The following is a 144,179-nucleotide window of genomic DNA, read 5'->3' on the forward strand; positions in this document are numbered from 1 at the left end:
ACACACAAGCATAGTATACCACTAAGGGCAGAGTCACACACGAGCATAGTATACCAATAAGGGCAGAGTCCCACACGAGCATAGTATACCAATAAGGGCAGAGTCACACACGAGCATAGTGTACCACCAAGGGCAGAGTCACACACGAGCATCGCATACCAATAAGGGCAGAGTCACACACGAGCATAGTATACCAATAAGGGCAGAGTCACACACGAGCATAGTATACTACAAAGGGCAGAGTCACACACGAGCATAGTATACCACTAACGGCAGAGTCACACACGAGCATAGTATACCAATAAGGGCAGAGCCACACACGAGCATAGTATATCACCAATGGCAGAGTCACACACGAGCATAGTATACCAATAAGGGCAGAGTCACACACGAGCATAGTATACCAATAAGGGCAGAGTCACACACGAGCATAGTATACCAAAAAAGGGCAGAGTCACACACGAGCATAGTATATACCAGAGGCAGAGTCACACACGAGCATAGTATACCAATAAGGGCAAAGTCACACACAAGCATAGTATACCAATAAGGGCAGAGTCACACACGAGCATAGTATACCAATAAGGGCAGAGTCACACACGAGCATAGTATACCAATAAGGGCAGGGTCACACACGAGCATAGTATATCACTAAGGGCAGAGTCACACACGAGCATCGTATACCAATAAGGGCAGAGTCACACACGAGCATCGTATACCAATAAGGGCAGAGTTACACACGAGCATCGTATACCAATAAGGGCAGAGTCACACACAAGCATAGTATACCACTAAGGGCTGAGTCACACACAAGCATAGTATACCAATAAGGGCAAAGTCACACACGAGCAAAGTGTACCACCAAGGGTAGAGTCACAGACGAGCATAGTATACCACTAAGGGCAGAGGCACACACAAGCATAGTATACCACTAAGGGCAGAGTCACACACGAGTATAGTGTACCACCAAAAGCAGAGTCACACACTAGCATAGTATACCAATAAGGGCAGAGTCACACACGAGCATAGTATACCAATAAGGGCAGAGTCACACACGAGCATAGTGTACCACCAAGGGCAAAGTCACACACGAGCATAGTATACCACTAAGGGCAGAGTCACACACAAACATAGTATACCATCAAGGGCAGAGTCACACACAAGCATAGTATACCACTAAGGGCAGAGTCACACACGAGCATAGTATACCAATAAGGGCAGAGTCACACACGAGCATAGTATACCAATAAGGGAAGAGTCACACACGACCATAGTATACCAATAAGGGCAGAGTCACGCACGAGCATAGTATACCAATAAGGGCAGGGTCACACACGAGCATAGTATATCACTAAGGGCAGAGTCACACACGAGCATCGTATACCAATAAGGGCAGAGTCACACACGAGCATCGTATACCAATAAGGGCAGAGTTACACACGAGCATCGTATACCAATAAGGGCAGAGTCACACACAAGCATAGTATACCACTAAGGGCAGAGTCACACACAAGCATAGTATACCAATAAGGGCAGAGTCACACACGACCAAAGTGTACCACCAAGGGCAGAGTCACAGACGAGCATAGTATACCACTAAGGGCAGAGGCACACACAAGCATAGTATACCACTAAGGGCAGAGTCACACACGAGTATAGTGTACCACCAAGGGCAGAGTCACACACGAGCATAGTATACCAATAAGGACAGAGTTACACACGAGCATAGTATACCAATAAGGGCAGAGTCACACACGAGCATAGTGTACCACCAAGGGCAGAGTCACAGACGAGCATAGTATACCACTAAGGGCAGAGGCACACACAAGCATAGTATACCACTAAGGGCAGAGTCACACACGAGTATAGTGTACCACCAAGGAAAGAGTCACACACGAGCATAGTATACCAATAAGGGCAGAGTCACACACGAGCATAGTATACCAATAAGGGCAGAGTCACACACGAGCATAGTCTACCACCAAGGGCAAAGTCACACACGAGCATAGTATACCACTAAGGGCAGAGTCACACACAAACATAGTATACCATCAAGGGCAGAGTCACACACAAGCATAGTATACCACTAAGGGCAGAGTCACACACGAGCATAGTATACCAAAAAGGGCAGAGTCACACACGAGCATAGTATACCAATAAGGGCAGAGTCACACACGAGCATAGTGTACCACCAAGGGCAGAGTCACACACGAGCATCGCATACCAAAAAGGGCAGAGTCACACACGAGCATAGTATACTACAAAGGGCAGAGTCACACACGAGCATAGTATACCACTAACGGCAGAGTCACACACGAGCATAGTATACCAATAAGGGCAGAGCCACACACGAGCATAGTAAATCACCAATGGCAGAGTCACACACGAGCATAGTATACCAATAAGGGCAGAGTCACACACGAGCATAGTATACCAAATAAGGGCAGAGTCACACACGAGCATAGTGTACCACCAAGGGCATAGTCACACACGAGCATAGTATACCACTAAGGGCAGAGTCACACACAAGCATAGTATACCACTAAGGGCAGAGTCACACACAAGCATAGTATAGCAATAAGGGCAGAGTCACACACGAGCATAGTATACTACAAAGGGCATAGTCACACACAAGCATAGTATACCAATAAGGGCAGAGTCACGTACAAGCATAGTATACCACAAAGGGCAGAGTCACACACGAGCATAGTATACCAATAAGGGCAGAGTCACACACGAGCATAGTATACCACTAAGCGCAGAGTCACACACGAGCATAGTATATAACAGAGGCAGAGTCACACACGAGCATAGTATACCAATAAGGGCAAAGTCACACACGAGCATAGTATACCAATAAGGGCAGAGTCCCACATGAGCATAGTATACCAATAAGGGCAGAGTCACACACGAGCATAATATACCAATAAGGGCAGAGTCACACACGAGCATAGTATATCACCAAGGGCAGAGTCACACACGAGCATAGTATACCAATAAGGGCAGAGTCACACACGAGCATAGCATACCAATAAGGGCAGAGTCACACACGAGCATAGTATACCAATAAGGGCAGAGTCACGCACAAGCATAGTATATCACAAAGGGCAGAGTCACACACGAGCATAGTATACCAGTAAGGGCAGAGTCACACACGAGCATAGTATACCAATAAGGGCAGAGTCACACACGAGCATAGTATACCACTAAGGGCAGAGTCACACACGAGCATAGTATATACCAGAGGCAGAGTCACACACGAGGATAGTATACCAATAAGGGCAAAGTCACACACGAGCATAGTATACGAATAAAGGCAGAGTCACACATGAGCATAGTATACCAATAAGGGCAGAGTCACACACGAGCATAGTATACCAATAAGGGCAGAGTCACAAACGAGCATAGTATATCACCAAGGGCAGAGTCACACACGAGCATAGTATACCAATAAGGGCAGAGTCACACACGAGCATAGCATACCAATAAGGGCAGAGTCACACACGAGCATAGTATACCAATAAGAGCAGAGTCACACATGAGCATAGTGTACCACCAAGGGCAGAGTCACACACGAGCATACTATACCAATAAGGGCAGAGTCACACACGAGCATGGTATACCACTAAGGGCAGAGTCACACACGAGCATAGTATACCACTAAGGGCAGAGTCACACACAAGCATAGTATACCACTAAGGGCAGAGTCACACACGAGCATAGTATACCAATAAGGGCAGAGTCACACACGAGCATAGTATACCACTAAGGGCAGAGTCACACACGAGCATAGTATATACCAGAGGCAGAGTCACACACGAGCATAGTATACCAATAAGGGAAGAGTCACACACGAGCATAGTATACCAATAAGGGCAGAGTCACGCACGAGCATAGTATACCAATAAGGGCAGGGTCACACACGAGCATAGTATATCACTAAGGGCAGAGTCACACACGAGCATCGTATACCAATAAGGGCAGAGTCACACACGAGCATCGTATACCAATAAGGGCAGAGTTACACACGAGCATCGTATACCAATAAGGGCAGAGTCACACACAAGCATAGTATACCACTAAGGGCAGAGTCACACACAAGCATAGTATACCAATAAGGGCAGAGTCACACACAACCAAAGTGTACCACCAAGGGCAGAGTCACAGACGAGCATAGTATACCACTAAGGGCAGAGGCACACACAAGCATAGTATACCACTAAGGGCAGAGTCACACACGAGTATAGTGTACCACCAAGGGCAGAGTCACACACGAGCATAGTATACCAATAAGGACAGAGTTACACACGAGCATAGTATACCAATAAGGGCAGAGTCACACACGAGCATAGTGTACCACCAAGGGCAAAGTCACACACGAGCATAGTATACCACTAAGGGCAGAGTCACACACAAGCATAGTATACCATCAAGGGCAGAGTCACACACAAGCATAGTATACCACTAAGGGCAGAGTCACACACGAGCATAGTATACCAATAAGGGCAGAGTCCCACACGAGCATAGTATACCAATAAGGGCAGAGTCACACACGAGCATAGTGTACCACCAAGGGCAGAGTCACACACGAGCATCGCATACCAATAAGGGCAGAGTCACACACGAGCATAGTATACCAATAAGGGCAGAGTCACACACGAGCATAGTATACTACAAAGGGCAGAGTCACACACGAGCATAGTATACCACTAACGGCAGAGTCACACACGAGCATAGTATACCAATAAGGGCAGAGCCACACACGAGCATAGTATATCACCAATGGCAGAGTCACACACGAGCATAGTATACCAATAAGGGCAGAGTCACACACGAGCATAGTATACCAATAAGGGCAGAGTCACACACGAGCATAGTATACCAAAAAAGGGCAGAGTCACACACGAGCATAGTATATACCAGAGGCAGAGTCACACACGAGCATAGTATACCAATAAGGGCAAAGTCACACACAAGCATAGTATACCAATAAGGGCAGAGTCACACACGAGCATAGTATACCAATAAGGGCAGAGTCACACACGAGCATAGTATACCAATAAGGGCAGGGTCACACACGAGCATAGTATATCACTAAGGGCAGAGTCACACACGAGCATCGTATACCAATAAGGGCAGAGTCACACACGAGCATCGTATACCAATAAGGGCAGAGTTACACACGAGCATCGTATACCAATAAGGGCAGAGTCACACACAAGCATAGTATACCACTAAGGGCTGAGTCACACACAAGCATAGTATACCAATAAGGGCAAAGTCACACACGAGCAAAGTGTACCACCAAGGGTAGAGTCACAGACGAGCATAGTATACCACTAAGGGCAGAGGCACACACAAGCATAGTATACCACTAAGGGCAGAGTCACACACGAGTATAGTGTACCACCAAAAGCAGAGTCACACACTAGCATAGTATACCAATAAGGGCAGAGTCACACACGAGCATAGTATACCAATAAGGGCAGAGTCACACACGAGCATAGTGTACCACCAAGGGCAAAGTCACACACGAGCATAGTATACCACTAAGGGCAGAGTCACACACAAACATAGTATACCATCAAGGGCAGAGTCACACACAAGCATAGTATACCACTAAGGGCAGAGTCACACACGAGCATAGTATACCAATAAGGGCAGAGTCACACACGAGCATAGTATACCAATAAGGGAAGAGTCACACACGACCATAGTATACCAATAAGGGCAGAGTCACGCACGAGCATAGTATACCAATAAGGGCAGGGTCACACACGAGCATAGTATATCACTAAGGGCAGAGTCACACACGAGCATCGTATACCAATAAGGGCAGAGTCACACACGAGCATCGTATACCAATAAGGGCAGAGTTACACACGAGCATCGTATACCAATAAGGGCAGAGTCACACACAAGCATAGTATACCACTAAGGGCAGAGTCACACACAAGCATAGTATACCAATAAGGGCAGAGTCACACACGACCAAAGTGTACCACCAAGGGCAGAGTCACAGACGAGCATAGTATACCACTAAGGGCAGAGGCACACACAAGCATAGTATACCACTAAGGGCAGAGTCACACACGAGTATAGTGTACCACCAAGGGCAGAGTCACACACGAGCATAGTATACCAATAAGGACAGAGTTACACACGAGCATAGTATACCAATAAGGGCAGAGTCACACACGAGCATAGTGTACCACCAAGGGCAAAGTCACACACGAGCATAGTATACCACTAAGGGCAGAGTCACACACAAGCATAGTATACCATCAAGGGCAGAGTCACACACAAGCATAGTATACCACTAAGGGCAGAGTCACACACGAGCATAGTATACCAATAAGGGCAGAGTCACACACGAGCATAGTATACCAATAAGGGCAGAGTCACACACGAGCATAGTGTACCACCAAGGGCAGAGTCACACACGAGCATCGCATACCAATAAGGGCAGAGTCACACACGAGCATAGTATACCAATAAGGGCAGAGTCACACACGAGCATAGTATACTACAAAGGGCAGAGTCACACACGAGCATAGTATACCACTAACGGCAGAGTCACACACGAGCATAGTATACCAATAAGGGCAGAGCCACACACGAGCATAGTATATCACCAATGGCAGAGTCACACACGAGCATAGTATACCAATAAGGGCAGAGTCACACACGAGCATAGTATACCAATAAGGGCAGAGTCACACACGAGCATAGTATACCAAAAAAGGGCAGAGTCACACACGAGCATAGTATATACCAGAGGCAGAGTCACACACGAGCATAGTATACCAATAAGGGCAGAGTCACACACAAGCATAGTATACCAATAAGGGCAGAGTCACACACGAGCATAGTATACCAATAAGGGCAGAGTCACACACGAGCATAGTATACCAATAAGGGCAGGGTCACACACGAGCATAGTATATCACTAAGGGCAGAGTCACACACGAGCATCGTATACCAATAAGGGCAGAGTCACACACGAGCATCGTATACCAATAAGGGCAGAGTTACACACGAGCATCGTATACCAATAAGGGCAGAGTCACACACAAGCATAGTATACCACTAAGGGCTGAGTCACACACAAGCATAGTATACCAATAAGGGCAAAGTCACACACGAGCAAAGTGTACCACCAAGGGTAGAGTCACAGACGAGCATAGTATACCACTAAGGGCAGAGGCACACACAAGCATAGTATACCACTAAGGGCAGAGTCACACACGAGTATAGTGTACCACCAAAAGCAGAGTCACACACTAGCATAGTATACCAATAAGGGCAGAGTCACACACGAGCATAGTATACCAATAAGGGCAGAGTCACACACGAGCATAGTGTACCACCAAGGGCAAAGTCACACACGAGCATAGTATACCACTAAGGGCAGAGTCACACACAAACATAGTATACCATCAAGGGCAGAGTCACACACAAGCATAGTATACCACTAAGGGCAGAGTCACACACGAGCATAGTATACCAATAAGGGCAGAGTCACACACGAGCATAGTATACCAATAAGGGAAGAGTCACACACGAGCATAGTATACCAATAAGGGCAGAGTCACGCACGAGCATAGTATACCAATAAGGGCAGGGTCACACACGAGCATAGTATATCACTAAGGGCAGAGTCACACACGAGCATCGTATACCAATAAGGGCAGAGTCACACACGAGCATCGTATACCAATAAGGGCAGAGTTACACACGAGCATCGTATACCAATAAGGGCAGAGTCACACACAAGCATAGTATACCACTAAGGGCAGAGTCACACACAAGCATAGTATACCAATAAGGGCAGAGTCACACACGACCAAAGTGTACCACCAAGGGCAGAGTCACAGACGAGCATAGTATACCACTAAGGGCAGAGGCACACACAAGCATAGTATACCACTAAGGGCAGAGTCACACACGAGTATAGTGTACCACCAAGGGCAGAGTCACACACGAGCATAGTATACCAATAAGGACAGAGTTACACACGAGCATAGTATACCAATAAGGGCAGAGTCACACACGAGCATAGTGTACCACCAAGGGCAAAGTCACACACGAGCATAGTATACCACTAAGGGCAGAGTCACACACAAGCATAGTATACCATCAAGGGCAGAGTCAAACACAAGCATAGTATACCACTAAGGGCAGAGTCACACACGAGCATAGTATACCAATAAGGGCAGAGTCACACACGAGCATAGTATACCAATAAGGGCAGAGTCACACACGAGCATAGTGTACCACCAAGGGCAGAGTCACACACGAGCATCGCATACCAATAAGGGCAGAGTCACACACGAGCATAGTATACCAATAAGGGCAGAGTCACACACGAGCATAGTATACTACAAAGGGCAGAGTCACACACGAGCATAGTATACCACTAACGGCAGAGTCACACACGAGCATAGTATACCAATAAGGGCAGAGCCACACACGAGCATAGTATATCACCAATGGCAGAGTCACACACGAGCATAGTATACCAATAAGGGCAGAGTCACACACGAGCATAGTATACCAATAAGGGCAGAGTCACACACGAGCATAGTATACCAAATAAGGGCAGAGTCACACACGAGCATAGTATATACCAGAGGCAGAGTCACACACGAGCATAGTATACCAATAAGGGCAGAGTCACACACAAGCATAGTATACCAATAAGGGCAGAGTCACACACGAGCATAGTATACCAATAAGGGCAGAGTCACACACGAGAAAAGTATACCAATAAGGGCAGGGTCACACACGAGCATAGTATATCACTAAGGGCAGAGTCACACACGAGCATCGTATACCAATAAGGGCAGAGTCACACACGAGCATCGTATACCAATAAGGGCAGAGTTACACACGAGCATCGTATACCAATAAGGGCAGAGTCACACACAAGCATAGTATACCACTAAGGGCAGAGTCACACACAAGCATAGTATACCAATAAGGGCAAAGTCACACACGAGCAAAGTGTACCACCAAGGGTAGAGTCACAGACGAGCATAGTATACCACTAAGGGCAGAGGCACACACAAGCATAGTATACCACTAAGGGCAGAGTCACACACGAGTATAGTGTACCACCAAAAGCAGAGTCACACACTAGCATAGTATACCAATAAGGGCAGAGTCACACACGAGCATAGTATACCAATAAGGGCAGAGTCACACACGAGCATAGTGTACCACCAAGGGCAAAGTCACACACGAGCATAGTATACCACTAAGGGCAGAGTCACACACAAACATAGTATACCATCAAGGGCAGAGTCACACACAAGCATAGTATACCACTAAGGGCAGAGTCACACACGAGCATAGTATACCAATAAGGGCAGAGTCACATACGAGCATAGTATACCAATAAGGGCAGAGTCACACACGAGCATAGTGTACCACCAAGGGCAGAGTCACACACGAGCATCGCATACCAATAAGGGCAGAGTCACACACGAGCATAGTATACTAAAAAGGGCAGAGTCACACACGAGCATAGTATACCACTAACGGCAGAGTCACACATGAGCATAGTATACCAATAAGGGCAGAGCCACACACGAGCATAGTATATCACCAATGGCAGAGTCACACACGAGCATAGTATACCAATAAGGGCAGAGTCACACACGAGCATAGTATACCAATAAGGGCAGAGTCACACACGAGCATAGTATACCAAATAAGGGCAGAGTCACACACGAGCATAGTATACCACCAAGGGCAGAGTCACACACGAGCATAGTATACCACTAAGGGCAGAGTCACACACAAGCATAGTATACCACTAAGGGCAGAGTCACACACAAGCATAGTATAGCAATAAGGGCAGAGTCACACACGAGCATAGTATACTACAAAGGGCATAGTCACACACAAGCATAGTATACCACTAAGGGCAGAGTCACACACAAGCATAGTATACCACTAAGGGCAGAGTCACACACGAGCATAGTATACCAATCAGGGCAGAGTCACACACGAGCATACTATACCAATAAGGGCAGAGTCACACACGAGCATAATATACCAATACGGGCAGAGTCACACACGAGCATAGTATACCAATAGGGGCAGAGTCACACACGAGCATAGTATACCAAAAAGGGCAGAGTCACACACGAGCATAGTATATACCAGAGGCAGAGTCACACACGAACATAGTATACCAATAAGGGCAGAGTCACACACGAGTATAGTATACCAATAAGGGCAGAGTCACACACGAACATAGCATACCACTAAGGGCAGAGTCACACACAAGCATAGTATACCAATAAGGGCAGAGTCACGCACAAGCATAGTATACCACAAAGGGCAGAGTCACACACGAGCATAGTATACCAATAAGGGCAGAGTCACACACGAGCATAGTATACCAATAAGGGCAGAGTCACACACGAGCATAGTATACCACTAAGGGCAGAGTCACACACGAGCATAGTATATACCAGAGGCAGAGTCACACACGAGCATAGTATACCAATAAGGGCAAAGTCACACACGAGCATAGCATACCAATAAGGGCAGAGTCACACATGAGCATAGTATACCAATAAGGGCAGAGTCACACACGAGCATAGTATATCACCAAGGGCAGAGTCACACACGAGAATAGTATACCAATAAGGGCAGAGTCACACACGAGCATAGCATACCAATAAGGGCAGAGTCACACACGAGCATAGTATACCTATAAGGGCAGAGTCACACATGAGCATAGTGTACCACCAAGGGCAGAGTCACACACGAGCATAGTATACCACTAAGGGCAGAGTCACACACAAGCATAGTATACCACTAAGGGCAGAGTCACACACAAGCATAGTATACCACTAAGGGCATCGTCACACACGAGCATAGTGTACCAATAAGGGCAGAGTCACACATGAGCATACTATACCAATAAGGGTAGAGTCACACATGAGCATAGTATACCACTAAGGGCAGAGTCACACACAAGCATAGTATATACCAGAGGCAGAGTCACACACGAGCATCGTATACCAATAAGGGCAGAGTCACACACGAGCATCGTATACCAATAAGGGCAGAGTTACACACGAGCATAGTATACCACTAAGGGCAGAGTCACACACAAGCATAGTATACCAATAAGGGCAGAGTCACACACGACCAAAGTGTACCACCAAGGGCAGAGTCACAGACGAGCATAGTATACCACTAAGGGCAGAGGCACACACAAGCATAGTATACCACTAAGGGCAGAGTCACACACGAGTATAGTGTACCACCAAGGGCAGAGTCACACACGAGCATAGTATACCAATAAGGGCAGAGTTACACACGAGCATAGTATACCAATAAGGGCAGAGTCACACACGAGCATAGTGTACCACCAAGGGCAAAGTCACACACGAGCATAGTATACCACTAAGGGCAGAGTCACACACAAGCATAGTATACCATCAAGGGCAGAGTCACACACAAGCATAGTATACCACTAAGGGCAGAGTCACACACGAGCATAGTATACCAATAAGGGCAGAGTCACACACGAGCATAGTATACCAATAAGGGCAGAGTCACACACGAGCATAGTGTACCACCAAGGGCAGAGTCACACACGAGCATCGCATACCAATAAGGGCAGAGTCACACACGAGCATAGTATACCAATAAGGGCAGAGTCACACACGAGCATAGTATACTACAAAGGGCAGAGTCACACACGAGCATAGTATACCACTAACGGCAGAGTCACACACGAGCATAGTATATCAATAAGGGCAGAGCCACACACGAGCATAGTATATCACCAATGGCAGAGTCACACACGAGCATAGTATGCCAATAAGGGCAGAGTCACACACGAGCATAGTATACCAAATAAGGGCAGAGTCACACACGAGCATAGTATATACCAGAGGCAGAGTCACACACGAGCATAGTATACCAGTAAGGGCAGAGTCACACACAAGCATAGTATACCAATAAGGGCAGAGTCACACACGAGCATAGTATACCAATAAGGGCAGAGTCACACACGAGCATAGTATACCAATAAGGGCAGGGTCACACACGAGCATAGTATATCACTAAGGGCAGAGTCACACACGAGCATCGTATACAAATAAGGGCAGAGTCACACACGAGCATCGTATACCAATAAGGGCAGAGTTACACACGAGCATCGTATACCAATAAGGGCAGAGTCACACACAAGCATAGTATACCACTAAGGGCAGAGTCACACACAAGCATAGTATACCAATAAGGGCAGAGTCACACACGAGCAAAGTGTACCACCAAGGGCAGAGTCACAGACGAGCATAGTATACCACTAAGGGCAGAGGCACACACAAGCATAGTATACCACTAAGGGCAGAGTCACACACGAGTATACTGAACCACCAAGGGCAGAGTCACACACGAGCATAGTATACCAATAAGGGCAGAGTCACACACGAGCATAGTATACCAATAAGGGCAGAGTCACACACGAGCATAGTGTACCACCAAGGGCAAAGTCACACACGAGCATAGTATACCACTAAGGGCAGTCACACACAAACATAGTATACCATCAAGTGCAGAGTCACACACAAGCATAGTATACCACTAAGGGCAGAGTCACACACGAGCATAGTATACCAATAAGGGCAGAGTCACACACGAGCATAGTATACCAATAAGGGCAGAGTTACACACGAGCATAGTGTACCACCAAGGGCAGAGTCATACACGAGCATCGCATACCAATAAGGGCAGAGTCACACACGAGCATAGTATACTACAAAGGGCAGAGTCACACACGAGCATAGTATACCACTAACGGCAGAGTCACACACGAGCATAGTATACCAATAAGGGCAGAGCCACACACGAGCATAGTATATCACCAATGGCAGAGTCACACACGAGCATAGTATACCAATAAGGGCAGAGTCACACACGAGCATAGTATACCAATAAGGGCAGAGTCACACACGAGCATAGTATACCAAATAAGGGCAGAGTCACACACGAGCATAGTATATACCAGAGGCAGAGTCACACACGAGCATAGTATACCAATAAGGGCAGAGTCACACACGAGCATAGTATACCAATAAGGGCAGGGTCACACACGAGCATAGTATATCACTAAGGGCAGAGTCACACACGAGCATCGTATACCAATAAGGGCAGAGTCACACACGAGCATCGTATACCAATAAGGGCAGAGTCACACACAAGCATAGTATACCAATAAGGGCAAAGTCACACACGAGCAAAGTGTACCAGCAAGGGTAGAGTCACAGACGAGCATAGTATACCACTAAGGGCAGAGGCACACACAAGCATAGTATACCACTAAGGGCAAAGTCACACACGAGTATAGTGTACCACCAAAAGCAGAGTCACACACTAGCATAGTATACCAATAAGGGCAGAGTCACACACGAGCATAGTATACCAATAAGGGCAGAGTCACACACGAGCATAGTGTACCACCAAGGGCAAAGTCACACACGAGCATAGTATACCACTAAGGGCAGAGTCACACACAAACATAGTATACCATCAAGGGCAGAGTCACACACAAGCATAGTATACCACTAAGGGCAGAGTCACACACGAGCATAGTATACCAATAAGGGCAGAGTCACACACGAGCATAGTATACCAATAAGGGCAGAGTCACACACGAGCATAGTGTACCACCAAGGGCAGAGTCACACACGAGCATCGCATACCAATAAGGGCAGAGTCACACACGAGCATAGTATACTACAAAGGGCAGAGTCACACACGAGCATAGTATACCACTAACGGCAGAGTCACACACGAGCATAGTATACCAATAAGGGCAGAGCCACACACGAGCATAGTATATCACCAATGGCAGAGTCACACACGAGCATAGTATACCAATAAGGGCAGAGTCACACACGAGCATAGTATACCAAATAAGGGCAGAGTCACACACGAGCATAGTGTACCACCAAGGGCAGAGTCACACACGAGCATAGTATACCACTAAGGGCAGAGTCACACACAAGCATAGTATACCACTAAGGGCAGAGTCACACACAAGCATAGTATAGTAATAAGGGCAGAGTCACACACGAGCATAGTATACTACAAAGGGCATAGTCACACACAAGCATAGTATACCACTAAGGGCAGAGTCACACACAAGCATAGTATACCACTAAGGGCAGAGTCACACACGAGCATAGTATACCAATCAGGGCAGAGTCACACACGAGCATACTATACCAATAAGGGCAGAGTCACACACGAGCATAATATACCAATACGGGCAGAGTCACACACGAGCATAGTATACCAATAGGGGCAGAGTCACACACGAGCATAGTATACCAAAAAGGGCAGAGTCACACACGAGCATAGTATATACCAGAGGCAGAGTCACACACGAGCATAGTATACCAATAAGGGCAGAGTCACACACGAGTATAGTATACCAATAAGGGCAGAGTCACACACGAGCATAGTATACCACAAAGGGCAGAGTCACACACGAACATAGCATACCACTAAGGGCAGAGTCACACACAAGCATAGTATACCAATAAGGGCAGAGTCACGCACAAGCATAGTATACCACAAAGGGCAGAGTCACACACGAGCATAGTATACCAATAAGGGCAGAGTCACACACGAGCATAGTATACCAATAAGGGCAGAGTCACACACGAGCATAGTATACCACTAAGGGCAGAGTCACACACGAGCATAGTATATACCAGAGGCAGAGTCACACACGAGCATAGTATACCAATAAGGGCAAAGTCACACACGAGCATAGCATACCAATAAGGGCAGAGTCACACATGAGCATAGTATACCAATAAGGGCAGAGTCACACACGAGCATAGTATATCACCAAGGGCAGAGTCACACACGAGAATAGTATACCAATAAGGGCAGAGTCACACACGAGCATAGCATACCAATAAGGGCAGAGTCACACACGAGCATAGTATACCTATAAGGGCAGAGTCACACATGAGCATAGTGTACCACCAAGGGCAGAGTCACACACGAGCATAGTATACCACTAAGGGCAGAGTCACACACAAGCATAGTATACCACTAAGGGCAGAGTCACACACAAGCATAGTATACCACTAAGGGCATCGTCACACACGAGCATAGTGTACCAATAAGGGCAGAGTCACACATGAGCATACTATACCAATAAGGGTAGAGTCACACATGAGCATAGTATACCACTAAGGGCAGAGTCACACACAAGCATAGTATATACCAGAGGCAGAGTCACACACGAGCATCGTATACCAATAAGGGCAGAGTCACACACGAGCATCGTATACCAATAAGGGCAGAGTTACACACGAGCATCGTATACCAATAAGGGCAGAGTCACACACAAGCATAGTATACCACGAAGGGCAGAGTCACACACAAGCATAGTATACCAATAAGGGCTGAGTCACACACGACCAAAGTGTACCACCAAGGGCAGAGTCACAGACGAGCATAGTATACCACTAAGGGCAGAGGCACACACAAGCATAGTATACCACTAAGGGCAGAGTCACACACGAGTATAGTGTACCACCAAGGGCAGAGTCACACACGAGCATAGTATACCAATAAGGGCAGAGTTACACACGAGCATAGTATACCAATAAGGGCAGAGTCACACACGAGCATAGTGTACCACCAAGGGCAAAGTCACACACGAGCATAGTATACCACTAAGGGCAGAGTCACACACAAGCATAGTATACCATCAAGGGCAGAGTCACACACAAGCATAGTATACCACTAAGGGCAGAGTCACACACGAGCATAGTATACCAATAAGGGCAGAGTCACACACGAGCATAGTATACCAATAAGGGCAGAGTCACACACGAGCATAGTGTACCACCAAGGGCAGAGTCACACACGAGCATCGCATACCAATAAGGGCAGAGTCACACACGAGCATAGTATACTACAAAGGGCAGAGTCACACACGAGCATAGTATACCACTAACGGCAGAGTCACACACGAGCATAGTATATCAATAAGGGCAGAGCCACACACGAGCATAGTATATCACCAATGGCAGAGTCACACACGAGCATAGTATACCAATAAGGGCAGAGTCACACACGAGCATAGTATACCAATAAGGGCAGAGTCACACACGAGCATAGTATACCAAATAAGGGCAGAGTCACACACGAGCATAGTATATACCAGAGGCAGAGTCACACACGAGCATAGTATACCAGTAAGGGCAGAGTCACACACAAGCATAGTATACCAATAAGGGCAGAGTCACACACGAGCATAGTATATTAATAAGGGCAGAGTCACACACGAGCATAGTATACCAATAAGGGCAGGGTCACACACGAGCATAGTATATCACTAAGGGCAGAGTCACACACGAGCATCGTATACCAATAAGGGCAGAGTCACACACGAGCATAGTATACCAATAAGGGCAGAGTCACACACGAGCATAGTGTACCACCAAGGGCAAAGTCACACACGAGCATAGTATACCACTAAGGGCAGTCACACACAAACATAGTATACCATCAAGTGCAGAGTCACACACAAGCATAGTATACCACTAAGGGCAGAGTCACACACGAGCATAGTATACTAATAAGGGCAGAGTCACACACGAGCATAGTATACCAATAAGGGCAGAGTTACACACGAGCATAGTGTACCACCAAGGGCAGAGTCACACACGAGCATCGCATACCAATAAGGGCAGAGTCACACACGAGCATAGTATACTACAAAGGGCAGAGTCACACACGAGCATAGTATACCACTAACGGCAGAGTCACACACGAGCATAGTATACCAATAAGGGCAGAGCCACACACGAGCATAGTATATCACCAATGGCAGAGTCACACACGAGCATAGTATACCAATAAGGGCAGAGTCACACACGAGCATAGTGTACCACCAAGGGCAGAGTCACACACGAGCATAGTATACCACTAAGGGCAGAGTCACACACAAGCATAGTATACCACTAAGGGCAGAGTCACACACAAGCATAGTATAGCAATAAGGGCAGAGTCACACACGAGCATAGTATACTACAAAGGGCATAGTCACACACAAGCATAGTATACCACTAAGGGCAGAGTCACACACAAGCATAGTATACCACTAAGGGCAGAGTCACACACGAGCATAGTATACCAATCAGGGCAGAGTCACACACGAGCATACTATACCAATAAGGGCAGAGTCCCACACGAGCATAATATACCAATACGGGCAGAGTCACACACGAGCATAGTATACCAATAGGGGCAGAGTCACACACGAGCATAGTATACCAAAAAGGGCAGAGTCACACACGAGCATAGTATATACCAGAGGCAGAGTCACACACGAGCATAGTATACCAATAAGGGCAGAGTCACACACGAGTATAGTATACCAATAAGGGCAGAGTCACACACGAGCATAGTATACCACAAAGGGCAGAGTCACACACGAACATAGCATACCACTAAGGGCAGAGTCACACACAAGCATAGTATACCAATAAGGGCAGAGTCACGCACAAGCATAGTATACTACAAAGGGCAGAGTCACACACGAGCATAGTATACCAATAAGGGCAGAGTCACACACGAGCATAGTATACCAATAAGGGCAGAGTCACACACGAGCATAGTATACCACTAAGGGCAGAGTCACACACGAGCATAGTATATACCAGAGGCAGAGTCACACACGAGCATAGTATACCAATAAGGGCAAAGTCACACACGAGCATAGCATACCAATAAGGGCAGAGTCACACATGAGCATAGTATACCAATAAGGGCAGAGTCACACACGAGCATAGTATACCAATAAGGGCAGAGTCACACACGAGCATAGTATATCACCAAGGGCAGAGTCACACACGAGAATAGTATACCAATAAGGGCAGAGTCACACACGAGCATAGCATACCAATAAGGGCAGAGTCACACACGAGCATAGTATACCTATAAGGGCAGAGTCACACACGAGCATAGTGTACCAATAAGGGCAGAGTCACACACGAGCATACTATACCAATAAGGGTAGAGTCACACATGAGCATAGTATACCACTAAGGGCAGAGTCACACACAAGCATAGTATATACCAGAGGCAGAGTCACACACGAGCATAGTATACCAATAAGGGCAGAGTCACACACAAGCATAGTATACCAATAAGGGCAGAGTCACACACGAGCATAGTATACCAATAAGGGCAGAGTCATGACCAGCTGAGGGAGGATTCTCCGGTCATGATGTCTGTGTAACCAAACCCCCTTATCCTCTAAAATTAAACACACGGACTGCATGCGACTTGGTTCAAATGGCCACAGCAGCCTTTTTTATTGCCTATTGTTTTACAGACTAGTACCTTAGGGACGCCGTCCAACGGGCGACCCAAAACAACCACATAACGGTAACAATAGACAATAACATTTACAATACCCCCCGGGGTAGGCCCAGTCCACTACTACTACTCCCCCTGTCCCCGGCCGCAACACACCGACCCAGAGACGAGGTGCCAATCACCCACGGATTGACCCCCACACTTTGGCAGAACCCCGTGCCTGCCACATCCCGGAAACCGAGAGCCACCATACCAAGACAATGACTCCCGGTCCAGCCACCAATCACTTCCAAACCTCTGGACCAGACCTACCCCCACCGCTACTGTGACAAAAGGTATCCCAACTACCCAAAAACATCTCCCACATGACAACACAAAGGGAGGGTGGGCGGGGATCGTTCGGCGTCCGGAAACAGAAGAGGAGGTAACTCCTTCCTCTCCCAGCTAACCCTTTCCCTGCTCCTCCTCTTCCTCCCCGGCTAAAACCATCCCCCAAAGCCATATTAGGCATATACCACTGTCCCTATTAACCCATCACTCCCTACCTCCCCCTTGGTCATGTCGCCCCTCCCCCCAAGTGGGTCCGTGGCTTTCTTGACCAGCTGAGGGAGGATTCTCCGGTCATGATGTCTGTGTAACCAAACCCCCTTATCCTCTAAAATTAAACACACGGACTGCATGCGACTTGGTTCAAATGGCCACAGCAGCCTTTTTTATTGCCTATTGTTTTACAGACTAGTACCTTAGGGACGCCGTCCAACGGGCGACCCAAAACAACCACATAACGGTAACAATAGACAATAACATTTACAATACCCCCCGGGGTAGGCCCAGTCCACTACTACTACTCCCCCTGTCCCCGGCCGCAACACACCGACCCAGAGACGAGGTGCCAATCACCCACGGATTGACCCCCACACTTTGGCAGAACCCCGTGCCTGCCACATCCCGGAAACCGAGAGCCACCATACCAAGACAATGACTCCCGGTCCAGCCACCAATCACTTCCAAACCTCTGGACCAGACCTACCCCCACCGCCACAGGACAGACCACGTGACACCTTACGTGGCCTGGACCCGCCACACACCAAAAGCACGCTCCACACCATCCTGCAGACCCAACGCCCATAAATCCAGACCGACCTCGTTGAGGTGCACACCATCACCCCTCCGAAATCGCCAATCAGCCGGCTCCAAATCCCTGTGCCGTACCACAATCCCACCATTCCTGGTCACAAACCTAGCCACTACCCTATTCACCTGGGCCCTGGCCTTATTAACCTTCTCCACCGACCGAGCCCCTCTCCATGCCAACCTGGTCACTATGTCAGACCATACGACCAGCAAACCAGGATACCGCTTCCACAACTGCAGTAAATCAATCTTTATGTCTCGGATCAAATCCCGCGACGCCCTGGCACCAAGATCATTCCCCCCCACATGCAATACCAGCACATCCGGGGGCCGCTCAACTTTACAATGGAAACGAAATTCCGGGACCACCCTGCCCCACTCCATGCCCCGAACTCCGATCCATCGAACAGTCGCCTGCGCACGATCCAAACCCAGCTGTCGACCATTCGGGCGGACCTCCGCCCGACGGGCACCCCAAAATACGAAGGAGTGCCCCAAGATCCAGATCAGGCACTTCCCTCTAACAAATAAAACAAAACGAAAATATCAAAACCAATAACAGCACAACCACCAACACATCAAAAAACACCCCTTTCCTCAAACCTTCCGCACGTAACCAAAGTCCCATGATGCTACAACAACTGCGGTCTCACATACCGCCGAAAACAAGAAGATTCCCATCTACCAATACGCTTTACCACCTCATCTCCAAGCCCCCAACGGGCTGCCTCCGTTGCTGCACCAATTCGGAATGAATGCGACCCGAATTCCTCCGGGCGCTCCCCCGCGTTAAGTAGACTTAGCCGCAGCACCGCCACAAACTGAAACCTCGACAAAAACGACCCATTCAAATGCCGCAACAACGGGCCAGGTAAGCCTCCCCTCACGGCCATAAATCTCTCGACTAAACGCACAGGGCACAAGTCCTCTCCTGGAACCGCATATAACACCACCAATCTACCACGGCCCAGCTGATCCATTTTTGACCGGCGAATCCGGCACTCCACCTGTCTACTGCTCACTTGCACGTCCTCAAACATCAAACCACCACCCGTCACCCTGGACGGGCTCACCAGCTCGCCTATCCGGAACGCCCCATAAAAAGCGAGACCGAAAGCCGTTGTAAATAGAACCGTCTCGTACACAGACTCACAAATGCCGCTCAGGCCACCCACCATCCGTCTCAACAAACCAAACGATACAGGGCGCCTCTTGTCCCTCTCCCGTACGCCACGGCGAAAGCCCCGCAAAGCCTGACGAACCCGAAAATCCTGTGAAACATCACGCTCCCCTCTCATTTTTAACCAAAATGCCACTGCCGACACCCGATGTGCCACAGCCGATGCCGATCGCCCGGCTGAAAAATCCGTACTCACCAATGACAACAAAGCCACCAAGTAATCCACGCTTTCCCCACCAAACATCAGACGCAACAACTCCTCCCATTCAGCCCACACCTTAGCATACCGGCACCAAGTCACCTCGGTCACCGAGTTCCGAATCAAGTCTGAGATCACCGCCTCACCAGATGCCACAAATCCTCGGGGCACTCCACTCCAACTTCGTCCGCCCACGGCAACAGCGCCCGAAACCTGCTGAACTGAAAACGAGACAAAGCATCAGCCACCTCGTTGTCAACACCCGGAACGTGCCTTGCCACTACCTGCACATTCAACTGCAGACATCTCAACACTAAATGCCGCAAATACACCACCACCGGCTCCGACTTAGCAGACAAGTTGTTAATCGCGTGCACCACCGCCTGGTTATCACAATGAAAACACACTTTCCTTCCGGCAAAGTGCGACCCCCATAGCTCCACTGCCACTACAATGGGGAATAGCTCTAACAGAGCCAAATTCCTAACCAAGCCGCTCTCCCGCCACGCCTGTGGCCACTGCCCGACACACCAATGACCTCTGAAGACAGCCCCAAACCCGGCCGACCCCGCCGCATCCGTAAACAGCTGCAACGCCCCGTTAGACGCCACCCTCTCCATCACCAGCGTCCGGCCGTTGAAATGCTGCAAAAATTGATCCCATACTTCCAAATCGTCCCTGATCGCCTTTGTGATCCGCACAAAATGCGCCGGCAACCGTACCCCGGCCGTCGCCGTCGCCAAACGCCTCGCAAACACTCTCCCCATTGGCACAATTCTGCAAGCAAAATTCAATTTTCCAAGCAAAGACTGCACCGCCTTAAGCCGCACCTTCTTCGCCGCTTTTACCCCTGACACTGCGGACCTCAAATCACGGACCTTCTCCGCCGGCAACCTGCATTCCATAGCAATGGTGTCAATTTCAATTCCCAGAAAACACATCACCGGCGCCGGGCCTTCCGTCTTATCCGGCGCCAAAGGAATCCCGAAACTGGCCGCAACTTTTTGCAACGCAAATAGCAAACCCGCACAAACCATCGAACCCGCCGGCCCGACACACAGGAAATCATCCAAGTAATGAATGATGGACGTAAGCCCGGACACGTCCCGAACCACCCACTCAACAAACGAACTAAATGCCTCAAAGTACGAACACGAAATGGAACAGCCCATTGGCAAACAACGATCAACATAATAACTGCCATCCCACCAGCAACCCAACAAATGCTGACTATCTGGATGAACCGGTAACAACCGAAACGCTGCTTCCACATCCGCCTTTGCCATCAATGCACCCCGCCCCGCCGCCCTAACCAGGTCCAACGCCTTATCGAACGACACATAATATACCGCCGACAACTCCGGCGCAATGCCATCATTCACCGATAACCCTTCCGGGTAAGACAAATGATGAATCAGCCGAAATTTATTCCGCTCCTTCTTTGGTACCACCCCCAACGGTGACACCACCAAATTCCCGCACGGCGGGGCGACATAAGGGCCGCCCATCCTGCCCAAAGCCACCTCCCTTTCCAGCTTCTCATCCACCACTTCCGGGTGATCCCGAGCGGAACGCAAATTACGATACGGCGGAACCGATGCATTAACAACCGACGGAATATGAAAACCATCCGAAAAACCAGAACTTAACAACGCCGCCGCCTCCTTGTCCGGATACCTATTTAAAAACGGAACCATCACTTCTACCTTCACCGGCGTCGTCCCTCTTACCAGCCCCATCACCAGCCTTTCCTTTTCCTTTTTTAAAACATTTGGACAAGCTATGTCCCCCCCCACATCCGGAGCATTCATGCTTAAAACGGCACGCCGCTCCAAACCTGCACTGCCCTTCATTGTACTGCCAACACAAACCTTTCTTGAAACTTGCCGGGGACCCGGCCCCCCCCGAACCCCCGGCGCCCCCCCGAAAGGGCTGAGCCGGTGCCGACATCAATCGCATCCATAAGGAAATATCCTTATGGTCCCAACGCATATCTGGCCGCAATGCCTTCCGCTGCCTAAATTGCTCGTCGTAGCGCAGCCACGCCAGTCCGCCATAAACTCGATAAGCCTCCCCTATCGCATCCATGTAGCCGAACAAAGCCGAACAATGCTCCGGCTCCTTCTCCCCGACCACGCTCGCCAAAATCGCAAATGCCTGTAGCCAGTTGGCAAAAGTCCGAGGAATAAGCCTATAACGGCGCTTTTCCTCCTCGTCCTTCTCCTTTTTGGAATCACTCGGCTTAACCCTATCCAAATTAAATTTCTCCAGGGGAAGCAGAGAAAATATCTCCACATATTCCCCTTTCCAAATTTTTTCCCGCACCTCCTTCTTTAAATGGGCCCCCAGCGGGCCCTCAAAACAAACATAAACTTCGCTTTTAGCCCTATCATCTAAGCGCACCACCTCATCCTCCTTCTCCTTTTCCTTCTCCTTTTCCTTCTCCTTTTCCTTCTCCTTTCCCCCCCCCGTCTCACTCCCCCCTTCGCCCCCCCCTCTACTCGCACCCGCTCCGTCACCCCCCGTCGCCGCCGAGGCCCCTAAACCGGCTGCACCCACCCACGCCGCCACCGGCGCCTGGGCCCCCTCCCCCCCCGCTCCCGAAGCCGCCGCCAGCCCCTGCAACAGCCCCAACAATTGACTCCACACTGCGAAACCAGCGGGCGCTGCCGTAGCCGCAGCCGCCCCCCCCCCGAAGCCCCCCGCCAGCGCAGCCCCTGCCGCCTCCGCGGCCGTCTCACCCGACCGCCGCTCGGCGTCTCCCGAGACCGCCGCCTCGCTGTCCTCCGTCTGTCGTCCATCCGACTCCTCCGAACCGAAAGCCTCTTCCCCCTCCTCGCCGCTGGCCTCATCTTCCATCCGACATCCGGGGGGCGCCGCCGCAGCACCCCCCCCACCACGGCCGCCAGACAGGGCCGCCGCGTGGGCAGAGTCATCCCCGCTCCATCTCTTGCCCCGGGGTGACAACCCAGGAGACCGTCCTGTCCCCCGCGCCGGCACCCCGGGCCTCGACCTCTTGCGCCCGCCCCCCTGCCGACTGCAAGGGGCCTCTGGGCGCGGACGACCAGACGCCCGGCTCCGGATCTCAGCCGTCGTCGCCTCTGGCCCTCCTGGGCTATTGCAGGCCTCCATCCGCCGAGTCCTCCCGCTCCCACGGGAGACTGCCACATCCGGGGGCTGCACAGCGGTACTGAGTGACCCGGCGGTTGCCGCAGGGCTCCCGCCGTCACTCCTTCTCTCAGCCGCACCGGGGTCAGGCACCGCAGACCCCCCCCCGGCGCCGGACCTACCGCCACGTGCAGCCCCGCGGTCCCCCCGCCGACTGCAGGGGGATCTGCTGGCCTCTCTCCTGCGCCGAGCGCGCTCCCGGCCTGGAGCCGCTGCAGTCTCAGTAACTCCAGCCCGGAGGCCGGGACCGGAAGCAGGCCCCGTGCTGGCCACTCCCACCTCCCGACCGCCGCGGCTGGAACGAAGATTCCTCCCGCCGGCCTCTGCAGCAGCCAGACGCTGCTGCTGCGCTGCACTCTGCGGAGGGTCCCTGGAGGGGCTCTTACATCTCCTCCTCGCCCCCCCCGCGCCCGGGGAATACCTGCGGGGGGGCCGCGACTGGCGCCCGCCGCTGCTGGGGGGACGAGGGGCAAGCGCCGACGGGTTAACCCCGGCAGCCCTGATGTGGGTCTGCACTGCCAGGGGCCCGTGCGCTGCGACCGCTGCCTGAATCAGACGCTGGAGCTCCTGAAGATCTGCCATGGAGGTGCACGTGCAGATCGTTCGGCGTCCGGAAACAGAAGAGGAGGTAACTCCTTCCTCTCCCAGCTAACCCTTTCCCTGCTCCTCCTCTTCCTCCCCGGCTAAAACCATCCCCCAAAGCCATATTAGGCATATACCACTGTCCCTATTAACCCATCACTCCCTACCTCCCCCTTGGTCATGTCGCCCCTCCCCCCAAGTGGGTCCGTGGCTTTCTCACACGAGCATAGTATACCAATAAGGGCAGGGTCACACACGAGCATAGTATACCAATAAGGGCAGAGTCACACACGAGCAAAGTGTACCCCCAGGGCAGAGTCACAGACGAGCATAGTATACCACTAAGGGCAGAGTCAAACACGAGCATCGTATACCAATAAGGGCAGAGTCACACACGAGCATAGTATACCAATAAGGGGAGAGTCACACACGAGCATAGTATACCAATAAGGGCAGAGTCACACACGAGCATAGTATACCAATAAGGGCAGAGTCACACACGAGCATAGTATACCACTAAGGGCAGAGTCACACACGAGCATAGTATATACCAGAGGCAGAGTCACACACGAGCATAGTATACCAATAAGGGCAAAGTCACACACGAGCATAGCATACCAATAAGGGCAGAGTCACACATGAGCATAGTATACCAATAAGGGCAGAGTCACACACGAGCATAGTATACCAATAAGGGCAGAGTCACACACGAGCATAGTATATCACCAAGGGCAGAGTCACACACGAGAATAGTATACCAATAAGGGCAGAGTCACACACGAGCATAGCATACCAATAAGGGCAGAGTCACACACGAGCATAGTATACCTATAAGGGCAGAGTCACACTTGAGCATAGTGTACCACCAAGGGCAGAGTCACACACGAGCATAGTATACCACTAAGGGCAGAGTCACACACAAGCATAGTATACCACTAAGGGCATCGTCACACACGAGCATAGTGTACCAATAAGGGCAGAGTCACACACGAGCATACTATACCAATAAGGGTAGAGTCACACATGAGCATAGTATACCACTAAGGGCAGAGTCACACACAAGCATAGTATATACCAGAGGCAGAGTCACACACGAGCATAGTATACCAATAAGGGCAGAGTCACACACAAGCATAGTATACTAATAAGGGCAGAGTCACACACGAGCATAGTATACCAATAAGGGCAGAGTCACACACGAGCATAGTATACCAATAAGGGCAGGGTCACACACGAGCATAGTATACCAATAAGGGCAGAGTCACACACGAGCAAAGTGTACCCCCAGGGCAGAGTCACAGACGAGCATAGTATACCACTAAGGGCAGAGTCAAACACGAGCATCGTATACCAATAAGGGCAGAGTCACACACGAGCATAGTATACCAATAAGGGGAGAGTCACACACGAGCATAGTATACCAATAAGGGCAGAGTCACACACGAGTATAGTATACCAATAAGGGCAGAGTCACACACGAGCATAGTATATACCAGAGGCAGAGTCACACACGAGCATAGTATACCAATAAGGGCAGAGTCACACACGAGCAAAGTGTACCACCAAGGGCAGAGTCACAGACGAGCATAGTATACCACTAAGGGCAGAGGCACACACAAGCATAGTATATGTTAGGGCCAGGTGGACGGGCAGACCCAGGAGGTGGATCCACTGGGCCGAACTCCTTGATGATGGTAAGGGGTCCGGTAGCTGGAGCACTATAGGCAGCAGAACAGTCCGTGCACAAGAGTATAACGGAGAAGTCCCTGGGACCACGGAGTCACTGATGGTGGTCCGGGTGACGGAGCTCAGGTTCGGAAGCCGAGAAGATGTCAGGCGGGGTCCGGAACCTTTGGAGCCAGATGACGGGTCACCGCAGGGATCCGAGATGGTACGGACTGTCAGGATGGCAGATAGGCAGAGTTCGGGGTTCGGGATTCGGCAGGACCGGATGGCGAGGCAGGCTCGGCTCTAGGAAGAGAGAGAGGTGAGTATCTCAGGAACACAAGGAGACCTGACTCCTAGCTTGAGAAACACGAAGATCAGGCCCCGCCTACTTGGACATTAAACCCCTTTATACCCTGTACCTGTTTGCATCATTTCCTGTTAATGGACGCTGGCCCTTTAAGAAAGGGTCAATGACCGCGCGCGCGCCCTAATGCGCATGCGCGCGGCCCGAGTGCCAGAAGCCAGGGCAGGAAGCTGAGAGGAGGAAGCAGCAGGGCCGGGCTGGGGCTGAGAAGCCGACGGGCGCCGGGAGCGGGGACCAGGACGCCGGGGACGCGCCGGCAATGGATGCTGGAGAGCGGGGAGCGGCGGTGACCGGACCGAGGAACCGGGAAGCGAGGCAGGGGATCCGGGAAGCGTGACAGGTGAGCCGGGGGGCAGCGCAGGGGACCCGGGGAGCGTGACAGTACCCCCCCTACGCCCCCCTCCCCGCAACCGGGACAGGAAGGCACGGATCAGCGGAGTACCCACATTCTCCCGGGGCTCCCAGGACCTATCCTCAGGACCATACCCTGCCCAGTCCACTAGGAAGAACTGTCGACCCCGTACGGTTTTCATGGCCACGATATCTCTTACCGCATAGATGTCGTCATCGGCAATAGGAGGAGGAGCCGAACTGGCAGCAGCGGAGAAGGGACCAAGGACAACCGGCTTGAGCAGGGAGACGTGGAATGAGTTGGGTATCCTCATCGTGGCCGGGAGCTGTAGCTTGTAGGAGACCTCATTGATCTTGTTGAGGACTTTAAACGGCCCGATGTAGCGAGGACCCAGCTTGTAGAATGGTATCTTCAATCGGACGTACTTGGAAGCAAGCCAGACTAGATCTCCAGGAGAGAAACACGGAGGGTCCAGACGTCTCTTGTCTGCGTGTCTCTTCATCCGCAGGGAAGCACGCCCAAGGGACGCCTTGACAGAGTTCCAAATGGTTGCAAAGTCACGGGCTACAGTATCAGCAGCAGGGACGTCCGAAGAAGGGGATACAGGCAATGGGACGGAGGGCTGAAGTCCGTAAACGACATGGAAGGGAGAGCTGGAGGACGACTCACTGATGTGGTGGTTATGGGAGAATTCAGCCCAAGGAAGAAGCGTGGACCAGTCGTCGTGATGGGCGTTGACGTAGTGACGTAAGAAGGAGGTCAAGATTTGATTGACCCTTTCCACTTGGCCATTAGACTGAGGATGGTAGGCAGAAGAAAAGTCCAGAGTCACTCCCAGATGTTTGCATAGAGCCCTCCAGAAGCGGGAGGGGAACTGAGTTCCTCTGTCGGATACGATGTGTGATGGAAAGCCATGCAAGCGGAAGATGTGATGTATATAAGCGTCCGCGAGTTCCTGGGCAGAGGGCAATCCAGCCATAGGGACGAAATGAGCCATTTTAGAGAACCGATCCACCACGACCCATATGACTGTGTGTCCGGAGGACAATGGCAAGTCCGTAATAAAGTCCATCGCTATGTGTTGCCACGGAACTGAGGGTATCGGCAGAGGCAGAAGACGGCCATATGGCAGGTGTTTGGGCGTCTTGTTCCTGGCACAAGAGGGGCAGGCAGAGACAAAAGCAGCGATGTCCGTGCGAAGGGATGGCCACCAGTAATGACGTACAATCGCACCCCATGTTCTCTTCTGACCAGCATGACCGGCTGTTTTCGAGGCATGTCCCCAGTGTAACACTTTTTGCCTGTCAGTCTCAGAGACATAGGTCTTCCCGGGCGGTATCTGGGCCAGGGTGACAGGGGCCACCGGAATGATTTTGCTAGGACAGATGATGGGTTGGGATGTCTCCTCCTCCTGCTCCATGGGCATGAATGACCTGGACAAGGCATCTGCGCGTACATTCTTGTCCGCGGGTCGGAAATGGAGCTGGAAGTCAAACCTGGCAAAGAATAAGGACCACCTGGCTTGCCGTGGGTTCAGTCGCTGAGCGGACCGCAGGTATTCCAGATTCTTGTGGTCCGTGTAAATAATCACGGGGTACACTGCTCCTTCCAGAAGGTAGCGCCATTCCTCCAGAGCCAGTTTGACAGCCAATAACTCTCGGTCACCGATGGTGTAGTTGCGTTCAGGCGCTGAGAAGCTCTTGGAGAAGAAACCGCAAGTCACCATCTTCCCGGAGGAGGACTTCTGCATGAGCACTGCTCCGGCTCCCGAAGAGGAGGCATCCACCTCCAAGGTGAACTGGCGGTTTAACTCCGGACGGTGGAGCACAGGAGAGGAGGCAAATGCCCGCTTCAGAGAGCCAAACGCGGTGTCGGCCGCAGGTGACCAGTCCTTTGGATTAGCCTCCTTCTTGGTCAAGGCGGAGAGAGGAGCAGTCAGAGCAGAGAAGTGAGGGATGAACTGGCGGTAGTAGTTGGCGAACCCCAGGAAGCGTTGGATTGCCTTCAGTCCCGAAGGGGGAGGCCAGTTGAGAATGGAGGAGACCTTCTTTGGATCCATCTGCAGTCCGGTATCGGAGATGATGTAACCCAGAAAGGAGAGAGTAGACTGCTCAAAGACACACTTCTCGTACTTGGCGTACAGACGATTCTCTCTCAGTCTTTGCAGAACCAGCTGCACGTTCTCTCTGTGGGTCTGGAGGTCCGGAGAGAAGACAAGGATATCATCCAGATACACCACCACACAGACGTAGAGAAGGTCCCGGAAAACGTCGTTCACCAATTCTTGAAAGACTGCCGGTGCGTTACACAGACCGAAGGGCATCACGCAGTATTCATAGTGCCCATCGCGAGTATTGAACGCGGTCTTCCACTCGTCCCCAGAGCGGATGCGGACTAGATTGTAGGCACCCCGAAGATCCAACTTGGTGAACACACGAGCTCCTCTAAGCCGGTCAAACAATTCGGGGATGAGCGGCAGAGGGTACTTGTTTTTCACGGTGATTTGGTTCAATCCCCGGTAGTCTATACATGGGCGTAAGTCGCCTTCTTTCTTCTTCACGAAGAAGAAGTCTGCTCCAGCAGGAGAGGAGGATCTCCGAATGAATCCCCTTGCCAGGCTCTCTGTGATGTAAGTAGACATGGCCCTTGTTTCGGCTGGAGACAATGGATATATCCGTCCTCGAGGTGGTGTTGTTCCCGGGAGCAGGTCGATGGCACAATCGTAAGGACGATGTGGCGGAAGTACCTCGGATTCCTTTTTATCAAAGACGTCTGCAAAGGACCAGCATAGTATACCAATAAGGGCAGAGTCACACACGAGCATAGTGTACCACCAAGGGCAGAGTCACACACGAGCATAGTATACTACAAAGGGCAGAGTCACACTCGAGCATAGTATACCACTGAGGGCAGAGTCACACACAAGCATAGTATACCACTAAGGGCAGAGTCACACACAAGCATAGCATACCAATAAGGGCATTGTCACACACAGGCATAGTGTACCACCAAGGGCAGAGTCACACACGAGCATAGTATACCACTAAAGGCAGAGTCACACACAAGCATAATATACCACTAAGGGCAGAGTCACGCACAAGCATAGTATACCACTAAGGGCAGAGTCACACACGAGCATAGTATACCAATAAGGGCAGAGTCACACAAGAGCATAGTAAACCACTAAGGGCATAGTCACACACGAGCATAGTATACCAGAGGCCGAGTCACACACGAGCACAGTATACCAATAAGGGCAGAGTCACACACGAGCAAAGTATACCAATAAGGGCAGAGTCACACACGAGCATAGTGTACCACCAAGGGCTGAGTCACACACAAGCATAGTATACTACAAAGGGCAGAGTCACAAACGAGCATAGTATACCAATAAGGGCAGAGTCACACAAGAGCATAGTATACCACTAAGGGCATAGTCACACACGAGCATAGTATACCAGAGGCCGAGTCACACACGAGCACAGTATACCAATAAGGGCAGAGTCACACACGAGCAAAGTATACCAATAAGGGCAGAGTCACACACGAGCATAGTGTACCACCAAGGGCTGCGTCACACACAAGCATAGTATACTACAAAGGGCAGAGTCACAAACGAGCATAGTATACCACTAAGGGCAGAGTCACACACAAGCATAGTATACCACTAAGGGCAGAGTCACACACAAGCATAGTATACCACTAAGGGCAGAGTCACACACGAGCATAGTATACCAAAAAGGGCAGAGTCACAAACGAGCATAGTATACCAATAAGGGAAGAGTCACACACGAGCATAGTATACCACTAAGGGCAGAGTCACACACGAGCATAGTATACCACTAAGGGCCGAGTCACACAGGATCATAGTATACCAATAAGGGCAGAGTCACACACGAGCATAGTTTACCAATAAGGGCAGAGTCACACACGAGCATAGTATACCACAGGCAGAGTCAAACAGGAGCATAGTATACCACAGGCAGAGTCACACACGAGCATAGTATACCACTAAGGGCTGAGTCACATTATCATAGTATACCAATAAGGGCGGAGTCACACACGAGCATAGTATACCAATAAGGGCAGAGTCACACATGAGCATAGTATACCACAAGCAGTGTCACACACGAGCATAGTATATAACTAAGGGCAGAGTCACACACGAGTATAGTATACCTATAAGGGCAGAGTCACACACGAGCATAGTATACCACAGGAAGAGTCACACACGAGCATAGTATATAACTAAGGGCAGAGTCGAACACGAGCATAGTATATCACTAAGGGCAGAGTCACGCACGAGTATAGTATACCAATAAGGGCAGAGTCACACACGAGCATTGTATACCACTGGCAGAGTCACACACGAGCATAGTATACCAATAAGGGCAGAGTCACACACGAGCATAGTACACCAATAAGGGCAGAGTCACACACGAGCATAGTATACCACAGGCAGAGTCACACACGAGCATAGTATATAACTAAGGGCAGAGTCACACACGAGCATTGTATACCAATAAGGGCAGAGTCACACACGAGCATAGTATATCACTAAGGGCAGAATCACACACAAGAATAGTATACCAATAAGGGCAGAGTCACACACGAGCATAATATACCAATAAGGGCAGAGTCACACACGAGCATAACATACCACCAAGGGCAGAGTCACAAACGAGCATAGTATACCACAAAGGGCAGAGTCACACACGAGCATAGTATACTACTAAGGGCAGAGTCACACACAAGCATAGTATACCACTAAGGGCAGAGTCACACACAAGCATAGTATACCGCTAAGGGCAGGGTCACAAACGAGCATAGTATACCAATAAGGGCAGAGTCACACACGAGCATAGTATACCAATAAGGGCAGAATCACACACACGAGCATAGTATACCACTAAGGGCAGAGTCACACACGAGCATAGTATATACCAGAGGCAGAGTCACACACGAGCATAGTATACCAATAAGGGCAGAGTCACACACGAGCATAGTATACCAATAAGGGCAGAGTCAAACACGAGCATAGTATACCAATAAGGGCAGAGTCACACACGAGCATAGTATACCAATAAGGGCAGAGTCACACACGAGCATAATATATCACTAAGGGCAGAGTCACACACGGGCATAGTATACCAATAAGGGCAGAGTCACACACGAGCATAGTATACCAATAAGGGCAGAGTCACACACGAGCATAGTATACCAATAAGGGCAGAGTCACACACAAGCATAGTGTACCACCAAGGGCAGAGTCACACACGAGCATAGTATGCCACAATGGGCAGAGTCACACACGAGCATAGTATACCACTAAGGGCAGAGTCACACACAAGCATAGTATACCACTAAGGGCAGAGTCACACACAAGAATAGTATACCACTAAGGGCAGAGTCACACACGAGTATAGTATACCAATAAGGGCAGAGTCACACACGAGCATAGTATACCACTAAGGGCAGAGTCACACACGAGCATAGTATACCAATAAGGGCAGAGTCACACACGAGCATAGTGTACCACCCAGGGCAGAGTCACACACGAGCACAGTATATAACTAAGGGCAGAGTCACACATGAGCATAGTATACCAATAAGGGCAGAGTCAGACACGAGCATAGTATACCACAAAGGGCAGAGTCACACACGAGCATAGTATACCACTAAGGGCAGAGTCACATACAAGCATAGTATATACCAGAGGCAGAGTCACACACGAGCATAGTATACCAATAAGGGCTGAGTCACACACGAGCATAGGATACCAATAAGGGCATAGTCACACACGAGCATAGTATACCAATAAGGGCAGAGTCACACACGAGCATAACATACCACCAAGGGCAGAGTCACAAACGAGCATAGTATACCACAAAGGGCAGAGTCACACACGAGCATAGTATACCACTAAGGGCAGAGTCACACACAAGCATAGTATACCACTAAGGGCAGAGTCACACACAAGCATAGTATACCGCTAAGGGCAGGGTCACAAACGAGCATAGTATACCAATAAGGGCAGAGTCACACACGAGCATAGTATACCAATAAGGGCAGAATCACACACGAGCATAGTATACCACTAAGGGCAGAGTCACACACGAGCATAGTATATACCAGAGGCAGAGTCACACACGAGCATAGTATACCAATAAGGGCAGAATCACACACGAGCATAGTATACCAATAAGGGCAGAGTCAAACACGAGCATAGTATACCAATAAGGGCAGAGTCACACACGAGCATAGTATACCAATAAGGGCAGAGTCACACACGAGCATAATATATCACTAAGGGCAGAGTCACACACGGGCATAGTATACCAATAAGGGCAGAGTCACACACGAGCATAGTATACCAATAAGGGCAGAGTCACACACGAGCATAGTATACCAATAAGGGCAGAGTCACACACAAGCATAGTGTACCACCAAGGGCAGAGTCACACACGAGCATAGTATGCCACAATGGGCAGAGTCACACACGAGCATAGTATACCAATAAGGGCAGAGTCAGACACGAGCATAGTATACCACAAAGGGCAGAGTCACACACGAGCATAGTATACCACTAAGGGCAGAGTCACATACAAGCATAGTATATACCAGAGGCAGAGTCACACACGAGCATAGTATACCAATAAGGGCTGAGTCACACACGAGCATAGGATACCAATAAGGGCATAGTCACACACGAGCATAGTATACCAATAAGGGCAGAGTCACACACGAGCATAACATACCACCAAGGGCAGAGTCACAAACGAGCATAGTATACCACAAAGGGCAGAGTCACACACGAGCATAGTATACCACTAAGGGCAGAGTCACACACAAGCATAGTATACCGCTAAGGGCAGGGTCACAAACGAGCATAGTATACCAATAAGGGCAGAGTCACACACGAGCATAGTATACCAATAAGGGCAGAATCACACACGAGCATAGTATACCACTAAGGGCAGAGTCACACACGAGCATAGTATATACCAGAGGCAGAGTCACACACGAGCATAGTATACCAATAAGGGCAGAATCACACACGAGCATAGTATACCAATAAGGGCAGAGTCAAACACGAGCATAGTATACCAATAAGGGCAGAGTCACACACGAGCATAGTATACCAATAAGGGCAGAGTCACACACGAGCATAATATATCACTAAGGGCAGAGTCACACACGGGCATAGTATACCAATAAGGGCAGAGTCACACACGAGCATAGTATACCAATAAGGGCAGAGTCACACACGAGCATAGTATACCAATAAGGGCAGAGTCACACACAAGCATAGTGTACCACCAAGGGCAGAGTCACACACGAGCATAGTATGCCACAATGGGCAGAGTCACACACGAGCATAGTATACCACTAAGGGCAGAGTCACACACAAGCATAGTATACCACTAAGGGCAGAGTCACACACAAGAATAGTATACCACTAAGGGCAGAGTCACACACAAGTATAGTATACCAATAAGGGCAGAGTCACACACGAGCATAGTATACCAATAAGGGCAGAGTCACACACGAACATAGTATACCAATAAGGGCAGAGTCACACACGAGCATAGTGTACCACCCAGGGCAGAGTCACACACGAGCACAGTATATAACTAAGGGCAGAGTCACACATGAGCATAGTATACCAATAAGGGCAGAGTCAGACACGAGCATAGTATACCACAAAGGGCAGAGTCACACACGAGCATAGTATAACACTAAGGGCAGAGTCACATACAAGCATAGTATATACCAGAGGCAGAGTCACACACGAGCATAGTATACCAATAAGGGCTGAGTCACACACGAGCATAGGATACCAATAAGGGCATAGTCACACACGAGCATAGTATACCAATAAGGGCAGAGTCACACACGAGCATAGTATACTAATAAGGGCAGAGTCACACACGAGCATAGTATACCACAGGCAGAGTCACACAGGAGCATAATATACCACAGGCAGAGTCACACACGAGCATAGTATACCAATAAGGGCAGAGTCACACACGAGCCTAAGTATACAAATAAGGGCAGAGTCACACACGAGCATAGTATACCACATGCAGAGTCACAAACGAGCATAGTATATAACTAAGGGCAGAGTCACACACGAGCATAGTATACCACAAAGGGCAGAGTCAAACACGAGCATAGTATACCAATAAGGGCAGAGTCACACACGAGCATAGTATATACCAGAGGCAGAGTCACACACGAGCATAGTATACCAATAAGGGCTGAATCACACACGAGCATAGTATACCAATAAGGGCTGAGTCACACACGATCATAGTATACCAATAAGGGCAACTGACAGATTCTTCATTTTTGTCTTTTTGTTGACATTTTTTGTATATCATAGTTTATGGTTCATGCATTATAATGTGGTGAATATTTCTGCCCTTTTTTGTTACCATGATTGTATAATGCCATTATTTCTGTACACTAAAAAATTTTTCATGTATCTTTTTATTGTAGTGTAAACTGATGAAGGTCGGATGACCGAAACGTCTTTAATAATTACACAGATCAATGAATAAAATATAAAACAATTTCAGTTGAATGCTTTGAGTGCTGGATTTCTTTCAATTTTTTTTTTTTTCCAATAAGGGCAGAGTCACACACGAGCATAGTTTACCAATAAGGGCAGAGTCACACACGAGCATAAGTATACCAATTAGGGCAGAGTCAACACGAGCATAGTATACCAATAAGGGCAGAGTCACACACAAGCATAGTATTCCACAGGCAGAGTCACAAACGAGCATAGTATATAACTAAGGGCAGAGTCACACACGAGCATAGTATACCAATAAGGGCAGAGTCACACACGAGCATAGTATACCACCAAGGGCAGAGTCACACACGAGCATAGTATACCACAAAGGGCAGAGTCACACACGAGCATAGTATACCACTAAGGGCAGAGTCACACACAAGCATAGTATACCACTAAGGGCAGAGTCACACACAAGCATAGTATACCAATAAGGGCAGAGTCACACACGAGCATAGTATACCAATAAGGGCAGAATCACACACGAGCATAGTATACCACTAAGGGCAGAGTCACACACGAGCATAGTATACCAATAAGGGCAGAGTCAAACACGATCATAGTATACCAATAAGGGCAGAGTCAAACACGAGCATAGTATACCAATAAGGGCAGAGTCACACACGAGAATAGTATACCACTAAGGGCAGAGTCACACACGAGCATAATATATCACTAAGGGCAGAGTCACACACGAGCATAGTATACCAATAAGGGCAGAGTCACACATGAGCATAGTATACCAATAAGGGCAGAGTCACAAACGAGCATAGTATACCAATAAGGGCAGAGTCACACACGAGCATAACATACCACCAAGGGCAGAGTCACACACGAGCATAGTATACCACAAAGGGCAGAGTCACACACGAGCATAGTATACCACTAAGGGCAGAGTCACACACAAGCATAGTATACCACTAAGGGCAGATTCACACACAAGCATAGTATACCGCTAAGAGCAGAGTCACAAACGAGCATAGTATACCAATAAGGGCAGAGTCACACACGAGCATAGTATACCACTAAGGGCAGAGTCACACACGAGCATAGTATATACCAGAGGCAGAGTCACACACGAGCATAGTATACCAATAAGGGCAGAGTCACACACGAGCATAGTATACCAATAAGGGCAGAGTCACACACGAGCATAGTATACCAATAATTGCAGAGTCACACACGAGCATAGTATACCAATAAGGGCAGAGTCACACACGAGCATAGTATACCAATAAGGGCAGAGTCACACACGAGCATAGTAAATGAATAAGGGCAGAGTCACACACGAGCATAGTATACCAATAAGGGCAGAGTCACACACAAGCATAGTGTACCACCAAGGGCAGAGTCACACACGAGCATAGTATGCCACAATGGGCAGAGTCACACACGAGCATAGTATACCACTAAAAGCAGAGTCACACACAAGCATAGTATACCACTAAGGGCAGAGTCACAAACAAGAATAGTATACCACTAACGGCAGAGTCACACACGAGCATAGTATACCAATAAGGGCAGAGTCACACACGAACATAGTATACCAATAAGGGCAGAGTCACACACGAGCATAGTATACCACTAAGGGCAGAGTCACACACGAGCATAGTGTACCACCAAGGGCAGAGTCACACACGAGCACAGTATATAACTAAGGGCAGAGTCACACATGAGCATAGTATACCAATAAGGGCAGAGTCAGACACGAGAATAGTATACCACAAAGGGCAGAGTCACACACGAGCATAGTATACCACTAAGGGCAGAGTCACACACAAGCATAGTATACTAATAAGGGCAGAGTCACACACGAGCATAGTATATACCAGAGGCAGAATCACACACGAGCATAGTATACCAATAAGGGCTGAGTCACACACGAGCATAGTATACCAATAAGGACAGAGTCACACACGAGCATAGTATACCAATAAGGGCAGAGTCACACACGAGCATAGTAAACCAATAAGGGCAGAGTCACACACGAGCATAGTATACCAATAAGGGCAGAGTCACACACAAGCATAGTGTACCACCAAGGGCAGAGTCACACACGAGCATAGTATGCCACAATGGGCAGAGTCACACACGAGCATAGTATACCTCTAAAAGCAGAGTCACACACAAGCATAGTATACCACTAAGGGCAGAGTCACACACAAGAATAGTATACCACTAAGGGCAGAGTCACACACGAGCATAGTATACCAATAAGGGCAGAGTCACACACGAGCATAGTATACCAATAAGGGCAGAGTCACACACGAGCATAGTATACCAATAAGGGCAGAGTCACACACGAGCATAGTGTACCACCAAGGGCAGAGTCACACAGGAGCACAGTATATAACTAAGGGCAGAGTCACACATGAGCATAGTATACCAATAAGGGCAGAGTCAGACACGAGCATAGTATACCACAAAGGGCAGGCAGAGTCACACACGAGCATAGTATACCACTAAGGGCAGAGTCACACACAAGCATAGTATACCAATAAGGGCAGAGTCACACACGAGCATAGTATATACCAGAGGCAGAGTCACACACGAGCATAGTATACCAATAAGGGCTGAGTCACACACGAGCATAGTATACCAATAAGGGCAGAGTCACACACGAGCATAGTATACCAATAAGGGCAGAGTCACACACGAGCATAGTATACCAATAAGGGCAGAGTCACACACGAGCATAGTATACCACAGGCAGAGTCACACAGGAGCATAATATACCACAGGCAGAGTCACACACGAGCATAGTATACCAATGAAGGCAGAGTCACACACGAGCATAAGTATACAAATAAGGGCAGAGTCACACACGAGCATAGTATACCAATAAGGGCAGAGTCACACACGAGCATAGTATACCACAGGCAGAGTCACAAACGCGCATAGTATATAACTAAGGGCAGAGTCACACACGAGCATAGTATACCACAAAGAGCAGAGTCAAACACGAGCACAGTATACCAATAAGGGCAGAGTCAAACACGAGCATAGTATATACCAGAGGCAGAGTCACACACGAGCATAGTATACCAATAAGGGCTGAGTCACACACGAGCATAGTATACCAATAAGGGCAGAGTCACACACGAGCATAAGTATACCAATTAGGGCAGAGTCAACACGAGCATAGTATACCAATAAGGGCAGAGTCACACACGAGCATAGTATACCACCAAGGGCAGAGTCACACACGAGCATAGTATACCACAAAGGGCAGAGTCACACACGAGCATAGTATACCACTAAGTGCAGAGTCACACGCAAGCATAGTATACCACTAAGGGCAGAGTCACACACAAGCATAGTATACCGCTAAGGGCAGAGTCACAAACGAGCATAGTATACCAATAAGGGCAGAGTCACACACGAGCATAGTATACCAATGAGGGCAGAATCACACACGAGCATAGTATACCACTAAGGGCAGAGTCACACACGAGCATAGTATATACCAGAGGCAGAGTCACACACGAGCATAATATACCAATAAGGGCAGAGTCACACACGAGCATAGTATACCAATAAAGGCAGAGTCAAACACGAGCATAGTATACCAATAAGGGAAGAGTCACACACGAGCATAGTTTACCAATAAGGGCAGAGTCACACACGAGCATAATATATCACTAAGGGCAGTGTCACACACGAGCATAGTATACCAATAAGGGGCGAGTCACACACGAGCATAGTATACCAAACAGGGCAGAGTCACACACGAGCATAGTATATCAAGAAGGGCAGAGTCACACACGAGCATAGTATACCACAGGCAGAGTCACACAGGAGCATAATATACCACAGACAGAGTAACACACGAGCATAGTATACCAATAAGGGCAGAGTCACACAAGAGCATAGTATACTACTGAGGGCAGAGTAACACACGAGCATAGTATACCAATAAGGGCAGAGTCACACACGAGCATAGTATACCAATAAAAGCAGAGTCACACACGAGCATAGTATACCAATAAGGGCATAGTCACACACGAGCATAGTATACCAATAAGGGCAGAGTCTCACACGAGCATAGTGTACCACCAAGGGCAGAGTCACACACGAGCACAGTATATAACTAAGGGCAGAGTCACACATGAGCATAGTATACCAATAAGGGAAGAGTCAGACACGAGCATAGTATACCACAAAGGGCAGAGTCATACACGAGCATAGTATACCACTAAGAGCAGAGTCACACACAAGCTTAGTATACCAATAAGGGCAGAGTCACAAAAGAGCATAGTATATACCAGAGGCAGAGTCACACACGAGCATAGTATACCAATAAGGGCTGAGTCACACACGAGCATAGTATACCAATAAGGGCAGAGTCACACACGAGCATAGTATACCAATAAGGGCAGAGTCACACACGAGCATAGTATACCAATAAGGGCAGAGTCACACACGAGCATAGTATACCACAGGCAGAGTCACACAGGAGCATAATATACCACAGGCAGAGTCACACACAAGCATAGTATACCAATAAGGGCAGAGTCACACACGAGCATAGGTATACAAATAAGGGCAGAGTCACACACGAGCATAGTATACCAATAAGGGCAGAGTCAAACACGAGCATAGTATTCCACATGCAGAGTCACAAACGAACATAGTATATAACTAAGGGCAGAGTCACACACGAGCATAGTATACCACAAAGGGCAGAGTCAAACACGAGCATAGTATACCAATAAGGGCAGAGTCACACACGAGCATAGTATATACCAGAGGCAGAGTCACACACGAGCATAGTATACCAATAAGGGCTGAGTCACACACGAGCATAGTATACCACTAAGGGCAGAGTCACACACGAGCATAGTGTACCACCAAGGGCAGAGTCACACACGAGCACAGTATATAACTAAGGGCAGAGTCACACATGAGCATAGTATACCAATAAGGGCAGAGTCAGACACGAGAATAGTATACCACAAAGGGCAGAGTCACACACGATCATAGTATACCAATAAGGGCAGAGTCACACACGAGCATAGTTTACCAATAAGGGCAGAGTCACACAACAGCATAGTATACCACAGGCAGAGTCACACAGGAGCATAATATACCACAGACAGAGTCACACACAAGCATAGTATACCAATAAGGGCAGAGTCACACACGAGCATAAGTATACCAATTAGGGCAGAGTCAACACGAGCATAGTATACCAATAAGGGAAGAGTCACACACGAGCATAGTATTCCACAGGCAGAGTCACAAACGAGCATAGTATATAACTAAGGGCAGAGTCACACACGAGCATAGTATACCAATAAGGGCAGAGTCACACACGAGCATAGTATACCACAGGCAGAGTCACACACGAGCATAGAATACCACAGGCAGAGTCACACACGAGCATAGTATACCACTGAGGGCAGAGTCACACACGAGCATAGTATACCAATAAGGGCAGAGTCACACACGAGCATAGTATACCAATAAGGGCAGAGGCACACACGAGCATAGTGTACCACCAAGGGCAGAGTCACACACGAGCATAGTATACCACAAAGGGCAGAGTCACACATGAGCATAGTATACCACTAAGAGCAGAGTCACACACAAGCATAGTATACCACTAAGGGCAGAGTCACACACAAGCATAGTATACCACTAAGGGCAGAGTCACACACGAGCATAGTATACCAATAAGGGCATAGTCACACACGAGCATAGTATACCAATAAGGGCAGAGTCAAAGACGAGCATAGTATACCACTAAGGGCAGAGTCACACACGAGCATAGTATATACCAGAGGCACAGTCACACACGAGCATAGTATACCAATAAGGGCAGAGTCACACAAGAGCATAGTATACCAATAAGGGCAGAGTCACACACGAGCATAGTATACCAATAAGGGCAGAGTCATACACGAGCATAGTATATCACTATGGGCAGAGTCACACACGAGCATAGTATACCAATAAGGGCAGAGTCACACACGAGCATAGTATACCAATAAGGGCAGAGTCACACACGAGCATAGTATACCAATAAGGGCAGAATCACACACGAGCATAGTATACCAATAAGGGCAGAGTCACACACGAGCATAGTATACCAATAAAAGCAGAGTCACACACGAGCAGAGTATACCAATAAGGGCAGAGTCACACACGAGCATAGTATACCAATAAGGGCAGAGTCACACACGAGCACAGTGTACTACCAAGGGCAGAGTCACACACGAGCATAGTATATAACTAAGGGCAGAGTCACACACGAGCATAGTATACCACTAAGGGCAGAGTCACACACAAGCATAGTATACCAATAAGGGCAGAGTCACACACGAGCATAGTATACCAATAAGGGCAGAGTCACACACAAGCATAGTGTACCACCAAGGGCAGAGTCACACACGAGCATAGTATGCCACAATGGGCAGAGTCACACACGAGCATAGTATACCAATAAGGGCAGAGTCAGACACGAGCATAGTATACCACAAAGGGCAGAGTCACACACGAGCATAGTATACCACTAAGGGCAGAGTCACATACAAGCATAGTATATACCAGAGGCAGAGTCACACACGAGCATAGTATACCAATAAGGGCTGAGTCACACACGAGCATAGGATACCAATAAGGGCATAGTCACACACGAGCATAGTATACCAATAAGGGCAGAGTCACACACGAGCATAACATACCACCAAGGGCAGAGTCACAAACGAGCATAGTATACCACAAAGGGCAGAGTCACACACGAGCATAGTATACCACTAAGGGCAGAGTCACACACAAGCATAGTATACCACTAAGGGCAGAGTCACACACAAGCATAGTATACCGCTAAGGGCAGGGTCACAAACGAGCATAGTATACCAATAAGGGCAGAGTCACACACGAGCATAGTATACCAATAAGGGCAGAATCACACACGAGCATAGTATACCACTAAGGGCAGAGTCACACACGAGCATAGTATATACCAGAGGCAGAGTCACACACGAGCATAGTATACCAATAAGGGCAGAATCACACACGAGCATAGTATACCAATAAGGGCAGAGTCAAACACGAGCATAGTATACCAATAAGGGCAGAGTCACACACGAGCATAGTATACCAATAAGGGCAGAGTCACACACGAGCATAATATATCACTAAGGGCAGAGTCACACACGGGCATAGTATACCAATAAGGGCAGAGTCACACACGAGCATAGTATACCAATAAGGGCAGAGTCACACACGAGCATAGTATACCAATAAGGGCAGAGTCACACACAAGCATAGTGTACCACCAAGGGCAGAGTCACACACGAGCATAGTATGCCACAATGGGCAGAGTCACACACGAGCATAGTATACCACTAAGGGCAGAGTCACACACAAGCATAGTATACCACTAAGGGCAGAGTCACACACAAGAATAGTATACCACTAAGGGCAGAGTCACACACAAGTATAGTATACCAATAAGGGCAGAGTCACACACGAGCATAGTATACCAATAAGGGCAGAGTCACACACGAACATAGTATACCAATAAGGGCAGAGTCACACACGAGCATAGTGTACCACCCAGGGCAGAGTCACACACGAGCACAGTATATAACTAAGGGCAGAGTCACACATGAGCATAGTATACCAATAAGGGCAGAGTCAGACACGAGCATAGTATACCACAAAGGGCAGAGTCACACACGAGCATAGTATAACACTAAGGGCAGAGTCACATACAAGCATAGTATATACCAGAGGCAGAGTCACACACGAGCATAGTATACCAATAAGGGCTGAGTCACACACGAGCATAGGATACCAATAAGGGCATAGTCACACACGAGCATAGTATACCAATAAGGGCAGAGTCACACACGAGCATAGTATACTAATAAGGGCAGAGTCACACACGAGCATAGTATACCACAGGCAGAGTCACACAGGAGCATAATATACCACAGGCAGAGTCACACACGAGCATAGTATACCAATAAGGGCAGAGTCACACACGAGCCTAAGTATACAAATAAGGGCAGAGTCACACACGAGCATAGTATACCACATGCAGAGTCACAAACGAGCATAGTATATAACTAAGGGCAGAGTCACACACGAGCATAGTATACCACAAAGGGCAGAGTCAAACACGAGCATAGTATATACCAGAGGCAGAGTCACACACGAGCATAGTATACCAATAAGGGCTGAATCACACACGAGCATAGTATACCAATAAGGGCTGAGTCACACACGATCATAGTATACCAATAAGGGCAACTGACAGATTCTTCATTTTTGTCTTTTTGTTGACATTTTTTGTATATCATAGTTTATGGTTCATGCATTATAATGTGGTGAATATTTCTGCCCTTTTTTGTTACCATGATTGTATAATGCCATTATTTCTGTACACTAAAAAATTTTTCATGTATCTTTTTATTGTAGTGTAAACTGATGAAGGTCGGATGACCGAAACGTCTTTAATAATTACACAGATCAATGAATAAAATATAAAACAATTTCAGTTGAATGCTTTGAGTGCTGGATTTCTTTCAATTTTTTTTTTTTTCCAATAAGGGCAGAGTCACACACGAGCATAGTTTACCAATAAGGGCAGAGTCACACACGAGCATAAGTATACCAATTAGGGCAGAGTCAACACGAGCATAGTATACCAATAAGGGCAGAGTCACACACAAGCATAGTATTCCACAGGCAGAGTCACAAACGAGCATAGTATATAACTAAGGGCAGAGTCACACACGAGCATAGTATACCAATAAGGGCAGAGTCACACACGAGCATAGTATACCACCAAGGGCAGAGTCACACACGAGCATAGTATACCACAAAGGGCAGAGTCACACACGAGCATAGTATACCACTAAGGGCAGAGTCACACACAAGCATAGTATACCACTAAGGGCAGAGTCACACACAAGCATAGTATACCAATAAGGGCAGAGTCACACACGAGCATAGTATACCAATAAGGGCAGAATCACACACGAGCATAGTATACCACTAAGGGCAGAGTCACACACGAGCATAGTATACCAATAAGGGCAGAGTCAAACACGATCATAGTATACCAATAAGGGCAGAGTCAAACACGAGCATAGTATACCAATAAGGGCAGAGTCACACACGAGAATAGTATACCACTAAGGGCAGAGTCACACACGAGCATAATATATCACTAAGGGCAGAGTCACACACGAGCATAGTATACCAATAAGGGCAGAGTCACACATGAGCATAGTATACCAATAAGGGCAGAGTCACAAACGAGCATAGTATACCAATAAGGGCAGAGTCACACACGAGCATAACATACCACCAAGGGCAGAGTCACACACGAGCATAGTATACCACAAAGGGCAGAGTCACACACGAGCATAGTATACCACTAAGGGCAGAGTCACACACAAGCATAGTATACCACTAAGGGCAGATTCACACACAAGCATAGTATACCGCTAAGAGCAGAGTCACAAACGAGCATAGTATACCAATAAGGGCAGAGTCACACACGAGCATAGTATACCACTAAGGGCAGAGTCACACACGAGCATAGTATATACCAGAGGCAGAGTCACACACGAGCATAGTATACCAATAAGGGCAGAGTCACACACGAGCATAGTATACCAATAAGGGCAGAGTCACACACGAGCATAGTATACCAATAATTGCAGAGTCACACACGAGCATAGTATACCAATAAGGGCAGAGTCACACACGAGCATAGTATACCAATAAGGGCAGAGTCACACACGAGCATAGTAAATGAATAAGGGCAGAGTCACACACGAGCATAGTATACCAATAAGGGCAGAGTCACACACAAGCATAGTGTACCACCAAGGGCAGAGTCACACACGAGCATAGTATGCCACAATGGGCAGAGTCACACACGAGCATAGTATACCACTAAAAGCAGAGTCACACACAAGCATAGTATACCACTAAGGGCAGAGTCACAAACAAGAATAGTATACCACTAAGGGCAGAGTCACACACGAGCATAGTATACCAATAAGGGCAGAGTCACACACGAACATAGTATACCAATAAGGGCAGAGTCACACACGAGCATAGTATACCACTAAGGGCAGAGTCACACACGAGCATAGTGTACCACCAAGGGCAGAGTCACACACGAGCACAGTATATAACTAAGGGCAGAGTCACACATGAGCATAGTATACCAATAAGGGCAGAGTCAGACACGAGAATAGTATACCACAAAGGGCAGAGTCACACACGAGCATAGTATACCACTAAGGGCAGAGTCACACACAAGCATAGTATACTAATAAGGGCAGAGTCACACACGAGCATAGTATATACCAGAGGCAGAATCACATACGAGCATAGTATACCAATAAGGGCTGAGTCACACACGAGCATAGTATACCAATAAGGACAGAGTCACACACGAGCATAGTATACCAATAAGGGCAGAGTCACACACGAGCATAGTAAACCAATAAGGGCAGAGTCACACACGAGCATAGTATACCAATAAGGGCAGAGTCACACACAAGCATAGTGTACCACCAAGGGCAGAGTCACACACGAGCATAGTATGCCACAATGGGCAGAGTCACACACGAGCATAGTATACCTCTAAAAGCAGAGTCACACACAAGCATAGTATACCACTAAGGGCAGAGTCACACACAAGAATAGTATACCACTAAGGGCAGAGTCACACACGAGCATAGTATACCAATAAGGGCAGAGTCACACACGAGCATAGTATACCAATAAGGGCAGAGTCACAAACGAGCATAGTATATACCAGAGGCAGAGTCACACACGAGCATAGTATACCAATAAGGGCAGAGTCACACACGAGCATAGTATACCACAGGCAGAGTCACACAGGAGCATAATATACCACAGGCAGAGTCACACACAAGCATAGTATACCAATAAGGGCTGAGTCACACACGATCATAGTATATGTCACGGCCAGGTGGACGGGCAGACCCAGGAGGTGGATCCACTGGGCCGAACTCCTAGATGGTAGTAAAGAGTCCGGTAGCTGGAGCACTATAAACAGCAGAACAGTCCGTGCACACGAGTATAGCGGAGAAGTCCCTGGGACCACGGAGTCACGGGTGGTAGTCCGGGTGACGCAGCTCTGGTTCGGAAGCCGAGATGATGTCAGGCGGGGTCCGGAACCTTTGGAGCGAGGTGATGAGTCACCGCAGGGATCCGGGATGGTGCGGACTGTCAGGATGGCAGATGGACAGCGTTCGGGGTTCGGGATACAGCAGGACTGGATGGCGAGAGAGGCACGGCTCTACGAGAGAGATAGGTAAGTATATGCACAGAAACACCAGGAGACCTGACTCCTAGCTTAGGAAACACGAAGATCAGGCCCCGCCCCCTTGGACAATAACCCCCTTTATACCCTGTACCTGTTTAGCCTCATTTCCTGTTAATGGACGCTGGCCCTTTAAGAAAGGGTCAGTGACCGCGCGCGCGCCCTAATGCGCATGCGCGCCGCCCGGGTGCCAGAAGCCAGGGAAGGAGGCTGCGAGGAGGACGCAGGGGAGCTGGCCAGGGCCTGGGAAGCCGTCGGGCGCCGGGATCGGGGACCAGGGGGCCTGGGAAGGACGGGCACCGGAGGCTGGAGAGCGGGGAGCGTGGCAGGTGAGCCGGGGAGCGGGGGTGAGGACCCGGGGAGCGGAACCGAGGACCCGGGGAGCGTGACAGTACCCCCCCCCCCCCCCACGCCCCCCTCCCCGCAACCGGGACATGAAGGCACGGATCAGAGGAGTGCCCACGTTCTCCCTGGGCTCCCAGGACCTATCCTCAGGACCATACCCTTCCCAGTCCACCAGGAAGAACTGTCGACCTCGTACGGTCTTCATGGCCACGATATCCCTTACCGCATAGATGTCGTCATCGGCAATAGGTGGAGGAGCCGGACTGGCAGCAGCGGAGAAGGGACCAAGGACAACCGGCTTGAGCAGGGAGACGTGGAATGAGTTGGGTATTCTCATCGTGGCCGGGAGCTGTAGCTTGTAGGAGACCTCATTGATCTTGTTGAGGACTTTAAACGGCCCAATGTAGCGAGGACCCAGCTTGTATGATGGTATCTTCAGGCGGACGTACTGGGAAGCAAGCCAGACGAGATCTCCAGGAGAGAAACACGGAGGGTCCAGACGTTTCTTGTCAGCGTGTCTTTTCATCCGCAGGGAAGCACGCCCAAGGGACGCTTTGACAGAGTCCCAAATGGTTGCAAAGTCACGGGCTACTGTATCTGCAGCAGGGACATCCGAAGAAGGAGATACAGGCAATGGGATGGAAGGCTGAAGTCCGTAAATGACATGGAAGGGAGAGCTGGAGGAGGACTCACTGACGTGGTGGTTGTGGGAGAATTCAGCCCAGGGAAGAAGAGCGGACCAGTCGTCGTGATGGGCGTTAACATAGTGACGTAAGAAAGAGGTCAAGATTTGATTGACCCTCTCTACCTGGCCATTAGACTGAGGATGGTATGCAGATGAAAAGTCCAGAGTCACTCCCAGATGTTTACAGAGAGCCCTCCAGAAGCGGGAGGTGAACTGAGTTCCTCTATCGGATACGATGTGAGATGGAAAGCCATGCAAGCGGAAGATGTGTTGTATATAGGCGTCCGCGAGTTCCTGAGCAGAGGGCAGTCCAGCCATAGGGACGAAATGGGCCATTTTAGAGAACCGGTCCACCACGACCCATATGACTGTGTGTCCGGAGGACAATGGCAAGTCCGTAATAAAGTCCATTGCTATGTGTTGCCATGGAACTGACGGTATCGGCAGAGGCAGAAGACGGCCATATGGGAGGTGTTTGGGCGTCTTGTTCCTGGCACAAGAGGTACAGGCGGATACAAAAGCAGCGACGTCCGTGCGAAGGGATGGCCACCAGTAATGACGTACAATCGCACCCCATGTCTTTTTCTGACCAGCATGACCGGCTGTTTTCGAGGCATGTCCCCAGTGTAACACTTTTTCCCTGTCTACCTCGGAGACATAGGTCTTCCCAGGCGGTATCTGGGCCAGGGTGACAGGGGCCACCGGAATGATTTTACTAGGACAAATGATGGGTTGGGTAGTCTCTTCCTCCTGCTCCATGGGCATGAAAGACCTGGACAAGGCATCAGCACGTACATTCTTGTCCGCGGGTCGGAAGTGAAGCTGGAAATCAAACCTGGCAAAGAATAGGGACCACCTGGCTTGCCGTGGGTTCAGTCGCTGAGCGGACCGCAGGTATTCCAAGTTCTTGTGGTCCGTGTAAATAATCACGGGGTACACTGCCCCTTCCAGGAGGTAGCGCCATTCTTCCAAAGCCAGTTTGACTGCCAAGAGCTCTCGGTCACCGATGGTGTAGTTGCGTTCAGGCGCTGAGAAGCCCTTGGAGAAGAATCCGCAAGTCACCATCTTCCCGGAGGAGGACTTTTGCATGAGCACTGCTCCGGCTCCTGAGGAGGAGGCATCCACCTCCAAGGTGAACTGGCGGTTTAACTCCGGACGGTGAAGTACAGGAGAGGAGGCAAATGCCCGCTTCAGAGAGCTAAACGCGGCGTCAGCCGCAGGTGACCAGTCCTTTGGATTAGCCTCCTTCTTAGTCAGGGCGGAGAGAGGAGCAGTCAAGGCAGAGAAGTGAGGTATAAACTGGCGGTAGTAGTTGGCGAATCCCAGGAAGCGTTGGATTGCCTTCAGTCCAGAAGGAGGAGGCCAGTTGAGAATGGCGGAGACCTTCTTGGGATCCATCTGCTGTCCGGTATCAGAGATGATGTACCCCAGGAAGGGGAGAGAAGACTGCTCAAAGACACACTTCTCATACTTTGCGTACCGACGATTCTCTCTCAGTCTTTGTAGAACCAGCTGTACGTTTTCTCTGTGGGTTTGGAGGTCCGGAGAGAAGACAAGGATGTCATCTAGATACACTACCACACAGATGTAGAGAAGGTCCCGGAACACGTCGTTCACCAGTTCTTGAAAGACAGCAGGAGCGTTACACAGGCCGAAGGGCATCACGCAGTATTCATAATGTCCATCGCGCGTATTGAACGCGGTTTTCCATTCGTCACCAGAGCGGATGCGGACCAGATTGTAAGCACCCCGAAGATCCAGCTTGGTGAACACACGAGCTCCTCTAAGCCGGTCAAACAATTCGGGAATGAGCGGCAGTGGGTACTTGTTTTTTACGGTGATTTGATTCAAACCCCGGTAGTCTATGCATGGGCGTAAGTCGCCCTCTTTCTTCTTGACAAAGAAGAAACCTGCTCCAGCAGGAGAGGAGGATCTCCGAATGAACCCCCTTGCCAGGCTCTCTGAGATGTAAGCAGACATGGCCCTTGTTTCGGCTGGAGATAAAGGATATATCCGTCCTCGTGGTGGTGTTGTTCCTGGGAGCAGGTCGATGGCACAATCGTATGGACGATGTGGCGGCAGTACCTCGGATTCCTTTTTATCAAAAACATCTGCAAAGGACCAATAGGCCGAGGGCAGCCCCGGTAGGTTCTCTGGAACCGGAGGTCGTCGGATGGGTTGTATGGACTTTAGGCACCTCTCATGACACGAAGAGCCCCATCGGGTGATTTCGTCAGTGCCCCAACTGACTGATGGTTCGTGTGTCCGCAACCAGGGAAGTCCCAGCAGGATCTGGTGGGACATGTGTGGGAGGACGTAGAAAGCGATGTTCTCGGTGTGAAGGGCACCGATACGCAGTTCGACCGGCCTGGTGATCCAGGAGATGGTGTCAGAGAGGGGTCTCCCATCCACCGAGGCAATCACTAGGGGCTTGTCGAGTGGAATAACAGGCACCCGGTACTTGTCCACCGTGGTCTGCTGGATGAAATTGCCTGCTGCCCCGGAATCGAGGTAGGCATCAGCCGTGAACCGCGTCTCTCCTGTTGTCACTTGCACTGTCCATGTAACCGGGTCAGAGAGAGTCCCAGCACCTAGGGTGGCCTCTCCTACCAACCCTAGGCTTTGGAGTTTCCCGGCCTCTCTGGACAGGAGCGTAGCAGGTGTGTGCCCTCACCGCAGTAAAAGCAGAGACCCTTGGCGAGCCGCTCTGCTCGACGTTGTTCAGACTGACGCACTCGGTCGATCTGCATGGGCTCGTGGACGGGAGCCCCAGCTGTCGATGACTGAAGTACGGAGGGTTTCTGCGGAGGAGGGGAATGCCGTACCGGACGTCTCTCACGGGACGCTTCCTTGGATCGCTCCTGAAAGCGAATGTCCACTCGAGTCGCTAGGGCAATCAGGGCATCTAGGGTGGTCGGTACGTCACGACCCGCCAGCTCGTCTTTAATTCGCCCTGAGAGTCCTTCCCAGAAGGCGGCGGTTAGGGCCTCGTTGTTCCACCCTAGTTCTGAGGCCAGGGTGCGAAACCGGATCGCGTATTGACCCACCGTCAGAGTCCCCTGACGTAAGCGGAGAAGAGACGAAGCAGACGCGGAGGCGCGTCCGGGCTCATCGAAGGTGCCACGGAATGCCTGCAGGAAGTCCTGGATGTTCGTGGTCACAGGATCCCCCTTCTCCCACAAGGGGTTCATCCACGCCAGTGCCTCACCCTCTAGATGGGACATGATGAAGGCGACCTTGGCTTGGTCGGAGGCAAACAAATGCGGCAGCTGCGTGAAATGGAGGGAGCATTGGTTTAAGAATCCCCTGCAGGTCTTGGGGTCTCCGGCGTACCGGGGTGGTGAAGCCAACCGAAGTCTGGTGGTATCTGAAGAAGTCGCCACAGGAGCTGGAGCCGTGGCTTGACTAGTGGAAGCCCGGGATGTTGAAGTCGTAACTGCCGCTTGTAGCGTGTTCAGGGGGGCGTCCACAGAAGACATGAATTGCAGCATGCGGGTCTGAGTCTCACGCTGGCGTTGGAGTTCCTCCTGTACGGCTGCTAGTGCTGCAGCGGGATCCATGGCCTGATCTTACTGTCACGGCCAGGTGGACGGGCAGACCCAGGAGGTGGATCCACTGGGCCGAACTCCTAGATGGTAGTAAAGAGTCCGGTAGCTGGAGCACTATAAACAGCAGAACAGTCCGTGCACACGAGTATAGCGGAGAAGTCCCTGGGACCACGGAGTCACGGGTGGTAGTCCGGGTGACGCAGCTCTGGTTCGGAAGCCGAGATGATGTCAGGCGGGGTCCGGAACCTTTGGAGCGAGGTGATGAGTCACCGCAGGGATCCGGGATGGTGCGGACTGTCAGGATGGCAGATGGACAGCGTTCGGGGTTCGGGATACGGCAGGACTGGATGGCGAGAGAGGCACGGCTCTACGAGAGAGATAGGTAAGTATATGCACAGAAACACCAGGAGACCTGACTCCTAGCTTAGGAAACACGAAGATCAGGCCCCGCCCCCTTGGACAATAACCCCCTTTATACCCTGTACCTGTTTAGCCTCATTTCCTGTTAATGGACGCTGGCCCTTTAAGAAAGGGTCAGTGACCGCGCGCGCGCCCTAATGCGCATGCGCGCCGCCCGGGTGCCAGAAGCCAGGGAAGGAGGCTGCGAGGAGGACGCAGGGGAGCCGGCCAGGGCCTGGGAAGCCGTCGGGCGCCGGGATCGGGGACCAGGGGGCCTGGGAAGGACGGGCACCGGAGGCTGGAGAGCAGGGAGCGTGGCAGGTGAGCCGGGGAGCGGGGGTGAGGACCCGGGGAGCGGAACCGAGGACCCGGGGAGCGTGACAGTATACCAATAAGGGGAGAGTCACACACGAGCATAGTATACCAATAAGGGCAGAGTCACACACGAGCATAGTATACCACAGGCAGAGTCACACAGGAGCATAATATACCACAGGCAGAGTCACACACAAGCATAGTATACCAATAAGGGCAGAGTCACACACGAGCATAGTATACCAATAAGGGCAGAGTCACACACGAGTATAGTATACCAATAAGGGCTGAGTCACACACGATCATAGTATACCAATAAGGGGAGAGTCACACACGAGCATAGTATACCAATAAGGGCAGAGTCACACACGAGCATAGTATATTCCAGATGCAGAGTCACACACGAGCATAGTATACCAATAAGGGCTGAGTCACACACGAGCATAGTATACCAATAAGGGCAGAGTCACACACGAGCATAAGTATACCAATTAGGGCAGAGTCAACACGAGCATAGTATACCAATAAGGGCAGAGTCACACACGAGCATAGTATACCACCAAGGGCAGAGTCACACACGAGCATAGTATACCACAAAGGGCAGAGTCACACACGAGCATAGTATACCACTAAGGGCAGAGTCACACACAAGCATAGTATACCACTAAGGGCAGAGTCACACACAAGCATAGTATACCGCTAAGGGCAGAGTCACAAACGAGCATAGTATACCAATAAGGGCAGAGTCCCACACGAGCATAGTATACCAATAAGGGCAGAATCACACACGAGCATAGTATACCACTAAGGGCAGAGTCACAAACGAGCATAGTATATACCAGAGGCAGAGTCACACACGAGCATAATATACCAATAAGGGCAGAGTCACACACGAGCATCGTATACCAATAAGGGCAGAGTCAAACACAAGCATAGTATACCAATAAGGGCAAAGTCACACACGAGCATAGTATACCAATAAGGGCAGAGTCACACACGAGCATAATATATCACTAAGGGCAGAGTCACACACGAGCATAGTATACCAATAAGGGCAGAGTCACACACGAGCATAGTATACCAAGCAGGGCAGAGTCACACACGAGCATAGTATACCAATAAGGGCAGAGTCACACACGAGCATAGTATACCACAGGCAGAGTCACACAGGAGCATAATATACCACAGACAGAGTCACACACGAGCATAGTATACCAATAAGGGAAGAGTCACACAAGAGCATAGTATACTACTGAGGGCAGAGTAACACACGAGCATAGTATACCAATAAGGGCAGAGTCACACACGAGCATAGTATACCAATAAAAGCAGAGTCACACACGAGCATAGTATACCAATAAGGGCAGAGTCACACACGAGCATAGTATACCAATAAGGGCAGAGTCTCACACGAGCATAGTGTACCACCAAGGGCAGAGTCACACACGAGCACAGTATATAACTAAGGGCAGAGTCACACATGAGCATAGTATACCAATAAGGGCAGAGTCACACACAAGCATAGTATACCACTAAGGGCAGAGTCACACACAAGCATAGTATACCAATAAGGGCAGAGTCAAACACGAGCATAGTATACCAATAAGGGCAGAATCACACACGAGCATAGTATACCACTAAGGGCAGAGTCACACACGAGCATAGTATATACCAGAGGCAGAGTCACACACGAGCATAGTATACCAATAAGGGCAGAGTCAAACACGATCATAGTATACCAATAAGGGCAGAGTCAAACACGAGCATAGTATACCAATAAGGGCAGAGTCACACACGAGAATAGTATACCACTAAGGGCAGAGTCACACACGAGCATAATATATCACTAAGGGCAGAGTCACACACGAGCATAGTATACCAATAAGGGCAGAGTCACACATGAGCATAGTATACCAATAAGGGCAGAGTCACAAACGAGCATAGTATACCAATAAGGGCAGAGTCACACACGAGCATAACATACCACCAAGGGCAGAGTCACACACGAGCATAGTATACCACAAAGGGCAGAGTCACACACGAGCATAGTATACCACTAAGGGCAGAGTCACACACAAGCATAGTATACCACTAAGGGCAGAGTCACACACAAGCATAGTATACCAATAAGGGCAGAGTCACACACGAGCATAGTATACCAATAAGGGCAGAATCACACACGAGCATAGTATACCACTAAGGGCAGAGTCACACACGAGCATAGTATATACCAGAGGCAGAGTCACACACGAGCATAGTACACCAATAAGGGCAGAGTCAAACACGATCATAGTATACCAATAAGGGCAGAGTCAAACACGAGCATAGTATACCAATAAGGGCAGAGTCACACACGAGAATAGTATACCACTAAGGGCAGAGTCACACACGAGCATAATATATCACTAAGGGCAGAGTCACACACGAGCATAGTATACCAATAAGGGCAGAGTCACACATGAGCATAGTATACCAATAAGGGCAGAGTCACAAACGAGCATAGTATACCAATAAGGGCAGAGTCACACACGAGCATAACATACCACCAAGGGCAGAGTCACACACGAGCATAGTATACCACAAAGGGCAGAGTCACACACGAGCATAGTATACCACTAAGGGCAGAGTCACACACAAGCATAGTATACCACTAAGGGCAGAGTCACACACAAGCATAGTATACCGCTAAGAGCAGAGTCACAAACGAGCATAGTATACCAATATGGGCAGAGTCACACACGAGCATAGTATACCAATAAGGGAAGAATCACACACGAGCATAGTATACCACTAATGGCAGAGTCACACACGAGCATAGTATATACCAGAGGCAGAGTCACACACGAGCATAGTATACCAATAAGGGCAGAGTCACACACGAGCATAGTATACCAATAAGGGCAGAGTCACACACGAGCATAGTATACCAATAATTGCAGAGTCACACACGAGCATAGTATACCAACAAGGGCAGAGTCACACACGAGCATACTATATCACTAAGGGCAGAGTCACACACGAGCATAGTATACCAATAAGGACAGAGTCACACACGAGCATAGTAAATGAATAAGGGCAGAGTCACACACGAGCATAGTATACCAATAAGGGCAGAGTCACACACAAGCATAGTGTACCACCAAGGGCAGAGTCACACACGAGCATAGTATGCCACAATGGGCAGAGTCACACACGAGCATAGTATACCACTAAAAGCAGAGTCACACACAAGCATAGTATACCACTAAGGGCAGAGTCACACACAAGAATAGTATACCACTAAGGGCAGAGTCACACACGAGCATAGTATACCAATAAGGGCAGAGTCACACACGAACATAGTATACCAATAAGGGCAGAGTCACACACGAGCATAGTATACCAATAAGGGCAGAGTCACACACGAGCATAGTGTACCACCAAGGGCAGAGTCACACACGAGCACAGTATATAACTAAGGGCAGAGTCACACATGAGCATAGTATACCAATAAGGGCAGAGTCAGACACGAGCATAGTATACCACAAAGGGCAGAGTCACACACGAGCATTGTATACCACTAAGGGCAGAGTCACACACAAGCATAGTATACTAATAAGGGCAGAGTCACACACGAGCATAGTATATACCAGAGGCAGAGTCACACACGAGCATAGTATACCAATAAGGGCTGAGTCACACACGAGCATAGTATACCAATAAGGGCAGAGTCACACACGAGCATAGTATACCAATAAGGGCAGAGTCACACACGAGCATAGTAAACCAATAAGGGCAGAGTCACACACGAGCATAGTATACCAATAAGGGCAGAGTCACACACAAGCATAGTGTACCACCAAGGGCAGAGTCACACACGAGCATAGTATGCCACAATGGGCAGAGTCACACACGAGCATAGTATACCACTAAAAGCAGAGTCACACACAAGCATAGTATACCACTAAGGGCAGAGTCACACACAAGCATAGTATACCGCTAAGGGCAGAGTCACAAACGAGCATAGTATACCAATAAGGGCAGAGTCCCAAACGAGCATAGTATACCAATAAGGGCAGAATCACACACGAGCATAGTATACCACTAAGGGCAGAGTCACAAACGAGCATAGTATATACCAGAGGCAGAGTCACACACGAGCATAATATACCAATAAGGGCAGAGTCACACACGAGCATCGTATACCAATAAGGGCAGAGTCAAACACAAGCATAGTATACCAATAAGGGCAAAGTCACACACGAGCATAGTATACCAATAAGGGCAGAGTCACACACGAGCATAATATATCACTAAGGGCAGAGTCACACACGAGCATAGTATACCAATAAGGGCAGAGTCACACACGAGCATAGTATACCAAGCAGGGCAGAGTCACACACGAGCATAGTATACCAATAAGGGCAGAGTCACACACGAGCATAGTATACCACAGGCAGAGTCACACAGGAGCATAATATACCACAGACAGAGTCACACACGAGCATAGTATACCAATAAGGGAAGAGTCACACAAGAGCATAGTATACTACTGAGGGCAGAGTAACACACGAGCATAGTATACCAATAAGGGCAGAGTCACACACGAGCATAGTATACCAATAAAAGCAGAGTCACACACGAGCATAGTATACCAATAAGGGCAGAGTCACACACGAGCATAGTATACCAATAAGGGCAGAGTCTCACACGAGCATAGTGTACCACCAAGGGCAGAGTCACACACGAGCACAGTATATAACTAAGGGCAGAGTCACACATGAGCATAGTATACCAATAAGGGCAGAGTCACACACAAGCATAGTATACCACTAAGGGCAGAGTCACACACAAGCATAGTATACCAATAAGGGCAGAGTCAAACACGAGCATAGTATACCAATAAGGGCAGAATCACACACGAGCATAGTATACCACTAAGGGCAGAGTCACACACGAGCATAGTATATACCAGAGGCAGAGTCACACACGAGAATAGTATACCAATAAGGGCAGAGTCAAACACGATCATAGTATACCAATAAGGGCAGAGTCAAACACGAGCATAGTATACCAATAAGGGCAGAGTCACACACGAGAATAGTATACCACTAAGGGCAGAGTCACACACGAGCATAATATATCACTAAGGGCAGAGTCACACACGAGCATAGTATACCAATAAGGGCAGAGTCACACATGAGCATAGTATACCAATAAGGGCAGAGTCACAAACGAGCATAGTATACCAATAAAGAGAGGACGGAGCATTGCCCCCCCTCCCCCCCCCCGGGGCATTTGCGGAGGCCTGCATGACCCCTGATTGGTGGGGAGGTCAGGGTGTCATGGGTGGGGGAGGGGGAGCGAGCCCGTTTTGAATGGATTGGAGGGGCAAAGGGGAGGAGCGGCACTTTCCCGCTCCCCTGGCTGAAGGACGAGTCGCAGCCACATTACCTGCGGCAATGGAGTCCGTTGAAATCATCCTGGAGCGGCTGCGAGCGGCGGCTGGCGACCATCCTCCAGGCTGGTTGCAGGCGTCGGTGCAGGGACTCATCGGAGGGAGTCGGGAGGCGGTGGGGGCTCCCCCCCCACGTGAGCGGCGCCTCCGGAGATCCAGACCGCCGGAGCGGTTATCACCTGAGGTGACTCCCCGGGCCCGGCGTCGCATTAGAAGCCCCTCCGGGGACCCTCCAGGCCGGGCGCCATGTGCAAAAAAGTCCAGCAGGCCCCGGTCTGGGAGGAATTCAAGAATGCGGCCGGGTCCAGCGGTGGAGAGCAGGCCTTCCCTGGAGTTGGGGGCGGGGCCTGCTCCCACTACGTCAACGGTGGCTGTCGGAGCTGCGGCGGGGCGCTCTGGTGATGTGCCGGCCGAGCGCCCTGAGCCCTGTCTGCGGTGGAGGTCGGATGAGGGGGCGGGCCCTAGCGGAGGGGGCGGACCGCGACGGCTGGAATCGGTAGTGCACCGGGCCTGGCGTGCAGGGCCCTCATCAGCAGAGGCCCCGAATGCCGGGGGGGCCCCGTGGAGTGGGATGTGGGAGCGGCGTCGGCAGGATCCAGAGGACCGCAGACAGCCCCCTCTGGCAGCCGGCTGGGGGGGCGGACAGCAGCCGCAGGATCAGCTCCTGGAGGGAGCTTCCGGCCCTGCGGCAGCAGGGGCTAACGGCGGCGGAGTGGAGGCGCGGGGCCAGGAATCTACTGAGCAGCCGGAGGGACGACAGGAGTCTGGTAGTCCGGCTGACGGGGCCGCTACCCTCGTGCAGCCCGGTGAGTATGGTTCTATGTCTTGTTTGTCTTCCCAGTATTGTCAGGTACAGAATGCAAGGGGGGATGTAGGTCACCCAGGGTTTCGGCAGGGGTTACCCACGGGGGGTGGAGGAGAGGTGTCAGGTGGGGGGGAGGTGGTAGAGCTTATAGGTTGTGTGCGTACGTTGCTGGAGCGGATTGGGGGGGCACGGGAACACGCAGGGCCAGTGGGGGCTTGGATTAATCCGCCTCCCTTGGGCATTAGTGGAACGCCAGTGGCGGGTATTGCTTCCCCGGTGTCGGTGTCGGTTCAGACGGAAAAGAATAAGGAGGACAGGCTTCATTTGGATGATCGGGCGCGGGGGGAGGTTTTCGTCTGTTTTGAGGGTCCCTTGGGTTCCCATCTTAAAACAGAGGTGAAGGAGAAGATCTGGAAGGATGAATACGTAGAGATCTTCTCCCTGCTGCCGTTGGCAAAATTTAATTTAGACAAAGGTAAAAAGGACGAGAGCAAGAAAGAGGAGGAGAAGAAGCGGCGGTGGCGCTTGATCCCTCAGACGTTCACTAATTGGTTGCAGGCTTTTGCTATTTTGGCGAGTGTGATAGGCGAGAAGGCGCCGGAGAACTGTTCACATTTGTTTTGCTATATGGACGCTATTGGTGAGGCGTACAGGGTGTATGGGGGACAGACATGGCTTAGGTATGATGAACAGTTTCGGCAGCGGAAGGCCGTTCGACCTTCTATTAGATGGGACCAAAAGGACATCGGGTTGTGGTTACGGGTTATGGCGCCGTCGAGATATGGCCAGCCCTTTCAGGGCGGGGCCGGGTCTGCCGGCCAGTCCGGATCGCAGGGTGCTGGTAGTCAGCCAGGTCAGGGGGGTTCGCAAAAGCCCGGTGTGTGTTGGCAATTCAATGAGGGGCAATGCAAGTTCGGGGCCACCTGCCGTTTTAAGCACCTCTGTACCCATTGTAATGGGACCTCACATGGAGCGGCAAAGTGCTTTAAGAAAGGCAAATCCAAGCCCGGCACCACTCATACCCAAGGGTCTGACGCCGGTGAGGTTAGCCGCGATGCTTCCGTACCTAAATAGGTACCCAGATAGAGAGAAAGCTGAAGTTTTGCGGTTGGGATTTGGGGAGGGTTTCAGAATTCCGGCTCCCACTTTTGCAGTGCCGGCGGCGACAAAGAACCTTTTGTCAGCTTATCAGCATTCGGGGGTTGTGGCCGAGAAATTAGGCAAGGAAGTGGCTTTGGGGAGGATGGCGGGGCCGTTCCAGGCCCCTCCTTTTCCTGATCTAGTGGTCTCGCCGTTGGGGGTGGTGCCAAAAAAGGAGCCGGGAAAATTCCGGCTGATTCACCATCTGTCTTACCCAAGAGGTAGGTCGGTAAACGACGGGATACCGGCTGAACTGTGTTCGGTGGTTTATACGTCATTTGATGAGGCCACAAGTTGGGTAAAAAAATGCGGAAGGGGAGCACTTATGGCTAAGACGGATATTGAGTCAGCTTTTCGGCTGTTGCCAGTGCATGCAGATTGTGTCCGGTTGTTGGGTTGCTTTTGGGAGGGAGCGTATTTTGTAGATCGCTGTTTGCCCATGGGGTGCTCAATCTCCTGCGCATTTTTCGAAACGTTTAGTTGCTTTTTGGAGTGGGTTGTTCGGGACGTTTCAGGCTTGTCAGCATTGGTGCATTACCTCGATGATTTTTTGTGTGTAGGTCCTGCCGAGTCGGCTCAGTGTGCCGGGATTTTGGCAACTATGGAGTGGGTTGCGGATCGATTTGGGGTCCCCCTGGCGCCGGAGAAAACGGTGGGACCAACTACTAGTTTAAGTTTTCTGGGCATTGTAATCGATTCAGTGGCCTGGGAAGTCCGGCTTCCTGAGGACAAGGTTGCGGCCATGAGGGACGAGGTGGCAAGGGCAAGGCGGGTGAAGAAACTGCAATTAAGGGAAGTGCAGTCCCTACTGGGAAAGCTTAACTTTGCTTGTAGGGTGATGCCAATGGGCCGGATTTTTTCGCGTCAACTGGCCAGGGCAACGGCGGGGGTGCTTGCTCCGCACCATTACGTTCGGTTATCAGCAGACCACAAAGCGGACCTAGCAGTGTGGGGGCAGTTTTTGGAACACTACAACGGTCGTTCATTGATAATGGAGGATGCAGTGGACAATTTTGACTTGGAGTTGTTTACGGATGCGGCGGGCAGTTCAGGTTTCGGAGCTTTTTTCAAGGGTCAGTGGTGTGTGGGTCGGTGGCCGGACAACTGGACGGCTGAAGGCCTGACAAAGAATGTGGCGCTGTTGGAAATTTTTCCAATAATGGTGGCACTTCATCTTTGGAGAAGCCAGTTGGCAAACAAAAAGATTCGTTTTAACTGTGACAACATGGGGGTGGTGATGGCGATTAATCAGTTTTCGGCGTCCTCTCCTCCGGTCGTGCGGGTGTTACGTGAATTGGTGTTGGTTTGTTTGCAAATTAACGCATGTATTACGGCGACTCATGTGCCAGGTGTTCAGAATCTAATAGCTGATTCCCTCTCTCGTTTTCAGTGGGATCGGTTCCGGGTTTGCGCACCAGAGGCAGAGTCCAACGGGTTGGAGTGCCCGGCACACCTTTGGACCGTGGTCTTCGGGCAGCGGGACCACTAATTCGGGCGTCCTTGTCGGGTAACACGTGGACAGCATATCAGGCAGCATGGGGGCTGTGGGAGCAATGGTTGCAGGGTGGAGATTTTTCTGAAGAGGATCAGTTGGGTATATTGCTGGAAAAGTTGGGGGAGGTGGCAGTAGCAGGATGGTCGGTTGCGAAGGCAAATCGTTTTATGGCAGGGTTAGCATTTGGTTTTCGGTTACGAGGGTTACGAGATTTAACTAAGTGTTTTTTGGTTGTCCAGGCGTTGAAGGGTTTTCGAAGGGGACGAAAGATATTGGATGGTAGACGACCTGTGTCATTCGGATTATTGGAACGGCTGGGTGGGGTGTTGGGGGAGGTATGTACATCTCCGTTTGAGGAACATTTGTTTAGGTTGGCGTTTTCCTTGGCGTTTTTTGGAGCCCTGCGGGTTGGGGAATTGGTATCTCCCAGTAAGGTGTCCCCCGGGGGTTTGAGTCGTGGTGACATTATGGCGGTGGACAGGGGAATTGAATTTTGGATAAGGAAATCTAAGTCTGACCAACGGGGGGTAGGGAAGCGAGTGTGTTTGGGAGCGGTTAGGGGATCGGATATGTGCCCGTTGAGGTGTTTCATTAATTTTGAACAGATTCGTAAAAGGGGGGATGGCCCGCTGTTATGTCATGACGACGGGTCTTTCCTATCACGATATCAGTTTGTGAGCGTTTTCAGGGCATGTTTGAAGTCGTTGGGGTTAGATCCTAAGTCTTTCGGATCGCACTCTTTTCGCATAGGGGCGGCAACAGAAGCATCCGGGCGCGGTTTGTCTGATGACACGGTTAAACAGATTGGTAGGTGGAAGTCTGGGCGTTTTAAGTTATACGTCCGCCCCCAGGCGGTGGTCGGAAACTGAGTGGGGACTCTTACGGTGAATGGGGGGGGGGGGGGGGGGGGGCGGCCGGGGTGTGGGTTTTTTCGTTTGAAGGTATCAGGCACTAACATGTTTGTTTGTTTGTGCTTTTGTATTGCAGAAACACCCCTTCCCTCCCCCCCGCTGGTCTGGATCTTGGGCCATTCCTACGTATTTTGGGGAGCCCGGCGAGCGGATGCGAGAAGGAACGGGAGACAGTTAGGGTTCGCCAGGGACGTGGCTCTTGTACGATGGCTTGGGGTTCGGGGGTTAGGGTGGAGCAGGGTGTTACAAGAGGTGCATAAATATGCCCGATTAGACAGGCCTCCTGACGTGTTGGTCTTACACGTTGGGGGGAACGATCTAGGGGAGAGGCCTTTCAGAATCCTAATAAAAGACATCAAGCACGACTTGTTGCGGCTCTGGGTGTCTTTTCCAGGGATTACGGTAGTTTGGTCAGAGATGGTGGCGAGAAGGAGTTGGCGGAAAGCACGGTCTGTTGAGAGGCTGAACAAGGCGCGGGCGAAGGTTAATAGGGCGATTTCAAAGTTTGTTAGTCGGAATGGGGGTGTTTGTATCCGGCATGTGGAGTTGGAAAGGACGGAAGAGGAATTTTGGTTGGCGGACGGGGTACACCTAAATGCGGTAGGGATCGATTTGTGGACCCTCGGCTTACAGGGAGGTATTGAAAGGGCCCTGAGGTTGAGGGGGGTCTCAGGCACTTGAAGGTTATCAAGGTGCCTTCGTTGTGGCGTGTTATTGGTGGGTCCTTGAAGTTGGTTTAAAATTGTTCGGGGAATCCATACGGGTGTGGATCCCCTCATTGGCATAATTGCTGGTCACCTGGTGATTTGGAGGGGAATCCCGACGGGGATATCGGGGCCCCTGTGGGTGTGTTGGGGTTAATGAAGGATTAACCCTTACAGTTTGGTGCGCCTGAGCCAGTGTGGGTAACGGCTGGGAGCAAGTTGGTTTGATGGTTCGGTTTATGGGGATCACCAGGGTTGTAGCTTCAAGGACCTTACCATATTGCAATTTTATTGGTTATGTATTTATGTTAATAAAATGGCTGCTATGGCCAGAATTATCCAAAGATATTCGGTGTCTGCGTAGTCATTTTAGATAAGAATGGGAATGGTGGAAGGAGACGGGAGGAAGACCGGAGTCAGCAATTCCAGGGTCAAGAGAGGACGGAGCATTGCCCCCCCTCCCCCCCCCCGGGGCATTTGCGGAGGCCTGCATGACCCCTGATTGGTGGGGAGGTCAGGGTGTCATGGGTGGGGGAGGGGGAGCGAGCCCGTTTTGAATGGATTGGAGGGGCAAAGGGGAGGAGCGGCACTTTCCCGCTCCCCTGGCTGAAGGACGAGTCCCGCCCGCCCTCCCTGATATTCATGGTATGTCTGGGGTGTGTATCATACGTTGGACGGGGGGGGGGGGGGTTATCGGGTCGTAGTGGCTGATTGGCGTGTTATTGGTGGGTCCTTGAAGTTGGTTTAAAATTGTTCGGGGAATCCATACGGGTGTGGATCCCCTCATTGGCATAATTGCTGGTCACCTGGTGATTTGGAGGGGAATCCCGACGGGGATATCGGGGCCCCTGTGGGTGTGTTGGGGTTAATGAAGGATTAACCCTTACAGTTTGGTGCGCCTGAGCCAGTGTGGGTAACGGCTGGGAGCAAGTTGGTTTGATGGTTCGGTTTATGGGGATCACCAGGGTTGTAGCTTCAAGGACCTTACCATATTGCAATTTTATTGGTTATGTATTTATGTTAATAAAATGGCTGCTATGGCCAGAATTATCCAAAGATATTCGGTGTCTGCGTAGTCATTTTAGATAAGAATGGGAATGGTGGAAGGAGACGGGAGGAAGACCGGAGTCGGCAATTCCAGGGTCAGGGCAGAGTCACACACGAGCATAACATACCACCAAGGGCAGAGTCACACACGAGCATAGTATACCACAAAGGGCAGAGTCACACACGAGCATAGTATACCACTAAGGGCAGAGTCACACACAAGCATAGTATACCACTAAGGGCAGAGTCACACACAAGCATAGTATACCAATAAGGACAGAGTCACACACGAGCATAGTATACCAATAAGGGCAGAATCACACACGAGCATAGTATACCACTAAGGGCAGAGTCACACACGAGCATAGTATATACCAGAGGCAGAGTCACACACGAGCATAGTATACCAATAAGGGCAGAGTCAAACACGATCATAGTATACCAATAAGGGCAGAGTCAAACACGAGCATAGTATACCAATAAGGGCAGAGTCACACACGAGAATAGTATACCACTAAGGGCAGAGTCACACACGAGCATAATATATCACTAAGGGCAGAGTCACACACGAGCATAGTATACCAATAAGGGCAGAGTCACACATGAGCATAGTATACCAATAAGGGCAGAGTCACAAACGAGCATAGTATACCAATAAGGGCAGAGTCACACACGAGCATAACATACCACCAAGGGCAGAGTCACACACGAGCATAGTATACCACAAAGGGCAGAGTCACACACGAGCATAGTATACCACTAAGGGCAGAGTCACACACAAGCATAGTATACCACTAAGGGCAGAGTCACACACAAGCATAGTATACCGCTAAGAGCAGAGTCACAAACGAGCATAGTATACCAATATGGGCACAGTCACACACGAGCATAGTATACCAATAAGGGAAGAATCACACACGAGCATAGTATACCACTAATGGCAGAGTCACACACGAGCATAGTATATACCAGAGGCAGAGTCACACACGAGCATAGTATACCAATAAGGGCAGAGTCACACACGAGCATAGTATACCAATAAGGGCAGAGTCACACACGAGCATAGTATACCAATAATTGAAGAGTCACACACGAGCATAGTATACCAATAAGGGCAGAGTCACACACGAGCATACTATATCACTAAGGGCAGAGTCACACACGAGCATAGTATACCAATAAGGACAGAGTCACACACGAGCATAGTAAATGAATAAGGGCAGAGTCACACACGAGCATAGTATACCAATAAGGGCAGAGTCACACACAAGCATAGTGTACCACCAAGGGCAGAGTCACACACGAGCATAGTATGCCACAATGGGCAGAGTCACACACGAGCATAGTATACCACTAAAAGCAGAGTCACACACAAGCATAGTATACCACTAAGGGCAGAGTCACACACAAGAATAGTATACCACTAAGGGCAGAGTCACACACGAGCATAGTATACCAATAAGGGCAGAGTCACACACGAACATAGTATACCAATAAGGGCAGAGTCACACACGAGCATAGTATACCAATAAGGGCAGAGTCACACACGAGCATAGTGTACCACCAAGGGCAGAGTCACACACGAGCACAGTATATAACTAAGGGCAGAGTCACACATGAGCATAGTATACCAATAAGGGCAGAGTCAGACACGAGCATAGTATACCACAAAGGGCAGAGTCACACACGAGCATTGTATACCACTAAGGGCAGAGTCACACACAAGCATAGTATACTAATAAGGGCAGAGTCACACACGAGCATAGTATATACCAGAGGCAGAGTCACACACGAGCATAGTATACCAATAAGGGCTGAGTCACACACGAGCATAGTATACCAATAAGGGCAGAGTCACACACGAGCATAGTATACCAATAAGAGCAGAGTCACACACGAGCATAGTAAACCAATAAGGGCAGAGTCACACACGAGCATAGTATACCAATAAGGGCAGAGTCACACACAAGCATAGTGTACCACCAAGGGCAGAGTCACACACGAGCATAGTATGCCACAATGGGCAGAGTCACACACGAGCATAGTATACCACTAAAAGCAGAGTCACACACAAGCATAGTATACCACTAAGGGCAGAGTCACACACAAGAATAGTATACCACTAAGGGCAGAGTCACACACGAGCATAGTATACCAATAAGGGCAGAGTCACACACGAGCATAGTATACCAATAAGGGCAGAGTCACACACGAGCATAGTATACCAATAAGGGCAGAGTCAGACACGAGCATAGTGTACCACCAAGGGCAGAGTCACACACGAGCACAGTATATAACTAAGGGCAGAGTCACACATGAGCATAGTATACCAATAAGGGCAGAGTCAGACACGAGCATAGTATACCACAAAGGGCAGGCAGAGTCACACACGAGCATAGTATACCACTAAGGGCAGAGTCACACACAAGCATAGTATACCAATAAGGGCAGAGTCACACACGAGCATAGTATATACCAGAGGCAGAGTCACACACGAGCATAGTATACCAATAAGGGCTGAGTCACACACGAGCATAGTATACCAATAAGGGCAGAGTCACACACGAGCATAGTATACCAATAAGGGCAGAGTCACACACGAGCATAGTGTACCAATAAGGGCAGAGTCACACACGAGCATAGTATACCACAGGCAGAGTCACACAGGAGCATAATATACCACAGGCAGAGTCACACACGAGCATAGTATACCAATGAGGGCAGAGTCACACACGAGCATAAGTATACAAATAAGGGCAGAGTCACACACGAGCATAGTATACCAATAAGGGCAGAGTCACACACGAGCATAGTATACCACAGGCAGAGTCACAAACGCGCATAGTATATAACTAAGGACAGAGTCACACACGAGCATAGTATACCACAAAGAGCAGAGTCAAACACGAGCATAGTATACCAATAAGGGCAGAGTCACACACGAGCATAGTATATACCAGAGGCAGAGTCACACACGAGCATAGTATACAAATAAGGGCTGAGTCACACACGAGCATAGTATACCAATAAGGGCAGAGTCACACACGAGCATAAGTATACCAATTAGGGCAGAGTCAACACGAGCATAGTATACCAATAAGGGCAGAGTCACACACGAGCATAGTATACCACCAAGGGCAGAGTCACACACGAGCATAGTATACCACAAAGGGCAGAGTCACACACGAGCATAGTATACCACTAAGGGCAGAGTCACACGCAAGCATAGTATACCACTAAGGGCAGAGTCACACACAAGCATAGTATACCGCTAAGGGCAGAGTCACAAACGAGCATAGTATACCAATAAGGGCAGAGTCACACACGAGCATAGTATACCAATAAGGGCAGAATCACACACGAGCATAGTATACCACTAAGGGCAGAGTCACACACGAGCATAGTATATACCAGAGGCAGAGTCACACACGAGCATAATATACCAATAAGGGCAGAGTCACACACGAGCATAGTATACCAATAAGGGCAGAGTCAAACACGAGCATAGTATACCAATAAGGGAAGAGTCACACACGAGCATAGTATACCAATAAGGGCAGAGTCACACACGAGCATAATATATCACTAAGGGCAGTGTCACACACGAGCATAGTATACCAATAAGGGGCGAGTCACACACGAGCATAGTATACCAAGCAGGGCAGAGTCACACACGAGCATAGTATATCAAGAAGGGCAGAGTCACACACGAGCATAGTATACCACAGGCAGAGTCACACAGGAGCATAATATACCACAGACAGAGTAACACACGAGCATAGTATACCAATAAGGGCAGAGTCACACAAGAGCATAGTATACTACTGAGGGCAGAGTAACACACGAGCATAGTATACCAATAAGGGCAGAGTCACACACGAGCATAGTATACCAATAAAAGCAGAGTCACACACGAGCATAGTATACCAATAAGGGCAGAGTCACACACGAGCATAGTATACCAATAAGGGCAGAGTCTCACACGAGCATAGTGTACCACCAAGGGCAGAGTCACACACGAGCATAGTATACCAATAAGGGAAGAGTCAGACACGAGCATAGTATACCACAAAGGGCAGAGTCATACACGAGCATAGTATACCACTAAGAGCAGAGTCACACACAAGCTTAGTATACCAATAAGGGCAGAGTCACAAAAGAGCATAGTATATACCAGAGGCAGAGTCACACACGAGCATAGTATACCAATAAGGGCAGAGTCACACACGAGCATAGTATACCAATAAGGGCAGAGTCACACACGAGCATAGTATGCCAATAAGGGCAGAGTCACACACGAGCATAGTATACCACAGGCAGAGTCACACAGGAGCATAATATACCACAGGCAGAGTCACACACAAGCATAGTATACCAATAAGGGCAGAGTCACACACGAGCATAGGTATACAAATAAGGGCAGAGTCACACACGAGCATAGTATACCAATAAGGGCAGAGTCAAACACGAGCATAGTATTCCACATGCAGAGTCACAAACGAACATAGTATATAACTAAGGGCAGAGTCAAACACGAGCATAGTATACCAATAAGGGCAGAGTCACACACGAGCATAGTATATACCAGAGGCAGAGTCACACACGAGCATAGTATACCAATAAGGGCTGAGTCACACACGAGCATAGTATACCAATAAGGGCTGAGTCACACACGATCATAGTATACCAATAAGGGCAGAGTCACACACGAGCATAGTTTACCAATAAGGGCAGAGTCACACAACAGCATAGTATACCACAGGCAGAGTCACACAGGAGCATAATATACCACAGACAGAGTCACACACAAGCATAGTATACCAATAAGGGCAGAGTCACACACGAGCATAAGTATACCAATTAGGGCAGAGTCAACACGAGCATAGTATACCAATAAGGGAAGAGTCACACACGAGCATAGTATTCCACAGGCAGAGTCACAAACGAGCATAGTATATAACTAAGGGCAGAGTCACACACGAGCATAGTATACCAATAAGGGCAGAGTCACACACGAGCATAGTATACCACAGGCAGAGTCACACACGAGCATAGAATACCACAGGCAGAGTCACACACGAGCATAGTATACCACTGAGGGCAGAGTCACACACGAGCATAGTATACCAATAAGGGCAGAGTCACACACGAGCATAGTATACCAATAAGGGCAGAGGCACACACGAGCATAGTGTACCACCAAGGGCAGAGTCACACACGAGCATAGTATACCACAAAGGGCAGAGTAACACAGGAGCATAATATACCACAGACAGAGTAACACACAAGCATAGTATACCAATAAGGGCAGAGTCACACACGAGCATAGTATACCAATAAGGGCAGAGGCACACACGAGCATAGTGTACCACCAAGGGCAGAGTCACACACGAGCATAGTATACCACAGGCAGAGTCACACAGGAGCATAATATACCACAGACAGAGTAACACACGAGCATAGTATACCAATAAGGGCAGAGTCACACAAGAGCATAGTATACTACTGAGGGCAGAGTAACACACGAGCATAGTATACCAATAAGGGCAGAGTCACACACGAGCATAGTATACCAATAAAAGCAGAGTCACACACGAGCATAGTATACCAATAAGGGCAGAGTCACACACGAGCATAGTATACCAATAAGGGCAGAGTCTCACACGAGCATAGTGTACCACCAAGGGCAGAGTCACACACGAGCACAGTATATAACTAAGGGCAGAGTCACACATGAGCATAGTATACCAATAAGGGAAGAGTCAGACACGAGCATAGTATACCACAAAGGGCAGAGTCATACACGAGCATAGTGTACCACTAAGAGCAGAGTCACACACAAGCTTAGTATACCAATAAGGGCAGAGTCACAAAAGAGCATAGTATATACCAGAGGCAGAATCACACACGAGCATAGTATACCAATAAGGGCAGAGTCACACACGAGCATAGTATACCAATAAGGGCAGAGTCACACACGAGCATAGTATGCCAATAAGGGCAGAGTCACACACGAGCATAGTATACCACAGGCAGAGTCACACAGGAGCATAATATACCACAGGCAGAGTCACACACAAGCATAGTATACCAATAAGGGCAGAGTCACACACGAGCATAGGTATACAAATAAGGGCAGAGTCACACACGAGCATAGTATACCAATAAGGGCAGAGTCAAACACGAACATAGTATTCCACATGCAGAGTCACAAACGAACATAGTATATAACTAAGGGCAGAGTCACACACGAGCATAGTATACCACAAAGGGCAGAGTCAAACACGAGCATAGTATACCAATAAGGGCAGAGTCACACACGAGCATAGTATATATTAGAGGCAGAGTCACACACGAGCATAGTATACCAATAAGGGCTGAGTCACACACGAGCATAGTATACCAATAAGGGCTGAGTCACACACGATCATAGTATACCAATAAGGGCAGAGTCACACACGAGCATAGTTTACCAATAAGGGCAGAGTCACACAACAGCATAGTATACCACAGGCAGAGTCACACAGGAGCATAATATACCACAGACAGAGTCACACACAAGCATAGTATACCAATAAGGGCAGAGTCACACACGAGCATAAGTATACCAATTAGGGCAGAGTCAACACGAGCATAGTATACCAATAAGGGAAGAGTCACACACGAGCATAGTATTCCACAGGCAGAGTCACAAACGAGCATAGTATATAACTAAGGGCAGAGTCACACACGAGCATAGTATACCAATAAGGGCAGAGTCACACACGAGCATAGTATACCACAGGCAGAGTCACACACGAGCATAGAATACCACAGGCAGAGTCACACACGAGCATAGTATACCACTGAGGGCAGAGTCACACACAAGCATAATATACCAATAAGGGCAGAGTCACACACGAGCATAGTATACCAATAAGGGCAGAGGCACACACGAGCATAGTGTACCACCAAGGGCAGAGTCACACACGAGCATAGTATACCACAAAGGGCAGAGTCACACATGAGCATAGTATACCACTAAGAGCAGAGTCACACACAAGCATAGTATACCACTAAGGGCAGAGTCACACACAAGCATAGTATACCACTAAGGGCAGAGTCACACACGAGCATAGTATACCAATAAGGGCAGAGTCACACACGAGCATAGTATACCAATAAGGGCAGAGTCAAAGACGAGCATAGTATACCACTAAGGGCAGAGTCACACACAAGCATAGTATACCAATAAGGGCAGAGTCACACACGAGCATAGTATATACCAGAGGCAGAGTCACACACGAGCATAGTATACCAATAAGGGCTGAGTCACACACGAGCATAGTATACCAATAAGGGCAGAGTCATACACGAGCATAGTATACCAATAAGGGCAGAGTCACACACGAGCATAGTATACCAATAAGGGCAGAGTCACACACGAGCATAGTATACCACAGGCAGAGTCACACAGGAGCATAATATACCACAGGCAGAGTCACACACGAGCATAGTATACCATTGAGGGCAGAGTCACACACGAGCATAAGTATACAAATAAGGGCAGAGTCACACACGAGCATAGTATACCAATAAGGGCAGAGTCACACACGAGCATAGTATACCACAGGCAGAGTCACAAACGCGCATAGTATATAACTAAGGGCAGAGTCACACACGAGCATAGTATACCACAAAGAGCAGAGTCAAACACGAGCATAGTATTCCAATAAGGGCAGAGTCACACACGAGCATAGTATATACCAGAGGCAGAGTCACACACGAGCATAGTATACCAATAAGGGCTGAGTCACACACGAGCATAGTATACCAATAAGGGCAGAGTCACACACGAGCATAAGTATACCAATTAGGGCAGAGTCAACACGAGCATAGTATACCAATAAGGGCAGAGTCACACACGAGCATAGTATACCACCAAGGGCAGAGTCACACACGAGCATAGTATACCACAAAGGGCAGAGTCACACACGAGCATAGTATACCACTAAGGGCAGAGTCACACGCAAGCATAGTATACCACTAAGGGCAGAGTCACACACAAGCATAGTATACCGCTAAGGGCAGAGTCACAAACGAGCATAGTATACCAATAAGGGCAGAGTCACACACGAGCATAGTATACCAATAAGGGCAGAATCACACACGAGCATAGTATACCACTAAGGGCAGAGTCACACACGAGCATAGTATATACCAGAGGCAGAGTCACACACGAGCATAATATACCAATAAGGGCAGAGTCACACACGAGCATAGTATACCAATAAGGGCAGAGTCAAACACGAGCATAGTATACCAATAAGGGAAGAGTCACACACGAGCATAGTATACCAATAAGGGCAGAGTCACACACGAGCATAATATATCACTAAGGGCAGTGTCACACACGAGCATAGTATACCAATAAGGGGCGAGTCACACACGAGCATAGTATACCAAGCAGGGCAGAGTCACACACGAGCATAGTATATCAAGAAGGGCAGAGTCACACACGAGCATAGTATACCACAGGCAGAGTCACACAGGAGCATAATATACCACAGACAGAGTAACACACGAGCATAGTATACCAATAAGGGCAGAGTCACACAAGAGCATAGTATACTACTGAGGGCAGAGTAACACACGAGCATAGTATACCAATAAGGGCAGAGTCACACACGAGCATAGTATACCAATAAAAGCAGAGTCACACACGAGCATAGTATACCAATAAGGGCAGAGTCACACACGAGCATAGTATACCAATAAGGGCAGAGTCTCACACGAGCATAGTGTACCACCAAGGGCAGAGTCACACACGAGCATAATATACCAATAAGGGAAGAGTCAGACACGAGCATAGTATACCACAAAGGGCAGAGTCATACACGAGCATAGTATACCACTAAGAGCAGAGTCACACACAAGCTTAGTATACCAATAAGGGCAGAGTCACAAAAGAGCATAGTATATACCAGAGGCAGAGTCACACACGAGCATAGTATACCAATAAGGGCAGAGTCACACACGAGCATAGTATACCACAGGCAGAGTCACACAGGAGCATAATATACCACAGGCAGAGTCACACACAAGCATAGTATACCAATAAGGGCAGAGTCACACACGAGCATAGGTATACAAATAAGGGCAGAGTCACACACGAGCATAGTATACCAATAAGGGCAGAGTCAAACACGAGCATAGTATTCCACATGCAGAGTCACAAACGAACATAGTATATAACTAAGGGCAGAGTCACACACGAGCATAGTATACCACAAAGGGCAGAGTCAAACACGAGCATAGTATACCAATAAGGGCAGAGTCACACACGAGCATAGTATATACCAGAGGCAGAGTCACACACGAGCATAGTATACCAATAAGGGCTGAGTCACACACTAGCATAGTATACCAATAAGGGCTGAGTCACACACGATCATAGTATACCAATAAGGGCAGAGTCACACACGAGCATAGTTTACCAATAAGGGCAGAGTCACACAACAGCATAGTATACCACAGGCAGAGTCACACAGGAGCATAATATACCACAGACAGAGTCACACACAAGCATAGTATACCAATAAGGGCAGAGTCACACACGAGCATAAGTATACCAATTAGGGCAGAGTCAACACGAGCATAGTATACCAATAAGGGAAGAGTCACACACGAGCATAGTATTCCACAGGTAGAGTCACAAACGAGCATAGTATATAACTAAGGGCAGAGTCACACACGAGCATAGTATACCAATAAGGGCAGAGTCACACACGAGCATAGTATACCACAGGCAGAGTCACACACGAGCATAGAATACCACAGGCAGAGTCACACACGAGCATAGTATACCACTGAGGGCAGAGTCACACACGAGCATAGTATACCAATAAGGGCAGAGTCACACACGAGCATAGTATACCAATAAGGGCAGAGGCACACACGAGCATAGTGTACCACCAAGGGCAGAGTCACACACGAGCATAGTATACCACAAAGGGCAGAGTCACACAGGAGCATAATATACCACAGACAGAGTAACACACGAGCATAGTATACCAATAAGGGCAGAGTCACACACGAGCATAGTATACCAATAAGGGCAGAGGCACACACGAGCATAGTGTACCACCAAGGGCAGAGTCACACACGAGCATAGTATACCACAGGCAGAGTCACACACGAGCATAGTATACCAATAAGGGCAGAGTCACACAAGAGCATAGTATACTACTGAGGGCAGAGTAACACACGAGCATAGTATACCAATAAGGGCAGAGTCACACACGAGCATAGTATACCAATAAAAGCAGAGTCACACACGAGCATAGTATACCAATAAGGGCAGAGTCACACACGAGCATAGTATACCAATAAGGGCAGAGTCTCACACGAGCATAGTGTACCACCAAGGGCAGAGTCACACACGAGCACAGTATATAACTAAGGGCAGAGTCACACATGAGCATAGTATACCAATAAGGGAAGAGTCAGACACGAGCATAGTATACCACAAAGGGCAGAGTCATACACGAGCATAGTATACCACTAAGAGCAGAGTCACACACAAGCTTAGTATACCAATAAGGGCAGAGTCACAAAAGAGCATAGTATATACCAGAGGCAGAGTCACACACGAGAATAGTATACCAATAAGGGCAGAGTCACACACGAGCATAGTATACCAATAAGGGCAGAGTCACACACGAGCATAGTATGCCAATAAGGGCAGAGTCACACACGAGCATAGTATACCACAGGCAGAGTCACACAGGAGCATAATATACCACAGGCAGAGTCACACACAAGCATAGTATACCAATAAGGGCAGAGTCACACACGAGCATAGGTATACAAATAAGGGCAGAGTCACACACGAGCATAGTATACCAATAAGGGCAGAGTCAAACACGAGCATAGTATTCCACATGCAGAGTCACAAACGAACATAGTATATAACTAAGGGCAGAGTCACACACGAGCATAGTATACCACAAAGGGCAGAGTCAAACACGAGCATAGTATACCAATAAGGGCAGAGTCACACACGAGCATAGTATATATTAGAGGCAGAGTCACACACGAGCATAGTATACCAATAAGGGCTGAGTCACACACGAGCATAGTATACCAATAAGGGCTGAGTCACACACGATCATAGTATACCAATAAGGGCAGAGTCACACACGAGCATAGTTTACCAATAAGGGCAGAGTCACACAACAGCATAGTATACCACAGGCAGAGTCACACAGGAGAATAATATACCACAGACAGAGTCACACACAAGCATAGTATACCAATAAGGGCAGAGTCACACACGAGCATAAGTATACCAATTAGGGCAGAGTCAACACGAGCATAGTATACCAATAAGGGAAGAGTCACACACGAGCATAGTATTCCACAGGCAGAGTCACAAACGAGCATAGTATATAACTAAGGGCAGAGTCACACACGAGCATAGTATACCAATAAGGGCAGAGTCACACACGAGCATAGTATACCACAGGCAGAGTCACACACGAGCATAGAATACCACAGGCAGAGTCACACACGAGCATAGTATACCACTGAGGGCAGAGTCACACACAAGCATAGTATACCAATAAGGGCAGAGTCACACACGAGCATAATATACCAATAAGGGCAGAGGCACACACGAGCATAGTGTACCACCAAGGGCAGAGTAACACACGAGCATAGTATATACCAGAGGCACAGTCACACACGAGCATAGTATACCAATAAGGGCAGAGTCACACAAGAGCATAGTATACCAATAAGGGCAGAGTCACACACGAGCATAGTATACCAATAAGGGCAGAGTCATACACGAGCATAGTATATCACTAAGGGCAGAGTCACACACGAGCATAGTATACCAATAAGGGCAGAGTCATACACGAGCATAGTATACCAATAAGGGCAGAGTCATACACGAGCATAGTATACCAATAAGGGCAGAATCACACACGAGCATAGTATACCAATAAGAGCAGAGTCACACACGAGCATAGTATACCAATAAAAGCAGAGTCACACACGAGCATAGTATACCAATAAGGGCAGAGTCACACACGAGCATAGTATACCAATAAGGGCAGAGTCACACACGAGCATAGTATATAACTAAGGGCAGAGTCACACATGAGCATAGTATACCACTAAGAGCAGAGTCACACACAAGCATAGTATACCAATAAGGGCAGAGTCACACACGAGCATAGTATACCAATAAGGGCTGAGTCACACACGAGCATAGTATACCAATAACGGCAGAGTCACACACGAGCATAGTATACCAATAAGGGCTGAGTCACACACGAGCATAGTATATCAATAAGGGCAGAGTCACACACGAGCATAAGTATACAAATAAGGGCAGAGTCACACACGAGCACAGTATACCACAGGCAGAGTCACACACGAGCATAGTATACCACAAAGGGCAGAATCACACACGAGCATAGTATACAACTAAGGGCAGAGTCACACACAAGCATAGTATAGCAATAAGGGCAGAGTCACACACGAGCATAGTATATACCAGAGGCAGAGTCACACACGAGCATAGTATGCCAATAAGGGCTGAGTCACACACAAGCATAGTATACCAATAAGGGCAGAGTTACACACGATCATAGTATACCAATAAGGGCAGAGTCACACACGAGCATAGTATACCAATAAGGGCAGAGTCACACACGAGCATAGTATACCACAGGCAGAGTCACACAGGAGCATAATATACCACAGGCAGAGTCACACACAAGCATAGTATACCAATAAGGGCTGAGTCACACACGATCATAGTATACCAATAAGCGGAGAGTCACACACGAGCATAGTATACCAATAAGGGCAGAGTCACACAAGAGCATAGTATACCACAGGCAGAGTCACACAGGAGCATAATATACCACAGGCAGAGTCACACACAAGCATAGTATACCAATAAGGGCAGAGTCACACACGAGCATAGTATACCAATAAGGGCAGAGTCACACACGAGTATAGTATACCAATAAGGGCTGAGTCACACACGATCATAATATACCAATAAGGGGAGAGTCACACACGAGCATAGTATACCAATAAGGGCAGAGTCACACACGAGCATAGTATATTCCAGAGGCAGAGTCACACACGAGCATAGTATACCAATAAGGGCTGAGTCACACACGAGCATAGTATACCAATAAGGGCAGAGTCACACACGAGCATAAGTATACCAATTAGGGCAGAGAAAACACGAGCATAGTATACCAATAAGGGCAGAGTCACACACGAGCATAGTATACCACCAAGGGCAGAGTCACACACGAGCATAGTATACCACAAAGGGCAGAGTCACACACGAGCATAGTATACCACTAAGGGCAGAGTCACACACAAGCATAGTATACCACTAAGGGCAGAGTCACACACAAGCATAGTATACCGCTAAGGGCAGAGTCACAAACGAGCATAGTATACCAATAAGGGCAGAGTCACACACGAGCATAGTATACCAATAAGGGCAGAATCACACACGAGCATAGTATACCACTAAGGGCAGAGTCACAAACGAGCATAGTATATACCAGAGGCAGAGTCACACACGAGCATAATATACCAATAAGGGCAGAGTCACACACGAGCATAGTATACCAATAAGGGCAGAATCACACACGAGCATAGTATACCAATAAGAGCAGAGTCACACACGAGCATAGTATACCAATAAAAGCAGAGTCACACACGAGCATAGTATACCAATAAGGGCAGAGTCACACACGAGCATAGTATACCAATAAGGGCAGAGTCACACACGAGCATAGTATATAACTAAGGGCAGAGTCACACATGAGCATAGTATACCACTAAGGGCAGAGTCACACACAAGCATAGTATACCAATAAGGGCAGAGTCACACACGAGCATAGTATACCAATAAGGGCTGAGTCACACACGAGCATAGTATACCAATAACGGCAGAGTCACACACGAGCATAGTATACCAATAAGGGCTGAGTCACACACGAGCATAGTATATCAATAAGGGCAGAGTCACACACGAGCATAAGTATACAAATAAGGGCAGAGTCACACACGAGCACAGTATACCACAGGCAGAGTCACACACGAGCATAGTATACCACAAAGGGCAGAATCACACACGAGCATAGTATACAACTAAGGGCAGAGTCACACACAAGCATAGTATAGCAATAAGGGCAGAGTCACACACGAGCATAGTATATACCAGAGGCAGAGTCACACACGAGCATAGTATGCCAATAAGGGCTGAGTCACACACAAGCATAGTATACCAATAAGGGCAGAGTTACACACGATCATAGTATACCAATAAGGGCAGAGTCACACACGAGCATAGTATACCAATAAGGGCAGAGTCACACACGAGCATAGTATACCACAGGCAGAGTCACACAGGAGCATAATATACCACAGGCAGAGTCACACACAAGCATAGTATACCAATAAGGGCTGAGTCACACACGATCATAGTATACCAATAAGGGGAGAGTCACACACGAGCATAGTATACCAATAAGGGCAGAGTCACACAAGAGCATAGTATACCACAGGCAGAGTCACACAGGAGCATAATATACCACAGGCAGAGTCACACACAAGCATAGTATACCAATAAGGGCAGAGTCACACACGAGCATAGTATACCAATAAGGGCAGAGTCACACACGAGTATAGTATACCAATAAGGGCTGAGTCACACACGATCATAATATACCAATAAGGGGAGAGTCACACACGAGCATAGTATACCAATAAGGGCAGAGTCACACACGAGCATAGTATATTCCAGAGGCAGAGTCACACACGAGCATAGTATACCAATAAGGGCTGAGTCACACACGAGCATAGTATACCAATAAGGGCAGAGTCACACACGAGCATAAGTATACCAATTAGGGCAGAGAAAACACGAGCATAGTATACCAATAAGGGCAGAGTCACACACGAGCATAGTATACCACCAAGGGCAGAGTCACACACGAGCATAGTATACCACAAAGGGCAGAGTCACACACGAGCATAGTATACCACTAAGGGCAGAGTCACACACAAGCATAGTATACCACTAAGGGCAGAGTCACACACAAGCATAGTATACCGCTAAGGGCAGAGTCACAAACGAGCATAGTATACCAATAAGGGCAGAGTCACACACGAGCATAGTATACCAATAAGGGCAGAATCACACACGAGCATAGTATACCACTAAGGGCAGAGTCACAAACGAGCATAGTATATACCAGAGGCAGAGTCACACACGAGCATAATATACCAATAAGGGCAGAGTCACACACGAGCATAGTATACCAATAAGGGCAGAGTCAAACACAAGCATAGTATACCAATAAGGGCAAAGTCACACACGAGCATAGTATACCAATAAGGGCAGAGTCACACACGAGCATAATATATCACTAAGGGCAGAGTCACACACGAGCATAGTATACCAATAAGGGCAGAGTCACACACGAGCATAGTATACCAAGCAGGGCAGAGTCACACACGAGCATAGTATACCAATAAGGGCAGAGTCACACACGAGCATAGTATACCACAGGCAGAGTCACACAGGAGCATAATATACCACAGACAGAGTCACACACGAGCATAGTATACCAATAAGGGAAGAGTCACACAAGAGCATAGTATACTACTGAGGGCAGAGTAACACACGAGCATAGTATACCAATAAGGGCAGAGTCACACACGAGCATAGTATACCAATAAAAGCAGAGTCACACACGAGCATAGTATACCAATAAGGGCAGAGTCACACACGAGCATAGTATACCAATAAGGGCAGAGTCTCACACGAGCATAGTGTACCACCAAGGGCAGAGTCACACACGAGCACAGTATATAACTAAGGGCAGAGTCACACATGAGCATAGTATACCAATAAGGGCAGAGTCACACACGAGCATAGTATTCCACAGCCAGAGTCACAAACGAGCATAGTATATAACTAAGAGCAGAGTCACACACGAGCATAGTATACCACAGGCAGAGTCACACACGAGCATAGAATACCACAGGCAGAGTCACACACGAGCATAGTATACCACTGAGGGCAGAGTCACACACGAGCATAGTATACCAATAAGGGCAGAGTCACACACGAGCATAGTTTACCAATAAGGGCAGAGGCACACACGAGCATAGTGTACCACCCAGGGCAGAGTCACACTCGAGCATAGTATACCACAAAGGGCAGAGTCACACACGAGCATATTATACCACTAAGAGCAGAGTCACGCACAAGCATAGTATACCACTAAGGGCAGAGTCACACACAAGCATAGTATACCACTAAGGGCAGAGTCATACACGAGCATAGTATACCAATAAGGGCAGAGTCACACACGAGCATAGTATACCAATAAGGGCAGAGTCAAAGGCGAGCATAGTATACCACTAAGGGCAGAGTCACACACGAGCATAGTATATACCAGAGGCACAGTCACACACGAGCATAGTATACCAATAAGGGCAGAGTCACACAAGAGCATAGTATACCAATAAGGGCAGAGTCACACACGAGCATAGTATACCAATAAGGGCAGAGTCACACACGAGCATAGTATACCAATAAGGGCTGAGTCACACACGAGCATAGTATACCAATAAGGGCAGAGTCACACACGAGCATAAGTATACAAATAAGGGCAGAGTCACACACGAGCATAGTATACCACAGGCAGAGTCACAAACGAGCATAGTATATAACTAAGGGCAGAGTCACACACGAGCATAGTATACCACAAAGGGCAGAGTCACACACGATCATAGTATACAACTAAGGGCAGAGTCACACACAAGCATAGTATAGCAATAAGGGCAGAGTCACACACGAGCATAGTATATACCAGAGGCAGAGTCACACACGAGCATAGTATACCAATAAGGGCTGAGTCACACACAAGCATAGTATACGAATAAGGGATGAGTTACACACGATCATAGTATACCAATAAGGGCAGAGTCACACACGAGCATAATATACCACAGGCAGAGTCACACAGGAGCATAATATACCAGAGGCAGAGTCACACACAAGCATAGTATACCAATAAGGGCTGAGTCACACACGATCATAGTATACAAATAAGGGGAGAGAAACACACGAGCATAGTATACCAATAAGGGCAGTGTCACACACGAGCATAGTATACCACAGGCAGAGTCACACAGGAGCATAATATACCACAGGCAGAGTCACACACAAGCATAGTATACCAATAAGGGCAGAGTCACACACGAGCATAGTATACCAATAAGGGCAGAGTCACACACGAGTATAGTATACCAATAAGGGCTGAGTCACACAAGATCATAGTATACCAATAAGGGGAGAGTCACACACGAGCATAGTATACCAATAAGGGCAGAGTCACACACGAGCATAGTATACCACAGGCAGAGTCACACAGGAGCATAATATACCACAGGCAGAGTCTCACACAAGCATAGTATACCAATAAGGTCAGAGTCACACACGAGCATAGTATACCAATAAGGGCAGAGTCACACACGAGCATAGTATACCACTGAGGGCAGAGTCACACACGAGCATAGTATACCACTGAGGGCAGAGTCACACACGAGTATAGTATACCAATAAGGGCAGAGTCACACACGAGCGTAGTGTACCACTAAGGGCAGAGTCACACACGAGCATACTATACCAATAAGGGCAGAGTCACACATGAGCATAGTATATAACTAAGGGAAGAGTCTCACACGAGTATAGTTTACCTATAAGGGCAGAGTCACACACGAGCATAGTATACCACAGCCAGATTCACACACGAGCATAGTATACCACAGGCAGAGTCATACACGAGCATAGTATACCACTGAGGGCAGAGTCACACACGAGCATAGTATACCACTGAGGGCAGAGTCACACACGAGTATAGTATACCAATTAGGCCGGAGTCACACACGAGAATAGTGTACCACTAAGGGCAGAGTAATACATGAGCATAGTATACCTCAGGCAGAGTCACACACGAGCATAGTATATAACTAAGGGCAGAGTCACACACGAGTATAGTGTACCTATAAGGGCAGAGTCACACACGAGCATAGTATACCACAGGCAGAGTCACACACAAGCATAGTATATAACTAAGGGCAGAGTCACACACGAGCATAGTATACCAATAAGGGCAGAGTCAGACACGAGCATAGTATACCACAGGCAGAGTCACACACGAGCATATTATATCACTAACGGCAGAGTCACACACGAGTATAGTATATTAATAAGGGCAGAGTCACACACGAGCAGAGTATACCACAGGCAGAGTCACACACGAGCATAATTTACCAATAAGGGCAGAATCACACATGAGGATAGTATACCAATAAGGGCAGAGTAACACACGAGCATAGTATACAAATAAGAGCAGAGTCACACACGAGCTTAGTATACCACAGGCAGAGTCACACATGAGCATAGTATATAACTAAGGGCAGAAACACACACGAGCATAGTATACTAATAAGGGCAGAGTCACACACGAGCATAGTGTACCACTAAGGGCAAAGTCACACATGAGCATAGTATATATCAGAGGCAGAGTCACACACGAGCATAGTATACCAATAAGGGCAGAGTCACACACGAGCATAGTATACCAATAAGGGCAGAGTCAAACACGAGCATAGTATACCAATAAGGGCAGAGTCACACACGAGCATAGTATATCACTAAGGGCAGAGTCACACACAAGCATAGTATACCAATAAGGGCAGAATCACACACGAGCATAGTATACCAATAAGGGCAGAGTCACACACGAGTATAGTATACCAATACGGGCAGAGTCACACACGAGCATAGTATACTACTAAGGGCAGAGTCAGACACGAGCATAGTATACCAATAAGGGTAGAGTCACACACGAGCATAGTATACCAATAAGGGCAGAGTCACACACGAGCATAGTACACCAATAACCGCAGAGTCACACACGAGCATAGTATACCACAAAGGGCAGAGTCACACACGAGCACAGTATACCATTAAGGGCAGAGTCACACACAAGCATAGTATACCAATAAGGGCAGAGTCACACACGAGCATAGTATACCAATAAGGGCAGAGTCACACACGAGCATAGTATACCACAGGCAGAGTCACACAGGAGCATAATATACCACAGGCAGAGTCACACACAAGCATAGTATATGTCACGCTCCCCGGGTCCCCTGTCCAGCTCCTCGGCTTCCCTGCCACGCTCCCCGGCTTCCCTGGCTCGCTCCCCGGCTCCTCTTTCCGGCGTCCCCCGCTCCACAGCCTCCAGGACTCCTCACCTAGGATCCCCAGGCGTCCCGGTCCCCGCTCCCAGCGTTCGCTGTCAGCTTCGCTCCAGCCCGGCTCCCCTGCCTCCTATTCGCCGCTCCCTGCCCTGGCTTCTGGCACCCGGGTCTCGCTCATGCGCATTAGGGCGCGCGCGCGGTCATTGATCCTTTCTTGAAGGGCCAGCATCCACAGACAGTATATTGAACACACAGGTACAGGGTATAAAGGGGTTTAATGTCCAAGTGGGCGGGGCCTGTTCTTCGTGTTTCCTAAGCTAGGAGTCAGGTCTCCTTGTCTCTGTGATATACTCACCTCTCTCTCTTCTTGAGCCGCTCCTGCCTCGCCATCCGGTCCTGCCGATTCCCGAACCCCGAACGCTGACTATCTGCCATCCCGTCAGTCCGTTCCATCTTTGATCCCTGTGGTGATCCATCCTCTCGCTCCATCAGTTCTGGACTCTGCCTGACAACATCTTGGCCTCCGAACCTGAGCTCCGTCACCCGGACTACCATCAGTGACTCCGTGGTCCCAGGGACTACTACATTCCACTATTTTGCACGGACTATCCTGCTACCTGTAGTGCTCCGGCTACCAGACTCCTTGCCTTCAGGAAGGTGTTCGGCCCAGTGGATCCACCTCCTGGGTCTGCCCGTCCACCTGGCCCTAACAGTATACCAATAAGGGCAGAGTCACACACGAGCATAGTATATAACTAAGGGCAGAGTCACACACGAGCATAGTATACCACAAAGGGCAGAGTCACACACGAGCATAGTATACAACTAAGGGCAGAGTCACACACAAGCATAGTATACCAATAAGGGCAGAGTCACACACGAGCATAGTATATACCAAAGGCAGAGTCAAACACGAGCATAGTATACCAATAAGGGCTGAGTCACACACGAGCATAGTATACCAATAAGGGCTGAGTCACACACGATCATAGTATACCAATAAGGGCAGAGTCACACACGAGCATAGTATATAACTAAGGGCAGAGTCACACACGAGCATAGTATACTAATAAGGGCAGAGTCACAAACGAGCATAGTATACCACTAAGGTCAGAGTCACACACGAGCATAGTATACTAATAAGGGCAGAGTCACACACGAGCATAGTATACAACTAAGGTCAGAGTCACACACGAGCATAGTATATATCAGAGGCAGAGTCACACACGAGCATAGTATACCAATAAGGGCAGAGTCACACACAAGCATAGTATACCAATAAGGGCAGAGTCAAACACGAGCATAGTATACCAATAAGGGCAAAGTCACACACGAGCATAGTATATCACTAAGGGCAGAGTCACACACAAGCATAGTATACCAATAAGGGCAGAATCACACACGAGCATAGTATGCCAATAAGGGCAGAGTCACACACGAGTATAGTATACCAATAAGGGCAGAGTCGCACACGAGCATAGTATACTACTGAGGAAAGAGTCACACACGAGCATAGTGTACCACCAAGGGCAGAGTCACACACGAGCATAGTGTATCACCAAGGGCAGAGTCACACATGAGCATAGTATACCAAAAAGGGCAGAGTCACACACGAGCATAGTATACCACTAAGGGCAGAGTAGCACACGAGCATAGTATATCACTAAGGGCAGAGTCACACACGAGCATAGAATACCAATAAGGGCAGAGTCACAAACGAGCATAGTATACCAATAAGGGCAGAGTCACACACGATCATAGTATACCAATAAGGGCAGAGTAACACACGAGCATAGTATATCACTAAGGGCAGAGTCACACACGAGCATAGAATACCAATAAGGGCAGAGTCACAAACGAGCATAGTATACCAATAAGGGCAGAGTCACACACGACCATAGTATACCAAAGAGGGCAGAGTCACATACGAGCATAGTATACCACCAAGGGCAGAGTCACACACGAGCATAGTATACCACAAAGGCCAGAGTCAGACACGAGCATAGTATACCACTAATAGCAGAGTCACACACAAGCATAGTATACCAATAAAGGCAGAGTCACACACGAGCATAGTATACCACAAAGGGCAGAGTCACACACGAGCATAGTATACCACTAAGGGCAGAGTCACACACAAGCATAGTATACCAATAAGGGCAGAGTCACAGACGAGCACAGTATACCACTAAGGGCAGAGTCACACACGAGCATAGTATATACCAGAGGCAGAGTCACACACGAGCATAGTATACCAAAAAGGGCAGAGTCACACACGAGCATAGTTTTCCAATAAGGGCAGAGTCACACACGAGTATAGTATACCAATAAGGGCAGAGGAACACACAAGCATAGTATACCACTAAGGGCAGGGTCACACACGAGCATAGTATACAAATAAGGGCAGAGTCAAACACGAGCATAGTATACCAATAAGGGCAGAGTCACACACAAGCATAGTATACTACTGAGGAAAGAGTCACACACGAGCATAGTATACCAATAAGGGCAGAGTCACACACGAGCAAAGTATACCACTAAGGGCAGAGTCACACACAAGCATAGTATACCAATAAGGGCAGAGTCACACACGAGCATAGTATACCAATAAGGGCAGAGTCACACACGAGCATAGTATACTACTGAGAAAAGAGTCACACACGAGCATAGTGTACCACCAAGGGCAGAGTCACACACGAGCATAGTGTACCACCAAGGGCAGAGTCACACACGAGCATAGTATACCACAAAGGGCAGAGTCACACACGAGCATAGTATACCACTAAGGGCAGAGTAACACACGACCATAGTATATCACTAAGGGCAGAGTCACACACGAGCATAGAATACCAATAAGGGCAGAGTCACAAACGAGCATAGTATACCAATAAGGGCAGAGTCACACACGAGCATAGTATACCAATAAGGGCAGAGTAACACACGAGCATAGTATATCACTAAGGGCAGAGTCACACACGAGCATAGAATACCAATAAGGGCAGAGTCACAAACGAGCATAGTATACCAATAAGGGCAGAGTCACACACGACCATAGTATACCAAAGAGGGCAGAGTCACACACGAGCATAGTATACCACCAAGGGCAGAGTCACAAACGAGCATAGTATACCACAAAGGGCAGAGTCAGACACAAGCATAGTATACCACTAAGAGCAGAGTCACACACGAGCATAGTATACCACAAAGGGCAGAGTCAGACACGAGCATAGTATACCACTAAGGGCAAAGTCACAAACGAGCATAGTATACCAATAAGGGCAGAGTCACACACGACCATAGTATACCAAAGAGGGCAGAGTCACACACGAGCATAGTATACCACCAAGGGCAGAGTCACACACAAGCATAGTATACCAATAAGGGCAGAGTCACACACGAGCATAGTATACCAATAAGGGCAGAGTCACACACGAGCATAGTATACTACTGAGGAAAGAGTCACACACGAGCATAGTATACCAATAAGGGCAGAGTCACACACAAGCAAAGTATACCACTAAGGGCAGAGTCACACACGTGCATAGTATACCAATAAGGGCAGAGTCACACACGAGCATAGTATACTACTGAGGAAAGAGTCACACACGAGCATAGTGTACCACCAAGGGCAGAGTCACACACGAGCATAGTGTACCACCAAGGGCAGAGTCACACACGAGCATAGTATACCAATAAGGGCGGAGTCACACACGAGCATAGTATACCAATAAGGGCAGAGTCACACACGAGCAAAGTATGCCAATAAGGGCAGAGTCACACACGAGCATAGTATACCAATAAGGGCAGAGTCACACACGAGCATAGTATATCACTTAGGGCAGAGTCACAGACGAGCAAAGTATACCAATAAGGGCAGAGTCACACACAAGCATAGTATGCCAATAAGGGCAAAGTCACACACGAGCATAGTATACCACTAAGGGCAGAGTTACACACAAGCGTAGTATACCACTAAGGGCAGAGTCACACACAAGCACAGTATACCACTAAGGGCAGAGTCACACATGAGCATAGTATACCAACAAGGGCAGAGTCACACACGAGCATAGTATACCAATAAGGGCAGAGTCACACACGAGCATAGTTTACCACTAAGGGCAGAGTCACACACGAGCATAGTATATACCAGAGGCAGAGTCACACACAAGCATAGTATACCAATAAGGGCCGAGTCACACACGAACATAGTATACCAATAGGGGCAGAGTCACACACGAGCATAGTATACTAATAAGGGCAGAGTCACACACGAGCATAGTGTACCACCAAGGGCAGAGTCACACACGAGCATAGTATATAACTAAGGGCAGAGTCACACACGAGCGTAGTGTACCAATAAGGGCAGAGTCACACACGAGCATAGTATATAGAAGAGGCAGAATCACACACGAGCATAGTATACCAATAAGGGCTGAGTCACACACAAACATAGTATACCAATAAGGGCTGAGTCACACACGAGCATAGTATACCAATTAGGGCAGAGTCACACACGAGCATAGTATACCAATAAGGGCAGAGTCACACACGAGCATAGTGTACCACCAAGGGCAGAGTCACACACGAGCATAGTATACCACAAAGGGCAGAGTCACACACGAGCATAGTATACCACTAAGGGCAGAGTCACACACAAGCATAGTATACCAATAAGGGCAGATTCACAGACGAGCACAGTATACCACTAAGGGCAGAGTCACACATGAGCATAGTATATACCAGAGGCAGAGTCACAAACGAGCATAGTACACCAAAAAGGGCAGAGTCACACACGAGCATAGTATACCAATAAGGGCAGAGTCACACACGAGCATAGTTTTCCAATAAGGGCAGAGTCACACACGAGTATAGTATACAACTAAGGGCAGAGTCACACACAAGCATAGTATACCACTAAGGGCAGGGTCACACACGAGCATAGTATACCAATAAGGGCAGAGTCAGACATGAGCATAGTATAGCAATAAGGGTAGAGTCACACACGAGCATAGTATATCATTAAGGGCAGAGTCACACACGAGCATAGTATACCAATAAGGGCAGAGTCACACATGAGCATAGTATACCAAAGAGGGCAGAGTCACACACGAGCATAGTGTACCACAAAGGGCAGAGTCAGACACGAGCATAGTATACCACTAATAGCAGAGTCTCACACAAGCATAGTATACCAATAAGGGCAGAGTCACACACGAGCATAGTATACCAATAAGGGCAGAGTCACACACGAGCATAGTATACTACTGAGGAAAGAGTCACACACGAGCATAGTATACCAATAAGGGCAGAGTCACACACGAGCAAAGTATACCACTAAGGGCAGAGTCACACACGAGCATAGTATACCAACAAGGGCAGAGTCACACACGAGCATAGTATACCAATAAGGGCAGAGTCACACACGAGCATAGTATACTACTGAGGAAAGAGTCACACACGAGCATAGTGTACCACCAAGGGCAGAGTCACACACGAGCTTAGTGTACCACCAAGGGCAGAGTCACACACGAGCATAGTATACCACAAAGGGCAGAGTCACACACGAGCATAGTATACCACTAAGGGCCGAGTCACACACGAGCATAGTATACCAATAGGGGCAGAGTCACACACGAGCATAGTATACCAATAAGGGCAGAGTCACACACGAGCATAGTGTACCACCAAGGGCAGAGTCACACACGAGCATAGTATATAACTAAGGGCAGAGTCACACACGAGCGTAGTGTACCAATAAGGGCAGAGTCACACACGAGCATAGTGTACCACCAAGGGCAGAGTCACACACGAGCATAGTATACCACAAAGGGCAGAGTCACACACGAGCATAGTATACCAATAAGGGCCGAGTCACACACGAGCATAGTATACCAATAGGGGCAGAGTCACACACGAGTATAGTATACCAATAAGGGCTGAGTCACACACAAACATAGTATACCAATAAGGGCTGAGTCACACACGAGCATAGTATACCAATTAGGGCAGAGTCACACACGAGCATAGTGTACCACCAAGGGCAGAGTCACACACGAGCATAGTATACTACAAAGGGCAGAGTAACACACGAGCATAGTATACCACTAAGGGCAGAGTCACACACAAGCATAGTATACCAATAAGGGCAGATTCACAGACGAGCACAGTATACCACTAAGGGCAGAGTCACACATGAGCATAGTATACCAAAAAGGGCAGAGTCACACACGAGCATAGCATACCAATAAGGGCAGAGTCACACACGAGCATAGTTTTCCAAAAAGGGCAGAGTCACACACGAGTATAGTATACCACTAAGGGCAGAGTCACACACAAGCATAGTATACCACTAAGGGCAGGGTCACACACGAGCATAGTATACCAATAAGGGCAGAGTCAGACATGAGCATAGTATAGCAATAAGGGTAGAGTCACACACGAGCATAGTATATCATTAAGGGCAGAGTCACACACGAGCATAGTATACCAATAAGGGCAGTGTCACACATGAGCATAGTATACCAAAGAGGGCAGAGTCACACACGAGCATAGTGTACCAGCAAGGGCAGAGTCACACACGAGCATAGTATACCACAAAGGGCAGAGTCACACACGAGCATAGTATACCACTAAGAGCAGAGTCACACACAAGCATAGTATACCAATAAGGGCAGAGTCACACACGAGCATAGTATACCAATAAGGGCAGAGTCACACACGAGCATAGTATACTACTGAGGAAAGAGTCACACACGAGCATAGTATACCAATAAGGGCAGAGTCACACACGAGCAAAGTATACCACTAAGGGCAGAGTCACACACGAGCATAGTATACCAACAAGGGCAGAGTCACACACGAGCATAGTATACCAATAAGGGCAGAGTCACACACGAGCATAGTATACTACTGAGGAAAGAGTCACACACGAGCATAGTGTACCACCAAGGGCAAAGTCACACACGAGCATAGTGTACCACCAAGGGCAGAGTCTCACACGAGCATAGTATACCACAAAGGGCAGAGTCACACACGAGCATAGTATACCACTAAGGGCAGAGTAACACACGAGCATAGTAAATCACTAAGGGCAGAGTCACACACGAGCATAGAATACCAATAAGGGCAGAGTCACAAACGAGCATAGTATACCAATAAGGGCAGAGTCACACACGAGCATAGTATACCAATAAGGGCAGAGTAACACACAAGCATAGTATATCACTAAGGGCAGAGTCACACACGAGCATAAAATACCAATAAGGGCAGAGTCACAAATGTGCATAGTATACCAATAAGGGCAGAGTCACACACGACCATAGTATACCAAAGAGGGCAGAGTCACACACGAGCATAGTATACCACCAAGGGCAGAGTCACACACGAGCATAGTATACCACAAAGGGCAGAGTCACACACGAGCATAGTATACCACTAAGGGCAGAGTCACACACAAGCATAGTATACCAATAAGGGCAGAGTCACACACGAGCATAGTATACCACAAAGGGCAGAGTCACACACGAGCATAGTATACCACTAAGGGCAGAGTCACACACAAGCATAGTATACCAATAAGGGCAGAGTCACAGACGAGCAAAGTATACCAGTAAGGGCAGAGTCACACACGAGCATAGTATATACAAGAGGCAGAGTCACACACGAGCATAGTATACCAAAAAGGGCAGAGTCACACACGAGCATAGTATACCAAAGAGGGCAGAGTCACACACGAGCATAGTATACCACCAAGGGCAGAGTCACACACGAGCATAGTATACCACAAAGGGCAGAGTCAGACACGAGCATAGTATACCACTAAGAGCAGAGTCACACACAAGCATAGTTTACCAATAAGGGCAGAGTCACACACGAGCATAGTATACCACAAAGGGCAGAGTCACACACGAGCATAGTATACCACTAAGGGCAGAGTCACACACAAGCATAGTATACCAATAAGGGCAGAGTCACAGACGAGCAAAGTATACCAGTAAGGGCAGAGTCACACACGAGCATAGTATATACAAGAGGCAGAGTCACACACGAGCATAGTATACCAAAAAGGGCAGAGTCACACACGAGCATAGTTTTCCAATAAGGGCAGAGTCACACGCGAGTATAGTATACCAATAAGGGCAGAGTAACACACAAGCATAGTATACCACTAAGGGCAGAATCACACACGAGCATAGTATGCCAATAAGGGCAGAGTCACACACGAGTATAGTATACCAATAAGGGCAGAGTCGCACACGAGCATAGTATACTATTGAGGAAAGAGTCACACACGAGCATAGTGTACCACCAAGGGCAGAGTCACACACGAGCATAGTGTACCACCAAGGGCAGAGTCACACATGAGCATAGTATACCAAAAAGGGCAGAGTCACACACGAGCATAGTATACCACTAAGGGCAGAGTAGCACACGAGCATAGTATATCACTAAGGGCAGAGTCACACACGAGCATAGAATACCAATAAGGGCAGAGTCACAAATGAGCATAGTATACCAATAAGGGCAGAGTCACACACGAGCATAGTATACCAATAAGGGCAGAGTAACACACGAGCATAGTATATCACTAAGGGCAGAGTCACACAAGAGCATAGAATACCAATAAGGGCAGAGTCAAAAACGAGCATAGTATACCAATAAGGGCAGAGTCACACACGACCATAGTATACCAAAGAGGGCAGAGTCACACACGAGCATAGTATACCACCAAGGGCAGAGTCACACACGAGCATAGTATACCACAAAGGGCAGAGTCAGACACGAGCATAGTATACCACTAATAGCAGAGTCACACACAAGCATAGTATACCAATAAGGGCAGAGTCACACACGAGCATAGGATACCACAAAGGGCAGAGTCACACACGAGCATAGTATACCACTAAGGGCAGAGTCACACACAAGCATAGTATACCAATAAGGGCAGAGTCACAGACGAGCACAGTATACCACTAAGGGCAGAGTCACACACGAGCATAGTATATACCAGAGGCAGAGTCACACACGAGCATAGTATACCAAAAAGGGCTGAGTCACACACGAGCATAGTATACCAATAAGGGCAGAGTCAAACACGAGCATAGTTTTCCAATAAGGGCAGAGTCACACACGAGTATAGTATACCAATAAGGGCAGAGGAACACACAATCATAGTATACCACTAAGGGCAGGGTCACACACGAGCATAGTATACCAATAAGGGCAGAGTCAAACACGAGCATAGTATACCACAAAGGGCAGAGTCACACACGCGCATAGTATACCACTAAGAGCAGAGTCACACACAAGCATAGTATACCAATAAGGGCAGAGTCACACACGAGCATAGTATACCAATAAGGGCAGAGTCACACACGAGCATAGTATACTACTGAGGAAAGAGTCACACACGAGCATAGTATACCAATAAGGGCAGAGTCACACACGAGCAAAGTATACCACTAAGGGCAGAGTCACACACAAGCATAGTATACCAATAAGGGCAGAGTCACACACGAGCATAGTATACCAATAAGGGCAGAGTCACACACGAGCATAGTATACTACTGAGAAAAGAGTCACACACGAGCATAGTGTACCACCAAGGGAAGAGTCACACACGAGCATAGTGTACCACCAAGGGCAGAGTCACACACGAGCATAGTATACCACAAAGGGCAGAGTCACACACGAGCATAGTATACCACTAAGGGCAGAGTAACACACGACCATAGTATATCACTAAGGGCAGAGTCACACAAGAGCATAGAATACCAATAAGGGCAGAGTCACAAACGAGCATAGTATACCAATAAGGGCAGAGTCACACACGAGCATAGTATACCAATAAGGGCAGAGTCACACACGAGCATAGTATATCATTAAGGGCAGAGTCACACACGAGCATAGTATACCAATAAGGGCAGTGTCACACATGAGCATAGTATACCAAAGAGGGCAGAGTCACACACGAGCATAGTGTACCAGCAAGGGCAGAGTCACACACGAGCATAGTATACCACAAAGGGCAGAGTCACACACGAGCATAGTATACCACTAAGAGCAGAGTCACACACAAGCATAGTATACCAATAAGGGCAGAGTCACACACGAGCATAGTATACCAATAAGGGCAGAGTCACACACGAGCATAGTATACTACTGAGGAAAGAGTCACACACGAGCATAGTATACCAATAAGGGCAGAGTCACACACGAGCAAAGTATACCACTAAGGGCAGAGTCACACACGAGCATAGTATACCAACAAGGGCAGAGTCACACACGAGCATAGTATACCAATAAGGGCAGAGTCACACACGAGCATAGTATACTACTGAGGAAAGAGTCACACACGAGCATAGTGTACCACCAAGGGCAAAGTCACACACGAGCATAGTGTACCACCAAGGGCAGAGTCTCACACGAGCATAGTATACCACAAAGGGCAGAGTCACACATGAGCATAGTATACCACTAAGGGCAGAGTAACACACGAGCATAGTAAATCACTAAGGGCAGAGTCACACACGAGCATAGAATACCAATAAGGGCAGAGTCACAAACGAGCATAGTATACCAATAAGGGCAGAGTCACACACGAGCATAGTATACCAATAAGGGCAGAGTAACACACAAGCATAGTATATCACTAAGGGCAGAGTCACACACGAGCATAAAATACCAATAAGGGCAGAGTCACAAACGTGCATAGTATACCAATAAGGGCAGAGTCACACACGACCATAGTATACCAAAGAGGGCAGAGTCACACACGAGCATAGTATACCACCAAGGGCAGAGTCACACACGAGCATAGTATACCACAAAGGGCAGAGTCAGACACAAGCATAGTATACCACTAAGAGCAGAGTCACACACAAGCATAGTATACCAATAAGGGCAGAGTCACACACGAGCATAGTATACCACAAAGGGCAGAGTCACACACGAGCATAGTATACCACTAAGGGCAGAGTCACACACAAGCATAGTATACCAATAATGGCAGAGTCACACACGAGCATAGTATACCAAAAAGGGCAGAGTCACACACGAGCATAGTTTTCCAATAAGGGCAGAGTCACACGCGAGTATAGTATACCAATAAGGGCAGAGTAACACACAAGCATAGTATACCACTAAGGGCAGAATCACACACGAGCATAGTATGCCAATAAGGGCAGAGTCACACAAGAGTATAGTATACCAATAAGGGCAGAGTCGCACACGAGCATAGTATACTACCGAGGAAAGAGTCACACACGAGCATAGTGTACCACCAAGGGCAGAGTCACACACGAGCATAGTGTACCACCAAGGGCAGAGTCACACATGAGCATAGTATACCAAAAAGGGCAGAGTCACACACGAGCATAGTATACCACTAAGGGCAGAGTAGCACACGAGCATAGTATATCACTAAGGGCAGAGTCACACACGAGCATAGAATACCAATAAGGGCAGAGTCACAAATGAGCATAGTATACCAATAAGGGCAGAGTCACACACGAGCATAGTATACCAATAAGGGCAGAGTAACACACGAGCATAGTATATCACTAAGGGCAGAGTCACACACGAGCATAGAATACCAATAAGGGCAGAGTCACAAACGAGCATAGTATACCAATAAGGGCAGAGTCACACACGACCATAGTATACCAAAGAGGGCAGAGTCACACACGAGCATAGTATACCACCAAGGGCAGAGTCACACACGAGCATAGTATACCACAAAGGGCAGAGTCAGACACGAGCATAGTATACCACTAATAGCAGAGTCACACACAAGCATAGTATACCAATAAGGGCAGAGTCACACACGAGCATAGGATACCACAAAGGGCAGAGTCACACACGAGCATAGTATACCACTAAGGGCAGAGTCACACACAAGCATAGTATACCAATAAGGGCAGAGTCACAGACGAGCACAGTATACCACTAAGGGCAGAGTCACACACGAGCATAGTATATACCAGAGGCAGAGTCACACACGAGCATAGTATACCAAAAAGGGCTGAGTCACACACGAGCATAGTATACCAATAAGGGCAGAGTCACACACGAGCATAGTTTTCCAATAAGGGCAGAGTCACACACGAGTATAGTATACCAATAAGGGCAGAGGAACACACAAGCATAGTATACCACTAAGGGCAGGGTCACACACGAGCATAGTATACCAATAAGGGCAGAGTCAAACACGAGCATAGTATACCACAAAGGGCAGAGTCACACACGCGCATAGTATACCACTAAGAGCAGAGTCACACACAAGCATAGTATACCAATAAGGGCAGAGTCACACACGAGCATAGTATACCAATAAGGGCAGAGTCACACACGAGCATAGTATACTACTGAGGAAAGAGTCACACACGAGCATAGTATACCAATAAGGGCAGAGTCACACACGAGCAAAGTATACCACTAAGGGCAGAGTCACACACAAGCATAGTATACCAATAAGGGCAGAGTCACACACGAGCATAGTATACCAATAAGGGCAGAGTCACACACGAGCATAGTATACTACTGAGAAAAGAGTCACACACGAGCATAGTGTACCACCAAGGGAAGAGTCACACACGAGCATAGTGTACCACCAAGGGCAGAGTCACACACGAGCATAGTATACCACAAAGGGCAGAGTCACACACGAGCATAGTATACCACTAAGGGCAGAGTAACACACGACCATAGTATATCACTAAGGGCAGAGTCACACACGAGCATAGAATACCAATAAGGGCAGAGTCACAAACGAGCATAGTATACCAATAAGAGCAGAGTCACACACGAGCATAGTATACCAATAAGGGCAGAGTAACACACGAGCATAGTATATCACTAAGGGCAGAGTCACACACGAGCATAGAATACCAATAAGGGCAGAGTCACAAACGAGCATAGTATACCAATAAGGGCAGAGTCACACACGACCATAGTATACCAAAGAGGGCAGAGTCACACACGAGCATAGTATACCACCAAGGGCAGAGTCACACACGAGCATAGTATACCACAAAGGGCAGAGTCAGACACGAGCATAGTATACCACTAAGAGCAGAGTCACACACAAGCATAGCATACCAATAAGGGCAGAGTCACACACGAGCATAGTATACCAATAAGGGCAGAGTCACACACGAGCATAGTATACTACTGAGGAAAGAGTCACACACGAGCATAGTATACCAATAAGGGCAGAGTTACACACAAGCAAAGTATACCACTAAGGGCAGAGTCACACACGAGCATATTATACCAATAAGGGCAGAGTCACACACGTGCATAGTATACCAATAAGGGCAGAGTCACACACGAGCATAGTATACTACTGAGGAAAGAGTCACACACGAGCATAGTGTACCACCAAGGACAGAGTCACACACGAGCATAGTGTACCACCAAGGGCAGAGTCACACACGAGCATAGTATGCCAATAAGGGCAAAGTCACACACGAGCATAGTATACCACTAAGGGCAGAGTTACACACAAGCATAGTATACCACTAAGGGCAGAGTCACACACAAGCACAGTATACCACTAAGGGCAGAGTCACACACGAGCATAGTATACCAATAAGGGCAGAGTCACACACGAGCATAGTATACCAATAAGGGCAGAGTCACACACGAGCATAGTTTACCACTAAGGGCAGAGTCACACACGAGCATAGTATATACCAGAGGCAGAGTCACACACAAGCATAGTATACCAATAAGGGCCGACTCACACACGAGCATAGTATACCAATAGGGGCAAAGTCACACACGAGCATAGTATACCAATAAGGGCAGAGTCACACACGAGCATAGTGTACCACCAAGGGCAGAGTCACACACGAGCATAGTATATAACTAAGGGCAGAGTCACACACGAGCGTAGTGTACCAATAAGGGCAGAGTCACACACGAGCATAGTATATAGGAGAGGCAGAATCACACACGAGCATAGTATACCAATAAGGGCTGAGTCACACACAAACATAGTATACCAATAAGGGCTGAGTCACACACGAGCATAGTATACCAATTAGGGCAGAGTCACACACGAGCATAGTATACCAATAAGGGCTGAGTCACACACGAGCATAGTGTACCACCAAGGGCAGAGTCACACACGAGCATAGTATACCACAAAGGGCAGAGTCACACACGAGCATAGTATATTACTAAGGGCAGAGTCACACACAAGCATAGTATACCAATAAGGGCAGATTCACAGACGAGCACAGTATACCAATAAGGGCAGAGTCACACACGAGCATAGTATACTACTGAGGAAAGAGTCACACACGAGCATAGTATACCAATAAGGGCAGAGTCAGACATGAGCATAGTATAGCAATAAGGGTAGAGTCACACACGAGCATAGTATATCATTAAGGGCAGAGTCACACACGAGCATAGTAAACCAATAAGGGCAGAGTCACACATGAGCATAGTATACCAAAGAGGGCAGAGTCACACACGAGCATAGTGTACCAGCAAGGGCAGAGTCACACACGAGCATAGTATACCACAAAGGGCAGAGTCACACACGAGAATAGTATACCACTAAGGGCCGAGTCACACACGAGCATAGTATACCAATAGGGGTAGAGTCACACACGAGCATAGTATACCAATAAGGGCAGAGTCACACACGAGCATAGTGTACCACCAAGGGCAGAGTCACACACAAGCATAGTATATAACTAAGGGCAGAGTCACACACGAGCGTAGTGTACCAATAAGGGCAGAGTCACACACGAGCATAGTATATAGGAGAGGCAGAATCACACACGAGCATAGTATACCAATAAGGGCTGAGTCACACACAAACATAGTATACCAATAAGGGCTGAGTCACACACGAGCATAGTATACCAATAAGGGCAGAGTCACACACGAGCATAGTATACCAATAAGGGCAGAGTCACACACGAGCATAGTTTTCCAATAAGGGCAGAGTCACACACGAGTATAGTATACCAATAAGGGCAGAGGAACACACAAGCATAGTATACCACTAAGGGCAGGGTCACACACGAGCATAGTATACCAATAAGGGCAGAGTCAAACACGAGCATAGTATACCACAAAGGGCAGAGTCACACACGCGCATAGTATACCACTAAGAGCAGAGTCACACACAAGCATAGTATACCAATAAGGGCAGAGTCACACACGAGCATAGTATACCAATAAGGGCAGAGTCACACACGAGCATAGTATACTACTGAGGAAAGAGTCACACACGAGCATAGTATACCAATAAGGGCAGAGTCACACACGAGCAAAGTATACCACTAAGGGCAGAGTCACACACAAGCATAGTATACCAATAAGGGGAGAGTCACACACGAGCATAGTATACCAATAAGGGCAGAGTCACACACGAGCATAGTATACTACTGAGAAAAGAGTCACACACGAGCATAGTGTACCACCAAGGGAAGAGTCACACACGAGCATAGTGTACCACCAAGGGCAGAGTCACACACGAGCATAGTATACCACAAAGGGCAGAGTCACACACGAGCATAGTATACCACTAAGGGCAGAGTAACACACGACCATAGTATATCACTAAGGGCAGAGTCACACACGAGCATAGAATACCAATAAGGGCAGAGTCACAAACGAGCATAGTATACCAATAAGGGCAGAGTCACACACGAGCATAGTATACCAATAAGGGCAGAGTAACACACGAGCATAGTATATCACTAAGGGCAGAGTCACACACGAGCATAGAATACCAATAAGGGCAGAGTCACAAACGAGCATAGTATACCAATAAGGGCAGAGTCACACACGACCATAGTATACCAAAGAGGGCAGAGTCACACACGAGCATAGTATACCACCAAGGGCAGAGTCACACACGAGCATAGTATACCACAAAGGGCAGAGTCAGACACGAGCATAGTATACCACTAAGAGCAGAGTCACACACAAGCATAGCATACCAATAAGGGCAGAGTCACACACGAGCATAGTATACCAATAAGGGCAGAGTCACACACGAGCATAGTATACTACTGAGGAAAGAGTCACACACGAGCATAGTATACCAATAAGGGCAGAGTTACACACAAGCAAAGTATACCACTAAGGGCAGAGTCACACACGAGCATATTATACCAATAAGGGCAGAGTCACACACGTGCATAGTATACCAATAAGGGCAGAGTCACACACGAGCATAGTATACTACTGAGGAAAGAGTCACACACGAGCATAGTGTACCACCAAGGACAGAGTCACACACGAGCATAGTGTACCACCAAGGGCAGAGTCACACACGAGCATAGTATGCCAATAAGGGCAAAGTCACACACGAGCATAGTATACCACTAAGGGCAGAGTTACACACAAGCATAGTATACCACTAAGGGCAGAGTCACACACAAGCACAGTATACCACTAAGGGCAGAGTCACACACGAGCATAGTATACCAATAAGGGCAGAGTCACACACGAGCATAGTATACCAATAAGGGCAGAGTCACACACGAGCATAGTTTACCACTAAGGGCAGAGTCACACACGAGCATAGTATATACCAGAGGCAGAGTCACACACAAGCATAGTATACCAATAAGGGCCGACTCACACACGAGCATAGTATACCAATAGGGGCAAAGTCACACACGAGCATAGTATACCAATAAGGGCAGAGTCACACACGAGCATAGTGTACCACCAAGGGCAGAGTCACACACGAGCATAGTATATAACTAAGGGCAGAGTCACACACGAGCGTAGTGTACCAATAAGGGCAGAGTCACACACGAGCATAGTATATAGGAGAGGCAGAATCACACACGAGCATAGTATACCAATAAGGGCTGAGTCACACACAAACATAGTATACCAATAAGGGCTGAGTCACACACGAGCATAGTATACCAATTAGGGCAGAGTCACACACGAGCATAGTATACCAATAAGGGCTGAGTCACACACGAGCATAGTGTACCACCAAGGGCAGAGTCACACACGAGCATAGTATACCACAAAGGGCAGAGTCACACACGAGCATAGTATATTACTAAGGGCAGAGTCACACACAAGCATAGTATACCAATAAGGGCAGATTCACAGACGAGCACAGTATACCAATAAGGGCAGAGTCACACACGAGCATAGTATACTACTGAGGAAAGAGTCACACACGAGCATAGTATACCAATAAGGGCAGAGTCAGACATGAGCATAGTATAGCAATAAGGGTAGAGTCACACACGAGCATAGTATATCATTAAGGGCAGAGTCACACACGAGCATAGTAAACCAATAAGGGCAGAGTCACACATGAGCATAGTATACCAAAGAGGGCAGAGTCACACACGAGCATAGTGTACCAGCAAGGGCAGAGTCACACACGAGCATAGTATACCACAAAGGGCAGAGTCACACACGAGAATAGTATACCACTAAGGGCCGAGTCACACACGAGCATAGTATACCAATAGGGGTAGAGTCACACACGAGCATAGTATACCAATAAGGGCAGAGTCACACACGAGCATAGTGTACCACCAAGGGCAGAGTCACACACAAGCATAGTATATAACTAAGGGCAGAGTCACACACGAGCGTAGTGTACCAATAAGGGCAGAGTCACACACGAGCATAGTATATAGGAGAGGCAGAATCACACACGAGCATAGTATACCAATAAGGGCTGAGTCACACACAAACATAGTATACCAATAAGGGCTGAGTCACACACGAGCATAGTATACCAATAAGGGCAGAGTCACACACGAGCATAGTATACCAATAAGGGCAGAGTCACACACGAGCATAGTGTACCACCAAGGGCAGAGTCACACACGAGCAAAGTATACCACAAAGGGCAGAGTCACACACGAGCATAGTATACCACTAAGGGCAGAGTCACACACAAGCATAGTATACCAATAAGGGCAGATTCACAGACGAGCACAGTATACCACTAAGGGCAGAGTCACACATGAGCATAGTATATACCAGAGGCAGAGTCACACACGAGCATAGTATACCAAAAAGGGCAGAGTCACACACGAGCATAGCATACCAATAAGGGCAGAGTCACACACGAGCATAGTTTTCCAATAAGGGCAGAGTCACACACGAGTATAGTATACCACTAAGGGCAGAGTCACACACAAGCATAGTATACCACTAAGGGCAGGGTCACACACGAGCATAGTATACCAATAAGGGCAGAGTCAGACATGAGCATAGTATAGCAATAAGGGTAGAGTCACACACGAGCATAGTATATCATTAAGGGCAGAGTCACACACGAGCATAGTATACCAATAAGGGCAGAGTCACACATGAGCATAGTATACCAAAGAGGGCAGAGTCACACACGAGCATAGTGTACCAGCAAGGGCAGAGTCACACACGAGCATAGTATACCACAAATGGCAGAGTCACACACGAGCATAGTATACCACTAAGAGCAGAGTCACACACAAGCATAGTATACCAATAAGGGCAGAGTCACACACGAGCATAGTATACCAATAAGGGCAGAGTCACACACGAGCATAGTATACTACTGAGGAAAGAGTCACACACGAGCATAGTATACCAATAAGGGCAGAGTCACACACGAGCAAAGTATACCACTAAGGGCAGAGTCACACACGAGCATAGTATAACAACAAGGGCAGAGTCACACAAGAGCATAGTATACCAATAAGGGCAGAGTCACACACGAGCATAGTATACTACTGAGGAAAGAGTCACACACGAGCATAGTATACCACTAAGGGCAGAGTAACACACGAGCATAATATATCACTAAGGGCAGAGTCACACACGAGCATAGAATACCAATAAGGGCAGAGTCACAAACGAGCATAGTATACCAATAAGGGCAGAGTCACACACGAGCATAGTATACCAATAAGGGCAGAGTAACACACAAGCATAGTATATCACTAAGGGCAGAGTCACACACGAGCATAAAATACCAATAAGGGCAGAGTCACAAACGAGCATAGTATACCAATAAGGGCAGAGTCACACACGACCATAGTATACCAAAGAGGGCAGAGTCACACACGAGCATAGTATACCACCAAGGGCAGAGTCACACACGAGCATAGTATACCACAAAGGGCAGAGTCAGACACGAGCATAGTATACCACTAAGAGCAGAGTCACACACAAGCATAGTATACCAAAAAGGGCAGAGTCACAGACGAGCAAAGAATACCACTAAGGGCAGAGTCACACACGAGCATAGTATATACAAGAGGCAGAGTCACACACGAGCATAGTATACCACTAAGAGCAGAGTCACACACAAGCATAGTATACCAATAAGGGCAGAGTCACACACGAGCATAGTATACCAATAAGGGCAGAGTCACACACGAGCATAGTATACTACTGAGGAAAGAGTCACACACGAGCATAGTATACCAATAAGGGCAGAGTCACACACGAGCAAAGAATACCAGTAAGGGCAGAGTCACACACGAGCATAGTATACCAGTAAGGGCAGAGTCACACACGAGCATAGTATACCAATAAGGGCAGAGTCACACAGGAGCATAATATACTACTGAGGAAAGAGTCACACACGAGCATAGTGTACCACCAAGGGCAGAGTCACACACGAGCATAGTATACCACAAAGGGCAGAGTCACACACGAGCATAGTATACCACAAAGGGCAGAGTCACACACGAGCATAGTATACCACTAAGAGCAGAGTCACACACAAGCATAGTATACCAATAAGGGCAGAGTCACACACGAGCATAGTATATCAATAAGGGCAGAGTCACACACGATCATAGTATACCAATAAGGGCAGAGTAACACACGAGCATAGTATATCACTAAGGGCAGAGTCAAACACGAGCATAGTATACCACTAAGAGCAGAGTCACACACAAGCATAGTATACCAATAAGGGCAGAGTCACACACGAGCATAGTATACCACAAAGGGCAGAGTCACACACGAACATAGTATACCAATAAGGGCAGAGTCACAGACGAGCACAGTATACCACTAAGGGCAGAGTCACACACGAGCATAGTATATACAAGAGGCAGAGTCACACACGAGCATAGTATACCAAAAAGGGCAGAGTCACACACGAGCATAGTTTTCCAATAAGGGCAGAGTCACACGCGAGTATAGTATACCAATAAGGGCAGAGTAACACACAAGCATAGTATACCACTAAGGGCAGGGTCACACACGAGCATAGTATACCAATAAGGGCAGAGTCATACACGAGCATAGTATAGCAATAAGGGTAGAGTCACACACGAGCATAGTATATCATTAAGGGCAGAGTCACACACGAGCATAGTATACCAATAAGGGCAGAGTCACACACGAGCATAGTATACCAAAGAGGGCAGAGTCACACACGAGCATAGTGTACCAGCAAGGGCAGAGTCACACACGAGCATAGTATACCAATAAGGGTAGAGTCACACATGAGCATAGTATATCATTAAGGGCAGAGTCACACACGAGCATAGTATACCAATAAGGGCAGAGTCACACACGAGCATAGTATACCAATAAGGGCAGAGTCACACACGGGTATAGTATACCAATAAGGGCAGAGTAATACACGAGCATAGTATATCACTAAGGGCAGAGTCACACACGAGCATAGAATACCAATAAGGGCAGAGTCACAAACGAGCATAGTATACCAATAAGGGTAGAGTCACACACGAGCATAGTATATCATTAAGGGCAGAGTCACACACGAGCATAGTATACCAATAAGGGCAGAGTCACACACGAGCATAGTATACCAAAGAGGGCAGAGTCACACACGAGCATAGTGTACCAGCAAGGGCAGAGTCACACACGAGCATAGTATAACACAAAGGGCAGAGTCACACACGAGCATAGTATACCACTAAGAGCAGAGTCACACACAAGCATAGTATACCAATAAGGGCAGAGTCACACACGAGCATAGTATACCAATAAGGGCAGAGTCACACACGAGCATAGTATACTACTGAGGAAAGAGTCACACACGAGCATAGTATACCAATAAGGGCAGAGTCACACACGAGCAGAGTATACCACTAAGGGCAGAGTCACACACGAGCATAGTATACCAGTAAGGGCAGAGTCACACACGAGCATAGTATACCACTAAGGGCAGAGTCACACACAAGCATAGTATACCAATAATGGCAGAGTCACACACGAGCATAGTATATAGGAGAGGCAGAATCACACACTAGCATAGTATACCAATAAGGGTAGAGTCACACATGAGCATAGTATACCAATAAGGGCAGAGTCACACACGAGCATAGTATACCAATAAGGGCAGAGTCACACACGAGCATAGTATACTACTGAGGAAAGAGTCACACACGAGCATAGTGTACCACCAAGGGCAGAGTCACACACGAGCATAGTATACCACCAAGGGCAGAGTCACACACGAGCAAAGAATACCACAAGGGGCAGAGTCACGCACGAGCATAGTATACCACTAAGGGCAGAGTCACACACGAGCATAGTATACCACTAAGGGCAGAGTCACACACAAGCATAGTATACCACTAAGGGCAGAGTCACACACAAGCATAGTATACCACTAAGGGCAGAGTCACACACAAGCATAGTATACCAAGAAGGGCAGAGTCACACACGAGCATAGTATACCAATAAGGGCAGAGTCACACACAAGCACAGTATACCACTAAGGGCAGAGTCACACACGAGCATAGTATATACCAGAGGCAGAGTCACACACGAGCATAGTATACCAAAAAGGGCTGAGTCACACACGAGCATAGTATACCAATAAGGGAAGAGTCACACACGAGCATAGTTTTCCAATAAGGGCAGAGTCACACACGAGTATAGTATACCAATAAGGGCAGAGTAATACACGAGCATAGTATATCACTAAGGGCAGAGTCACACACGAGCATAGAATACCAATAAGGGCAGAGTCACAAACGAGCATAGTATACCAATAAGGGCAGAGTCACACACGAGCATAGTATACCAAAGAGGGCAGAGTCACACACGAGCATAGTGTACCACCAAGGGCAGAGTCACACACGAGCATAGTATACCACAAAGGGCAGAGTCACACACGAGCATAGTATACCACTAAGAGCAGAGTCACACACAAGCATAGTATACCAATAAGGGCAGAGTCACACACGAGCATAGTATATCAATAAGGGCAGAGTCACACACGATCATAGTATACCAATAAGGGCAGAGTAACACACGAGCATAGTATATCACTAAGGGCAGAGTCAAACACGAGCATAGTATACCACTAAGAGCAGAGTCACACACAAGCATAGTATACCAATAAGGGCAGAGTCACACACGAGCATAGTATACCACAAAGGGCAGAGTCACACACGAACATAGTATACCAATAAGGGCAGAGTCACAGACGAGCACAGTATACCACTAAGGGCAGAGTCACACACGAGCATAGTATATACAAGAGGCAGAGTCACACACGAGCATAGTATACCAAAAAGGGCAGAGTCACACACGAGCATAGTTTTCCAATAAGGGCAGAGTCACACGCGAGTATAGTATACCAATAAGGGCAGAGTAACACACAAGCATAGTATACCACTAAGGGCAGGGTCACACACGAGCATAGTATACCAATAAGGGCAGAGTCATACACGAGCATAGTATAGCAATAAGGGTAGAGTCACACACGAGCATAGTATATCATTAAGGTCAGAGTCACACACGAGCATAGTATACCAATAAGGGCAGAGTCACACACGAGCATAGTATACCAAAGAGGGCAGAGTCACACACGAGCATAGTGTACCAGCAAGGGCAGAGTCACACACGAGCATAGTATAACACAAAGGGCAGAGTCACACACGAGCATAGTATACCACTAAGAGCAGAGTCACACACAAGCATAGTATACCAATAAGGGCAGAGTCACACACGAGCATAGTATACCAATAAGGGCAGAGTCACACACGAGCATAGTATACTACTGAGGAAAGAGTCACACACGAGCATAGTATACCAATAAGGGCAGAGTCACACACGAGCAAAGTATACCACTAAGGGCAGAGTCACACACAAGCATAGTATACCAGTAAGGGCAGAGTCACACACGAGCATAGTATACCACTAAGGGCAGAGTCACACACAAGCATAGTATACCAATAATGGCAGAGTCACACACGAGCATAGTATATAGGAGAGGCAGAATCACACACTAGCATAGTATACCAATAAGGGTAGAGTCACACATGAGCATAGTATACCAATAAGGGCAGAGTCACACACGAGCATAGTATACCAATAAGGGCAGAGTCACACACGAGCATAGTATACTACTGAGGAAAGAGTCACACACGAGCATAGTGTACCACCAAGGGCAGAGTCACACACGAGCATAGTGTACCACCAAGGGCAGAGTCACACACGAGCAAAGAATACCACAAGGGGCAGAGTCACGCACGAGCATAGTATACCACTAAGGGCAGAGTCACACACGAGCATAGTATACCACTAAGGGCAGAGTCACACACAAGCATAGTATACCACTAAGGGCAGAGTCACACACAAGCATAGTATACCACTAAGGGCAGAGTCACACACAAGCATAGTATACCAAGAAGGGCAGAGTCACACACGAGCATAGTATACCAATAAGGGCAGAGTCACACACAAGCACAGTATACCACTAAGGGCAGAGTCACACACGAGCATAGTATATACCAGAGGCAGAGTCACACACGAGCATAGTATACCAAAAAGGGCTGAGTCACACACGAGCATAGTATACCAATAAGGGAAGAGTCACACACGAGCATAGTTTTCCAATAAGGGCAGAGTCACACACGAGTATAGTATACCAATAAGGGCAGAGTAATACACGAGCATAGTATATCACTAAGGGCAGAGTCACACACGAGCATAGAATACCAATAAGGGCAGAGTCACAAACGAGCATAGTATACCAATAAGGGTAGAGTCACACACGAGCATAGTATATCATTAAGGGCAGAATCACACACGAGCATAGTATACCAATAAGGGCAGAGTCACACACGAGCATAGTATACCAAAGAGGGCAGAGTCACACACGAGCATAGTGTACCAGCAAGGGCAGAGTCACACACGAGCATAGTATAACACAAAGGGCAGAGTCACACACGAGCATAGTATACCACTAAGAGCAGAGTCACACACAAGCATAGTATACCAATAAGGGCAGAGTCACACACGAGCATAGTATACCAATAAGGGCAGAGTCACACACGAGCATAGTATACTACTGAGGAAAGAGTCACACACGAGCATAGTATACCAATAAGGGCAGAGTCACACACGAGCAAAGTATACCACTAAGGGCAGAGTCACACACGAGCATAGTATACCAGTAAGGGCAGAGTCACACACGAGCATAGTATGCCACTAAGGGCAGAGTCACACACAAGCATAGTATACCAATAATGGCAGAGTCACACACGAGCATAGTATATAGGAGAGGCAGAATCACACACTAGCATAGTATACCAATAAGGGTAGAGTCACACATGAGCATAGTATACCAATAAGGGCAGAGTCACACACGAGCATAGTATACCAATAAGGGCAGAGTCACACACGAGCATAGTATACTACTGAGGAAAGAGTCACACACGAGCATAGTGTACCACCAAGGGCAGAGTCACACACGAGCATAGTGTACCACCAAGGGCAGAGTCACACACGAGCAAAGAATACCACAAGGGGCAGAGTCACGCACGAGCATAGTATACCACTAAGGGCAGAGTCACACACGAGCATAGTATACCACTAAGGGCAGAGTCACACACAAGCATAGTATACCACTAAGGGCAGAGTCACACACAAGCATAGTATACCACTAAGGGCAGAGTCACACACAAGCATAGTATACCAAGAAGGGCAGAGTCACACACGAGCATAGTATACCACTAAGGGCAGAGTCACACACGAGCATAGTATATACCAGAGGCAGAGTCACACACGAGCATAGTATACCAAAAAGGGCTGAGTCACACACGAGCATAGTATACCAATAAGGGAAGAGTCACACACGAGCATAGTTTTCCAATAAGGGCAGAGTCACACACGAGTATAGTATACCAATAAGGGCAGAGTAATACACGAGCATAGTATATCACTAAGGGCAGAGTCACACACGAGCATAGAATACCAATAAGGGCAGAGTCACAAACGAGCATAGTATACCAATAAGGGCAGAGTCACACACGAGCATAGTATACCAAAGAGGGCAGAGTCACACACGAGCATAGTGTACCACCAAGGGCAGAGTCACACACGAGCATAGTATACCACAAAGGGCAGAGTCACACACGAGCATAGTATACCACTAAGAGCAGAGTCACACACAAGCAAAGTATACCACTAAGGGCAGAGTCACACACAAGCAAAGTATACCACTAAGGGCAGAGTCAAACACGAGCATAGTATACCAATAAGGGCAGAATCACACACGAGCATAGTATACCAATAAGGGCAGAGTCACACACGAGCATAGTATACTACTGAGGAAAAAGTCACACACGATCATAATGTACCACCAAGGGCAGAGTCACACACGAGCATAGTGTACCACCAAGGGCAGAGTCACACACGAGCATAGTATACCACAAAGGGCAGAGTCACACACGAGCATGGTATACCACTAAGGGCAGAGTCACACACGAGCATAGTACCACTAAGGGCAGAGTCACACACAAGCATAGTATACCACTAAGGGCAGAGTCACACACAAGCATGGTATACCACTAAGGGCAGAGTCACACACAAGCATAGTATACCAAGAAGGGCAGAGTCACACACGAGCATAATATACCAATAATGGCAGAGTCACACACGAGCACAGTATACCACTAAGGGCAGAGTCACACACGAGCATAGTATATACCAGAGGCAGAGTCACACACGAGCATAGTATACCAAAAAGGGCTGAGTCACACACGAGCATAGTATACCAATAAGGGAAGAGTCACACACGAGCATAGTTTTCCAATAAGGTCAGATTGACACACGAGCATAGTATACCAATAAGGGCAGAGTAACACACGAGCATAGTATATCACTAAGGGCAGAGTCACACACGAGCATAGAATACCAATAAGGGCAGAGTCACAAACGAGCATGGTATACCAATAAGAGCAGAGTCACACACGAGCATAGTATACCAAAGAAGGCAGAGTCACACACGAGCATAGTGTACCACCAAGGGCAGAGTCACACACGAGCATAGTATACCACAAAGGGCAGAGTCACACACGAGCATAGTATACCACTAAGAGCAGAGTCACACACAAGCAAAGTATACCACTAAGGGCAGAGTCAAACACGAGCATAGTATACCAATAAGGGCAGAATCACACACGAGCATAGTATACTACTGAGGAAAGAGTCACACACGAGCATAGTATGCCAATAAGGGCAGAGTCACACACGAGCAAAGTATACCAATAAGGGCAGAGTCACACACGAGCATAGTATACCAATAAGGGCAGAGTCACACACGAGCATAGTATACTACTGAGGAAAGAGTCACACACGAGCATAGTGTATCACCAAGGGCAAAGTCACACACGAGCATAGTGTACCACCAAAGGCAGAGTCACACACGAGCATAGTATACCACAAAGGGCAGAGTCACACACGAGCATAGTATACCACTAAGGGCAGAGTCACACACAAGCATAGTATACCACTAAGGGCAGAGTCACACACAAGCATAGTATACCACTAAGGGCAGGGTCACACACGAGCATAGTATACAAATAAGGGCAGAGTCATACACGAACATAGTATAGCAATAAGGGTAGAGTCACACACGAGCATAGTATATCATTAAGGGCAGAGTCACACACGAGCATAGTATACCAATAAGGGCAGAGTCACACACGAGCATAGTATACCAAAGAGGGCAGAGTCACACACGAGCATAGTATACCACCAAGGGCAGAGTCACACACGAGCATAGTATACCACAAAGGGCAGAGTCAGACACGAGCATAGTATACCACTAATAGCAGAGTCACACACAAGCATAGTATACCAATAAGGGCAGAGTCACACACGAGCATAGTATACCACAAAGGGCAGAGTCACACACGAGCATAGTATACCACTAAGGGCAGAGTCACACACGAGCATAGAATACCAATAAGGGCAGAGTCACACACGAGCATAGTATACCAATAAGGGCAGAGTCATACACGAGCATAGTATATCAATAAGGGCAGAGTCACACACGAGCATAGTATACCAATAAGGGCAGAGTCACACACGAGCATAGTATAACAATAAGGGCAGAGTCACACACGAGCATAGTATACTACTGAGGGCAGAGTAACACACGAGCATAGTATACCAGAAAGGGCAGAGTCACACACGAGCATAGTATACCAATAAAAGCAGAGTCACACATGAGCATAGTATACCAATAAGGGCAGAGTCACACACGAGCATAGTATACCAATAAGGGGAGAGTCACACATGAGCACAGTATACCATTAAGGGCAGCGTCACACACAAGCATAGTATACCAATAAGGGCAGAGTCACACACGAGCATAGTATATACCAGAGGCAGAATCACACACGAGCATAGTATACCAATAAGGGCAGAGTCACACACGAGCATAGTATATCACTAAGGGCAGAGTCACACACGAGCATGGTATACCAAAGAGGGCAGAGTCACACACGAGCATAGTATACCACAAAGGGCAGAGTCACATACGAGCATAGTATACCACTAAGAGCAGAGTCACACACAAGCAAAGTATACCACTAAGGGCAGAGTCAAACACGAGCATAGTATAGCAATAAAGGCAGAGTCACACACGAGCATAGTATACCAATAAGGGCAGAGTCACACACGAGCATAGTATACTACTGAGGAAAGAGTCACACACGAGCATAGTATACCAATAAGGGCAGAGTCACACACGAGCAAAGTATACCAATAAGGGCAGAGTCACACACGAGCATAGTATACCAATAAGGGCAGAGTCACACACGAGCATAGTATACTACTGAGGAAAGAGTCACACACGAGCATAGTGTACCACCAAGGGCAGAGTCACACACGAGCATAGTGTACCACCAAAGGCAGAGTCACACACGAGCATAGTATACCACAAAGGGCAGAGTCACACACGAGCATAGTATACCACTAAGGGCAGAGTCACACACAAGCATAGTATACCACTAAGGGCAGAGTCACACACAAGCATAGTATACCACTAAGGGCAGGGTCACACACGAGCATAGTATACCAATAAGGGCAGAGTCACACACGAGCATAGTATATCATTAAGGGCAGAGTCACACACAAGCATAGTATACCAATAAGGGCAGAGTCACACACGAGCATAGTATACCTGTTAAAAAATATACTCTTAAATATATTTTTCTTCAAATACGTAAAAGCGCATGAAAGAAAGAAACTTGAAAAAATGTAAAAAATAAATATATTTTATCTATTTAAAAATGGTTGCCAGGGTTCAGTTACAGAAAGGAAAAATAATATACTTTGATAGCTTACGCAAAGAGTTCATTTAGTCCATACTGATCAATGGGAAGTCTTTACCCATCTCTCTTTGGGTCTTGAATGGCAAAGCAGGGGGTGTCATCTCTTAGCGTGTCTTCATCTTGCAGCCTCAGGTCTTCTCACAGCAGGCAATGTGGAGGAGCGACCCATAGCCCCCTCCATCGTGTGTTATATAACAACTGTCCAGTCCATATAAGGGGTTTTAGTTAAGCATAGTTCCATATAACATAATGTTCTAGAAGCTACCAGAAGCTTCTGGAAGGATTTATATATATCCTTCCATGCTCAGCATATATATATATATTCAATATGGATATTTTAATACTTATTCCTTATAAAAACTTTATTAATATACTATGCCCTTCAACATAAACAGAACTGTAGACATATATGTCTTACTATGAAATATTTGATAACTAGATGTATTAATTTTAATGTTTTTACAAACCCCCCTTGAAGCGGGTGGAGTAACCCCGAAAATTAATTAATACATCATTAAAACAACAAATCTTCTTTCCTTATTTGGTGATAACGGATTAATATTAATAATAAGGATGAATAATAATTAATTTGCATTATTCATGTTGTAAGTTCAATAATATAATAATGTGGATTCCTGTTATGATAGGCCATGACTGATCAATCATATAAAAATATATAACTACACTTTGCTAGACCTAAAAAGAAATGCAAAAAACAAATCCGGTCACCATATGATGTCCTCTGAGTTGATGTCTTCTTATCTCCGATGTAATCCGGCATAAACACAGTCTCTTAGAAATAAATCCTTTGATAAAAATGGATGGTTACCAATTTATACAGTCCCATATTGCGTTTATCATCGTTAGATCAAAGTCCATAAACCTTATTCTTTATTACAAAGTCCATAGCCAATGTTGATAAACCACAGTTCAAGAGTGTAGAAGAATAACAAAAGTCTTTGATGTCTGTGCAATGTAATTTCCTTCATGCTGCCTGTTGTCAAATCCTAGAACAGATGTTAAGACGTTCTTGGTCAGCACGACAGGGGTTAACTTTAACACGTCCTTGCTCTTCTTAGTAACTTTAGGGAGGTCTTAATGTACAGACCATGTGTCATTGTCCATCATAGGACCACTATGTTTCTGAGATGCAAACGCGGTAAGTGTATTTTGTATGTTTCACAGTCTTATTTGAGACGTTACCTTTTGGACCTTTTTGCAGAATCCCTTTTAACTTTAGGAAAATTATAAAGTCTTTTTATCTTCTATAATCTTGATTGAAGACTTCATTCCCTAATCTAGATACCAAATATGGCAATAACTATCACTAATAAATGTCACAGCGTATCATAACTCTAATACTATAATACCATGTCATTATTATTATTATCGTAGAAGTATTAATATAATTGATACTTAGAATGATGTAATACTACTGCATAATGGTATAGACAATAGTATTCTCATGTAATGACCTTTTTTGTCATTGGTGTATTACCCTTCCGAACCCATAGGTGGCAATGTGTTGAATGTAACCAAAATATAAAATATGAAATAATATAATATGCACCTATAACATGTATCATATTATAAATATGAAAGGCAACAATGTAGCTTATTAGTTAGATCATTTGTAAAATTATAAACCAAAGCAAATAACCTTTTAGGAAAGACTGGATGATTCCATCAAAACACAATAATACCCATTATAAATTATTATTGATTAAAAATATAACATATATTATTTGTAAATATAGGAAGGTAAACCTAGATGTACCTTGATCTTCCATCTTTATTACTCTAATTTAATTTATTTGATTTGTCTATTATTTATTAAATAACCTACTATAAGGAAATGTGTAACTATAATTAATATTTCATCCTTATTGTGTTAACATACTAATATAAAAATAATGTATTACTAGGAAGTAGACAATTGTATATATTGATGAAGGAAGTATTCTTTTCTTCCAAAAAAGTGGAACTTTTCCCTTTTTAATATGATTCATATTTAATAAAGTAATATTCTTATATTAGATATTACTGAACTAAATATTGAAGTGTTTTCTCGATTGAGATATTTAAAATCTGAAGAAAAAATAAAAATTGTAGAATTAAGATTTTGATTAAAAAAAAATGTGAATATTAAATAATAATTACTATAAAAAATAGGAATAAAAGGAAAAATAAAAATCGGAATAAAAAAATAAAAATTTAAATAAAAATAAGGCCTTCTATGTATATAACACCTTTATCTTCAATAATACATAACCTTAATGTTACCAGTATCTTATAGGATTCCCATACCTATCATAAAAATAATTAAGTCATGTAACCTTGCAAATAATACACTTCTCTTAGTATATAAATGCATTATGATATACTTCAAATATATTTTTTTTTATTCCCAATTCTTCCTTTGTACTTGAAATATTAATTATTAAAGTATCCTGTAAACACATATATTTATCAAATATAAAATGTGTGATTGAGACCAAACCTCTCCCTTTCAATATCATGAAATATGATATTAGAAAAATTAATATGTTTAGATTAAATTAAATTAAAAGTTGTGTTGTATATCTTCAAGACCATATTATAAATATCACTTCCATATTTGAAAAGAAAAATGATTTCCAATCTATGTACCAATAAAAGAAGTGACTAACACAAAAGATATAAGTAAATCAAAATGTTATAACCTTATTCTAGAATGTAACTCTTCAGAATAAACCCTTAATAAAAAATCCTAATATCTCTATACTAAAGAAATATGTCTAAGAATAAGATATACCCAGTATAACTTCCTTCATTATTTATACTTATGTACTATAACTTATTTATTCTAATAGTAAACATACATATATTATAACCTTGAAGTTAAAACAAAAATTCCCTTTTTTTTTTCTCTGGATCCAAGTACTCTGACTTTAGCAGCTGCTCAGAAAATCAACATTCATAGACACATCTATGCACACAAGACTGTCATGTTCTTTAACATATACTTCTACATAGAAACTGACAAACACATATCCCCTTTTTTTTCCAATATTCTATGCGCATTTCAAAAATTATATTACTAATTTGAAGTACTTTTTGAAAAATACAAATTCCAATGTATTACATACTGTACATATGACCATGGAACCGACAGACATTTATTATTAGCTTTAGTAATTCAAAAGTCACATGCTCTGGTTACGTGCAAAGAACACCATTCCAAAACAGCAAGCAGTTTTACTACACTCCAAAGCTCAGATTACATTTCTAATAACTCTAGAGAAGATGCATGTATATTCATAAAAGAAACGTTAAAGTAATAGTTGTCTAGCAATTGGTACCTGAGAAAATAATAATTATTATTATCAATCGTACTTTTGCGATTATCCTTACCCAATAAAATATATGTTACCTGATTGAGGACAAGAACAAATGCATAGATAAAAATTAATACTTCATCAATCTGTTTTACTGATAAATTCTGAGGGAAATAAAAGAATAAAATTATTATCATATTTATGATAAAAATGAAACACTTAGAATCTGTTACTTTCTCTTATTATTTTATTTTAAATATTATTATTCATATACAGAGATCAAATTATTAATTATAACATTAAACTATCATTTTACTAAATGAAAATATGACCTTGATTTACTATCACTACTTTTAATATATATATATATATATATATATATATATATATATATATATATATATATATATATATATATATGTATGTATATATATATATATTCACTGTATATGAAAAATTATGATTATCAAATAGCAAAATTAATTTATCCAGAAATCCCCTTTTATCCAGCTAAAGACCAAACCTCAATTTTTGCAAGATTCGATTTATTACAGTAATTTCCAGAATATTGGAATTGAAATTATTTTGTAACTCAATTTTTGTCCTTAAATGAGAAAAAATGTCTTTCTCTGAAAAACCACCCAGCTGTCGCTGGCTGTCAAATTCTCTGGATGACCTTTTTTCTTTCACTAGTGACCAGGGGAGAGAATCTGCACAAGACACCTGTTTCTGTCTTTCAGGGCTTTTAAAAATCGCTTGTCTGAGATAATCGGTATCAGATTTTGTGACAATTTTCTCTTTCATTGAAGGTGACAAGGAAAGAGGGGGGGTGTATGACTTATAATTCACATGAAACTTCCTGCGAATTTCATACATCTTGTCACAGAAATATTTGGAGACACTGTTGGTTTTTCACAAAAACTCTCCCTTTTTCGTGTTGGTTTTTCAGAACTAATTAATTTCTGTTTTGACTGACTTTTCCTAACAAAATCGATAAATGTCGTACATTCGAATAGGGACTTTTTATTTAATGCCACCGCACAAGCTGCATTATCAAGGAAATTAAATTTCTTGATGAATAAACGTATCATTCCATCCAATCTGACATTTGGAATGACCGCCCTATACAAACGTTCAAAAACGGACATAAATGAGAACGTACTCTCATTCTGTTCAATTTGTAATTCCTTCATCATCTCATAATTAGGATCAGATTAATTCCTTGCACAGAAGATGAGATTTTTCAGCCTTATGATATCGTTATCATTTGAACAATCAAATGTCTCATTGTCAGAAGACTTTTTTAATGCCAATTGTCTAAAGAAATGCTGAGGTAACCACATACGGAATAACTGATTCGTCTCACTATTGGTTAAATTTAACTTCTCAACGGAACTTTCAAATATCTCTGAATTTCTGCAAACATGTATTTTAGGATTATATGCGGGAATTAATTTGCATATGTCCAATAGACTCTTTCTAAGTCTAATTACTAAATTTGTCTGTTCTATTTTTAGAAACTGATCGTCGCCATTTTCTCTCTCCACGTGTCCTTTCTGCACGTCTCCCACTCTGGCTCCTCCCCCTTCTGGCTTCTCTACGTCATTTCCTGCTTCTTTCTCAGTATGCTGAAAGTCACCTTGATTAGGCAGCACATGTCTGCCGCCATTATCAAAATTCTGATTTGCAAAATTACAGTCAAAATCTAATTTATCATTTCCAACATTACAGTCAGAATTCACAATATCACTGACTGACATTCCAAGTTCTAAGCAGTCTTCGGATTTCTCTGTCACTGACTCTCCTGACAATTCAGGTTGTCTGTTTCCACCATTTTTACACTTTTCTACGATTAACTTGTGAAAATCATAGACTAAATGACAGACATTTCTGATTTTCTGTTTCTCTCTATTAAAAGACCTTACACATTCTATACGTGAATTCTCAAGTTCACACTCCCCATAAAAGCGTAACCAAATCTCTTCCACATTAGAAATATCTGGATAAGTGAACTGAAGTTTACTTTGCTTAACATATGAAGAGATAAAATCCATTTTCTTACCTGAAATGATCAGATGATCTGATGGATGATCCTGTAAGACTTGATTCACCTTGTTCAGCACGTCCACTACTTCTTATGGACTGACTTTATCTTTCTTGCTCAAAAATACGTCAAAAGTTAACTTCTGTGGCTTAGTAAAGACTTTAAAGTTCATTCAAAAAAAAAAAAAACATTCATGCAACTTGACTTATACGTATTTCCTAGGTTCTGCGTGATTTTTATAAATTGTCGATTCCTGATCCTTTGCAGGAGATACTTAAGATACTTCGACCCCCCTTATGCAAAGTGAAGGAACAACACAAAATGTAAAAAAATTACGAATGGGTGGCTCACCAAAATGTTAAAAAATATACTCTTAAATATATTTTTCTTCAAATACGTAAAAGCGCATGAAAGAAAGAAACTTGAAAAAATGTAAAAAATAAATATATTTTATCTATTTAAAAATGGTTGCCAGGGTTCAGTTACAGAAAGGAAAAATAATATACTTTGATAGCTTACGCAAAGAGTTAATTTAGTCCATACTGATCAATGGGAAGTCTTTACCCATCTCTCTTTGGGTCTTGAATGGCAAAGCAGGGGGTGTCATCTCTTAGCGTGTCTTCATCTTGCAGCCTCAGGTCTTCTCACAGCAGGCAATGTGGAGGAGCGACCCATAGCCCCCTCCATCGTGTGTTATATAACAACTGTCCAGTCCATATAAGGGGTTTTAGTTAAACATAGTTCCATATAACATAATGTTCTAGAAGCTACCAGAAGCTTCTGGAAGGATTTATATATATCCTTCCATGCTCAGCATATATATATATATATATATATATATATTCAATATGGATATTTTAATACTTATTCCTTATAAAAACTTTATTAATATACTATGCCCTTCAACATAAACAGAACTGTAGACATATATGTCTTACTATGAAATATTTGATAACTAGATGTATTAATTTTAATGTTTTTACAATACCACAGGCAGAGTCACACAGGAGCATAATATACCACAGGCAGAGTTCACACAGGAGCAAAATATACCACAGGCAGAGTCACACACAAGCATAGTATACCAATAAGGGCAGAGTCACACACGAGCATAGTATACCAATAAGGGCAGAGTCACACACGAGCATAGTATACCAATAAGGGCAGAGTCACACACGAGCATAGTATATACCAGAGGCAGAGTCACACACGAGCATAGTATACCAATAACGGCAGAGTCAAACACGAGCATAGTATACCAATAAGGGTAGAGTCACACATGAGCATAGTATATCAATAAGGGCAGAGTCACACACAAGCATAGTATACCAATAATTGCAGAGTCACAAACGAGCTTAATATATCACTAACGGCAGAGTCACACACGAGCATAGTATACCAATAAGGGCAGAGTCACACACGAGCATAGTATACCAATAAAGGCAGAGTCACACACGAGCATAGTATACCAATAAGGGCAAAGTCACACACGAGCATAGTATACTACTGAGGGCAGAGTCACACACGAGCATAGTATACCAATAAGGGCAGAGTCACACACGAGCATAGCATACCAATAAGGGGAGAGTCACACACGAGCACAGTATACCATTAAGGGCAGCGTCACACACAAGCATAGTATACCAATAAGGGCAGAGTCACACACGAGCATAGTATATACCAGAGGCAGAATCACACACGAGCATAGTATACCAATAAGGGCAGAGTCACACACGAGCATAGTATATCACTAAGGGCAGAGTCACACACGAGCATAGTATATACCAGAAGCAGAGTCACACACGAGCATAGTATACCAATAAGGGCAGAGTCACACACGAGCATAGTATACCAATAAGGGCAGAGTCACACACGAGCATAGTATACCAATAAGGGCAGAGTTACACACGAGCATAGTATACCAATAAGGGCAGAGTCACACACGAGCATAGTATACTACTGAGGGCAGAGTAACACACGAGTATAGTATACCAGAATGGGCAAAGTCACACACGAGCATAGTATACCAATAAAAGCTGAGTCACACACGAGCATAGTATACCAATAAGGGCAGAGTCACTCACGAGCATAGCATACCAATAAGGGGAGAGTCACACACGAGCACAGTATACCATTAAGGGCAGCGTCACACACAAGCATAGTATACCAATAAGGGTAGAGTCACACACGAGCATAATATATACCAGAGGCAGAATCACACACGAGCATAGTATACCAATAAGGGCAGAGTCACACACGAGCATAGTATACTACTGAGGAAAGAGTCACACACGAGCATAGTGTACCACCAAGGGCAGAGTCACACACGAGCATAGTGTACCACCAAAGGCAGAGTCACACACGAGCATAGAATACCACAAAGGGCAGAGTCACACACGAGCATAGTATACCACTAAGGGCAGAGTCACACACAAGCATAGTATACCACTAAGGGCAGGGTCACACACGAGCATAATATAGCAATAAGGGTAGAGTCACACACGAGCATAGTATATCATTAAGGGCAGAGTCACACACAAGCATAGTATACCAATAAGGGCAGAGTCACACACGAGCATAGTATACCACAGGCAGAGTCACACAGGAGCATAATATACCACAGGCAGAGTCACACTCAAGCATAGTATACCAATAAGGGCAGAGTCACACACGAGCATAGTATACCAAAAAGGGCAGAGTCACACACGAGCATAGTATACAAATAAGGGCAGAGTCACACACGAGCATAGTATATACCAGAGGCAGAGTCACACACGAGCATAGTATACCAATAAGGGCAGAGTCACACACGAGCATAGTATACCAATAAGGGTAGAGTCACACATGAGCATAGTATACCAATAAGGGCAGAGTCACACACGAGCATAGTATACCAATAAGGGCAGAGTCACACACGAGCTTAATATATCACTAAGGGCAGAGTCACAGACGACCATAGTATACCAATAAGGGCAGAGTCACACACGAGCATAGTATACCAATAAAGGCAGAGTCACACACGAGCATAGTATACCAATAAGGGCAGAGTCACACACGAGCATAGTATAATACTGAGGGCAGAGTCACACACGAGCATAGTATACCAATAAGGGTAGAGTCACACACGAGCATAGTATACCAATAAGGGCAGAGTCACACACGAGCATAGTATACCAATAAGTGCAGAGTCACACACGAGCATAGTATACCAATAAGGGCAGAGTCACACACGAGCATAGTGTACCACCAAGGGCAGAGTCACATACGAGCATAGTATATAACTAAGGGCAGAATCACACACGAGCATAGTGTACCAATAAGGGCAGAGTCACACACGAGCATATTATACAATAAGGGCAGAGTCACACACGAGCATAGTGTACCACCAAGGGCTGAGTCACACACAAGCATAGTATACTACAAAGGGCAGAGTCACAAACGAGCATAGTATACCACTAAGGGCAGAGTCACACACAAGCATAGTATACCACTAAGGGCAGAGTCACACACAAGCATAGTATACCACTAAGGGTAGAGTCACACACGAGCATAGTATACCAAAAAGGGCAGAGTCACACACGAGCATAGTATACCAATAAGAGAAGAGTCACACACGAGCATAGTATACCACTAAGGGCAGAGTCACACACGAGCATAGTATATACCAGAGGCAGAGTCACACACGAGCATAGTATACCAATAAAGGCAGAGTCACACACGAGCATAGTATACCAATAAGGGCAGAGTCACACACGAGCATAGTATACCAATAAGGGCAGAGTAACACACGAGCATAGTATATCACTAAGGGCAGAGTCACACACGAGCATAGAATACCAATAAGGGCAGAGTCACAAACGAGCATAGTATACCAATAAGGGCAGAGTCACACACGACCATAGTATACCAAAGAGGGCAGAGTCACACACGAGCATAGTATACCACCAAGGGCAGAGTCACACACGAGCATAGTATACCACAAAGGGCAGAGTCAGACACGAGCATAGTATACCACTAAGAGCAGAGCCACACACAAGCATAGTATACCAATAAGGGCAGAGTCACACACGAGCATAGTATACCACAAAGGGCAGAGTCACACACGAGCATAGTATACCAGTAAGGGCAGAGTCACACACAAGCATAGTATACCAATAAGGGCAGAGTCACAGACGAGCACAGTATACCACTAAGGGCAGAGTCACACACGAGCATAGTATAGCAATAAGGATAGAGTCACGCACGAGCATAGTATATCATTAAGGGCAGAGTCACACACGAGCATAGTATACCAATAAGGGCAGAGTCACACACGAGCATAGTATACCAAAGAGGGCAGAGTCACACACGAGCATAGTGTACCACCAAGGGCAGAGTCACACACGTGCATAGTATATACCAGAGGCAGAGTCACACACGAGCATAGTATACCAAAAAGGGCTGAGTCACACACGAGCATAGTATACCAATAAGGGCAGAGTCACACACGAGCATAGTTTTCCAATAAGGGCAGAGTCACACACGAGTATAGTATACCAATAAGGGCAGAGTAACACACAAGCATAGTATACCACTAAGGGCAGAGTCACACACAAGCATAGTATACCACTAAGGGTAGGGTCACACACGAGCATAGTATACCAATAAGGGCAGAGTCACACACGAGCATAGTATAGCAATGAGGGTAGAGTCACACACGAGCATAGTATACCAATAAGGGCAGAGTCACACACGAGCATAGTATACCAAAGAGGGCAGAATCACACACGAGCATAGTGTACCACCAAGGGCAGAGTCACACACGAGCATAGTATACCACAAAGGGCAGAGTCACACACGAGCATAGTATACCACTAAGAGCAGAGTCACACACAAGCATAGTATACCGATAAGGGCAGAGTCACACACGAGCATAGTATACCAATAGGGGCAGAGTCACACACGAGCATAGTATACTACTGAGGAAAGAGTCACACACGAGCATAGTATACCAATAAGGGCAGAGTCACACATGAGCAAAGTATACCACTAAGGGCAGAGTCACACACGAGCATAGAATACCAATAAGGGCAGAGTCACACACGAGCATAGTATACCAATAAGGGCAGAGTCACACACGAGCATAGTATACTACTGAGGAAAGAGTCACACACGAGCATAGTGTACCACAAAGGGCAGAGTCACACACGAGCATAGTGTACCACCAAGGGCAGAGTCACACACGAGCATAGTATACCACAAAGGGCAGAGTCACACACGAGCATAGTATACCACTAAGGGCAGAGTAACACACGAGCACTGTATATCACTAAGGGCAGAGTCACACACGAGCATAGAATAAAAATAAGATCAGAGTCACAAACGAGCATAGTATACCAATAAGGGCAGAGTCACACGCGAGCATAGTATATCACGAAGGGCAGAGTCACACACGAGCATAGAATACCAATAAGGGCAGAGTCACAAACGAGCATAGTATACCAATAAGGGCAGAGTCACACACGACCATAGTATACCAAAGAGGGCAGAGTCACACACGAGCATAGTATACCACCAAGCGCAGAGTCACACACGAGCATAGTATACCACAAAGGGCAGAGTCAGACACGAGCATAGTATACCACTAAGAGCAGAGTCACACACAAGCATAGTATACCAATAAGGGCAGAGTCACACACGAGCATAGTATACCAATAAGGCCAGAGTCACACACGAACATAGTATACTACTGAGGAAAGAGTCACACACGAGCATAGTATACCAATAAGGGCAGAGTCACACACGAGCAAAGTATACCACTAAGGGCAGAGTCACACACGAGCATAGTATACCAATAAGGGCAGAGTCACACACGTGCATAGTATACCAATAAGGGCAGAGTCACACACGAGCATAGTATACTACTGAGGAAAGAGTCACACACGAGCATAGTGTACCACCAAGGGCAGAGTCACACACGAGCATAGTGTACCACCAAGGGCAGAGTCACATACGAGCATGGTATACCAATAAGGGCAGAGTCACACACGAGCATAGTATACCAATAAGGGCAGAGTCACACACGAGCAAAGTATGCCAATAAGGGCAGAGTCACACACGAGCATAGTATACCAATAAGGGTAGAGTCACAAACAAACATAATATACCACAGACAGAGTCACAAACGAGTATAGTATATAACTAAGGGCAGAGTCACACACGAGCATAGTATACCAATAAGGGCAGAGTCACACACGAGCATAGTATGCCAATAAGGTCAGAGTCACACACGAGCATAGTATACCACTAAGGGCAGAGTCACACACAAGCACAGTATACCACTAGGGGCAGAGTCACACACGAGCATAGTATACCAATAAGGGCAGAGTCACACACGAGCATAGTATACCAATAAGGGCAGAGTCACACACGAGCATAGTATACCACTAAGGGCAGAGTCACACACGAGCATAGTATATACCAGAGGCAGAGTCACACACGAGCATAGTATACCAATAATGGCAGAGTCACACACGAGTATAGTATACCAATAGGGGCAGAGTCACACACGAGCATAGTATACCAAAAAGGGTAGAGTCACACACGAGCATAGTATACCAATAAGGGCAGAGTCACACACGAGCATAATGCACCACCAAGGGCAGAGTCACACACGAGCATAGTATATCACTAAGGCAGAGTCACACACGAGCATAGTATACCAATAAAGGCAGAGTCACACACGAGCATAGTATACCAATAAGTGAAGAGTCACACACGAGCATAGTATACTACTGAGGGCAGAGTCACATACGAGCATAGTATACCAATAAGGGCAGAGTCAGACACGAGCATAAGTATACCAATAAGGGCAGAGTCACACACGAGCATAGTATACCAATAAGGGCAAAGTCACACACGAGCATAGTATACCACAGGCAGAGTCACAAAAGAGCATAGTATATAACTAAGGTCAGAGTCACACACGAGCATAGTATACCAATAAGGGCAGAGTCACACACAAGCATAGTATACCACAGGCAGAGTCACACACGAGCATAGTATACCACAGTCAGAGTCACACACGAGCATAGTATACCACTGAGGGCAGAGTCACACACGAGCATAGTATACCACTGAGGGCAGAGATACACACGAGCATACTATACCAATAAGGGCAGAGTCACACATGAGCATAGTATACCACAGGCAGAGTCACACACGAGCATAGTATATAACTAAGGGCAGAGTCACACACGAGTATAGTATACCTATAAGGGCAGAGTCACACACGAGCATAGTACACTACATGCAGAGTCACACACGAGCAAGGTATATAACTAAGGGCAAAGTCACACACGAGCATAGTATACCAATAAGGGTAGAGTCACACACGAGCATAGTATACCAATAAGGGCAGAGTCACACACGAGCATAGTATACCAATAGGGCAGAGTCACACACGAGCATAGTATACCAATAAGGGCAGAGTCACACACGAGCATAGTGTACCACCAAGGGCAGAGTCACACACGAGCATAGTATATAACTAAGGGCAGAGTCACACACGAGCGTAGTGTACCAATAAGGCAGAGTCACACACGAGCATAGTATACCTCAAAGAGCAGAGTCACACACGAGCATAGTATACCACTAAGGGCAGAGTCACACACAAGCATAGTATACCAATAAGGGCAGAGTCACACACGAGCATAGTATACCACTAAGGGCGGAGTCACACACGAGCATAGTATACCACTAAGGGCAGAGTCACACACAAGCATAGTATACTACTAAGGGCAGAGTCACACACGAGCATAGTATACCAATAAGGGTAGAGTCACACATGAGCATAGTATACCAATAAGGGCAGAGTCACACACCAGCATAGTATACCAAGAAGGGCAGAGTCATACACGAGCATAGTATACCAATAAGGGCAGAGTCACACACGAGCACAGTATACTACTGAGGAAAGAGTCACACATGAGCATAGTATACCACTAAGGGTAGAGTCACACACGAGCATAGTATACCACTAAGGGCAGAGTCACACACAAGCATAGTATACCACTAAGGGCAGAGTCACACACAAGCATAGTATACCACTAAGGGCAGAGTCACACACAAGCATAGTATACCAAGAAGGGCAGAGTCACAAACGAGCATAGTATACCAATAAGGGCGAAGTCACACACGAGCACAGTATACCACTAAGGGCAGAGTCACACACGAGCATAGTATATACCAGAGGCAGAGTCACACACGAGCATAGTATACCAAAAAGGGCTGAGTCACACACGAGCATAGTATACCAATAAGGGAAGAGTCACACACAAGCATAGTTTTCCAATAAGGGCAGAGTCACACACGAGTATAGTATACCAATAAGGGCAGAGTCACACACGAGCATAGTATACCACTAAGATCAGAGTCACACACAAGCAAAGTATACCACTTAGGGCAGAGTCACACACAAGCTAAGTATACCACTAAGGGCAGAGTCAAACACGAGCATAGTATACCAATAAGGGCAGAGTCACACACGAGCATAGTATACCAATAAGGGCAGAGTCACACACGAGCATAGTATACTACTGAGGAAAGAGTCACACACGAGCATAGTATACCAATAAGGGCAGAGTCACACACGAGCAAAGTATACCAATAAGGGCAGAGTCACACACGAGCATAGTATACCAATAAGGGCAGAGTAACACAAGAGCATAGTATACTACTGAGGAAAGAGTCACACACGAGCATAGTGTACCACCAAGGGCAGAGTCACACACGAGCATAGTGTACCACCAAAGGCAGAGTCACACACGAGCATAGTATACCACAAAGGGCAGAGTCACACACGAGCATAGTATACCACTAAGGGCAGAGTCACACACAAGCATAGTATACCACTAAGGCCAGAGTCACACACAAGCATAGTATACCACTAAGGGCAGGGTCACACACGAGCATAGTATACCAATAAGGGCAGAGTCACACACGAGCATAGTATAGCAATAAGGGTAGAGTCACACACGAGCATAGTATATCATTAAGGGCAGAGTCACACACAAGCATAGTATACCAATAAGGGCAGAGTCACACACGAGCATAATATACCAATAGGGTAGAGTCACACACAAGCATAGTATACCAATAAGGGCAGAGTCACACACGAGCATAGTATACCAATAAGGGCAGAGTCACACACGAGCATAGTATACCATTAAGGGCAGAGTCACACACGAGCATAGTATACCAATAAGGGCAGAGTCACACACGAGCATAGTATACCACTATGGGCAGAGTCACACACGAGCATAGTATATACCAGAGGCAGAGTCACACACGAGCATAGTATACCAATAAGGGCAGAGTCACACACGAGTATAGTATACCAATACGGGCAGAGTCACACACGAGCATAGTATACCAATATGGGTAGAGTCACACACGAGAATAGTATACCAATAAGGGCAGAGTCACACAGGAGTATAGTATACCAATAAGGGCAGAGTCACACACGAGTATAGTATACCAATAAGGGCAGAGTCACACACGAGCATAGTATACCACTAAGGGCAGAGTCACACACGAGCATAGTATATACCAGAGGCAGAGTCACACACGAGCATAGTATATCAATAAGGGCAGAGTCACACACGAGTATAGTATACCAATACGGGCAGAGTCACACACGAGCATAGTATACCAATATGGGTAGAGTCACACACGAGAATAGTATACCAATAAGGGCAGAGTCACACACGAGTATAGTATACCAATAAGGGCAGAGTCACACACGAGCATAGTATACCAATAAGGGCAGAGTCACACACGAGCATAGTATACCACTAAGGGCAGAGTCACACACGAGCATAGTATATACCAGAGGCAGAGTCACACACGAGCATAGTATATCAATAAGGGCAGAGTCACACACGAGTATAGTATACCAATACGGGCAGAGTCACACACGAGCATAGTATACCAATATGGGTAGAGTCACACACGAGAATAGTATACCAATAAGGGCAGAGTCACACACGAGTATAGTATACCAATAAGGGCAGAGTCACACACGAGCATAGTATACCAATAAGGGCAGAGTCACACACGAGCATAGTATACCACAGGCAGAGTCACACAGGAGCATAATATACCACAGGCAGAGTCACACACGAGCATAGTATACCACTAACGGCAGAGTCACACACAAGCACAGTATACCACTAAGGGCAGAGTCACACACGAGCATAGTATACCATTAAGGGCAGAGTCACACACGAGCATAGTATACAAATAAGGGCAGAGTCACACACGAGCATAGTATACCACTAAGGGCAGAGTCACACACGAGCATAGTATATACCAGAGGCAGAGTCACACACGAGCATAGTATACCAATAAGGGCAGAGTCACACACGAGCATAGTATACCATTAAGGGCAGAGTCACACACGAGCATAGTATACAAATAAGGGCAGAGTCACACACGAGCATAGTATACCACTAAGGGCAGAGTCACACACGAGCATAGTATATACCAGAGGCAGAGTCACACACGAGCATAGTATACCAATAAGGGCAGAGTCACACACGAGTATAGTATACCAATACGGGCAGAGTCACACACGAGCATAGAATACCAATATGGGTAGAGTCACACACGAGAATAGTATACCAATAAGGGCAGAGTCACACACGAGTATAGTATACCAATAAGGGCAGAGTCAAACACGAGCATAGTATACCAATAAGGGCAGAGTCACACACGAGCATGGTATACCACAGGCAGAGTCACACAGGAGCATAATATACCACAGGCAGAGTCACACACGAGCATAGTATACCAATAAGAGCAGAGTCACACACGAGCATAAGTATACAAATAAGGGCAGAGTCACACACGAGCATAGTATACCAATATAGGCAGAGTCACAAACGAGCATAGTATATAACTAAGGGCAGAGTCACACACGAGCATAGTATACCAATAAGGGCAGAGTCACACACGAGCATAGTATATACCAGAGGCAGAGTCACACACGAGCATAGTATACCAATAAGGGCTGAGTCACACACGAGCATAGTATACCAATAAGGGCTGAGTCACACACGATTATGGTATACCAATAAGGGCAGAGTCACATACGAGCATAGTTTACCAATAAGGGCAGAGTCACACACTAGCATAGTATACCACAGGCAGAGTCACACAGGAGCATAATATACCACAGGCAGAGTCACACACAAGCATAGTATACCAATAAGGGCAGAGTCACACACGAGCATAAGTATACCAATTAGGGCAGAGTCAACACGAGCATAGTATACCAATAAGGGCAGAGTCACACACGAGCATAGTATACCACAGGCAGAGTAACAAACGAGCATAGTATATAACTAAGGGCAGAGTCACACACGAGCATAGTATACCAATAAGGGCAGAGTCACACACGAGCATAGTATACCACAGGCAGAGTCACACACGAGTATAGTATACCAATATGGGCAGAGTCACACACGAGCATAGTATACCATTATGGGTTGAGTCACACACGAGAATAGTATACCAATAAGGGCAGAGTCACACACGAGTATAGTATACCAATAAGGGCAGAGTCACACACGAGCATAGTATACCAATAAGGGCAGAGTCACACACGAGCATAGTATACCACAGGCAGAGTCACACAGGAGCATAATATACCACAGGCAGAGTCACACACGAGCATAGTATACCAATAAGGGCAGAGTCACACACGAGCATAAGTATACAAATAAGGGCAGAGTCTCACACGAGCATAGTATACCAATAAAGGCAGAGTCACAAACGAGCATAGTATATAACTAAGGGCAGAGTCACACACGAGCATAGTATACCAATAAGGGCAGAGTCACACACGAGCATAGTATATACCATAGGCAGAGTCACACACGAGCATAGTATACCAATAAGGGCTGAGTCACACACGAGCATAGTATACCAATAAGGGCTGAGTCACACACGAGCATAGTTTACCAATAAGGGCAGAGTCACACACGAGCATAGTATACCACAGGCAGAGTCACACAGGAGCATAATATACCACAGGCAGAGTCACACACAAGCATAGTATACCAATAAGGGCAGAGTCACACATGAGCATAAGTATACCAATTAGGGCAGAGTCAACACGAGCATAGTATACCAATAAGGGCAGAGTCACACACGAGCATAGTATACCACAGGCAGAGTCACAAACGAGCATAGTATATAACTAAGGGCAGAGTCACACACGAGCATAGTATACCAATAAGGGCAGAGTCACACACGAGCATAGTATACCACAGGCAGAGTCACACACGAGCATAGTATACCACAGGCAGAGTCCCACATGAGCATACTATACCACAGAGGGCAGAGTCACACACGAGCATAGTATACCAATAAGGGCAGAGTCACACACGAGCATAGTATACCAATAAGGGCAGAGGCACACACGAGCATAGTGTACCACCAAGGGCAGAGTCACACACGAGCATAGTATACCACAAAGGGCAGAGTCACACACGAGCATAGTATACCACTAAGAGCAGAGTCACACACAAGCATAGTATACCACTAAGGGCAGAGTCACACACAAGTATAGTATACCACTAAGGGCAGAGTCACACACGAGCATAGTATATACCAGAAGCAGAGTCACACACGAGCATAGTATACCAATAAGGGCAGAGTCACACACGAGCATAGTATACCAATAAGGGCAGAGTCACACACGAGCATAGTATACCAATAAGGGCAGAGTCATACACGAGCATAGTATATCAATAAGGGCAGAGTCACACACGAGCATAGTATACCAATAAGGGCAGAGTCACACACGAGCATAGTATACCAATAAGGGCAGAGTCACACACGAGCATAGTATACTACTGAGGGCAGAGTAACACACAAGCATAGTATACCAGAAAGGGCAGAGTCACACACGAGCATAGTATACCAATAAAAGCAGAGTCACACACGAGCATAGTATACCAATAAGGGCAGAGTCACACACGAGCATAGTATACCAATAAGGGGAGAGTCACACACGAGCACAGTATACCATTAAGGGCAGCGTCACACACAAGCATAGTATACCAATAAGGGCAGAGTCACACACGAGCATAGTATATACCAGAGGCAGAATCACACACGAGCATAGTATACCAATAAGGGCAGGGTCACACACGAGCATAGTATATCACTAAGGGCAGAGTAACACACGAGCATGGTATACCAAAGAGGGCAGAGTCACACACGAGCATAGTGTACCACCAAGGGCAGAGTCACACACGAGCAAAGTATACCGCAAAGGGCAGAGTCACACACGAGCATAGTATACCACTAAGAGCAGAGTCACACACAAGCAAAGTATACCACTAAGGGCAGAGTCACACACAAGCAAAGTATACCACTAAGGGCAGAGTCAAACACGAGCATAGTATACCAATAAGGGCAGAATCACACACGAGCGTAGTATACCAATAAGGGCATAGTCACACACGAGCATAGTATACTACTGAGGAAAGAGTCACACACGAGCATAGTATACCAATAAGGGCAGAGTCACACACGAGCAAAGTATACCAATAAGGGCAGAGTCACACACGAGCATAGTATACCAATAAGGGCAGAGTCACACACGAGCATAGTATAGTACTGAGGAAAGAGTCACACACGAGCATAGTGTACCACCAAGGGCAGAGTCACACACGAGCATAGTGTACCACCAAAGGCAGAGTCACACACGAGCATAGTATACCACAAAGGGCAGAGTCACACACGAGCATAGTATACCACTAACGGCAGAGTCACACACAAGCATAGTATACCACTAAGGGCAGAGTCACACACAAGCATAGTATACCACTAAGGGCAGGGTCACACACGAGCATAGTATACCAATAAGGGCAGAGTCACACACGAGCAAAGTATAGCAATAAGGGTAGAGTCACACTCGAGCATAGTATATCATTAAGGGCAGAGTCACACACAAGTATAGTATACCAATAAGGGCAGAGTCACACACGAGCATAGTATACCACAGGCAGAGTCACACAGGAGCATAATATACCACAGGCAGAGTCACACACAAGCATAGTATACCAATAAGGGCAGAGTCACACACGAGCATAGTATACCAATAAGGGCAGAGTCACACACGAGCATAGTATACCAATAAGGGCAGAGTCACACACGAGCATAGTATATACCAGAGGCAAAGTCACACACGAGCATAGTATACCAATAAGGGCAGAGTCACACACGAGCATAGTATACCAATAAGGGTAGAGTCACACATGAGCATAGAATACCAATAAGGGCAGAGTCACACACGAGCATAGTATACCAATAAGGGCAGAGTCACACACGAGCTTAATATATCACTAAGGGCAGAGTCACACACGAGCATAGTATACCAATAAGGGCAGAGTCACACACGAGCATAGTATACCAATAAAGGCAGAGTCACACACGAGCATAGTATACCAATAAGGTCAGAGTCACACACGAGCATAGTATACTACTAAGGGCAGAGTCACACACGAGCATAGTACTAATAAGGGTAGAGTCACACACGAGCATAGTTTACCAATAAGGGCAGAGTCACACACGAGCATAGTATACCAATAAGGGCAGAGTCACACACGAGCATAGTATACCAATAAGGGCAGTGTCACACACGAGCATAGTGTACCACCAAGGGCAGAGTCACACACGAGCATAGTATATAACTAAGGGCAGAATCACACACGAGCATAGTGTACCAATAAGGGCAGAGTCACACACGAGCATAGTATACCAATAAGGGCAGAGTCACACACGAGCATAGTGTACCACCAAGGGCTGAGTCACACACAAGCATAGTATACTACAAAGGGCAGAGTCACAAACGAGCATAGTATACCACTAAGGGCAGAGTCACACACAAGCAAAGTATACCACTAAGGGCAGAGTCACACACAAGCATAGTATACCACTAAGGGTAGAGTCACACACGAGCATAGTATACCAAAAAGGGCAGAGTCACACACGAGCATAGTATAGCAATAAGGGTAGAGTCACACACGAGCATAGTATATCATTAAGGGCAGAGTCACACACAAGCATAGTATACCAATAAGGGCAGAGTCACACACGAGCATAGTATACAAATAAGGGTAGAGTCACACACGAGCATAGTATACCAATAAGGGCAGAGTCACACACGAGCATAGTATACCAATAAGGGCAGAGTCACACACGAGCATAGTATACCATTAAGGGCAGAGTCACACACGAGCATAGCATACCAATAAGGGCAGAGTCACACACGAGCATAGTATACCACTAAGGGCAGAGTCACACACGAGCATAGTATATACCAGAGGCAGAGTCACACACGAGCATAGTATACCAATAAGGGCAGAGTCACACAAGAGCATAGTATACCAATATGGGTAGTCACACACAAGAATAGTATACCAATAAGGGCAGAGTCACACAGGAGTATAGTATACCAATAAGAGCAGAGTCACACACGAGCATAGTATATCAATAAGGGCAGAAGCACACACGAGTATAGTATACCAATACGGGCAGAGTCACACACGAGCATAGTATACCAATATGCGTAGAGTCACACACGAGAATAGTATACCAATAAGGGCAGAGTCACACACGAGTATAGTATACCAATAAGGGCAGAGTCACACACGAGCATAGTATACCAATAAGGGCAGAGTCACACACGAGCATAGTATACCACAGGCAGAGTCACACAGGAGCATAATATACCACAGGCAGAGTCACACACGAGCATAGTATACCACTAACGGCAGAGTCACACACAAGCACAGTATACCACTAAGGGCAGAGTCACACACGAGCATAGTATACCATTAAGGGCAGAGTCACACACGAGCATAGTATACCAATAAGGGCAGAGTCACACACGAGCATAGTATACCACTAAGGGCAGAGTCACACACGAGCATAGTATATACCAGAGGCAGAGTCACACACGAGCATAGTATACCAATAAGGGCAGAGTCACACACGAGTATAGTATACCAATACGGGCAGAGTCACACACGAGCATAGTATACCAATATGGGTAGAGTCACACACGAGAATAGTATACCAATAAGGGCAGAGTCACACACGAGTATAGTATACCAATAAGGGCAGAGTCACACACGAGCATAGTATACCAATAAGGGCAGAGTCACACACGAGCATAGTATACCACAGGCAGAGTCACACAGGAGCATAATATACCACAGGCAGAGTCACACACGAGAATAGTATACCAATAAGGGCAGAGTCACACACGAGCATAAGTATACAAATAAGGGCAGAGTCACACACGAGCATAGTATACCAATAAAGGCAGAGTCACAAACGAGCATAGTATATAACTAAGGGCAGAGTCACACACGAGCATAGTATACCAACAAGGGCAGAGTCACACACGAGCATAGTATATACCTGAGGCAGAGTCACACACGAGCATAGTATACCAATAAGGGCTGAGTCACACACGAGCATAGTATACCAATAAGGGCTGAGTCACACACGATTATGGTATACCAATAAGGGCAGAGTCACATACGAGCATAGTTTACCAATAAGGGCAGAGTCACACACGAGCATAGTATACCACAGGCAGAGTCGAGCAGGAGCATAATATACCACAGGCAGAGTCACACACAAGCATAGTATACCAATAAGGGCAGAGTCAACACGAGCATAGTATACCAATAAGGGCAGAGTCACACACGAGCATAGTATACCACAGGCAGAGTCACAAACGAGCATAGTATATAACTAAGGGCAGAGTCACACACGAGCATAGTATACCAATAAGGGCAGAGTCACACACGAGCATAGTATACCACATGCAGAGTCCCACATGAGCATACTATACCACAGAGGGCAGAGTCACACACGAGCATAGTATACCAATAAGGGCAGAGTCACACACGAGCATAGTATACCAATAAGGGCAGAGGCACACACGAGCATAGTGTACCACCAAGGGCAGAGTCACACACGAGCATAGTATACCACAAAGGGCAGAGTCACACACGAGCATAGTATACCACTAAGAGCAGAGTCACACACAAGCATAGTATACCACTAAGGGCAGAGTCACACACAAGCATAGTATACCACTAAGGGCAGGGTCACACACGAGCATAGTATAGCAATAAGGGTAGAGTCACACATGAGCATAGTATATCATTAAGGGCAGAGTCACACACAAGCATAGTATACTACTGAGGAAAGAGTCACACACGAGCATAGTATGCCAATAAGGGCAGAGTCACACACGAGCATAATATACCACAGGCAGAGTCACACAGGAGCATAATATACCACAGGCAGAGTCTCACACGAGCATAGTATACCACAAAGGGCAGAGTCACATACAAGCATAGTATACCACTAAGGGCAGAGTCACACGCGAGCATAGTATACCAATAAGGGCAGAGTCACACACGAGCATAGTATACCAATATGGGCAGAGTCAAGGACGAGCATAGTATACCACTAAGGGCAGAGTCACACACGAGCATAGTATATACCAGAAGCAGAGTCACACACGAGCATAGTATACCAATAAGGGCAGAGTCACACACGAGCATAGTATACCAATAAGGGCAGAGTCACACACGAGCATAGTATACCAATAAGGGCAGAGTCATACACGAGCATAGTATATCAATAAGGGCAGAGTCACACACGAGCATAGTATACCAATAAGGGCAGAGTCACACACGAGCATAGTATACCAATAAGGGCAGAGTCACACACGAGCATAGTATACTACTGAGGGCAGAGAAACACACGAGCATAGTATACCAGAAAGGGCAGAGTCACACACGAGCATAGTATACCAATAAAAGCAGAGTCACACACGAGCATAGTATACCAATAAGGGCAGAGTCACACACGAGCATAGTATACCAATAAGGGCAGAGTCACACACGAGCATAGTATACCAATAAGGGCAGAGTCACACACGAGCATAGTATATACCAGAGGCAGAATCACACACGAGCATAGTATACCAATAAGGGCAGAGTCACACACGAGCATAGTATATCACTAAGGGCAGAGTAACACACGAGCATGGTATACCAAAGAGGGCAGAGTCACACACGAGCATAGTGTACCACCAAGGGCAGAGTCACACACGAGCATAGTATACCACAAAGGGCTGAGTCACACACGAGCATAGTATACCACTAAGAGCAGAGTCACACACAAGCAAAGTATACCACTAACGGCAGAGTCACACACAAGCAAAGTATACCACTAAGGGCAGAGTCAAACACGAGCATAGTATACCAATAAGGGCAGAATCACACACGAGCTTAGTATACCAATAAGGGCATAGTCACACACGAGCATAGTATACTACTGAGGAAAGAGTCACACACGAGCATAGTATACCAATAAGGGCAGAGTCACACACGAGCAAAGTATACCAATAAGGGCAGAGTCACACACGAGCATAGTATACCAATAGGGGCAGAGTCACACACGAGCATAGTATACTACTGAGGAAAGAGTCACACACGAGCATAGTGTACCACCAAAGGCAGAGTCACACACGAGCATAGTATACCACAAAGGGCAGAGTCACACACGAGCATAGTATATTACTAAGGGCAGAGTCACACACAAGCATAGTATACCACTAAGGGCAGAGTCAAACACAAGCATAGTATACCACTAAGGGCAGGGTAACACACGAGCATAGTACACCAATAAGGGCAGAGTCACACACGAGCAAAGTATAGCAATAAGGGTAGAGTCACACACGAGCATAGTATATCATTAAGGGCAGAGTCACACACGAGCATAGTATACCACAGGCAGAGTCACACAGGAGCATAATATACCACAGGCAGAGTCACACACAAGCATAGTATACCAATAAGGGCAGAGTCACACACGAGCATAGTATACCAATAAGGGCAGAGTCACACACGAGCATAGTATACCAATAAGGGCAGAGTCACACACGAGCATAGTATATACCAGAGGCAAAGTCACACACGAGCATAGTATACCAATAAGGGCAGAGTCACACACGAGCATAGTATACCAATAAGGGTAGAGTCACACATGAGCATAGAATACCAATAAGGGCAGAGTCACACACGAGCATAGTATACCAATAAGGGCAGAGTCACACACGAGCTTAATATATCACTAAGGGCAGAGTCACACACGAGCATAGTATACCAATAAGGGCAGAGTCACACACGAGCATAGTATACCAATAAAGGCAGAGTCACACACGAGCATAGTATACCAATAAGGGCAGAGTCACACACGAGCATAGTATACCAATAAGGGTAGAGTCACACACGAGCATAGTATACCAATAAGGTCAGAGTCACACACGAGCATAGTATACCAATAAGGGCAGAGTCACACACGAGCATAGTATACCAATAAGGGCAGAGTCACACACGAGCATAGTGTACCACCAAGGGCAGAGTCACACAAGAGCATAGTATATAACTAAGGGCAGAATCACACACGAGCATAGTGTACCAATAAGGGCAGAGTCACAAACGAGCATAGTATACCACTAAGGGCAGAGTCACACACAAGCATAGTATACCACTAAGGGCAGAGTCACACACAAGCATAGTATGCCACTAAGGGTAGAGTCACACACGAGCATAGTATACCAAAAAGGGCAGAGTCACACACGAGCATAGTATACCAATAAGGGAAGAGTCACACACGAGCATAGTATACCACTAAGGGCAGAGTCACACACTAGCATAGTATATACCAGAAGCAGAGTCACACACGAGCATAGTATACCAATAAAGGCAGAGTCACACACGAGCATAGTATACCAAGAAGGGCAGAGTCACACACGAGCATAGTATACCAATAAGGGCAGAGTCACACACGAGCATAGTATACCAATAAGGGCAGAGTAACACACGAGCATAGTATACCAATAAGGGCAGAGTCACACGCGTGCATAGTGTACCACCATGGGCAGAGTCACACACGAGCATAGTATACCACAAAGGGCAGAGTCACACACGAGCATAGTATACAACTAAGGGCAGAGTCACACACAAGCATAGTATACCACTAAGGGCAGAGTCACCCACAAGCATAGTATACCACTAAGGGCAGAGTCACACACGAGCATAGTATACCAATAAGGGCAGAGTCCCACACGAGCATAGTATACCAATAAGGGCAGAGTCACACACGAGCACAGTATATCACTAAGGGCAGAGTCACACACGAGCATAGTATACCAAAAAGGGCTGAGTCACAAACGAGCATAGTATACCAATAAGGGCAGAGTCACACATGAGCATAGTATACCAAAGAGGGCAGAGTCACACACGAGCATAGTGTACCACCAAGAGCAGAGTCAAACACGAGCATAGTATACCACAAAGGGCAGAGTCACACACGAGCATTGTATACCACTAAGAGCAGAGTCACACACAAGCATAATATACCACTAAGGGCAGAGTCACACACAAGCAAAGTATACCACTAAGGGCAGAGTCACACACGAGCATAGTATACCAATAAGGGCAGAGTCACACACGAGCATAGTATACCAATAAGGGCAGAGTCACACACGAGCATAGTATACTACTGAGGAAAGAGTCACATACGAGCATAGTATGCCAATAAGGGCAGAGTCACACACGAGCAAAGTATACCACTAAGGGCAGAGTCACACACGAGCATAGTATACCAATAAGGGCAGAGTCACACACGAGCATAGTATACCAATAAGGGCAGAGTCACACACGAGCATAGTATACTACTGAGGAAAGAGTCACTCACAAGCATAGTGTACCACCAAGGGCAGAGTCACACACGAGCATACTGTACCACCAAGGGCAGAGTCACACACGAGCATAGTATACCACTAAGGGCAGAGTCACACACAAGCATAGTATACCACTAAGGGCAGAGTCACACACAAGCATAGTATACCACTAAGGGCAGGGTCACACACGAGCATAGTATACCAATAAGGGCAGAGTCACACACGCGCATACTGTACCACCAAGGGCAGAGTCACACACGAGCATGGTATACCACAAAGGGCAGAGTCACACACGAGCGTAGAGTACCAATAAGTGCAGAGTCACACAGGAGCATAGTATACCTCAAAAGGCAGAGTCACACACGAGCATAGTATACCACTAAGGGCAGAGTCACACACAAGCATAGTATACCAAAAAGAGCAGAGTCACACACGAGCATAGTATATAGGAGAGGCAGAATCACACACGAGCATAGTATACAAATAAGGGCTGAGTCACACACGAACATAGTATTTCAATAAGGGCTGAGTCACACACGAGCATAGTATACCAACAAGGGCAGAGTGACACACGAGCATAGTATACCAATAAGGGCAGAGTCACACACGAGCATAGTGTACCACCAAGGGCAGAGTCACACACGAACATAGTGTAACACTGAGGGCAGATTCACACACAAGCATAGTATACCACTAAGGGCAGAGTCACACACAAGCATAGTATACCACTAAGGGCAGAGTCACACACGAGCATAGTATACCAATAAGGGCAGAGTCACACACGAGCATAGTATACCAAAAAGTGTAGAGTCACACATGAGCATAGTATACCAATAAGGGCAGAGTCACACACGAGCATAGTATACCAATAAGGGCAGAGTCACACACGAGCATAGTATACTACTGAGGAAAGAGTCACACACAAGCATAGTATACCACTAAGGGCAGAGTCACACACAAGCATAGTATACCACTAAGGGCAGAGTCACACACGAGCATAGTATACCAATAAGGGCTGAGTCACACACGAGCATAGTATATACCAGAGGCAGAGTCACACACGAGCATAGTATACCAAAAAGGGCTGAGTCACACACGAGCATAGTATACCAATAAGGGCAGAGTTACACTCGAGCATAGTTTTCCAATAAGGGCAGAGTCACACACGAGTATAGTATACCAATAAGGGCAGAGTAACACACGAGCATAGTATATCACTAAGGGCAGAGTCACACACGAGCATAGAATACCAATAAGGGCAGAGTCACAAACGAGCATTGTATACAATAAGGGCAGAGTCACACACGAGCATAGTATACCAAAGAGGGCAGAGTCACACACGAGCATAGTGTACTACCAAGGGCAGAGTCACACATGAGCATAGTATACCACAAAGGGCAGAGTCACACACGAGCATAGTATACCACTAAGAGCAGAGTCACACACTAGCAAAGTATACCACTAAGGGCAGAGTCACACACGAGCATAGTATACCAATAAGGTCAGAGTCACACACGAGCATAGTATACCAATAAGGGCAGAGTCACACACGAGCATAGTATACTACTGAGGAAAGAGTCACACACGAGCATAGTATACCAATAAGGGCAGAGTCACACACGAGCAAAGTATACCACTAAGGGCAGAGTCACACACGAGCATAGTATACAAATATGGGCAGAGTCACACACGAGCATAGTATACCAATAAGGGCAGAGTCACACACGAGCATAGTATACCAATAAGGGCAGAGTCACACACGAGCATAGTATACCAATAAGGGCAGAGTCACACACGAGCATAGTATACTACTGAGGAAAGAGTCACATACGAGCATAGTATGCCAATAAGGGCAGAGTCACACACGAGCAAAGTATACCACTAAGGGCAGAGTCACACACGAGCATAGTATACTACTGAGGAAAGAGTCACTCACAAGCATAGTGTACCACCAAGGGCAGACTCACACACGAGCATACTGTACCACCAAGGGCAGAGTCACACACGAGCATAGTATACCACTAAGGGCAGAGTCACACACAAGCATAGTATACCACTAAGGGCAGAGTCACACACAAGCATAGTATACCACTAAGGGCAGGGTCACACACGAGCATAGTATACCAATAAGGGCAGAGTCACACACGCGCATACTGTACCACCAAGGGCAGAGTCACACACGAGCATGGTATACCACAAAGGGCAGAGTCACACACGAGCGTAGAGTACCAATAAGTGCAGAGTCACACAGGAGCATAGTATACCTCAAAAGGCAGAGTCACACACGAGCATAGTATACCACTAAGGGCAGAGTCACATACAAGCATAGTATACCAAAAAGAGCAGAGTCACACACGAGCATAGTATATAGGAGAGGCAGAATCACACACGAGCATAGTATACAAATAAGGGCTGAGTCACACACGAACATAGTATTTCAATAAGGGCTGAGTCACACACGAGCATAGTATACCAACAAGGGCAGAGTGACACACGAGCATAGTATACCAATAAGGGCAGAGTCACACACAAGCATAGTGTACCACCAAGGGCAGAGTCACACACGAACATAGTGTAACACTGAGGGCAGATTCACACACAAGCATAGTATACCACTAAGGGCAGAGTCACACACAAGCATAGTATACCACTAAGGGCAGAGTCACACACGAGCATAGTATACCAATAAGGGCAGAGTCACACACGAGCATAGTATACCAAAAAGTGTAGAGTCACACATGAGCATAGTATACCAATAAGGGCAGAGTCACACACGAGCATAGTATACCAATAAGGGCAGAGTCACACACGAGCATAGTATACTACTGAGGAAAGAGTCACACACAAGCATAGTATACCACTAAGGGCAGAGTCACACACAAGCATAGTATACCACTAAGGGCAGAGTCACACACGAGCATAGTATACCAATAAGGGCTGAGTCACACACGAGCATAGTATATACCAGAGGCAGAGTCACACACGAGCATAGTATACCAAAAAAGGCTGAGTCACACACGAGCATAGTATACCAATAAGGGCAGAGTTACACTCGAGCATAGTTTTCCAATAAGGGCAGAGTCACACACGAGTATAGTATACCAATAAGGGCAGAGTAACACACGAGCATAGTATATCACTAAGGGCAGAGTCACACACGAGCATAGAATACCAATAAGGGCAGAGTCACAAACGAGCATTGTATACCAATAAGGGCAGAGTCACACACGAGCATAGTATACCAAAGAGGGCAGAGTCACACACGAGCATAGTGTACTACCAAGGGCAGAGTCACACATGAGCATAGTATACCACAAAGGGCAGAGTCACACACGAGCATAGTATACCACTAAGAGCAGAGTCACACACTAGCAAAGTATACCATTAAGGGCAGAGTCACACACAAGCAAAGTATACCACTAAGGGCAGAGTCACACACGAGCATAGTATACCAATACGGTCAGAGTCACACACGAGCATAGTATACCAATAAGGGCAGAGTCACACACGAGCATAGTATACTACTGAGGAAAGAGTCACACACGAGCATAGTATACCAATAAGGGCAGAGTCACACAAGAGCAAAGTATACCACTAAGGGCAGAGTCACACACGAGCATAGTATACAAATATGGGCAGAGTCACACACGAGCATAGTATACCAATAAGGGCAGAGTCACACTCGAGCATAGTATACTACTGAGGAAAGAGTCACACACGAGCATAGTATACCACTAAGGGCAGAGTCACACACAAGCATAGTGTACCACTAAGGGCAGAGTCACACACAAGCATAGTATACCACTAAGGGCAGGGTCACACACGAGCATAGTATACCAATAAGGGCATAGTCACACACGAGCATACTGTACCACCAAGGGCAGAGTCACACACGAGCATAGTATACCACAAAGGGCAGAGTCACACACGAGCATAGTATACCACTAAGGGCAGAGTCACACACAAGCATAGTATACCACTAAGGGCAGAGTCACACACAAGCATAGTATACCACTAAGGGCAGGGTCACACACGAGCATAGTATACCAATAAGGGCAGAGTCACACACGAGCATAGTATAGCAATAAGGGTAGAGTCACACACGAGCATAGTATATCATTAAGGGCAGAGTCACACACGAGCATAGTATACCAATAAGGGCTGAGTCACACACGAGCATAGTATATACCAGAGGCAGAGTCACACACGAGCATAGTATACCAAAAAGGGCTGAGTCACACACGAGCATAGTATACCAATAAGGGCAGAGTTACACTCGAGCATAGTTTTCCAATAAGGGCAGAGTCACACACGAGTATAGTATACCAATAAGGGCAGAGTAACATACGAGCATAGTATATCACTAAGGGCAGAGTCACACACGAGCATAGAATACCAATAAGGGCAGAGTCACAAACGAGCATTGTATACCAATAAGGGCAGAGTCACACACGAGCATAGTATACCAAAGAGGGCAGAGTCACACACGAGCATAGTGTACTACCAAGGGCAGAGTCACACATGAGCATAGTATACCACAAAGGGCAGAGTCACACACGAGCATAGTATACCACTAAGAGCAGAGTCACACACTGGCAAAGTATACCATTAAGGGCAGAGTCACACACAAGCAAAGTATACCACTAAGCGCAGAGTCACACACGAGCATAGTATACCAATAAGGTCAGAGTCACACACGAGCATAGTATACCAATAAGGGCAGAGTCACACACGAGCATAGTATACTACTGAGGAAAGAGTCACACACGAGCATAGTATACAAATATGGGCAGAGTCACACACGAGCATAGTATACCAATATGGGCAGAGTCACACTCGAGCATAGTATACTACTGAGGAAAGAGTCACACACAGCATAGTATACCACTAAGGGCAGAGTCACACACAAGCATAGTGTACCACTAAGGGCAGAGTCACACACAAGCATAGTATACCACTAAGGGCAGGGTCACACACGAGCATAGTATACCAATAAGGGCAGAGTCACACACGAGCATACTGTACCACCAAGGGCAGAGTCACACACGAGCATAGTATACCACAAAGGGCAGAGTCACACACGAGCATAGTATACCACTAAGGGCAGAGTCACACACAAGCATAGTATACCTCTAAGGGCAGAGTCACACACAAGCATAGTATACCACTAAGGGCAGGGTCACACACGAGCATAGTATACCAATAAGGGCAGAGTCACACACGAGCATAGTATACCACTAAGAGCAGAGTCACACAATGGCAAAGTATACCATTAAGGGCAGAGTCACACACAAGCAAAGTATACCACTAAGCGCAGAGTCACACACGAGCATAGTATACCAATAAGGTCAGAGTCACACACGAGCATAGTATACCAATAAGGGCAGAGTCACACACGAGCATAGTATACTACTGAGGAAAGAGTCACACACGAGCATAGTATACAAATATGGGCAGAGTCACACACGAGCATAGTATACCAATATGGGCAGAGTCACACTCGAGCATAGTATACTACTGAGGAAAGAGTCACACACAGCATAGTATACCACTAAGGGCAGAGTCACACACAAGCATAGTGTACCACTAAGGGCAGAGTCACACACAAGCATAGTATACCACTAAGGGCAGGGTCACACACGAGCATAGTATACCAATAAGGGCAGAGTCACACACAAGCATAGTATACCTCTAAGGGCAGAGTCACACACAAGCATAGTATACCACTAAGGGCAGGGTCACACACGAGCATAGTATACCACTAAGGGCAGGGTCACACACGAGCATAGTATACCAATAAGGGTAGAGTCACACACGAGCATAGTATATCATTAAGGGCAGAGTCACACACGAGCATAGTATACCACTAAGGGCAGGGTCACACACGAGCATAGTATACCAATAAGGGCAGAGTCACACACAAGCATAGTATACCTCTAAGGGCAGAGTCACACACAAGCATAGTATACCACTAAGGGCAGGGTCACACACGAGCATAGTATACCACTAAGGGCAGGGTCACACACGAGCATAGTATACCAATAAGGGTAGAGTCACACACGAGCATAGTATATCATTAAGGGCAGAGTCACACACGAGCATAGTATACCACAGGCAGACTCACACAGGAGCATAATATACCACAGGCAGACTCACACAGGAGCATAATATACCACAGGCAGAGTCACACACAAGCATAGTATACCAATACGGGCAGAGTCACACACGAGCATAGTATACCAATAAGGGCAGAGTCACACACGAGAATAGTATACCAATAAGGGCAGAGTTACTCACGAGCATAGTATACCACTAAGGCCAGAGTCACACACGAGCATAGTATACCACAAAGGGCAGAGTC

This window comes from Anomaloglossus baeobatrachus, chromosome 1 (genome assembly GCF_048569485.1).
Source record: "Anomaloglossus baeobatrachus isolate aAnoBae1 chromosome 1, aAnoBae1.hap1, whole genome shotgun sequence".
Lineage (NCBI taxonomy): Eukaryota > Metazoa > Chordata > Amphibia > Anura > Aromobatidae > Anomaloglossus > Anomaloglossus baeobatrachus.